Below are 144179 nucleotides of genomic sequence, written 5' to 3'. Positions count from 1 at the left end.
TCTTCATGGAGTCATTCAGCTTGCTGGAAGCACTTAGTATTAATTTCAATAACTATCTCAGAAATATGACAATAGTTCTGTGATAAGAACATGACACAATATAATATCTCAAGCGACAGCGTGGGCGTTATATCACTGAAACTAATGATTGGCATTCTCGAGTGCTTGCATGCTGTGGATCCTCCTGTATCGCTTCCTTGAAAGCCCAGAACAACTTTATGAGATTCTGCTCTAACGTATTCCTATCATGCGCACGCAGACTTTTTAATACTCCACCGTCACCAATCAGCTCAGTACCATCAACAGTAATTATTGTTCATTTCTATTCCAGGTTGCTTGAAGGGATTCAAGGGAAAATTACACCGACTTTCAGTCTTTCGAATAATAGCATGCTGGTATTTCGGAGCTATCTGCAGTGGCTGTGCTTTGATTCCCCTTTTTTCTGCGATGGAGGAAAGAATGATATTCTTTGTATGGATTTGTGCTCATTTCATGTTTTGCAATCCTTCTATGAAGTCCTCAGCATTGGGAACTATTACATGTAGGTATACCTTTCAATTTTCTTTCCATCATTGACATATCTCGCACACTTCTCTCTTTCTCAGTTCTTGTAGCATGTCATTGGTTACACGAGAATGGGATGTTATATCAGATATGCTTGAACCTCTGTTTCTAACAACTCCCACAAGTAATTCGGTTATATTAAGTTAACTTTTATTATTTTTATCTGCTACGCTTTTTAAAGAAAAGCAATATATGACTTAACTATTGGGCTATGATCTCCGTGAAGACGAATTCGTTCCAAATATTCAGTAAGAAATAGTACATGATTTGGGGCTTTAAATCATGTCAATCAAGCATGAAAACAGTTCGAGTACTGTTCGAGGAATGTTTCATTGTTCCCTTAATTACTATTCTCATAATTCATAAATTTACGTCTTCTCTTTGTGATCCTTATCATCACGCAGATTTCAGTCTAAATTGTTTGGAGATTCCACTAGAACAGGAGATAACGTGTGACAGATCCTGCGTTGACAACGGTGATAGTTGGGTTCTGCAGGCACCTCGTGGAAGGAGAATCCTCTATACCCTCAAATCAATCAATAATGTTGTGGTGGGATTTGAAAGACTTGATGAAATAGCAAACAAGGACACTCGGAATCTGATAGTGAAAGACTCAGTGTATTCTCCCTTTTTATCGCTCACTCATGAGACGAAGCTACGGTTATGGTATATATATCTACCCTGTGAGATTCAACATGTCCGTGGAGTGTTACGAAGGTAAGTGCAGTTTACACTTTTATCACCATGAATACAACTGTTCACTGACTTTTGGTTAATCCTACACTGATTTTTCCCTCCGAACCTGATGTTTCCATTTAACGACAGGACATAAAATGTATGATTGTGTCGACGCTAGTAGTAAGCAGGCCGACTGATTTCAAAATGGCCGACATCGTGTTTTTAAAAGAGTGAAACATGAAGACCTATCCAGCGAGGACGTACTCACACGTTGACACACATTATTAATAAAAACCATAGATTCAAGTCTTATAAGACGCGATGAAACAGTGACATCACATGGAAGTAAAATGAAAGTACACAAAGTAATTAAATGCCGTATCATATACCTCATTTTCATCGAAGCCATAATATGTATCAGAATGACAAATGTATACAAATATTCAATGATTGACAACATTATTTCATGGGATTGTTATGGCCCAGGGGAGAGAACCAGCAATTCTTTTTTCCCCGCTCTGGGTCCCATGGCGGTAGCGATTTTGCATTTTTAAGCAAGGTGTCTTGTCCTTTCCTTTGCAGGGGGCGTAAGGTTTCTTTTCCCGTGGTTGTTTCTTTGTATGTTTGTTTTTTATATACAGTTTCAATTCTTCCACGGTGACTACTCAAAATAAGCCACTCTCAAGCTCAAACACAAAGTTCCACGACACAGTGCATCAAAAGAGAATCACAAACATTGCATAGCTACATTCAGTGTATGACACACAAAACAGTTTAGATACACCATTATTAATTGGAAATATACAAAGGTATTGTACGCGACTTAAACACCAAATTACTGGTTTGTCCCCCACTAATATTAAATGTACGAAATGAAATTTGCGACATTGATTTGTCCTGGAAGATACATGATGCCAATTTCAATGCGGGGTGTTCGGCAAATCTGAAATTTTAGTTTTTTTTTTTAATACTTCCTTGGTAGATATCATGGCCATTATCTTAAAAGAAATAAAACCCAAAATGCAAAACAGGAAAGAGTATATAACATACTTTATTTCCTTTGCAACTTAAAGCACGTGAGAAATATTCCTAGGATACTACCTGCCCACAGGCAGGTAAGTACAAGGAAAGAAATACAGTGGACCCGGTCCATCACACCACAATTAACAGTTACACAAATATATACATGTATACAAGTACATTAACACACAAACATGATACATGAACAGCTGTTTCAGGACGAAAAGAAAAAAATCCCGCTAAAATGAACTTATATCAGCATACATTTAACCTGAGAAACACTCACACAAAAAAGTAGCTCTAATCATTCGTTCAATTATATGAATCTACCGAAATTCACTACCAATAAATTGCATTAAATCCACCCAGCATAATCATAATTATTTCACATCCAATATTATAGAAAAAACGGGAAAATATACATAATGATAAATACATATGCAAAAATATAAATCCTATAAATATACATATTTATTTAACAATACAAAGGGGGAAAATCAAAATGGACATAACCGGCCCGTAAATAATGACTGTATATAAACATATGATATACATATAATATTCCTCTCACCTCTGTGGTATAATTCATAATGATGACGACGATGATAGTGATGATAATGATGATGATGATTGTGATGATGATGAAAACATTGATGAAGATGATGATGGTGATGATGATTATGATGGTGACGATGATGTTGATGATGATTATGATAGTGGCGATAAGGAAGAGGATGATGAGTCTAAGATGCCAGCACACCAACAATTCTTAACCTTTGGCCATGAGTGTTGTGAAAATAAATTCACATAATAGCCATCATTCCATATCCGTATCTGTCATAATGTATTATTGTACTGTATATTGTACTCATTTTGGTGTATATGTTTATTCCAATACCGGATGAACAGAAAGCCATCACGTACTGACTATTAGTTGATAGATTGATTTCTCGACATTCACTACATTATCTAGAATAATAGGTGTTATTATTGATCACGTATGAATTGCATTCATGAATTCTATTGATGACTCAGTTTATTCAGTTTTCTTCATACTGTTCCCCAGTTTGGGGAAGAGAATTAAAGCAGAGTGCCATCTACATAAAAGAAGCCAACAAAAACAAACAAGTTATAAATCGCATTGCTTCTTCCGTTCCTTTAATTGAGGAACTGTGAAGGGGAAACCACAATGTATAACTCGAAGAAGGATTTAGACCATAATTCTAATAATCGTCTTCACTTTGAATGAGCTATGGTGTGAATGATTGCTTATAGATTATCTGTTAACCCCCCAAAAATTTCGAACGTTGGTCGTTGATTTTCAAGGGATATCATCGGTGAAGCTGGCTGACGGACCCTCTCCCCTTGAAGGTCTATTGGTTACTGAGTCAGATAAATACGTGTGCTATGATGAATTCAATGCTGAATTTACCACCAAAGCTACTGAATTGGTCTGCGAAGAGCTCGGCTTCCCAGCGGTAAAGGGGTATACTTTTCATAATTTGGCCGCAATCGCTACAGCAACACTAAACAAGACTCAAGTGCTGTCGTGTCGTAAAGGTAACTGCAGAATAATATGCATGCCGATCAGAACTTGTGTATGCATATGTATTTATCATCCCAGGTAGAATAGCATGTATCGCATCAAATAATCTTGATCGCCTGAAAGCACATTTTGCGTCCAAAGGTAACTTTGCAATATATTCAACGATGGAAATACATATTAGAAAACTAAAGTTAATGAGGTAGGCCTTTTACCATTTCCATGGTTCGTTTTCTTAACGTGCAACACTTTTAATATCACGGCATTCCAAAATTCCTAATGTTATTCTTTCTCTTCTGTTTTTCAACTATACTGCCAGTTTTCTTGCTGTACACGTACACAACGATGAGCAATGATACTTGCCAATGACATCGTTACATTACAGAGCTTAGTGATATAGATGAAGCACTAAAACATTCGTTAGAATAATATGCGTTTTCTCTACACAGAAACTCTTATAATATAAAAACGCATTCATTACTGAAATTCTCTTTATGTTTTGTTACTATACCATAGTTATTTTCTCTTTATATGAATATTCATTAAACACGAGAGCCGTTATCTATGCATCAAACTTTTATGGGAAATGCGGCATTAAACTTTATCCATTTCATGAACGATTTGTACAATATCGATGCACAGATTCGCTGCGTTTAATGGACTGCTTAATGCCAACTACCGTGTGTTCTTCAAACAGGATTGTTAGACTCCATTGCCAAGGTAAGAAATGCAAAATGTCAAATGAAAACATGTTAATTTTCGTTATCATTCGTAAAGCAGATGTTCGCAAACATATTGATATCTTTGATGAATGATATCTTTGATATCTGTACTGAATTAGTGTGTTTGGTGTATGCGAACTAGAGCTCTTTTAGTCGTTAATTGTGTAGGCCTATGGTGGAATACAACTCGACACTGTGAACAGCCATAAATTTAGATATCAACGCACACACATACATACACACACACACACACACACATTATACATATACATTTTTTTTTCAGGCGCTACAGATGTAAAATAGTTGACCTGTATTAAAAAAAAAAGAAGAAAAAAACGGCTTTTCAACTGCCATTTCAGGGATGATTTGTGACTAGCTGTTGTGGAAATGAATTTGAAATAATGTACACTTCAAAGTTTCAGGTATTGGAAGGTTGAAATTATCATAATATTCTGTCACTGCGTAGAACCTGGATTTCTTGGATGCTACAAAGACAACCAACTAAACTCTCAAGCAGCATTTAACACCGGATTTGGCGTTGATTCGGACAGCGAGTGCATGTCTACCTGTAGAAGACAGCCCGAAGACAATGGCGTTGCTCTCATGCATCGAGGATTGTGCATTTGTTTTCAGTCTAAAACGTACGCGCATATCATTTCTGGCGGAAACTTTTCCCACAATTGGACATGTCCTCTTGCGACACATTTTAAATACACCCGACATCGTTCATTTGGCCGTGAGTATTCAGGGCCAAAATTACCTAACATTAGAGAATGAAATAAGACAAGTGTTGCAAGCATCAGTGACAATAATGACGACAGTATTATTCAGCCATTTGTCAGTGACTGTTAATAAGCTGTAATCCTCACGATATGCTCTGTCAGGCTCACACCTTCAGTTACCAAATTAAACTTCATATATTTTTATTTATTTTATGCAATCAATGTTTATAATTATGTTCACGTTTTGTGCAAGTCAGCTTGTCAATTGATTTTTGCAGATAAACAGGTATCTGAACCCTACCAGAAGAGATACAAACGTGAATCTGTTTAAATGTAATCATAGTATCTTTCTTCATAATGATTTATCTATGGAACATATCGCAATGATATGATCATTTCAAGTTTTCCCCTCATGGCTCATGAGATTTCCATACATCTCTCCTTCATTGAAAGTCTCGGTCGGTTTTTGTGATCATCCTGGGATTGTGCCCAATGGAAGTTGGGACTCGGATATCACGAGCTTCGGGTCGAAGATAACTCTCATCTGTGACAAAGATTACGCCGTCAACGGGAGTGCGACTCTGCAGTGTGTGACACAACCGGGATGGTCGACTTACTTCCCAGTATGGAATGCTTCGGTCCCTTCGTGCCGAGCAGTTGAAAGTAATGCAACGGCCTGTCCTATATTAGAAATCCATTAGACAGTATATTATCAGTGATTATGATAAAAAAAAAAAAATCTCTGCTAAGTGCAATAGTGTAAGAGAAATATAAAAAAAAAAACCTGCATTGTACATTATACCTGAAAGGGAAGAGCTGCAAATGACATTCTATTTTTTTTTGTATATTTTTTCTTTGGTAACTTTTTTTTTAAAGCATACTCATTGGCGTCACCAGGGGGGGGGGGGGGACTGCGTTGGGTGCGAACGCGCCCCCCCCCCTTCAGCCCCTAAAAAAAAAAAAAAAAAAAAAATGATTTTATCATATCTACTAGTATTCTATACAGTGTTTACTATTTATCAACCGTACTGTACATCCGTACGGTACGGAGCACGTACGAGTTTGCATGTACGTGTGCTACTTTCAAGTATGTCGGGTCTATGCACGTTACTTCTGACCAATCCATATTGCCAGCCCAAGTGCGAGCCTTAAAAAAAAAAAAAAAAAAAATGGAGGGGCAAGTATATAATTTTGCCCACCCCCCTCCATAATTCCAGAGACGAGAAGATTTCCTTCTTACCCTTTTTTTTTTGACAGAAAAAAGTTGCCCCCATAAAAATATTGGAGGAGCAAGCATATTATAATTTTGCCTCCACAATTAATAATTGATAAATGAGAAGATTTTCTTGCTTTTGAAAGAAAAAAAAAAGGGGGGGGGGAGAGGGGGCTCACGGGGGGGGGGGGACCCCCCCAATCCGCTGGTTTAAAAAAAAAGACTTGCCAAAATGGTAAATCAAGGGTTAGTAAACTGCTTTTGAAATCGACATGAAAGGGTGATCAAGAAATAAAATATTTTCTATGATTTCTTTTAACCATAATTCAAGAGTTATATAGTGTGAAACATTGTTCAAAAAGCCCGGAGCCGACAAAAGGTTGTGATTCAACGTGATTCCTGGTTGGCATTCTGCTTATAAGCAGGGTGTGCGTAGTGTACTCAGAACATCCGAACGGCAAAAAGAGTCGGTGCAATGTTGCGCAATGTGATGTAGAATGTACACCTTTGTACCTTACGCTTCGTTTGATCAAAGCTAGATCATTGATTTTGCAGCGTTGCTTTACATACTAGTCTATATAAAAATGTCTTGCATTGCCAATAAAAAGACTTGACCTGGGCTAATTTCTCACTTTTCCTTGTACAACGGTGTATATAATACACACACACAAACAAACAAGCACAATTAGGGGTTGCTCTAAAGTGCAGATTTTGGACATCCTTCCCCCTCTTGGTCACGTCGACGCCACCTCGCTGGTCAAACCTCCCCAAATCATGAACATAAACCGACACCCTTGACTAACAGTGGCGGATCCGTGGGGGGGGGGGCGCACCGGGCGTCCCCCCTTAATTTCTAAAGCGAAAAAATATAGCTACAAACGGCAGTTTTTGGACTGTAAAATGTCAAAATTTTCAAGCTCGCTCGTTCCGCTCGCTCGCATTTAGTCGTAATGCCATTCTCCTAAAGTTGCTGCCAGTAATTGCCAGCAGTTACGCCCGGTGTGCCCCACCCCTTAATTTCCAAAGCGAAAAAATATACTGAGCTACAAACGGCAACTTTGGGATTCTAAAATGTCAAAATTTTCAAGCTCGCTCGCTCCGCTCGCTCGCATTTAATTTCGCCATTCTCCTGATATTGCTGCCAGTAATTACCAACAGTTGCGCCCGGTGCCCCCTCTTAATTTCGAAAGCAAAAAAATATAGCTACAAACGGCAGTTTTGGGACTGTAAAATGTCAAAATTTCCCAGCTCGCTCGCATTTAATTGTTATGCCATTCTCCTGATATTGCTGCCAGTAATTACCAGCAGTTGCGCCCGGTGCCCCCCCCCCCCTTAATTTCGAAAGCAAAAAAATATAGCTACAAACGGCAGTTTTTGGACTATAAAATGTCAAAATTTTCAAGCTCGCTCGCTCGGCTCGCTCGGCTCGCTCGCATTTAATTATGCCATTCTCCTGATATTGCTGCCAGTAATTGCCAGCATTTGCGTCCGGTGCGCCCCCTTCCTTTATTTCGAAAGGGAAATATATAGCTACAAACGGCAGTTTTTGGACTGTAATGTGTCAACATTTTCAAGCTCGCTCTCTTCGCTAGCTCGCATTTAGTCGTGATGCCATTCACCTGATGTTGCTGCCAGTAATTGCGGGCAGTTGTGTCCGGTGCGCCCCACCCCTTAAATTCCAAAGCGAAAAAAAATATGGCTACAAACGGCAGTTTTTGGACTGTAAAATGTATAATTTTTAAGCTCGCTCGCTCCGCTCGCACACATGTTATTGTTATGCCATTATCCTGATATTGCTGCCATTTATTGCAAGCAGTTGCGTGCGGTGCCCCCACCCTTAAATTCTAAACCGAAAAATATAGCTACAAACGGCATTTTTTTTTAAACTGTTAAAAATGTCAAAATTTTCAAGCTCGCTTGCATTCAATCGTGCAATTCTCCTGATGTTGCTGCCAGTAATTTGTCGTTTCACACCGGCATTCTATAATCCATTTATAGGGGGGGGGGGGGGGGACAAATCTCTCCCACAACCTCCCCCCTTGCTCGCTTCGCTTGCTCGGGCTCGGTCTCGTTCATGACATCAGTGTGTAAGAATTAATACTAGAAGTATATCTAAATGATACCATTTATAGGCAAATTGTTCAATAACAATTTACTTCAAAATGTACTGATACCTTAAACAAGTGGGACTTTTTCAAGTCCATGAAACACGCAAAAAACCTGCATCAAATTGCACCATTTACAACATCAAAATGCAAAAAAGTGCTCACCGTGGGAGGGGGACACTCCCTCCCACATCCTCCCCCTCGCTCACTCCGCTCGCTCTTGCCTGGCCGCGTTCATGATATTCAGTGTAAATATCAAAACAGGAAGTTTATTTGGATGATACTATTTTATAGGCAAATTGTTCAATAATAATCTACATCAAAATATATTTCTACCTTAAACAAGTGGGACTGTTTCAAGTCGATAAAACAAGCAAAAACATGCATCAAATTGCACCATTTACAACATCAAAATGCAATTTCAGTTCTAACCGTGCAGGGAGGGGGTTGGCCCCCTCCCACACCCTCCCACACCCTCACCCTCGCTCCGCTTGCTCGGGCTCGCTCGGTCGCGTTCATGACATCAGTGTAAGAATCAATATTAGAAATTTATTGAAATGATAGGCACATTGTTCAACAACAATTTCCATCAAAATGTACTGCTACCTTAAACAAGTGGGACTGTTTCAAGTCGATAAAAAACACACAAAAACCTGCATCAAATTGCACCATTTACAACATCAAAATGCAAAAAGTTCTCACCGTGGGAGGAGGGGGGACAACAGGCACTTCCACACCCCCCCCCCCTTGCTGGCTCCCTCGCATGCTAACATCCCCCCCCCCCCAAAAAAAAAAAAATGAAATCCTAGCTACGCCGGTGCCCTTTCCCCGCTTGGTTTCCCTCAAAAAACACTACATAGTCTGGGGATTTAGAGCTTCCTATATTCCAAATGTCTGTCCAAAAAATCTCGTTACATTTAGTGTCAAAAGGCACCCCCTTCAAAAAAAGCTGGTGACGCCCCTGATACTTTCCGAGAGTTATCGGCATCTGAGTGGTGCCATTTGAGCCTTCACCTAAAACACGCCACATGACATAGAACGCACCAATGGGAATACCTGTACTGCCATATTTGATAAGCATGATAAGAGAAAAATTGAAATAAGTCATTCAAATGCATTGACATGAGGCAATGCTTGCCAGCAAAATTTTCCATTTCTCGGAATTATACACAATGTTTCCCCGTGGAGTAATTCATTGAGGAATATCAATCTATTTTATACTCGGTATATCTTCTTCATGAGTATGATACGTGCTCTGAAATGCTCACTGCATATTTCCTTCCTCTTAATTTGAAAATATAGGTTTCACCGGCCAAATTTGCACTTCTTACAGTCCAATTCCTAATGGCTGCATTCAATTTAGCAAAATTTAGCCTAGATTACATGCTCGGTATTTTTATATTATGATCTCTTCAGTGATATTCATTTTGAATCATTCGAATTATCTTAATCTTATCAGCACTTTTGTGAAAGAAAGTGAATAAAAAACAAACAAATGAAATTCGTAATACAAGCACCATTTTGCTATTCGTTCATTCAGTTTAGAATGATACAGTCACGTGATCACGTACATGCTGCACTCGTTCATTCGAATTCATTTTAGGGCATCCTATGTAACATGTTCTGCAGTTAGTTTAGCAGACATGTTTATGCCTCGCTTCCTTCTTTATGTTCTTTCATCATAGCCATTATTTTGTAAACATCATCACATTTCATATTTTCGTATCTAGATTTTGGCAACAGTTTTTATTTCATTGTGCGTATTGAATCTCACAGTCCGCAGATAGCGCATGTGGTCACAACTTATATGGCCGTTAAGTGCTTTATTCCGAATGTGTCGGCCAGTTCTAGGTAGTCAAGATTATGATCCTCACATGTTTCTATAATTCTTTCTCTGTCTTCTTGAGATATATGTCTGTATGGTAACTTGTGCTGTCATGACTGTAAAAAAAAAAAAAAAAATAGTACCGGTACTTGTAGGCCTATAATGACATGTGTGAAAGAAAAGGGGCCTTACAGAACAATAAACTCTAAATATATTGGGTAAAAAAAAATATGATACCTTTACTGCTTTAATTTGAAAACAGAGAGGTACATTGACATACACGTTTAGATTTTCTCACCTTTTCTAAAAAGAAATAACATGAAGTAAATTTTAATGAATGTAATTGGAATTTGATAGCTCATTCGCGAAAATGAATGACTCGATCAAATACCCTTTTCGGCCAATGATGGTGAATTTGAATGAACGTAGAGTACCTGCCAATATGAATACCTTTTTACGAATTCTAAAGCCACATGTGCAAATTTCATTAATCGAAATACTAATTTGGACGCACAAGTTGCAAATTTGAAAGACAGACTGTATGATAACGAGGGTTTTTTTTTTCTTCTTTTTTTTTTTGCTAAATTGAACGAACCTTCTATCAAATGGACTGACAAAGTGCGAAATAGGCTGGGAAAACCTACATACAACAACGACCAAAGAGATTGCTATTTTTACCATTTAATATCGTAAGATTACGACACCACATGTACCCCTCAGTTTGCTTTATGATAAATCTTTTGTCTGCTATCACACAAGATCTTTACATGAGTTTGTCATTGCTTTTGTGGATGGGAATGTTTGTTCACAGACACAGAGTGGCCAGATGTCAGCACAATGCCTACACAAAGTACAGAAAGCACTTCTATCGTGTCTATAGGTATGTAGTACATTTGGCAATTATACAGTGTAACATACGATGAACAAAACCGTATGTGCTATGATAGAATTATCACAATGTTATACAGTAATTGATGTTTGGAGTATTCATAAAGTGCCAGCTCAAAGACCCCTACGCCCTTGGAATAAACATCACCACCAACAAAAAAGATGGTGGTTATGAAGTTCGCAGACATGGATTGTATACTGGCGACTAGCTGCTCAAATTTCTGTTGTCCGCAAAGCCTATCACTTCCCCCCTTTTTTACTACATGTATTACAATTGATTCTGCGACATAGAATGTCTAGACAGTGGCATGATTTCAATATACAGCAGGGGCCATGTGGAAGTGTGTGTGTGCGTGTGTTTGTGTGTGTGTTTGTTTGTTTGTGTGTGTGTGTGTGTGTGTGTGTGTGTGTTTTTGATAGGGCGATGACAGCGCCACAAAGGGTCAAGGGTCAATGTTTGTGTAGTGTATATTTCCCTTTGAGGGAAGAATCTCCTGGCGGAATGTTTTAAATTACTTTTTTATTTATTTATTTTTATTTTTTTGCGTTCAGGATTTCTGATTCCTCTTCCCCTGATTTTTTGTTTCGGGAGACCACTTATTTATTATTATTATTTTTTTTTTTTTTTTTTTGGAGGGGGGGGGTCGGCGGCCTGTGCAAAGTCAACATCTCCATTATGAGCGTTCGTGCATTACAAATTTTCATACTTTTATCACCGCGTACAAAAATCTGACATTTGACAGATTAAAAGATTTATTATGAACGTATTTTGCAGACATTATATCATGAGCATGTATACCATCAATTGATTGTGGTGGGTTTATCTCAATGCACAGGGCAGACGCAGACTAACCAAGCTATTACGTCATTGCGAGCGACAACTGAAACGTCTCCGTCTCAGTCAAGTGAGTTTAGTAATTGATTCGACCCGCAGTAAAACATATTTTTGTTTCTAGTGTTTCCACTTTTACCTCTCAACGCATTAATTGCATATACGCAATGATTACATTTAGGACTACTTTGCTACTCTTGCCTAAACATTATTGTTTCACCACCTGGTTTTGACGGAAACACACAAGATGTGGTTCTTCACCGTTTGTTCATAGTGAATTCATCATGAATTAATATACTGGATTCAAGTTTTGAAACTATTACTGTCTCATAGTGCAGAATAGTTTAATTCTTATGATACAAGAATAACAAGAACGTCCATGAAGAAATGAAGAAATGTCGCAATGCGTTGTTCTTCAACGGGAGCTAAAAAGAAAACTCTTATTCATCGATTATCAGATTTTGGTGGTGATGTAACAATCATAATGCAAATATCCGTTCATCTAATGAAAAGGCATTTTCCTGTAAAAAGAAAAGCTCAATGGGGGGGGGGGGGGATGGGTTACAAGTGCAATGAAAGTGCATCCATATCATTGTGCTAAAGGGCCGAGTAATACTGTGGAGTAAAGGGCCTGAAGAAAGTTATAGGTTTTCCAGGCCAATTTCGCACCTTTGTCAGTCCATTTGATTAAAGGTTCATTTCTAACATTTCGATCAATGAGATTTGCACATATACTTTTCGAATTCGTAAAACGGGTATTCAAATTGGCACGTGGTCTTCAGTTATTCAAATTCTCCAGCACTTGCAGAAAGGGTATTTCAGTCATTCAATTTCGCGCATTGGCAGTCAAATTCCAAACATGTTCATTCAAATTAACGTCATTTTATTTTATTTTTTTTAAAGGTGAGAACATTTAAACACGTATTCCATGTGACTTTTTGTTTCATCCCCGAACTGTTAAGCAGTTAAAGTACCATATTTTTGACCCTATATAACTCGAGTTTGTTGTTCTGTAACGCCCCTTTCCTTCCATACATGTCTGACCTACACGTACCAATACTACAGATTAACTTCATCTTCTTACAGTCATGACAACACAAGTTAGATACAGACGTATTTCTCAAGAAGACAGAAAAGGAATTATAGGAACATTTGACGATCATAACCTTGACTTCCTAGAACTGGCCGACACACTCGGAATAAAGCTCTCAACGGCCAGATAAGTTGTGACCACATGCACTTTCTTCGGACCGGAAGATTCAATAAGCACATTGAAGAAAAAAAAAATGTTGCCAAAATCTCTAAAATAAATACGAAAACATGAAATGTAATGACGCTTGCAAAACAATAACTATGTTGAAAAAAAAATAAAGAAAGAACCAAAGCATAAACATGCGTGCTAAATTGACTGCAAAAGATGTTAGATTGGATGCCTAAATATGAATTCGAATGACGAGTAGGGCATGTCCGTGATCACGTGACTATGTCATTCTAAATTGAATGAACGAATAACGAGATTGCGTTGGTTTTACGAATTTCAATTTTAAAAAAATGTTAATTAGAATGAGACTAAAGGTAATTTGGATACTCCTAAATGAATTTGAATGAAGAGATCATGAAATCGAAATGCCAAACATGTCATCTATGCTAAATTTTGCTAAATTGAATAATTAGCAATTAGAAATTGGACTGACAAAAGTGCAAAATTGGCCGGGAAAACCTATATTATTGACCATATTTTCTTCCCTAGTTATCCTTCTATATTTTGGAAAGTCTAAACGCTCTGTCTATATATCAGAGTCTGATGTAATAAACTTAACTACTTTACCATCCAAAATATTTTCATATTATGTATGTTTACATATATCTATAATTCATTGCAATAAAACTGTTTTACTATACATTACAATAGCATCATTTTTGTAATTGTATCGAAATAAAATGTGACATAGGGAATAAATATATGTTACATATTTATATCTTAAATATGTTTAATATATAATGAATTATATCTTAACTTAATGCTTTATCTTCCAGATCCTGAGAGTATCGGGAACAATTATAATATTATTACGTACATCCTGGGAACCCTTCTCGTTTTTTTTGCTGTGGTTGGCATACTGTCCATCGCTTGGTGTAGACATCAACAGAAAAGGTGAATTTTTATCAAAATTAGTTTGTAAATCTAGGGTGTGAAGTCATTGTATGCGACTCATTGAACAATCAAAACATATTCAGAAGTGAGTGTATACTGAATGCACATGAATGTTGAAGTAAATTTGCTTTGTTTGATTTGTATTTCTCTTACATATTGGGGGGGGGGGGGGTGAGATGTTTGAGTTTCTGGTCGCCAGACATTTTATTGTGTTTATTGTGTATTCCATTGTCGCCCAAAATGTTCATTGATGCAACATTCTACTTAAGTTATTGTACAAAAACCACCATCAAAACAAAGACAAGGAGCCGCCTATGTATACACAGTTAAAAAAAAAAATACGGACGACACACAAAAAACAAGGAAAAACAAAATGATGTGAAAGTTTGGAGGCTGTTAAGCAAGTGTGAGTGGATAGACAACTGCCGTGGGTAAATACAGACTTTTAGTAGGGGATGAATATTTCTCCCAGTTGAAGTCCTAGTATTGAGTCAGCATTCTGCCACTGTTTCAAAACATAAAAAAAACGGCAATTTTTCCTTCTACACTAGACATTCTTAAAAAAATAGAAATCGCAGTAGAAAAAAAAATCTCAAAACTTTGTTGTCAAAAGTTAGACTCATTTGTGCTACTTTAGATACAATGAAAGAAAAGAAAACAATCTTTTTGGTATATTCTGTTTGTTATTCACTGTGCTAGATTTTGTTAGAGGGACAGGAATTTTATATCACACTTTGATTATGAAAAGGAATGAGAAAATGGATAGAAAAATATTAATCTTTTTTTTTTTTTGGACAATGTAACAATTTGTGCTGTAATTTACAGTAACGTTCTCTCCAGCTGGACAGGATGCATTCAAAGAGTATTATTTTCTTTCTTTATTCATTTTATGTTATACGTATAGGCGTCGACAAGCTTCAAGTCAAAAGTCGAAAGTCCACTCCAGTGAAGAGCTGTCGCAGCTGGATCCGCCAAACACTTCGACTCATATTCCAGGCACAAGAGATCACGGAGGCGCCTCGGCTCATCCACAGAACACGTATGGGAACCGTGCAGCGGTAATGACACACAAATTACGTCTTTTAGGTTACAGGTTTTATCTAAGAAGGGAGAATTTTGCTGTAAGTATGCGTGTTTCTATGGGGTGCGGGGGTGAGGAGGCTTGAGAAAGAAGATATGACAGGAAAATTCCCTCAATTTTTTTTTATTCATTTTCTTTTGTAATGTATATAGCGTGTAGTGCAATTGATTGGAATAAATCCAATTCGTGGTCCATCTAACATACGTAAATGAATATAAAATGCTCCCTGCAGCTGAACTTACATGAGAAAGTATCGAGTAATATCTGGCAAAAAAAAAAAGAAAAAAAGAAAAAAAGAAATCTTAACTTGGACTAAAAAAAAATCCCCAAAGATTCACATGGCTTTAGCTTTTTTTCCAATAGGCATGTGAAATCGCTTACAATAATACATTGCTATTATGGGTCTGCGCTTGAAATCATTTCCTGAAATCTGTAGTGGTTTTAAGCGGTATCGTACATCAAGCCACTTTTGTTCTTTATCTCAATTTTCCACCTCAAAGTGTGTAAGCATACTATCGTGACTATTAAGAAACTTTACGGACAGCAGTGCCTTCGACATAATCAGAAATAGAATATTGCAGCTGAGTCCCCCCCCCCCCCGTTCTACGTTTATCTGACAATACCCCCCCAAAAAAAAAAAAAAAATGTAGTTGGCTTATATTTCTAAACGCTGACACACACACAATCATCGACACAAGTTGACTTATGTCAGTGCACTAGAATAAGTCCTGTTCTTCAGAGTCTCTTTTTTTTTTCTAAAGTTCTATTCCAACTTGTTTTGATGATGTTAGACAATGAAAGCTTCATGAGTAATATTTCACTTTAAAGCAAAAATAATTTTCAGGAAAGGATGATAGATGTACTTCATGGTGGTTTTGTGTGTGACTTTTCTCTGATAGGGTCACATATCACCGGACCTGTCTCTTGAACCTGGAATGAGCATCAGGAGAGGTGTTGAAAGTTCAGCTGAAACTAGATCACGTCCTTCTTATGACGTCATACACCAGGAGAGTGAACTCTTTTTTGAGTGTATAAATACGGGAGCTGATAACACGAGAGCACTGTACATGGACATGTCAGGTTCAGAAAAGAAGGGGAAGAAGAAAGTCGTATTTCTTCAATCAAGGCATTTTAATAAAGAGGAAGAAGACGTTGATGAAGACGGCTACCTCCTTTCCAATGTCAGTCTGCACAGAGTTACTAGATTTCAACCTGAAGCAAGTCGAGATGCCATAGAGGCCAGTGACATTGCCAGTAGCTCATGCTTGCAATTTCCAATTTACCATGAAATTCCATCAGCTTCCAGCCAAACTGTACCCACTTTAGAACCGGAGAATTGTCCTACCTACTGGAATGTCGAAAGAAATGACGAATTAGGCCCTTATGCGATGACCCAGAACGATCCTTTATATGCGGCTTCTATCTATCCTAGCACGCCAAGAGTGGAGCATGAAGTGGATGAACATGGCTATCTCGTTTTAGAAGCACATACTGATGAAAACATCAATGGTCGCTGTGAGAGCCAAAACAACTTTCCGTCCTCAAAAATAGATTTGTACGAAAGCGACATTTCCCCAAGAAGAGAAGATGACTTCAATTCAACAGTATATGAGAGTATTCCTCGTGAACCAGAACTCTAAATATGCTTTTACACTCATTTTGTGAACTGTGTCTTGACGTATACGTCACAACAACGACGAATATATACGATGGATGATATTCGCCATTCTGGATGTTAGTTGGTCCGAAAAACACAAAATCCCCATACCCAGATGTTTGTGTTCTGAAAATAAAATGGGGTTCCTTAATCCGAACATTTGTGGAGTGATTCAGAAGGCTTGTTGGTCTTAAAAAGGACATCAAATTCGGTATTTTGAAGGTTCCTTGATCCTAACATGTAATGAGATTCGTAAATAAAGTTCGTGAGTCCAAAGGTTTGTCGATCAGAAAACGAAAACGATTCAATAGTCCGAACGTTCTCTAATCCGAAAATCAAATAAGGTTCATTATTCCGAAGGTTTGACATTCCGAAAATTAATTACAGTTTGTTACGCCGAAGGGTTGTTAAATCTGAAAATGAAATAAGATTTGTAAGTCCGAAGGTTCTTTCATTCCGAAAAATGAGAAGGTGCGCACTAGCGAACCTTCCAATGTTAACTTATATTTTGGCTAAATCATCTCTGAACCATTCATCATGACGGAGCTAGGGAATCACATAGGCTCCATTAACCTAATTACAAACGTGACAACCATGCAATATAATCCGGAAGTATGAGAACAAATGCCAATTTTAAGAGTGCCTTAAAAAAAAAAAACACTTTCACCTTTAACAGGCTGAATTCAAGTGCAGAGCAAAAAAATACAAAGGAAACCAAAATTAATTTAACCTGTGATGTTTATCATAATCCATTGATGAAAACAATGAATGAAGAAGTGTTGTCATATTAAAAAATCATTCGTTAAAACATTTTTGTTAGAGAGACGTTTACTCCGTTTTGTAAAAATGACATATAGTGTTGCGTTGCTATAAGTTGGATAGAAGAGAAAGTTCATTTTTACAGTGTTGTGGAGCGTTTTCCTGAGACGCTGCAAAGGTACATTATGACATTGTGTACACCTCAATGAAGATACCTGTTTCGCACCATAACGTTTGTGTATATATACCATAATCAGGTGTGTTGGAGTATGATATTACCGAAGTACATTGGTCAACGAATGCGATCATCATATTTCTAGCTTGGACTAGGACATGTTCTCCTTTAAATAGTCTCATTTTTTGAGAGAATAAGTGAACGAACATAATACGAGAAAGCAACAAACACTAATGAGAGCTTTACTATTGACCTGCGAGGGACGTTTGATACATAAACCTACCCAGTTTCAGTATATGCTCTAACACAATATTGATAACTATGGTAATCTCAGTGGGACATTGCATAAAGTAATTTCGGGTATGGATTTAACATGTAATATCATTATAAATTGAAGAGCTTACTTCCAAAAGGCGCTAAATCCATCATTTTTTGAATGGATTTAGGGCCTTTTGGAAGCAAGCTCTTCAATTATTAAGTAGAGGGTAAAGAGTTAATCGTTCATAGATTTGAAAACAGAGGAAGCAATCTAGTATGGTGTTATGCACTAGCAGAATTCGTGTTATTAGGAAATACCCGGCATCATTTCATTAATGACCAAAAGACATCCAAAGCTAACATTTCGGACTTGGGATAAAGACAGTAAATCTGATCATTAATACTGATTTACATTGTAACAAGGATAATCAGTGTCCGCAGTGCTACTCCTGAAGGTCTTGAAGACACTGAAAATTCAGTAGGGTATTAAGAGTGATGTTGTTGTTCACTTACAATTTTCTGAGGAAGGGAAGGAGAAAGGCCATCATGGAATAAAAAGATTTTTACGCCTTTACCAAATTTGTGGTTTGAATTATATCACAATGATAGCAAATAACATGAGAATCGATAATTTTGCAACTGACGGGAAATCGATCAATTAGTTCCCGCTCAGTTGCTTATTGATGATTAATGTAATATGTCGTAGTATGATGTAAAAGTGTAAACATCGTCATTGAAGAGTTCATAATTGAAAAAGGAGAGATCCTGAAAAGGGCTTGGAAGAGTTTGATCATGGCTCTGAGTTTATCCTAAGAATGCATTTTATGTAGACAAGCATAAAACAATCAAGCAAAATGAAACGATCGCTCCATACGCCGACCCTTAAAGTTATACCACCTAAACCGGAGCAACTGATTTTAAATAAAGAGGAATCAAATCACCATTTTATCAACCAAATTGTCGACGACTCAATTTCATCCATGTGCAAGAAGTGAAATTCCGCGTTCAGAATCAAAAGATTTCGATGCTGACTATAATAGTTATAATGTTCAGTACAATGGAAGTAGATGAATACGGAGCAACTACGTTCATTAACTATACATATTTGAGGAAACATCATTTATACATTTATTGGCGGTCAAGGATATGAAAGTAAAAACAAATTTTGAGAGAGGAGTGGGCTTTTTTCTTTTCATGGACGTAGGCAGCTCACGGGAGGCCAGAAATACTGGGGGTCATCCCACTAGACCGACACCCACGAGTCATACAGCCCACGAGTTCGACAATAGGTAAAAACAGCCCACGACTTCGACAGATACAACACGGGGCTTAAAGGCATAATTTACCATTTGCAGATGAAAGCATTAGTACTTTAAAATAGTTCTAAAATGTGAGTTAGGGATAGAAACAACCACTGTCGAAATTTGAATCCGTATAATCGATGTTAAGTGTTGTTAAATACACAAAATGTGAACAATAGTTATGATAAAAATGTTTCCAGACTAAACCGTGTACAGTTACGGTTTATTGAGAAAAACCCTGATATCTCCTTATATTTTAGGTTTTATGGCAAATATTTCATATGGTAGGATGTTTTATGATACAACAGACCTACACATATGAATCAAATGTGATATCTTGAACATTTTTTAAATCACTGCTCCCAAAGGTAAACTGGACCTTTAATGTGTCGGTCTTGTGGGCCTTGTTAGCTTAGTGTCAAATTAATGGGCTGTATGACTCGTGAGCTGTATAACTCATGGGCTATATGACTCGTGGGTGTCGGTCTCGTGACGTGCACCCGAAATACTAACATACAATATGCCTGGCCGAACTTCAGTTACACTTTTACATTCACACTCGGAGTATGGAAGAATAGTTGGGCAAGTTCATCCCAAGCTTTGGCCTGATATCAAGAGAAGGAGGGCAATCATCTCTAGTCATTGTTAAGTTTTCACAGCTTGGGAAGAGGTCCCTTTTGAAGTCAATCCGTGTGACTTATGACATACAAAGACACACACTGCAAATATTATTAGTCTCAATGTCATCTCCTACTTCCAGCCCTTGCATGTTGTGCATGAAATTTAATGTGAAATGGTGATACTAATAATTTATTAAAAGAAACTCTAAAACATTTTGACACAAAATTATATTCCATCCTCATAAAAGCATAGAATGGTTATGAATCTTTAAAAGAAATGAATCGGGGATCTTGGATTTAAATGTTTGGAATACTTTCTTAGATCACTTCAAAAAATGTTCTTCACCATTTTGCTTTAGTTCTGTAAAAGCGCAATGAGTGTAACGATGACACGTTTGGAAACAACAACAACAACAACAAAAATGTCTAACACTCCTGTGTGCACGCTTAAGTTCATTTGATTAAAAAAAAAATATCATATGAAATGTGTCTGTTAGCCCTTTCGGGCAACTAAGATCTTGAAATTTCCAAATTTTGTAGCCAGAAATTGAAATAAATACAATAATCCATGACGAATTTTAGTTGCCCGATCTAGCACCCAATATAACCTATTTGGAAATTGTGTGCTGTGTATGTGTGTGTGTGTGTGTGTGTGCGCGCGCGCGTGTGTGTGTGTGTGTGTGAGTGAGTGGTAAAGGAATCGAAAGATGACCGACAATGTAAGTACTCGCTCGTGCCACTTTCCTGAAAGCCTTGGAAATCGTATAGGATATACTAGTACGCTTTCGATTGGATATCTACGCACGCGCAGGGAGTGGCCGATTAGTTGAAGAGGCCTCATGACGTATACTCGAGCCCTTTTCTTCCTCAACATTGACAGAGCAGGGATATTATATGTGTTCACATAACTCTAAAGAGCAGGAAAGATCTCCTGCAAACGTCACCCGTTCTGCAAACAAGCACATGGAGGAGCCTACCACTGCAGTGATTTTCCATATCGAGGGGGAACGGGCCCGAGTATCCATATCATATTATCATAAATTCAACATAATCGCAGTGAAAATAAAGTAACATAAAACAAACTGGTACATTCATTCTGAATCTTGAATATCTCATAATTCTCAAGGATGCAAAAGTTGCTTCATCCAGATGCAGGTTCAGCTAACTCGAGATAAAGAATGTAAAGTAAATCTTTAATTTTTGTTTCTCCCTTTTCAACAATTTTTGATTTTTTGATTAAATAAAGTAAGAAATTAATGATCAACAAAAGCATATCTAGAAAGAATACTCAACCAAATTGGACAATTTCGTTTTGGTTTTGAAAAAGATATTCGTTTTCGTTTTCTGAGGGGCCACCCTGTATATATACATATATGCATGTATATATATATATATATATATATATATATATATATCATTTCATTTCATTTATTTCCACTTTCATAATTGGTTTACAAACTTTGCATTAAAAACAAACAGACAGGCAAACAAACAAACAAAAATACATGGTGTCAAATATGATAGTGGCGGAATCATGAGAAGCACAAAGTAGGCTTATTGAAAATGATCCCTTAAGAAATATTGAGATGTAAATATGTGTAATCATGTATGATCATTGGTTTGTAACTGAATTGAAACAAACATGAATGCAAAATACGATAAGATTTACAACTTGAATCAATAAAAGAAAGGATAAACGTGTAGATATGAAAGTAGAGAAGAAAATAAGAAAACTCCATATTTAACTATTCGTCAACTTGTAATTTGATTGCATCAAAAAAGATGTTGTTTATATAATCTTTTAAATTGTCTTACGGTCTTACTGATCCTGAAAACTATATTCAAATTATTCCATTAAATAGTACCTTTGTAAAATATTGATGAATGCGTACAAAATGTGCGATTTAAGTGGGGATGAATACTCAGAGCATTTCTGGTATTATAATCATGAATTGAACTATTGAGGGTAAAATAATCAGAGAATACATCAGGGGAAAACTATTATGAAGTTTAAACATGACTATTGCAGACTCTAATGAAATTAAATCTTGAATGGGTAATATTTGAGTTTCTAAAAACAGAGGTAAACTGGGGAAAGCATATGTTGAATTTTTTTATTAAACGCACTCCCCGTTTTTTTTTTGTAATTTATGTATTCGATCAATATTCTTATCAAAAGAGAATCCCCATACAATATTGCACTAATTAATATGTGGTGAAATCAAAGCATGGTATAACATTTTAAGGACATTTCTAGGAAGATACTGTAACTTATACAAAACCCCTATGTTTCTTCATGTAATACTGGCTATGTAATCAATATGATAATTCCAAGATAATCTTTCATCTATAATTACTCCTAAGAATTTTGTGCTTACAACTCTATCTATTTTCATATTCTTAAAATACAATAGCAAATTGTGGTCTGTTATAATTCGCATACAAAATGAAATATAATGAGTTTTATCTGTATTCAAAATCAACTTATTGGTTTCCATCCAATCCGCAATTGTCTATTGATCATCAAACAGATCATCAAACAGTTTACATGGATCTGAGCCTTTACAAAATACACTGGTATACACCCTCACTGCCATATGTATTGTCCCATTGACAAAAATCGTTCACCTATTATTGGTAAATTAACCTCCTTTGTTGTTGCGACGTTTAGTTCTTTATTTTCATTGATTGTTGTTGATTGACCATACCTCTATCACATTCACTATTCAAGTAGGTATTGAACATCACATAAGTACAATTGTTGCATACCCGGGCCCTGATTCATAAAGTTGTTCGTAAAGTTACGAACGACTTACGAGCGACAGGTGATCAGTTCTTGTGGTGAATTATTGAAATTCTAGTATCGTAGTATAGCACATCGCAACTGATCACCAGTCGCTCGTAAGTTGTTTGTAACTTTACGAACAGCTTTATGAAACACCCCCTGGAATACTAAATATAATTATGTTGAATATCAAAGGTAGAATAAATGGTGAGAATGGAATAGAAGACCCCCCCCCCCCCCCCACAATTTTGGATGCATTGACAGGAGAGTACAATTAGTGTACTGTCATTGTTTCCAGCCACAAAGACATGATTATTGCAGTCTTATAAGACCTACTGATTTTTTTTTTCAGTTCTTGTTCATTATTTCATAGTATGACCTTGTCAAAACTGTTACACAAAATTATAAGGAATCATATGAAGGATACGAATGAACTCTGACAATCCCAAACAATTATTGTTCCTGATCGTCCATTGATGAGCGGTGATGAACGTGAATGCAAAGATGCAGGTGCGCTTTAGAGGACGTCTTCAGTATTTCTACTGGTGCCGGTAAGTAAGATCGATTTACTGAATATTATATTCTGCAGTTTTATCTTCCAATAATTATGAACCTAAAAATTTGTATTTCTTTGAGGTTTTCCTTAAATTCATAAATTAGCATAATCTTTCTTGTAGTTTATATTTTGCTAGTAGACTCATATGGAGGGCGGTGAGTTGGCTCAGTCGGTAGCGCGTCTGCCTCACGATCACGCGGCTCGGGTTCGAACCCGAGTCTGGACTGAGCAATGTTGTGTGTAAACATACCGTCCCCTCTAGCAAGAGGCAAAACACTCTGTCCCTCGGATATGACATAAAATGGAGGTCCCGTGTATGACAGAGTCACAGCTCATGCACGTAAAAGATCCCTCTTCATTAATTCATCGCAAAGAGCAGGGTGTCTAACCCGGTGAAGTGGTCCCACCCCACAACCAACTGGACCCCATGGAAGACCAGTTTAGTGTAGCTGAATATGGGCTATCCAGTCATCTTCACAGATGGAAAATGAGCAACAACAACAACAACATGGAGCTGCAAACGACAATTAGATGTAAACCTACAAAGATATATCGATAATACCTATTATATTTACTTTATCGTTTGATGTATAAGATTCAGTGTAGTTGTAAGTATCAGAACAGCCTGGTCAATCATGGATTTTATAGACGTACATATAGTGTGTTTACATTTGATGTAAGTGACCCAAGAAGTTTTAGAAGTTTTCTCACTCTTAGTGTCATGTTTCCAAAGAAAACAGATGTACTATATTGGTTGGAAACTATGATTAGAGCAGTGGCAACACTGAAGAGGCTACCCTGGGTAAAAAAGACCTTATTATTATTATTATTATTATTATTATTATTATTTTCATTCCATGGTCCAGGGACCAGAGAAAGCGAGAGTCTATATTTCTAGAAAATCTATAATCTTGATTAATATGTACTGCAGACATGAAATTGTGAAGATCATGTTTTTCACATACACTGTACACACAGAAATCCTACAGAGGAAGTTGAGCATATTTTCCAAAATGGTTACAAAGTTAACTATGCCCAGATGTTCCACATTAGAATACTAAAAATGAGTGAATAAGTAATTGTTGACCCCTAACACAAACGCTTACACCAGAATCAATCCACAATGGGCATCCCGCTTTCATAACACTCGTACGTTATATAACTGGAGGGAGGCCATATTTATTAAATGACCGCCAAACAAAGGATGTGATGAACCTATTCACTTTGCTAAAACACCATTATATTGAAAACCTTCACCCCAAAACTATACTTTTACACTTGAATCGTGATTATATATCTGTTTAGTTCGAAGATATACAATATTCATTATCTGTTGTATGGCAGCCATATTTATTAAAATGGCCGCCAAAACGTAGGATGAAACGATACATATTCACTTATAGTTGAATTTATCGGAATCCTTGACCCCAAAACATATAAGTTGGTACCAGAGTCATGACCCTTTGTCCATACGTTTTAAGGATATGTTATATCTAGCATGGTGGCCATACTTTTTTCAAAATGGCCGCCAATCATAGGTTGCCATGTTTTTATCCTCTCAAAAAGTATTTAATTGGAATCCTTGACCCTCAAAACCTATACTTTGGTACAAGAATCACGACAATCGGACTTATAGTTTCCAAAATACACAGCATTGCTATATCACATGGCGGCCATTTTGAAAAATGGCCGCCACGGCCGCAAAAGGGAGAATCAGAATGGCTTCCATATCAGAAATGACTTGTATTGGCATCATGTACATGTGTACCAAGTATGGTGCTTTTACCATTAAGTGCATGATTTTTTCTATATCCACTGGACTAAGAGAGATGAATAGAGAGAGAGAGAGAGAGAGAGGGGGGGGGGGGAGAAAAAGAGAAAATGCTCTGTGAATTTGTTAAGGGTCGAAAGTAGTTTTTCATACTCAAGAGTTTTATTTATCACTTTGGTTTACATATATTTCATGTTCAAAACATGCATCTATAGAACAGCACAATTTTTTATGGAGTCATTCAGCTTGCTGGAAGCACTTAGGCAATAATAATGTAGTCCGAAAGTACCTTATTAAGTTCAATACTGTCACGATCACAGAACTATGATAATAGATCTGTGATAGTAATATGACAATACAATTATCTCAAGCGACAGCTTGCATGGCGTGGGCGTTTTATAACTGAAACTAATGCTTGGCATTCTCGAGTGGCTGCATGCTGTGGATCCTCCTGTATCGCTTCCTTGAAAGCCCAGACAACTTTATGAGATTCTGCTCGAACGCATTCTTATCATGCGCACTCAGACTTTTTAATACTCCAACGCCATCAATCACCTCAGTACCATCAACAATATTTTTTGTTCATATCTATTCCACGTTGTATGTAAGGATTGAAGGGAACATTACACCGACTTTCAGACTTCCGTAGCGTGCTGTTATTTCGGAATTATCTGCAGTGGCTGTGCTATGATTTCCCATTTTTTTTTTTTTTTTTTTGCGATGGAGGAAAGAATGATATTCCTCGTATGGATTTCTGCTCATTTCTTGTTTAGCAATCCTTTTATGAAGTCCTCAGCACTTGGAACTAATACATGTGGGTACCTTTCAATTTTCTTTCCATCATTGACATATCTCGCACATTTCTCTCTTTCTCAGTTCTTGTAGCAAGTCAGTGTTTACACGAGAATGGAATGTTCTGTCAGATATGCTTGAACTTTTGTCCTAATAATTCCCACAAGTAATAGGTTCAATAAAGTTAACCTTTATCATTTTTATCTGCTGCGTTTGTGAAAGAATATTCATTGATAACTTAACTACTGGCATGTGATCTCCAGGAAGACGAATGCGTTACAAGAATTCGGCAAGAAATAGTACATGATTTGGCATTTTAAATCATGTCACAGAACTGACATCATCTCGAATACTTAGAGGAATTTTTCATTGTTCCTTTTATTGCTATTCTCATAATTCATTAATTTACGTGCACTCTTTGTGATCCTTATCATCACACAGATTACAGTCTAAATTGTTCGGGGATTCCACTTGAATGGGAGATACGGTGTGACCAAACCTGCGTTGACAACCGTGACAGCTGGGTTCTGCAGGCACCCCGTGGAAGGAGAATCCTCTATACCGTCTATCTCATCAACAACGGAGTGGTGGGATTCGAAAGACTTGATGAAATAGGGAACAAGAAATCTCGGAATCTGATATTGAAAGACTCAGAGTATTCTCCCTTTTTATCGCTCACTCATCAGACGAAGCTACGGTTATGGTATATATATCTACCCTGTGAAATTCAACATGTCCGTGAAGTGTTACGAGGGTAAGTGTCTATGACAATTTCATGAAGAAGCTGTGTTTGTTTTATTCACTCCAACAATAATTTCCTTCAGTTCTCCTGAACCTGACTTTATCTTTTGAATTGCAACAGATTATGTATGATTGCGTAGACCGCGCGTACACTTTAATTGTCAAAAAGGCACGTGATTTCAAAGCGCACATGTGAAAGTAGACCATTTAGACTGTAAAGTGAAACGGTAATATCTACATTCAAAGAAGTAAAAATTACAGTCTTTTTTGCACAGAATAATGATACTATGACTATCGTATAGAAAATAGGTATCCTGAACAAAAAATCCAAGTCCTTATGTCGATGGTATCTATAAGAGACTGCGTCAAAACGCAGGCATAATTGAAAAGAAATCAAAGAACTAAAATATATCATAATGCGTCATTTTCATCTAAAGCCATGATATCAATATGATGGTGTACTTATACAAAGTTCATACCATTTTTTCTCGATTGACGAGAGAATATCATGATTATTGTTGTGGCTCAGGGGCTAGAATCACGGATTCTCAATCTCTAGCCCCCTTCTGAGTTCGATGGCGGCAGCGAGAATACATCTTAGCATTGTCCTGGTGGTTTGGAGGGGATTTAAGGCTGCGGTTCTTGCCGTGGTTGTTTGTTTTTATACAGTTTCAATTCTTCTATAGTGGCTTTATACTTAACATCAAATTAAATGACAATTCTACCTATGAAGACTTTCTATCACTGCAGAAATAACCTTATTTGCATATCAACTTTGCAATCTTTGCATCAAAATCCATATCAAAAATGCAGCAAAGCAGAATAAGTAAACTACGATTGATTGTAAAATGCATTGTCTATCCCTGAAATGGTACAAAATAAAATCGCGACACCGAATTCGCAGGGACATGGATGGCAATGGCAATGCAATGTGTCCAAAGAATTTGACATTTCTTCAAGACTTCGATGGTACCTCTAATACTGGGCCATTATTATCATTTTTTTTATCAGTTTCGGAGTGTAGGAAGTGGTGTTAAGGCCTCAGGGTCAATGCTAATTCAAGCAACAACAAACAACAACAACAACAACAACATCAAAACGAAGAGTACAATGTTTCTCCTGCTGTAATTGATACACTTTATCCTCAAGGAAAATTTAGGTGAATATCTCGAACAAGGATATAGATCTTATCATTCCGATATTCCTCCCTAAAATCATCTTTACCTCGAATGAGCTACGATGGCTGATTACATGAGAATTATGCAATCATTAATGAATTATTATACATTAGCAGTAACCACAATTCATTTTATTTCCTCGAACATAAATTTTCAAGGGATACCGTCGGTGAAGCTGGTTGATGGACTCTCTCCCCTTGAAGGCCTGGTGGTTATCGAATCAGACAAATACGTCTGCTGGGATAGATTTACCCCCAAAGCTGCTGAATTGGTCTGCAGAGAGCTCGGTTTCCCGGCTGCAAGGGAGTATACAAGCCAGTCTATTTTGGCCAATGGGCCTGCAGCAACACGAGACAAGACTCTAGTCCTCTTGTGTGGTGAAGGTAACCGCAGAACTGTCATGATTGTCATTATGCATGCCGATAAAAAACTTGTGAGTAATGCATGTGCACCGTTTCATGTAGAATATAGCATGCATCGCATCACAGACAAAGGGAAAGTTGATAGTTGACAAGCACACTATAGTCTGCGTCAAAAGGTGAAATCTGCAAGGTATTCAAAGATGGAAATTCATAAGCAAAAGTTTGCGAGGTATTGTCATAATCATAATTCGGTTTTTTCTTTTGATATACGTGCAACACTTCTCTGTACATGCAAAATCTTTAATGCCCAGATACATTTTCATATCTGATTTTTTACACCTTGATTCTTTACTGTGTAGCTTGTTTTCTTCATACATGCATACTTATCAGATATGGCAACTGTTGTTCATGTCTCAAACTTTCATGAGAAATGCAGCGTTCAAAACTTAAGAATAGTTAATGAACTATTTTGTACAATATCAATGCACAGAGCCGCTGCGTGTAGTCGACTGCCTAAAGACAACAACAACCGAGTGTTCCTCAAACAGGATTGTTAGACTCCAGTGCCGAGGTGAGAGATGTAAACATCGAAATTTGCGAATTATATATCATTATTAATAGAGGTAATATAATATGCTACGGTACATAGATGAATTGAATTCTTATGTTTGACAATGATTGTGTATGGCGAAACCATAAATTCCGATGTCATGTGTATAGATTTTATTACAATTATCATTTCCAGGTGCTTCAGGTATAAAGAAATGGACTTGTTTTCAAACAGAAATGCTTGTTAAAGTGTCATTTCAGTTGTTCTGCAATATCTACAATTTGATTTTTCAGTGATTGGAATAATTCTTGAGCAGAAAGGAAACCATAGGCAGGTTTAAATAATAACATTTTGTGACTGTTGTAGAGCCTGGATTTCTCGGATGCTACAAAGGCAACCAACTAAACCTTTAAGCAACATCCCAAGTTGTACTTGACGTTGATTCGGACGGCGAGTGCATGTCTACCTGTAGAAGACAGCCCGTAAGCAATGGCGTTGCTGTCATGCAAAAAGGAATGTGCAATTGTTTTCAGTCTGAAACGTATGCGCAGATCATTTCTGACGGAAACTTTTCTCACAATTGGACATGTGCACTTGCGACAGAGTTTGACTCCAACCGACATTATTCATTTAACAGTGAGTACGCCGAGACATCAGAGAGTAAAATAAATGTAGGCAAGCATCAATGACAATGAAGACGACAGAATTATTTTCTAATAAATTCTAACACCTGTAATTGCCACAATAAACCTTTCTTAATTAACTCAGTGCACATTTTGAAAATGACCTTTCTTTCTTACTTTTCCCCTTTCTTTCTCAGTTGGTTGGGCATTTCATTCGTTTTCGAAGTGACATAGTCATGATGGTGCATAACAGACTTGCAAGACTTAATAATCTATGGAATTCATGTTCAAAGAAGAAGAAGAAGAAGAAGAAGAAGAAGAAAAATGTACTTGCGTAAATAACCAGCAGGTGACCAGCGGGAGCATCCATGTAGTGCTTTGCATTAAATGCCTGAACACGGAGTCATTTTATCATTTTTGCCAATTTCTAGGCTTTAATGAACACTCTGTTGCTGTCAGATGGATGTGTCCGTATATGCTTCAAAATCATGTTCATTCCCATAACAAAACTATCAATGTACATCAATGCTTTTCATTAATAACTGATACTTCAGACCCCCTAGTGGTACATAGTGAATAGTAATATTAAGGAAGCAGTCCAGTCGTAGAATCACATTTTCTGACTTGCACAGTATTTCATGCTATTTCATAATCAGAAATACAATAAAATATGCAGTCATTATGATTTCATATTCATTTTATTCGCTATTGGCATCACAGGTTATAAATGTAACAAGTGTCAAGATCTTAATCTATGATATTGCTGTAGTAGTTCTCTTTATATTGTGATGGTGGTAGTGGTTATTTCAACCTTTCCGTCATGGCTCACGAGAATTTCCTGTATGTCTCCTTTATTGAAAGTCTCGGTGGGAGTTTGTGATCATCCTGGGATTGTGCCCAATGGAAGTTGGGACTCGGATATTACGAGCTTCGGGTCGAAGATAACTCTCACCTGTGACAAAGGTTACACCATCAACGGGAGTGCGACACTGCAGTATGTGATACAACCTGGATGGTCAACTTACTTCCCGGTTTGGAACACTTCAATCCCTTCTTGCCAAGCAGTCGAAAGTAAAGCAAACGGTGTGTCCTAAAAATCATTTTAACAGTATATATATATTATTACCAACGATTATGATCTTCAGTAATCTCTGCTTTGTAAAATAGTGTAAGACGGAGCGATAGAGAAAAAAAAAATCATCAGTTCCCCAAATACCTGCACTCTGACGTTTGAATAATTCATCCAATTGAACCTAGTTCTAGGAAAGTGAACATTCAGCACATTTGTGGCAAACCTGTCATTTTAATATTTTGCCAATTGTGTGAAACTGTCATCACACATTGTCAAGACATTGTACTGTAGACCTATTAGGAGAACCATGCATTATGGCGGAGGCATATCAGTCGCCGTAGCGATATATCTAGTTTTAAATACTATTTTGCGACATACAATAACAAGACAATGGTATGAATTCAATACAATGTAGGGGCCATGTGTGTGTGTGTGTGTGTGTGTGTGTGAGTGAGTGAGTGTTTTTGATAGGGTGATGACTACGCCAAAGAGGGTCAAGGGTCAATGTTCTGTGTATGTATATTTCCCTTTGAGGGGAAAAATCTCATGGCGGAATTTTTGAATTATGTTTTTTTTGTTTTTTTTTACTCTTTTGGTAACAGGATTTCTGATTCCTCTTCTCTTACTTTTGTTTCAGAAGAGCCAGACATATTTCCTTTTTTTTGGGGGGGGGGGGGATCAGCGGCCTGTGCAATGTCAACATCTCCATTATGAGCATTCATACACTACAACTTTTCATATTTTTATCACCACGTACAAAAGTCTGATATCTAGAATAGATAAATAGATCTATTATGATCGTATTTTCCATCTTGGGGATAGGTGTTTAGGACATTATATCATCAGCATGTATACCATCAATAATTGTGGTGGGTTTATCTCAATGCACAGGGCAGACGCAGACTACTCAAGACAGTACGTCATTGCGAGAGACAACTGAAACGTCTCCGTCTCAGTCAGGTGAGTTTATATTGATTCGAGCCGTAGTAAAAATGTGTTTTTGTTTCTAGTGTTTCCACTTTTATCTCCTAACGAATTAATTGCATATACGCAATAATTACATTAGGACTACTTCGCTACTATTGCCTAAACATTATTGTTTCACCACCTGGTTTAGACGCAAACACACTAGATGTGGTTCTTCATCGTTTGTTCATAGTGAATTCATCATGAATCAATATACTGGATTCAACTTTTGAAACTGTTACTGTCTCTTACTGAAGAAGAGTTTAATTCTTACGATACAAGAATAACAAAAATATCCATGAAGAAATGTTGCAATGCGCCGTTCTTCAACAGGAACTGAAAAGAAAGCTCTTATCAAACGATTATCAGATTTTCGTGGTGATGTAACTATCATTATGCAAACGTCAGTTGATCTAATGAAAAGGCATTTTCCTGAAAAAAAAGGGTCAATGAGGGAAAATGGGTTACAAGTGCAATGAAAGTGCATCCATATCATTGTGCAAAAGGGCCAAGTAATATTGTGAAGTAAAGTAAGCAATTATTGACCATATTTTGTTCCCCGTTATTCTTTTATAATTTTGGAAAGTCTAAACGCTATGTCTATATATCAGAGTTTGATGGGATGAACTTTACTACTTTACCATCAAAAATATTTTCATATTATGTATATTCGCATGTAATTATAAATCATTGCAATATCGATGTTTTACTAAACATTATGATTATATTATATTATTTTGTAAATGTATCGAAATAAAATGTGACATTCGGAATACATATAAATATTTTATATTTATATCTTAAATATGTTAAATATTATAAATTGAATTTGAACTTAAAGGTAGGGAATCCCATTTGCATGCCTCAAATAAAGAGTTGTATAAATACAGTGGTATGTTGAGAGTATCATTTTAGAAACTCCCATAAAGTATTGAAAGTGGAAGGTAACATTTAGTACATTTTTATTGACCGTTAGATTTTGAATTGAATTTTTTTTCGGGGCTCACCGTAAATTCCAGTACATTACTAGGCTACCTTTGCAGACCCATGCACTGCATGTGTGTCCATCATGTATATTTTGTGAAGAAAGTTCATCAAAACTTACAAACATTTCTATATACATTCTTGCCACACACTCTATATGTTATTACATCAGCTCTTATACTTTTAGATTTGTGTTTATAGATAAAAAAAAAATACAGAAGACTGCAACAAAAAGGCTTAAGTGTGGCTGACACACAGAACTACTGAGTAGTTGAGTTTTGTGCATTATTCAAATTGTAGATAACTGTTGACTTCCAAATTTCTCAGCAGTGGCCTAAACAAGTCCCCTGAGGTTCATATTTAATGTTTTGCTGCATTTTGGGAGGTCTGTAAAAGGTATCCTCTACCTTTAATGCTTTATCTTCCAGATCCTAAGAGTTACGAGAACAATTATGGTATTATTCTGTACATCCTGGGAACCTTTCTCATTGGTTTTGCTGTGGTTGGCATACTGTCCAACGCTTGGTGTAGGCATCAACAGAAAAGGTGAATTTTTGTCAAAACAAGTTTGTAAATCTGGGGTGTGAAATCATTTTATGCGACTCATTAAACAAAGCATAACATTCAGAAGTGAGTGTACATTAAATGCACATGAATGTTGCAGTAAGTTTGCTGATGATCTGCATTCCTCTTTTTTAATTGGTAGGTGAACATGTCACGAAAACCTCAGTTTCTGGTTGCCAGACATTTTATTATGTTATTCCATCTGTCGCCCAAAACTTTTGACACAGTATTTGTTTAACATAACTTGTGATCGTCCATGACAAAACCAACAAAAAGTTGCACCCCTTAATTTTACGTGAGGACTCAAAAAAGGTGAAACAAGTCAACCAAGGTCAACCAAGTCAATCTTGAGTTTTCCATGTTTTCTGAAAGAGCTATTCTGCTTCTACATCATTCCTAAGTTTGGGAGTATAAGATGGATTGAAAAGTGCGTTTTCAGCAGTTTTTCTACAACCCCTTTTTTGTAGAGTAGTGTGATCGGGTATGTCTTAGAGGCCCCTTTCATTTCATGAAAATCTTTTGCACACTCTTCACTTTCAATTCTAATAACTTTTGAAAACAAAATGCTACTGCTTTAAAAGTTGGCATTAATCATGGACAAAATGTGTTAATAGAGCATGCTGAATTTCAGCTTAATCTGATAATGTCTTCGATGTGGTTGCTCCGATGGCGTACATCCTCTTCTTGTCCAATTCATCGCGCTTGAATAGACCATGTACTTTAGAGCCTCTTTTCCCAGTTCACACTTTTCCAGAGTGTGTGCTTTGTTTCCAATATTTAGATAGGTTAGAAGAGTCCATTTTAATTGAATTATATATCATTTTAAAGCTTGGAGTCTGCTCTTTCAGAATAGCTGAAAATCCATGTCTGGTGACTTTTTGTTGGTTCTGTGATGCAGGGTCACATTTTGATAAGAAAACCATCACCAAAACAAAAACATGGTGCCGCGTTTGTTTATATGGAGTCGAAATAGTAAAATAAATCAGATAGCAGAGAAAATATCTATGCTAGAATTACTTGTTTTACCCATCGCGTCCTTCTGCTGATGTTTGGTAACATCGAGGAGGTTTAAGATTTGGAGTTTCAACTGCACATGGCTGTAATTATTCAAACAGTTGTCAGTTTTCTATTATGTACAAAACACGTCCACACGTGCATGTGTGCCTTTGATGATCGATGTTTGATGCCGCCGTCTCGCTGAGCGATCTGAAGATTCATTTGATAATGTTGGCTATATTTTGCTAGTTTATTTATTAAATAAAATGAAATCTCACTTAATGATAAAGCATATAAAACAAAGATCAATCCCGTCCAGAAATTTGTGCAAAAGTGTAGATCACAGCTGTATCATGTAAAAGTGTTTAAAACTGTTTCATCCTGGAAAGCCGGTTTGATCACTTTTCCACTTAATTCCCACAAATAAAACTGTAATCTTCAAGTATAATTCTTTATTGATATTCTATCAGATTAGTGCACGGATATCCCCAGTCGAGTAATTTTCATTTTTAGTTCATCATTTTTTTTTTTCGTCCAAATCCTCTTCGCGCATCCCCGTGTCTTTACCATTATATATCACCTGTCTTTTATAAGAAGAGATAGCGAAAAGTATTATCATCACAAAGACATATCTTCCTACAGAGTGACTGGTGATAATGCAATGAGACACGGGTCAATTGTCTTCCCCTCTGCACGGCAGATCCTGTTTGGCACTTGCTTCAAATATGTGGCATTTATATAGTGGCGGTATCGAACGTCTAGGAAATGGATATATAAGACGGTTGTGACTCCATTCTCTTGAACCTCCTTGGTAACATTATGATTATAATTACATGCTAATCAAAGATAAAAATGGGACTGTTAAATCTCGACTTAATTTTGCTCATCTCAAAACTCTGCTGCCAAAAGTTAAACTAAATTGAGCTACATTAGATACTACGACATAAAAGGAAAAAAAAGTGGTGGTATTTGTATTTTGCTGTCTTAGATACTGTAGTGACAGAAATTTTGTATCACAATTAAACATTGTTTATTGAAAGCAATGAAAAATTGAAAAAAAAGAATGATATTAATAATTTTTTGATAATAGACTTATTTGTGCTGTGATCTACAGTAACGTCCTCTCCAGTTTGACAGTATGCATTCTGAGAGCATTGCTTTCTTTCTTTATTCATTTTATGTTATACGTATAGGCGTCGACAAGCTTCAAGTCAAAAGTCGAAAGTCCATTCCAATGAAGTGCAGTCGCAACTGAATCCGCCAAACACTTCGACTCATATTTAAGGCACAGGAGATCACGGAGGCGCCACAGCTCATCCAGAGAACGCGTATGAGAACCGTGCAGAGGTAATGACAGACAAATTACGTCTTATGGGTCACGGGTTTCAATTTTCAGTTTAGAAGTGAGAATTTCACTGTACGTATGTGTGTTTCTATGGGGGGGGGGGGTTGAGCAGGCTTGGGACGGAAAATGTAGCAGAAAAATCTCCTCAACTTTTTTTTTTCATTTTCTTTAAAAATTCACAGCGTGTAGTGAGTTTTGAATATAATAAATCCAATTCGTGGTCCATCTAACTTACGTAAATGAATATAAATGCTCCCTGCAGCTGAACTTGCATGAGAAAATATTGAGTAATCTGGAAAAAAAAAGAAGGAATTTATTCTCAACGGGGACCAGAAAATCCACAAAAAATTGCATAGATTTATTTTTGCCAAATAAACATGCATAATCGTACAATGCATTTCTGGTCGACTTTTTGATTTTATAGATAGTATTTTCTTACAGTGGTACATCTTCTTTAAATACGTTTTTGCGCTTAGAATCATTGCCTGAAAGCAGTGGTGCTTTTTAGCAGTTTTCGGAGACCAATTTAGTCACTTCTGCTACAAATTTGTTATCTCGATTTTCCACCTCGAAATGTGTATGCGTACTATCATGATTATTAAAAAAAATATGAACAGCAGTGCCTCTGACATAATCAGGAACAGTATATTACTACGCTGTGCCCAAAATTCTAAGTTATATGACAATACAATAAGTAGTGTACGTCTTGCTTTTTAGCTGTTTAGTTTTAAATGCTGACATGGTTCACACACAATCGTCGACATAAGCTGACCCAAGAAGTGCACTGGAATAGGTCCTATTCTTCAGTCTCGTTTCTCTATAGTTTTATTCCAACTTGCTTTGATGATGTGGCAATCCTGCAAGTTTCATGAGTAATATTTTAGTTTTAAGCAGAAAATACCTTTTCAGGATATGATACAATAGTATGATAGATGCGCCTCATGGAGACTTATTGTGTCTTTCATGAAATAGGGTCACATGTCACCAGACCTGTCTCTTGAAACTAGAATGAGCATCGGGAGAGGTATTGCAAGTTCAGCAGAGACTAGATCACGTCCTTCTTATGACGTCATGCACCCGGAGAGTGAACACTTTTTTGAGTGTATAAATATGGGAGCTAATAGCAGGAAAGCACTCTACATGGACATGTCAGGCTCAGAGAAGAAAGGGAAGAAGAAGGTCATATTTCTTCAATCAAGACACTTTGATAAAGATGAAGATGTTGATGAAGACGGCTACCTCCTTTCCAATGTCAGTCTGCACAGAGCTACTAGATTTCAGCCTGAAGCAAGTCGAGATGCCATAGAGGTCAGTGACATTGCCAGTGGCTCACGCTGTGGTAAAGACATCAACATAGCATCATCCACCACATCCAAAGCTGTAGGTGACACTGGTCAATATAGGAACTACCAGTTTCCAATCTACTATGAAATTCCTTCAGTTTCCGACCAAGCTGCACCCACTTTAGAAACGGAGAACTGTCCTACCTACTTGAATGTCTAAGGAAATGACGAATTTGACCCTTATGCGATGGCCCAGAACGATCCTTTATATGCAGCTTCTATCTATCCTAGCACGCCAAGAGTGGAGCATGAGGTGGATGAACATGGCTATCTCGTTTTAGAAGCACATACTGATGAAAACATCAATGATCGCTGTGAGAGCCAAAACAACTTTCCGTCCACAAAAATAGATTTATACGAAAGCGACATTTCCCCAAGAAGAGAAGATGACTTCGATTCAACAGTGTATGAGAGTATTCCTCGTGAACCAGAACTCGACATATGACTTTACACTTATTTTATGAACTGTGTCTTACACGTCACAACAACGACGACTATATACGATGGATGATATTCGCCATTCTGGATGTTCGTTATTCCGAAACACACACACTCCCTATACCCAGATGTTTGTATTCTGAAAATGAAATAGGGTTCCTAAATCCGAACATTTGTGGAGTGATTCAGAAGGCTTGTTGGTCTAAAAAATGATATCAAATTCGGTATTTTGAAGGTTCGTTAATCCTAACATGTAATAAGATTCGTAAATAAAGTTCGTAAGTCCAAAGGTTTGTCGATCAAAAAACGAAAACGATTCAATAGTCCGAACGTTCTCTAATCCGAAAATCAAATAAGGTTCATTATTCCGAAGGTTTGATGTTGCGAAAATTAATTACAGTTTGTTACGCCGAAGGGTTGTTAATCTGAAAATGAAATAAGATTTGCAAATCCGAAGGTTCTTTCATTCCGAAATGATGAGAAGGTGAGCACTAACGAACCTTTCAATATTAACTTATATTTTGGCTAAATCATCTCTGAACCATTCATCATGACGGAGCTAGGGAATCCCATAGGCTTCATAAACTTAACAACAAGCATGACAACCATGCAATATAATCCGGAAGTATGAGAACAAATGCTCATTTTAAGAGTGCCTTAAAAAACACTTTCACCTTTAATAGGCTGAATTCAAGTGCAGAGCAAAAAATACAAAGGAAACCAAAATTAATTTAACCTGTGATGTTTATCATAATCCATTGATGAAAATAATGAATAAAGCAGTTTTGTCATATTCAAAAGTATTTTTGGTAGAAACCGACGTTTTCTTCTTTTTTTGTAAAATGTCATACATTGTTGCGTTGCTATAAGTTGAATATAAGAAAAAGTTCATTTCCACAGTGTTGTGGAGCGTTTTCTTGAGACGCTGCAAAGGTACATTATGTGTACACCTCAATGAAGATACCCGATTCGCACCATAACCAGATAACGTTTGTGTATGTGCCATGGTCAGGTGTGTTGGAGTATAATAATATACCGAAGTACATACATCAAGGATATGAAAGTGAAAAAAAAAAATGAAGAGTGGGATTTTGTTTTCTTTCCATTGACATGGGCAGCTTTAATACGGAAGGCCAGAAATATCAACATACAATGACCAACTTCAGTAACACTTTTACATTCACACTCGATGGAGTATGGAAGAATAGTTCATCCCGCGCTTCGACCTGATATCGACAGAAGGAGGGCAATCATCTGTAGTCATAAGTTTTCCGCAGCTTGGAAAAATGCCCCTTTTGAAGTCACACCGTATGACTTGTGACATACAAAGACACACACTGCAAGAATATTAGTCTCAGTGTCATCTCTTACTTCCAGCCTTGCATGTTGAAATTGAATGTGAAATGGTGACAGTAATTTATCAGAAGAAAACTCCAAACATTTTCTACACAAAATCATAATGATTCCATACGAAAGCATTGAATGATCATGAAAATAAGAAAATTATTCTGGGATCTTGGATCTAAATGCTATGCTTTCCCAGATCACGTCAAAAAGTGTTCTTCATCATTATCAACTTTATTTCTGTTACCATGACGCGTTAGGAAAAAAAAACGACAAAAATGTCTAGCACTCCTGTGTGTATACGCTTAAGTTCATGTAATAAAAAGAAAATCATTTGAAATAATGAGGGCATGTTTGTGCTTCAATATGTTTTATATACATGCATACTAATACATAATGTAAACACAAACATACACCGACATGTATAAAAGTATTGGCGAGACACTATACTTTCTTGTCTGATAGCTCTTGCGGGCCACTAAGTTCTTGAAATTTCAAAACTTGGTGGCCAGATATAGAAATGAACAATCTATAACTTTAGTTGCCCGATCGAGCAACAAATATAACCTGTTTAGAAATTGTGTACTGTTTATGTGTGTGTGTGTGTGTGCGTGTATGTGTGTGGGTGTGTGGGTGTGTGTGGGTGTGTTGTTATGTTTGAAGGGAGATGATTGGCAGTATAAGTTGGTAATTGATTTGTCTTTTGAATGGCATTTGTACCGTTTTTATGTTCATGTTACACCCAGAATGGGTTGATTTATGATTGATTTGAATGAAATCAATAAAATATCATTGAAAAAAAAAAAGTGGTGTGTGGTGTTTGTGTGTGTGTGTGTTTGTGTGTGTGTGGTAAACGAATCGAAAGATGATCGACATTGCTCGTGCCACTTTCCTGAAAGCCTTGGAAATCTATGAGATCTCTACATGCCTGTACGCCTGGACATCTACGCACGCGCAGGGAGTGGCCGATTAGCTGAAGAGGTCTCATGACGTTTACTTGAGCCCTTTTCTTCCTCGACATTGACAGAGCAGGGATACTATGCGTTCACATAACTTTACAGACAGAGCAGGAAAGATCTCCTGCAAACGTCACCCGTTCTGCAGACAAGCACATGGAGGAGCCTACCACTGCAGTAATTTTCCATATCGAGGCGGAACGGGCCTGGATATCCATATTATACTATCATAAATTTGACATAAAATAAACTGGTACATTTATTCTGAATCTTGAATATCTCATAATTCTCAAGGATGCAAAAGTTGCCTCATCCAGATCCGTGTTAAGCCAACTCGAGATAAAGTAAATCTTTAATTTTTGTTTCTCCTTTTTCAACAATTTAAAAGAAAATGTGGCAAGACGTCATTTATTTTTGTGCGACCATCTATGGACAAGTCCACCTTCATAGGCATGTGAATTGAGTGAATGCAGCAATATTAGTACAGTATGGTACAGTATAGGTGGAGATGAGAATAGGGCTTTTGTTACGGCACATTTTGGTAAATTGCACATTATGGTAAATTACCAAAATGTGCAGGACATTGACGGCATATTTTGGTAACTTTCTGTTCCTCCACAATCATCACATACAAAAACACATTGTAAGTGCAGTTGGTTTTTGTCCCCACCGAATGAGTTCGGCAGCTTAAAGGCCGTGTCACACCTTCCCGGGCAAGCTACGCGGGCTTGTTGCGAGTAGGGATTTTTTTTTTTTTTTCAGCACGCAGGAACATTTCTGCGGGCGGACAAGAATGTTTACGAGTTTCGCACTTGTGTCTTATTTGCTAGACGCGTGCTACCCACCTTCTACTTGCGTGTATTCCGTTTGACCTGCGTGAGAACTTTGAAACCGATCCGTTTTCTGTTACGAGCGACTTACGGGTACTGCGAAGCACCTGCGTTGGAGTTGTCTGCAAAGTACTGCCGGTAAGGGTCTCCTACTGGTGTTCTGCGTGTACCCCCGCAACTCACTCCGAACATAATTATTTTGAACATGCTCAAGGCCTTGTCATACCGTATCTCGGGAAGTTTGACTTGCGGGCAAACAAATTTGCTACCCGGAGCTCTCCGCAGTTAGTCCGCACCTGACAGTACCTAGCGCGTATCTCGCCTGTATTTGCCCGGAGGTGCGCACGCAAGTCCGATTTACCCGCAGCTAAGTTTACAGCATGACCAAAACTTTTTCCGTGTGAGTCGTGGAAATTGCCCGCAGAGGTACAAGCAGAACGCCAGTAGGAGGCCCTTATCGGCAGCACCGACCTCGCAGGCAACTCCCACGCATGTATTTCGCAGTCCCCGTATGCGGCCAAATTAATGACATTCTGTGGTACTTCTGCCATTCCTTCAGGGGAATTCCTTCACTGAGTTGTCAGCCCCACGCACCTGGCACGTAGGTCACACAGCATACCCGCACGAAAAGCAATCGCAATAGCTTACTCGCGCCTTCAGCTCGGGTGAGCTAAATAAGTGTCTTGCCTGTCTTTACTGCTGCAGCAGGACCATATCACTTTAACTCCTTGACCGTATTATAAATCTCGAGCCTATCCATGGGTTTTTAGTCCAGTTACCAAAATGTGCAGATTGTCCAAAATGTGCAGGCAAATCCACTTTTAACTGCACATTTTAGTAACAGTTGATCCCGCCAGGTATAGGTGCACTATCGGCATATTTTGGTAAATTACCGAAATGTGCAAAATGTGCAGTTATCAAAATGTGCCGTAACAGCTTTTAACTTTTTGCGAGATACCAAGAAAACACTTATGATATAGTACAGAGCATACCATTTTAAGAGGAATTCAAAGTTTATTTGATGAAAATCGGGTTTGGAATGACTGAAACATCCAAAAACAAAGTAAAACAAAGCGATCTTAATAAAGTGTGGGTCCCACACTTTATCAGAATCACTCTTTTTTGATATCTCAGCCATTTCAAAATCAATTTTCATCAAATAAAAGTTTAATTCCTCATAAAATTACATGCTCTTTCATATTTCATAAGAGGTTTCTCATTATCTCACCAAAAATGTTAGACACCTGAAATTAGGTCTCAACCAAAACTATACGATCCCTTTAACCTTCCTTTAACGCCCTTTATACATGTTTATTTGAGAAAATTATGAAATGCTGACTATGCTGACTAAACTAAATTGAATGACCTAGTTACCTTCTTTAATGCTAAAGTGATCATTTAAATTTACTCGATGTTGTTGCTGTTTTTTTTAATCGAATGCAGATCTGATGAAATTAGGCGGGAAGACTTATGTCATCAGGGCCGGCGGAGCGTTTTCAAAAGTGTGTGTGTATGTTGGGGGGGGGGGGGAGCACTTCCGGGTTTTAGTTTCATGAGTTAACAAGGAAAAAAACAAAAACAAAAACAAAAACAAACAAAAAACAACAACAACAGCAACAACCCCCCCCCCCCAAAAAAAAGAAGAAAAAAAAAAAAAAAAAAAAAAGGTCCTCACCTCATCTCTCCCTTTCCAATCCCGGATTTCTTCCCCAAAAAAGGCCTTCACCTCATCTTTCTCCTCCTTCCACTTCCGGGTTTCTCCAGCTGACAAGAAAAAAAAAAGGGGTCTTCAAAGGAAAAACAACTTTACCGCGCTAACACTCTATTACTTTTTCTTTTTAGTGCCACTTACGTAATTCCAGGTTAAAAAAAAAGTGGGGGGGGGGGGGCAAAAGTGATGACACCTTATGTATTCCTTTATCTTTTGCACAAAAAATTGGGGGGGGGGGGCGAGCCCCCACGGTCCCCCCCCCCCTCTTCCGCCGGCCGTGTATCATCCCCTGCCTCCTGAAAGAGGCAAGTCATGTTTATTTTTTTAATGATGCGAAAAAAGTGGAAATATGTTGAAACGTCTTTATATTTTCTTGATATTGTTCTATACATGTGACATCATCACAAGCTGTAACAGTCTTCTCATCCTGCAGTGACAGAGGAGAATCTTTAAAAATTCCAAACTTTTGAACTGACTGTCCGATTTTCCCCAAACTTTCACTGATGTGCTAATATTACTTTATTCACCCAATTCACATGAAGGTGGACTTGTCCTTGAATATTCCAAAGCCCTCAATTGTGAAAGAGCTTTTTCATCCACATTTGAATCCAGCACTCACAAAAGAAAAAAAAAAGCGGGCGGGTTTAGCTTCTTGCACCAAGACTATTATACATTTAAGATGATGTAAAATGCATGGCCCAAAAATGGAGAGAGCGAGAGAGAGCGAGAAAGAGATAATGCTTTGTGAATTTGTTAAGGGTCGAAAGTAGTTCTCCATTTAAAATATACACCCTCAAGAGTTTTGTGTATCACTTTGGTTTACATATTAATGGCTCAGAACATGCATCTATAGTACAGCACTCCGAAAGTACTTTGTTAATTTTAATCACAGAAATATGATAATATATATAACAGTAATGACATGACAATACAATATCTCGAACGACAGCGTAGGCGTTTTATAACTGAAACTAATGATTGGCATTCTCGAGTGGCTGTATGCTGTGGATCCTCCTGTATCGGTTCCTTGAAAGCCCGGGCAACTTTACGAGATTCTGCTCTCAAAACGCATTCTTATCACGCGCACTCAGCACTTGCTCAGACTTTTTAATGCTCCAACCACGTTACCAATCAGCTCAGTACCATCAACAGTAATTATTGTTCATTTCTATTTCACGTTGCATGTGGGGATTGAAGGGAGCATTATACCGACTTTCAGACTTTCGTAGCGTGCTGTTATTTCGGAGATATCTGCAGTGGCTGTGCTATGATTTCCCCTTTTTCGCGATGGAGGAAAGAATGATATTCCTCGTATGGATTTGTGCTCATTTCATGTTTTGCAATCCTTGTTTGAAGTCCTCAGCATTGGGAACTAATACATGTAGGTACCTTTCAATTTTCTTTCAATCATTGACATATCTCGCACATTTCTCTCTTTCTCATTTTTAATAGCATGTCCGTGTTTACACGAGAATGGACTGTTATATCAGATGAATGCTTGAACTTCTGTTCTAATAATTCCCACAAGTAATACGATTCCAATAAGTTAACCTTTGTTATTTTTATCTGCCACGCTTGTGAGAGAAAAAAAACATATATAACTTAACTACTGGGCTATGACCTCCAGGAAGACGAATGCGTTCCAAGAATTCGGGAAGAAATAGTACATGATTCTGGGCATTAAACCATGTCACCGAACTGACATCATCTCGAATACTAGAGGAATGTTTCATTGTTCCTCTTATTACTATTCTCATAAATCATTAATTTACATGCACCCTTTGTGATCCTTATCATCACGCAGATTTCAGTCTAAATTGTTCGGAGATTCCACTAGAACAGGAGATAACGTGTGACAGATCCTGCGTTGACAACGGTGATAGTTGGGTTCTGCAGGCACCCCGTGGAAGGAGAATCCTCTATACCCTCAAATCAATCAATAATGTTGTGGTGGGATTTGAAAGACTTGATGAAATAGCAAACAAGGACACTCGGAATCTGATAGTGAAAGACTCAGTGTATTCTCCCTTTTTATCGCTCACTCATGAGACGAAGCTACGGTTATGGTATATATATCTACCCTGTGAAATTCCACATGTCCGTGGAGTGTTACGAAGGTAAGTGCAGTTTACACTTTTATCACCATGAATACAACTGTTCACTGACTTTTGGTTACTCCTACACTGATTTTTCCCTCCGAACCTGATGTTTCCATTTAACGACAGGACATAAAATGTATGATTGTGTTGACGCTAGTAGTAAGCAGGCCGAATGATTTCAAAATGGCCGACATCGTGTTTTTAAAAGAGTGAAACATGAAGACCTATACAGCGAGGACTTACTCACACGTTGACACACATTATTAATACAAACCATAGATTCAAGACGCGATGAAACAGTGACATCACATGGAAGTAAAATGAAAGTACACAAAGTAATTAAATGCCGTATCATATACCTCATTTTCATCGAAGCCATAATATGTATCAGAATGACAAATGTATACAAATATTCAATGATTGACAACATTATTTCATGGGATTGTTATGGCCCAGGGGAGAGAACCAGCAATTCTTTTTTCCCCGCTCTGGGTCCCATGGCGGTAGCAATTTTGCATTTTTAAGCAAGGTGTCTTGTCCTTTCCTTTGCAGGGGCGTAAGGTTTCTTTTCCCGTGGTTGTTTCTTTGTATGTTTTTTTTTTAATATATACAGTTTCAATTCTTTCACGGTGACTACTCAAAATAAGCCACTCTCAAGCTCAAACACAAAGTTCCACGACACAGTGCACCAAAAGAGAATCACAAACATTGCATAGCTACATTCAGTGTATGACACACAAAGCAGTTTAGATACACCATTATTAATTGGAAATATACAAAGGTATTGTACGCGACTTAAACACCAAATTACTGGTTTGTCCCCCACTAATATTAAATGCACGAAATGAAATTTGCGACATTGATTTGTCCTGGAAGATACATGATGGCAATTCCAATGCGGGGTGTTCGGCAAATCTGAAATTTTATTTTCATTTTTATTTTTTTTTAAATACTTCCTTGGTAGATATCCTGGCCATTTTCTTAAAAGAAATAAAACCCAAAATGCAAAACAGGAAAGAGTATATAACATACCTTATTTCCTTTGCAACTTAAAGCATGTGAGAAATATTCCTAGGATACTACCTGCCCACAGGCAGGTAAGTACAAGGAAAGAAATACAGTGGACCCAGTCCATCACACCACAATTGACAGTTACACAAATATATACATGTGTACAAGTACATTAACACACAAACATGATACATGAACAGCTGTTTCAGGACGAAAAGAAAAAAAAAACCGCTAAAATGAACTTATATCAGCATACATTTAACCTGAGAAACACTCACACAAAAAAGTACAGTTAAACGCCTAAGTCGACGTCGAATATGTCGAATAATCGCGTAAATCGATGATTTTAAAAAGTCCCGATTTTTCCCCATTGACTTACGTGTATTAATTCACTCACAAGTCGAATTTTGTAAGTCGAATACTCGCCTAAGTCGATGAAATTCCAAGAACACTTTCATGGAAAAACCATTGAATTCACTGTGCCTAAGTCGAATAAGATTTTATCGTGTAATAAATCACTGTCATTTATTATTCATTATTTATTACTCATTATTATTTTGTTTGTCAGATGAGTTTGTGGTGAAAAAAAATCTAAAGTATCAAAATTCAAAGCGATCACACCGCATGCGATCGTTGAACTCTCTTCGTGTTTGGAGGTCCGCTGGTACAGCCCTGTCAGCTGTCGCGCTACGTACGTACGTACAGCGACTGGGCTGTGTATTGCTCCACTCGCAGTAAGGCGTTCGTACAGTACACATGCGTTCATTTACATGTACAGTATAGTATTAGGCTTTGCAGTGTAGCTTGGCATTTGCAGCGCTGTGCAGTGGAGTGGTATGGATGAAGCTGCTGAGTTTTCAAAGCGGAAAGTAGGGGGAAAGTTACGGGCCCGGGTAAATCAGAATTGCACCTCTACACGCATTTCAAGCCACGGTATGGTAAACTGGAATCAATCACTGCTCAAATGTCGTTCATATTCACTGCCCCAAGGTTTAACAAGGGTGCAAAGTAATCGGACCTGTGCCAATACTAATGCACTGTCCATACAAAGTTAGCCGGGGCCCTGCCGGGCGACCCGTGCTGCGGCACACCGCTCCAACTCTCGGCTTCAGAGTAGACAACATACATGTACATCATACATTATGTACGTGTGGTGTAACTGTAAGTCGATTTTTTTTGACTTACGCACAAGTCGAAAATCGCCTAAGTCGATGTGTTTTGCTCAGTCCCGAGAAGATCGACTTATGCGAGTTTAACTGTAGCTCTAATCATTCGTTCAATTATATGAATCTACCGAAATTCACTACCAATAAATTGCATTAAATCCACCCAGCATAATCATAATTATTTCACATCCAATATCATAGAAAAAACGGGAAAATATACATAATGATAGATACATATGCAAAAATATAAATCCTATAAATATACATATTCATTTAACAATACAAAGAGGGAAAATCAAAATGGACATAACCGGCCCGTAAATAATGACTGTATATAAACATATGATATACATATAATATTCCTCTCACCTCTGTGGTATAATAATATTCATAATGATGACGACGATGATAGTGATGATAATGATGATGATGATTATGATGATGATGAAAATATTGATGAAGATGATGATGGTGATGATGATTATGATGGTGACGATGATGTTGATGATGATTATGATAGAGGCGATAAGGAAGAGGATGATGAGTCTAAGATGCCAGCACACCAACAATTCTTAACCTTTGTCCATGAGTGTTGTGAAAATAAATTCACATAATAGCCATCATTCCATATCCGTATCTGTCATAATGTATTATTGTACTGTATATTGTACTCAATTTGGTGTATATGTTTATTCCAATACCGGATGAACAGAAAGCCACCACGTACTGACTATTAGTTGATATATTGATTTCTCGACATTCACTACATTATCTAGAATAATAGGTGTTATTATTGATCCTTACGTCACGTATGAATTGCATTCATGAATTCTATTGATGACTCAGTTTATTCAGTTTTCTTCATACTGTTCCCCAGTTTGGGGAAGAGAATTAAAGCAGAGTGCGATCTACATAAAAGAAGCCAACAAAAACAAAGAAGTTATAAATCGCATTGCTTCTTCCGTTCCTTTAATTGAGGAACTGTGAAGGGGAAACCACAATGTATAACTCGAAGAAGGATTTAGACCATAATTCTAATAATCGTCTTCACTTTGAATGAGCTAAGGTGTGAATGATTGCTTATAGATTATCTGTTAACCCCCCAAAAATTTCGAACGTTGGTCGTTGATTTTCAAGGGATATCATCGGTGAAGCTGGCTGACGGACCCTCTCCCCTTGAAGGTCTATTGGTTACTGAGTCAGATAAATACGTGTGCTATGATGAATTCAATGCCGATGAATTTACCACCAAAGCTACTGAATTGGTCTGCGAAGAGCTCGGCTTCCCAGCGGCAAAGGGGTATACTTTTCAGAATTTGGCCGCAATCGCTACAGCAACACTAAACAACACTCAAGTGCTGTCGTGTCGTAAAGGTAACTGCAGAATAATATGCATGCCGATCAGAACTTGTGTATGCATATGTATTTATCATCCCAGGTAGAATAACATGTATCGCATCAAATAATCTTGATCGCCTGAAAGCACATTTTGCGTCCAAAGGTAACTTTGCAATATATTCAACGATGGAAATACATATTAGAAAACTAAAGTTAATGAGGTAGGCCTTTTACCATTTCCATGGTTCGTTTTCTTAACGTGCAACACTTTTAATATCACGGCATTCCAAAATTCCTAATGTTATTCTTTCTCTTCTGTTTTTCAACTATACTGCCAGTTTTCTTGCTGTACACGTACACGATGAGCAATAATACTTGCCAATGACATCGTTACATTACAGAGCTTAGTGATATAGATGAAGCACTAAAACATTCATTAGAATAATATTCGTTTTCTCTACACAGAAACTCTTATAATATAGAAACGCATTCATTACTGATATTCTCTTTATGTTTTGTTACTATACCATAGTTATTTTCTCTTTACATAAATATTCATTAAACACGAGAGCCGTTATCTATGCATCAAACTTTTATGGGAAATGCGGCATTAAACTTTATCCATTTCATGAACGATTTGTACAATATCGATGCACAGATTCGCTGCGTCTAATGGATTGCTTAATGCCAACTACCGTGTGTTCTTCAAACAGGATTGTTAGACTCCATTGCCAAGGTAAGAAATGCAAAATGTCAAATGAAAACATGTTAATTTTCGTTATCATTCGTAAAGCAGATGTTCGCAAACATATTGATATCTTAGATGAATGATATCTTTGATATCTTTACTGAATTAGTGTGTTTGGTGTATGCGAACTAGAGCTCTTTTAGTCGTTAATTGTGTAGGCCTATGGTGGAATACAACTCGACACTGTGAACAGCCATAAATTTAGATATCAACGCACACACATACATACACACACACACACATTATACATATACATATTTTTTTTTTTTTCAGGCGCTACAGATGTAAAATAGTTGACCTGTATTAAAAAAAAAACACGGCTTTTCAACTGCCATTTCAGGGATGATTTGTGACTAGCTGTTGTGGAAATGAATTTGAAATAATGTACACTTCAAAGTTTCAGGTATTGGAAGGTTGAAATTATCATAATATTCTGTCACTGCGTAGAACCTGGATTTCTTGGATGCTACAAAGACAACCAACTAAACTCTCAAACAGCATTTAACACCGGATTTGGCGTTGATTCGGACAGCGAGTGCATGTCTACCTGTAGAAGACAGCCCGAAGACAATGGCGTTGCTCTCATGCATCGAGGATTGTGCATTTGTTTTCAGTCTGAAACGTACGAGCATATCATTTCTGGCGGAAACTTTTCTCACAATTGGACATGTCCTCTTGCGACACATTTTAAATACAACCGACATCGTTCATTTGGCCGTGAGTATTCAGGGCCAAAATTACCTAACATTAGAGAGTGAAATAAGACAAGCGTTGCAAGCATCAGTGACAATAATGACGACAGTATTATTCAGCCATTTGTCAGTGACTGTTAATAAGCTGTAATCCTCACGATATGCTCTGTCAGGTTCACACCTTCAGTTACCAAATTAGACTTCATATATGCTTACTGTTATTTATTTTATGCAATCAATGTTTATAATTATGTTAAAGTTTTGTGCAAGTCAGCTTGTCAATTGATTTTTGCAGATAAACAGGTATCTGAACCCTACCAGAAGAGATACAAAAGTGAATCTGTTTAAATGTAATCATAGTATCTTTCTTCATAATGATTTATCTATGGAACATATCGCAATGATATGATTATTTCAAGTTTTCCCCTCATGGCTCATGAGATTTCCATACATCTCTCCTTCATTGAAAGTCTCCGTCGGTTTTTGTGATCATCCTGGGATTGTGCCCAATGGAAGTTGGGACTCGGATATCACGAGCTTCGGGTCAAAGATAACTCTCATCTGTGACAAAGATTACGCCGTCAACGGGAGTGCGACTCTGCAGTGTGTGACACAACCGGGATGGTCGACTTACTTCCCAGTATGGAATGCTTCGGTCCCTTCGTGCCGAGCAGTTGAAAGTAATGCAACGGTCTGTCCTATATTAGAAATCCATTAGACAGTATATTATCAGTGATTATGATTTAAAAAAAAAAATCTCTGCTAAGTGCAATAGTGTAAGAGAAATATAAAAAACCCAGCATTGTACATTATACCTGAAAGGGAAGAGCTGCAAATGATATTCTATTTTTTTGTATCTTTTTTTTTTTGTAACCTTTTTTTTAAAGCATACTTTCCGAGAGTTATCGGCATCTGAGTGGGGCTGATAACAAATACAGTCATGCATGTGCCATTTGAGCCTTCACCTAAAACACGCCACATGACATAGAACGCACCAATGGGAATACCTGTACTGCCATATTTGATAAGCATGATAGGAGAAAAATTGAAATAAGTCATTCAAATGCATTGACATGAGACACTGCTTACCAGCAAAATTTTCCATTTCTCGGAATTATACACAATGTTTCCCCGTGGAGTAATTCATTGAGGAATATCAATCTATTTTATGCTCGGTATATCTTCTTCATTAGTATGATACGTGCTCTGAAATGCTCACTGCATATTTCCTTCCTCTTAATTTGAAAATATAGGTTTTACCGGCCAAATTTTCGCTTCTTACAGTCAAATTTCTAATTGCTGCATTCAATTTTGCAAAATTTAGCCTAGATTACATGTTCGGTATTTTGATATTATGATCTCTTCAGTGATATTCATTTTGAATCATTCGAATTATCTTAAACTTTGTTCTTATCAGCACTTTTGTGAAAGAAAATAAATAAAAAAACAAACAAATGAAATTCGTAATACAAGCACCATTTTACTATTCGTTCATTCAGTTTAGAATGATACAGTCACGTGATCACGTACATGCTGCACTCGTTCATTCGAATTCATTTTAGGGCATCCTATGTAACATGTTCTGCAGTCAGTTTAGCAGACATGTTTATGCCTCGCTTCCTTCTTTATGTTCTTTCATCATAGCCATTATTTTGTAAACATCATCACATTTCATATTTTCGTATCTAGATTTTGGCAGCAGTTTTTATTTCATTGTGCGTATTGAATCTCACAGTCCGCAGATAGCGCATGTGGTCGCAACTTATATGGCCGTTAAGTGCTTTATTCCGAATGTGTCGGCCAGTTCTAGGTAGTCAAGATTATGATCCTCACATGTTTCTATAATTCTTTCTCTGTCTTCTTGAAATATATGTCTATATGTGACTTGTGCTGTCATGACTGTAAAAAAAAAAAAAAAAATAGTACCGGTACTTGTAGGCCTATAATGACATGTGTGAAAGAAAAGGGGCGTTACAGAACAACAAACTCTAATCATATAGGGTAAAAAAAAATGATGTCTTTACTGCTTAACAATTTGAAAACAGAGAGGTACATTGACATACACGTTTAGATTTTCTCACCTTTTCAAAAAAGAAATAACATGAAGTAAATTTTAATGAATATAATTGGAATTTGATAGCTCATTCGCGAAATTGAATGACTCGATCAAATACCCTTTTCGGCCAATGATGGCGAAATTGAATGAACGTAGAGTACCTGCCAATATGAATACCTTTTTACGAATTCTAAAGCCACATGTGCAAATTTCATTAATCGAAATACTAATTTGGACGCACAAGTTGCAAATTTGAAAGACAGACTGTATGATAACGAGTTTTTTTTTTTTTTTTTTTTTTTTTTTGCTAAATTGAACGAACCTTCTATCAAATGGACTGACAAAGTGCGAAATAGGCTGGGAAAACCTACATACAACAACGACCAAAGAGATTGATATTTTTACCATTTGATATCGTAAGATTACGACACCACATGTACCCCTCAATATGCTTTATGATAAATCTTTTGTCTGCTATCACACAAGATCTTTACATGAGTTTGTCATTGCTTTTGTGGATGGAAATGTTTGTTCACAGACACAGAGTGGCCAGATGTCAGCACAATGCCTACACAAAGTACAGAAAGTACTTCTATCGTGTCTATAGGTATGTAGTACATTTGGCAATTATACAGTGTAACATACTATGAACAAAACCGTATGTTCTATGAAACAATGATCATAATGTTATACAGTAATTGATATTTGGAGTATTCATAAAGTGCCAGCTCAAAGACCCCTACGCGCTTGGAATAAACATCACCACCAACAAAAAAGATGGTGGTTATGAAGTTCGCAGACATGGATTGTATACTGGCGACGAGCTGCTCAAATTTCTGTTGTCCGCAAAGCCTATCACTTCCCCTTTTTTTTACTACATATATTACAATTAGTTCTGCAACATAGAATGTCTAGACAGTGGCATGATTTCAATATACTGCAGGGGCCATGTGGAAGTGTGTGTGTGCGTGTGTTTGTGTGTGTGTGTTTGTTTGTGTGTGTGTTTTTTTTTTATTCTTTTGATAGGGCGATGACAGCGCCACAGAGGGTCAAGGGTCAATGTTTGTGTTGTGTATATTTCCCTTTGAGGGGAGAATCTCCTGGCGGAATCTTTTAAATTACTTTTTTTATTTATCTATTTTTATTTTCTTTTTGCGTTCAGGATTTCTGATTCCTCTTCCCCTGATTTTTTGTTTCGGGAGACCACTCATTTTTTTAATTATTATTATTATTATTATTATTATTTTTTATTTTTTTTTTGGGAGGGGGGGGGGGGTCGGCGGCCTGTGCAAAGTCAACATCTCCATTATGAGCATTCATGCATTACACATTTTCATGCTTTTATCACCGCGTACAAAAATCTGACATTTGACAGATTAAAAGATTTATTATGAACGTATTTTCCAGACATTATATCATGAGCATGTATACCATCAATTGATTGTGGTGGGTTTATCTCAATGCACAGGGCAGACGCAGACTACCCAAGCTATTACGTCATTGCGAGCGACAACTGAAACGTCTCCGTCTCAGTCAAGTGAGTTTAGTAATTGATTCGACCCGCAGTGAAACATATTTTTGTTTCTAGTGTTTCCACTTTTACCTCTCAACGCATTAATTGCATATACGCAATGATTACATTTAGGACTACTTTGCTACTCTTGCCTAAACGTTATTGTTTCACCACCTGGCTTAGACGGAAACACACTAGATGTGGTTCTTCACCGTTTGTTCATAGTGAATTCATCATGAATCAATATACTGGATTCAAGTTTTGAAATTGTTACTGTCTCATAGTGCAGAATAGTTTAATTCTTATGATACAAGAATAACAAGAACGTCCATGAAGAAATGAAGAAATGTTGCAATGCGCTGTTCTTCAACGGGAGCTAAAAAGAAAACTCTTATTCATCGATTATCAGATTTTGGTGGTGATGTAACAATCATAATGCAAATATCCGTTCATCTAATGAAAAGGCATTTTCCTGTAAAAAGAAAAGCTCATTTGGGGGAAAATGGGTTACAAGTGCAATGAAAGTGCATCCATATCATTGTGCTAAAGGACCGAGTAATACTGTGGAGTAAAGGGCCTGAAGAAAGTTATAGGTTTTCCCGGCCAATTTCGCACCTTTGTCAGTCCATTTGATTAAAGGTTCATTCAATTTAGCGAAAATCCTCGTCACTGCACATTCTGTCACTCAAAATTGCAAGTTGGTCGTTCAATTTAGCATTTCGATCAATGAAATTTGCACATACGCTTTTCGAATTCGTAAAACGGGTATTCAAATTGGCACGTGGTCTTCAGTTATTCAAATTCGCCAGCACTGGCAGAAAGGATATTTCAGTCATTCAATTTCGCGTATGGGCAGTCAAATTCCAAACATGTTCATTCAAATTAACGTCATTTTATTTTTTATTTTTATTTTTGAAAAGGTGAGAACATTTAAACACGTATTTTTATGGGAATTTTTGTTTCATCCACGCACTGTTAAGCAGTTAAAGTATCATATTTTTGACACTATATAACTCGAGTTTGTTGTTCTGTAACGCCCCTTTCCTTCCATACATGTCATTTTAGACCTATATACATGTACCAATACTACAGATTAACTTCATCTTCTTACAGTCATGACAATACAAGTTAGATACAGACGTACATGCATTTCTCAAGAAGACAGAATAGGAATTATAGGAAGATTTGGTGATCATAACCTTGACTTCCTACAACTGGGCGACACACTCGGAATAAAGCGCTCTATACGGCCGGATAAATTGTGACCACATGCACTTTCTTCGGACTGGAAGACTCAATAAGCATCTCAAAATCTCTAAGATAAATACGAACATATAAAATGTAATGACGCTTGCAAAACAATAACTATGTTGAAAAAAATAAAGAAAGAACCAAAGCATAAACATGCTAAATTGACTGCAAAAGATGTTAAATTGGATGCCCAAAAATGAATTCGAATGAACGAGTGGTGCATGATCACGGGACTATGTCATTCTAAATTGAATGAACGAATAACGAAATTGTGCTTGTTTTACGAATTTCAGTTGATCAAATGTTAATTAAAATGAGGCTAAAGGTAATTTGAATGCTCCTAAATGAATTTGAACGAAGAGATCATGAAATTGAAATACCTAACATGTCATATACGCTAAATTTTGCTAAATTGAATGCAGCAATTAGGAATTGGACTGACAAAAGTGCGACATTGGCCGGAAAAACCTATATTATTGACCATATTTTCTTCCCCAGTTATCCTTTTATAATTTTGGAAAGTCTAAACGCTCTGTCTATATATTAGAGTTTGATGTAATAAACTTAATTACTTTACCATCCAAAATATTTTCATACTATGTATGTTTGCATAATTCATTTGATATAAATATTCTATTAAACATTACAATAACATCATTTTTTTATAATTGTATATGGATAAATGTGACATTGGGAATAGACATAGATATTATATATTTATATCTTGAATATGTTTAATATATAATGAATCAAATTTCATTTTAATGCTTTATCTTCCAGATCCTGAGAGTATCGGGAACAATTATAATATTATTACGTACATCCTGGGAACCCTTCTCGTTGTTTTTGCTGTGGTTGGCATACTGTCCATTGCTTGGTGTAGGCATCAACATAAAAGGTGAATTTCTATAAAAACTAGCTTGTAAATCTGGAGTGTGAAACCATTTTATGCGACTCATTAAACAAAGCATATTCAGAAGTGAGTGTACATTGAATGCACATGAATCTTGAAGTAAGTTTGCTGATTTGCATTCCTCTTACATAATTGGTGGGTAGAGTTGTTGTCACGAAAATCTGAGTTTCTTGTCGCCAGATATTATATCATGTCATTATTCCATCTGTCGCCAAAAACTTTCATTGACACAGTATTTGTTCAACATCTTAGACAAAAACCACCACCACTAACACCACCAAAAAAAAAACAAAAAAAAAAAACAAAAAAAAAAACAACAACAACACACCAATGCCAAGGTGCCGCCTATGTACGCACAATAAAAAAAATAAAGAAAAAAGAATACGAAAAATACAGGAAAACAAGCAAAGACTTAATGACATTGATTTGAATTTTTAAGGCTGTCAAGAGAGAGTTAGTGGTTAGACTGCAAGTGGTAAATGCAGGCTTATCATACGGGATGAGTATCTCTCCCAGTCTAATTCCAAGTATTGAATTAGCCTCCCGTTGGTTTTTAAAACCATAAAAAGACATTTATCTTGTTTGACTTCGCTGACCTCAAAAACAACTGTAATACTTAAACAACTGTAATACAAAAACAACTGTAATACTGTAACTCATAATTTTTAGTGATCAAATATCGCATCTCTTAAAGACCCCGTAGCGTGGTGATGCATGGATTCGGAAGGTGGGCCCGGTTTGGGTATATTCGATAATTCCAGTGACGAATTGTGCAAAGTGTTATCACTGATCTCTGTGCCAGTAAATACACAGCCGAAAAAAAAAAAAAAAAAAAAAAAAAAACCTTGACTGGAATCGACCCGTACCGATGAGCGTGCGTTTCGATGCACTTACTCGCTGACTCGTGGCTGATGGGCACTATTCGGGGTTTCGTAATGTGTCCGATGGGCAACGAATTATGACCGCTTCAATCGGACACCCACATTTACCCATGCTACTGGGTCTTTAGTTCTTGAAAATTCTGACCACTCGTCTGACGAGTGTGCAAAGAGAAAGCCAAGCTTACTAGACCTTCAAATTTAAATGAACCTTAAACAAGTGGCACTAGAAGTGGCACTGGTGAACACGAAGCAAGGGCAAAATAAATTTAGCTCTTTTTTTGTCAGCTCTAGGAATTCCAACTTTATTACGCTGAACTACATGGTCACGCGTCAAGCGCTGTTGATTCCACGACACTATACTATGTGATTGCGCACCATGCTTCTTTTGCAGTTTTTTTTTTTCAAACACTTTGTTTCGGTCTAATGTAGGCTTTCTCAGTTTTGCCGATTCAAAACACTAGAAAATCTTCAAACACCTTTCATCTCTAATAATTGAAATCACACTGATATTGCATTTGAAGTTTATATTGGTAATAAATAAAATGTACTTTTGAATGATGAGCAAACTTTCAGTTAAGTCTAACAACCACTTAATAGTAGTTTTCATGGAAATCTGTATCATGTTCTTTGTTCCCTTTATTGTAGGCAACTGGGGGAAATTACGCATTTGCCTAGACCCTAAACTTTAAAGCCTCTGTTCTGAGTACACATTTTTGCAGTGTGGACTTTCTTTCCATTATTTAAATGGGTTTGGCAAGTCTATTTGCACTGAAGTATATATTTCATTTTTAATCTTAGATTCTGCTCTTCCACAACCTACTCTTAACTAAATATCCTTGTATGACGACTTTTTTTTTTGTGGTTTTGCGATGCATGGTCACATATGCTTTAAATTATAAATTCAATTTCTCCATTAAATTACAGACGTTGGAGATCTAAAACGTCGCATCAGTCAAATGTTCACCCAAATGGCGGACAGCTTCAGATGAATCCCATAGACACTTCTGTACAAGAGCCATTCACGATGAATCATGTCGTTTTGTCGGACGCTACCAATCCTAATGCTACAACAGCTGGTCCATTTTTGCCCCACATTCTGGGCAACACCGTCGGAGACAGAGGGAGCCATCTAGGGCACACTAGTCACATCTACCAGGATGCTGAAGAGATAGACGAGGGGCTTTCTACCTTTATCAGCATGAATCGTGGCTTCCCTTGTACAGCTCCTGAAGAAAGTAACATAAATACCGGCATCGGTACTTCTTTGACTCCAATGAATATTCCTACTGATAATGAATATTGTGGCCTGCAGGAAACATCGCTGGACCAACCAGAGTGCGCTTATGGGGATGATAATGAATACCAGGATGTAGATATTTGTAAGTTGGACAGGATGACGAATGGTGCCATAAGATCCGCTGGTAAAGCGTGTTTGTTTGATGACAGTTATTACAATTCACTGACGTTATTTCATGATTCATCCGAAATGCCAACAGAAAGTGAGTACGATCGACTCAATCATGCTTTCCCTGACGACAGAGCAGGAAGTGACAACCCTGGTCTGTCACCTGTTGGTCAAACTTCACAGCATAAGATCTACCCTGACAGAAAATGTAATAAGCCCCGTTCCAGCAAGGATGCCATAGCAGCCATGCCTTCTGAAGACGTCTTCTACTATCAACTTAATCCGGAGCAACAAAGTGACACTGATACCAACAAGCAACCGCGATGTCCTGAAGCTGTCGACTCTGGAGATTATAGTCTGTTGAATCCTGAAAAAGACTTTGCCAATGATCGTAGTACTAAGATGATAAAAGGGGAGAGCTTCAATGTCAATGACTGCCACGACACCGAGATTCAGAACCCGGAGAATTTTACGTCAACTCCCCAAACCTGTGAGGAAATGTACGCGACAGTGAACAAAACAGTAGGTAACATTTCGGTCGCAGAACCGCCACCGTGTGAGGAGCTGTATGCACAGGTGGATAAAACACGAGGAGCTTCTAGGGTTGAGTCAGAGCCAACGATGCAGGAAGAAATCTATATGAACTTTACTAATATTTAGGTGGCTATTTGGAAGAGGACACTATGAGTTCTCACAGAATGTATATACCGAAAAATCACATATCCCATCAAGTTCAGTGAAAGCATGTGATTGTATCTTAATGAATGGTAACAGTATTCACTGAAAATACTAGCAACGATTATGCTGTTGATATAATAACAGTGGACAATAAAGATTAAATATATTCATGCGCAAAAGACATAAATAAGAAACTTACAAATACACGTACATAACAATTGTAATGACATGAGAATAACTTGTTATTCAACCACGGTTTTTTTTAAATGATTACATAAAATGACGTATGCATCTCGGCAAAATAACACAATTCTCTTGATTGCTATGTAGTGTTACAACCGTAACCATAAAAGTGAGACCAAAATAAAGCGCGACTTTCAACTTTCTAGATTTCTATTTTATAACGGTAATGTCTTATTCATCACAAGGCAAGAGTAGAAAAAAATGTTTAAGTACCTTAAGTATTATGTTTTTGTTGTGTATATGTGTGAATTTGAATATGAACTTGTACGAACATTATGCTGTTAAGAACTCATTGGTCGATTTCCTGCCCGTCTCCTGAAAGACGGACATGAAAATAGTACTGATGCTGATGAAATGTCAATCATTCATTGATTTTTGATGAGAATTAGTAAAACAGGACCATATTTGAAAACTGAGAAGCGTTCTTAAAGGGAAAATCTAGTCCAAATACATATTTAAGTTAGTCTGATAGAAAACAGTAAAATCTTACAAGTTCAACGGTAAAAATTTGACTGAAATTGGATGAGAAATAAGGAAGTTATGACATTTTGAAGTTTTTGCAAAAAAGTTTCTGCAAAACAGTACAGTGGATTTGAATATGCAAATGAGTGAGCTAATCATGGAGGTCAGTTGAATAACTCGGGAAAACAGTTAATCATAACATTTGTATGCTAATGTGCTATGTAAGAGTACACTCATTAGCAGACTACATTATGATATTGGATATCACAACAAACAGATGGAGCCCTATAGAAACCAGCTCTCTGATCTAGGTGTTCCACCTCATGATGTGGTAATAGATAATTAAAGCAATTTATTGCCTTTGTGCGGTAAATGTACATTCGTGGGGATTGCTTTTCTTTTCAAGAAAAGATTCGTTGGCCAGAAATAATTTAACCCGTTGGAGACACCAGCCTGAGTTTACTGGGGCTGGTGTCACTTGGAAATGCCTGTCATAGCGAAATCAGTCCGTACTCAAGGGCTTAAGTTGTCTATGAAAGAGTGTGTCGACAGCAGAGATCCAAATACTCATACCGGAATAGAGCGGAAAGCACGAGATACCACCTATGCATTTAAAATGGTGATAGAAGGGCACGAGAAATTTGTACACAGAAAAGCATGGAAATAGTGCATGTGAAATAAAACAGAGAATCGTCTAAAGATCCTTAGCAGAGACTGCATTTGTTTTTAAAAGTATGTTTATAAGTATAATATGTACAAGTTGAATGTATGGGTTACAGTTCTTTATTCCGAAGGTTCGCTAGTACGCACTTTCTTTTCATTTTCTGTAGAATTGTTCCCTTAACAGTATGTTTTTCACACACATACACACACACACACACACACACACACGCACACACACACGCACACACACACATTCACACACATTCATACGTATATTATGTATTTGTTTCATTTCCACCTGTGAAGTCGGCTGGATAGCCCATATTCAGCTGCAATAGCTGGTCTTCCATGGGGTCCAGTTGTGTGTGTGTGTGTGTGTGTGTGTGCGCGTGTGTATGTGCAGGTGAATACTGGAAAGAATGAAAAACATAAGAGAAAATTTAGAAAAAAGACTAAAGAAGAGTACATAACAATTTTTTGATGAGAATCAAAGAAAAAGCATGATAACAGTAAGAAAAATAAGCAAGAATTGCCCTTTTTCACAAAATTATGCGTTCATAATGGGCTCAATGAAGCATTTAATTGATAGGGGCACAAAATGTATCATATACCACTAAGTTCTGTATGATAATGAGATAATACAACCTTTTTTTCGGATAAAGCAGGTATTAATATTAATATCAATATTAATATACATGAGAGGCATGATAGTCTCTAGTTTGTTGTTTGTTTTTTGTCTGATAGATTCACTCTTCAGTGATTATATGTATATAATTGCTAGACACTTGTCAGTGCTTTTCTTTCACTCTGCTGTCATTAAAAGATATGATACCAGTCCTGATACAAAATGCAATGATTATGTTTAGTGTGGTTCGTGTAAGATTATAGGGAACGAACTAAAAAAAAAAGAATCTTGACTGAATCCTGCTATGCGACTATTAAAGTCAGCCTTTCAAAAATATTTGTACAACCTTAACAGAACATACTCCACTCTTATCTGTCCAGGAAATCCTGTTCCGACAAAACAAGAAAACCAAAAACAAGCAACAACATCTCCCGAGAAACGCATGAAAAGTCCGTAATTATGTGTATGGCTTGAGAGGGGTTTAGACATAACGATTTGATGTTCTACCAGTTGTAAGCCCTAAATTCCTAGAAACTCGATAATTAAAAGAAAATCAGGTTTATAAATGACATAATATGAACGAAATAGCATATCAATTAAAGCCTCATTATTCATATAAATGTAAATAGTCAATTTTATTCAATGCAATGCAATTCAATTCAATTTAATTCAATTCATTTAGTTTCATACTTCTCATTTATGAATATTACAACAGAAATAATAATACAAGTTCTTTTAACTTGTAAACAATGTGCAGAAAACAAACAATTTACATGTTGATAACACATTAACCTGTTCTATACGTGAACCTGGTGGTCTGTTTATTAAGTCTATGGAGATTTCAGAATTCAGCATGGAACGATTTAATTGTAATGGTAACTGGTCAAAATCGGAATGGGGTCGAACAACGAGAAGTATGACGGGACCTACATGAAAGCTAGCTTGTTTGGCTGTAAGCCCCTAGTAATCAGTGTTTGTGAAAAAGAAACGGAGAACGGATAGAAGATAAGACCAGACGATTTAATGTTACCAAATAAGAAAAGCGGGGTATGCTTATGTGATAAAATAAAGAAGAAAAAAATATAATAAAATGTGAACCACTACTGTGACCGAGCTATCATCGGTTTTCGTAGTAGAAAATGATTTGCATATAAAAAACTTCTTTGGTAAATACACTATAAACTGTTGTTGCATTAAAGGATGTGATCAGTAAGACACAACAAGTAACATGTATTCAGTGAACTTAGGTTGAATTAAGATTTCTGAAATGTTTTAGGGAGCTCATTTTGTTTGTGTGTGTGTGGGGGGGGGGGGAGTTGTGAGCACACGATTTATTGAATAGACTCACATCGCAGTCGTTTCATGAGTTTGGCGGGCTATTCTGTCAAGTGTTCAAAGAATATTGGAAAATTTAAACGGCCGGTTTTAACACCGCTTAAAGGGATCATAATTATGTGACCGTGCACCTCAAATCGAACATAAAGTCGCACACACTGATTTTGCGTGAGGACTGAAAATAAGTGAAGTGGGTCAACCTAGCCGAACTTGACTTTTTCATATTTTCTGAAAGAGCGGGTCTTCTTTTACATTATGCTAAAATTTGGTATCATAAAACGGGCAGGAAAGTGTGTTTTTTTTAGCAGTATATCTCGAACATTTTTTGGTGGAATAGTGTGATTAGGTGTGTCTTTAGAATCCCTTTTTCATTTCTGAAAAACCTTGTCCACATTCTTCAATTTCAACTCTAATTTCTTTTGAAAGGATAGTGCTACTGCTTTGAAAGTTGACATTAATTATGGACAGAATGTGTTAATAAGGCATGCTTAATTTCAGTTTAATCTGATAATCCCTTCATTGTTGTTACTCTGGTGGTTTACTTCCTGTTTTCTTTTTTTTTTGTCCCATTCATCGCACAGCCAGCACGGTTTGGTAAAGATTAAGCGCTTGAATAGACACTGTAATTCAGAGCCTCTTTTCTCAGTTCACACTTTTCCCGAGTTTGTGCTTTCTTTCCAATATTTAGATAGGTTAGAAGAGTCCATTTGATTTGAGTTATACATCATTTTAAAGCTTAAAGGGTGTGTACAGTTCTGGTCGAGGTGAGTATTTAGCTTTTAACGTTTTGCGAGATATTCAGAAACCACTCTATGAGATGTCAAAGAGCATGCAGTTCTAAGGGGTATCAAAAGTTAATTCGATGAAAATCGGTTTTGAAATGGCTGAGATATCCAAAAACAAGGTGAAACAAAGAGATCCTAATAAAGTTATGGCATGTCGCCTTTTATTATTAGCAGTTTTTTTTTTTGGATATCTCAGCCATTTTGAAAACCAATTTTCATCAAACATGGAATCCTTCTTAAAATTACATGCTCTTTCATATTTCATAAGAGGCTTTTCATTATCTCACTTAAGAATGTTCAAAACATGAATCCCCACCACAACCAGTACTGTACAGTCCGTTTAAAAGAAAACTGTACTGACATTTTCTAATTGTCTGATAATTCTAATCTACATTTTTTGATGCCTACTACTGGAAAGAGAGGATTGTAAAACCCAGGATAAGCCTGTAATGATTTTTTGAAAAAAATGAAAACGAGCAAGCCATGGAACGATCCACACAATTTGGCATACGTCACAGGTGCTCTTGGTGAACAACTCCGACATTAGCAAGACGAAGTACATAATGCCAATTTACTGATGAAATCTCACACGAAGTACTGCAAAAGCTGTTATTTAGTATAATTGCAATATGGAGCTATAATAAACATGTTAAACAATATCTATTAATCTTTAAAAGTAATCTCTTTAACAGCTTTTTATTTAGATAAAACTTGTGGGGAAATTCCAGATATGCAAAATGAAATTGGCATCGTTATCCGAACGTGCTGCCCATAGAAGACTGTGTGTAAGTAACGTTACGCATTGATGATCATGATCGAGCGATGGTTCGCCAGTTCAAACTATCTAACGTAGATGAGGGCTGAGTGAATCTAAATCCAAATGTAGATAGACTCTCTTCAACGGCACGCACGATTTACGCTTAGTAAGATGAAAACGGTACCCAGTACACATAGACTCTGAAATACTAGAACTAGGACCAGGACTACTGAGCAGTCAAGGAGTAGGTTCTACGTGGCAGTCCAAGTTTTGATGAGTAGGCCCTACACTTGCTCACTCACCGTCGACATTGCAGCTGCAGGCCCTATGTGCACAGCGCTAATAAAGGCACAGCGTAACGTTATGTACATACCCCTGGCCCTGCTGCCAGAACTTGAAGAAAGTCCAGACGAAAGTCCAGACTCCAGGGGGGCTTTTCATGAAGGAACTTGTCGGATAAAATATCTGACAAGTCAATTATATCCGACAAGTTCAGAGAAATCAGCCAATCAGACTAAAGAATTTCTCAAAACTTGTCGGATATAATTGACTTGTCGGACATTTTATCCGACAAGTTCCTTCATGAAATGCTCCCCAGATCTAGATCTGGACCCTTGTCCTGCAGGCACTGTTGTTCCTGTGCTGGATTTTTCAGGTAAGGTATCTGCTTTATGGATTTCCGATGTTTTGTAGTCGAGATAAATCTCATAGTGGTGTTATTTACACCAAGGACTAATGTTAGATCTAACAGTTTGTTTCAGTAGGCCTACTAGGACCCATATCTCGGAAGAGTGGCCTGACCACGTAGATGCTAACACGTAACACAGTGTCGCCGCTTCGCGATCCCAGCGCTGGTGTAGGTATAGTGCTAGCGTACTTCCGTATCCATGTAGATATCTAAAAATTCACCTTGCCAAATGGCACCAAACTCACAGGAAATACTTTATGATTCATATTCAACAGCTCACATTAATTGGAAACAAATCACATGTCGGGAAGCGTAAGTGTAGATGTCGACTTTCCTGTCGGCGTCGCTGAAAATAATCTGCTCTACGACTATTACACGAGTGATTGCGGCCAGGCCCTACCTACCTGCTGCGCACGCACAGACTGAAGTTAGCCATTTAATATCACGAGACAAATCTTTCAAGTAATCTGGGGCAATAACTAAATTTACAAATTATTTGTGGTAAGTTGAATGAAAAATGTAGTTCCTATATCACACAATCATTACACTTTTGAGTTTAGTTCTCACGTATATTCCCCGTTCGCACAGTACTAGTCGGCTAACTTCAGTTCTAGATTGTGCATCTTGCGTTCGCCAAGATCTCTCGCGAAGAGTGATTTTTTTTTGAGTGACGACTTGAAAGTTGACGTCAATATTGATACTTCTCGATTACTGATTTCGTTCAAATATAAGAGAATACTTTGAAATATGCTATGAAGTATATCCTGTAATTTTGGTGCGATTTGGTTTAGTGAAATTTGAGATATCTACATGGATAGAACAGTAAACAAGCGCCGCCTGCTAGCTAAATTAGGCCTAAGCGTCGTCTGCTACTCGATACGAATTAACGCACGCGTATGCGAGCACTTGTAATCAGTAATAGTGAGAGCACCTGTGACATCATAACATCCGGGCTCGTGAGCTCATTAGCATAATTCTCACCTAAAAAGTTCCATTTTTAACATTAAATTACGGACTTAATCGTTCTGAAATTTTGATTCTGTTTGCACCGCTGGGTCTTTTAGAATTAAAAGAACAACATATAAAAAATAAAAAACCGGTAAAATGCCCTTTTAAAGTCTGCTCTTTCAGAATATGGTCTTAACTAAAAATTCATGTCTGGCGACTTTTTGTTTGTTTTGAGGTGCAGGGTCACATATAGTTTCGGTGGAAACCTAAAGTCAGTTTTCTAACAATTTTTGTGAGGTAATGATAAGCCTCTAATGAAATGTGAAAGAGCATGTAATTCCAAAAGGATTTCAACGTTTATTTGATGAAAATTGGTTTTGAAATGACTGAGATATCCAAAACAAAGCGATCCTAATGAAAGGTAAGACCCACTTGTAGTTGATTGTTTTTTATTTTGTTTTATTTTATTTATCACTTTGTTTCACTTTGTTTTTGGATGTCTCAGCCATTCCAAAACCGACTTTCATGAAACAAACAAACAAACGAACAAACAAACAAACAAAACATTGAATTCCTCTGAGAATTTTTATGCACTGTTAAAAATCCAATACTCATCTCCGCTAACACTATACAATCCTTTTAACAATGTTTAAGTGATAAACCCTCTTTATGTGAGCTTTGTTCATTCTTCTATCAGCTGAACAGTTTGTTTTATTTTCATAATTCATAAATTGTAATATATTGACCCCAAAACTGAGTTGTAAATTGTCCTATATTACTTATCCTCCGACTCCTCTTTTTTTCTTTGCCTTACTCTGCCTCAAAACAACCAACCGATTTCCAGCACTTACCAGCAATTTAAACGTGAATACTAATTTCTAGTATTGTAAATGCACTTGTTACAGGAACGAAGACAAAGAATATCGTTACAAAGATCTTTCTCTTGCAGTCAATTGTGCCAATAATTGTGCATCGTGCATGGGTGTTCATGTAGTGCGCCCTTGCTTCTTTGACAAAAGCTTTAATGGGTTAATAACATAGTTTTTACACAAACGACATTTCAAATTCTTTTGATGTAAACGCTAAGTGAATTTCTTGCAAGTCAATGTCCTAAGGGAACGGTTACAGCTCGTTATTCCGAAGGTTCGTAATTCCGAAGGTTCGTTATTCCGAAGATTAGTTCTTCCGAAGGTTCGTTAATCCGAAAATGTGATGAGGTTTGCTATTCCGAAGGTTCATTAATCCGAAAATGAAATAAGGTTTGTTATGCCGAAGGTTCGTTAATCTGAAAATGACACAAAGCTCGTTATTCCGAAGGTTTGTTACGGACCCTATATCATTTCGGATCAACAAACCTTGGGAATAGCGAACCCTATTTCATTTTCGGATTAACGAACCTTCGGAATAACGAACCCTTTTTCTTTTTCGGATAAAAGAGCTTTCGGGATAGCGAACCCTATTTCATTTTCGGATTAAAGAACCTCTAGGTATAGAGAATTTGTGTGTTTCGGATTAACGAACCTTCGGAATATCGAACAGCACCCAAGGGAACAACGTATATGAAACACATTCCTTTACACACGCAAAATCACGTCAAGTGCAAAGATGAGGAAATTGATTTATTCTAACATTCTGTTCTAAGACATGGTAAGACCTTATACGTTGGAAATGAAATGATTATGTTTATAGTGCAGTTATAAAAATCACACATGCCAAACAGACTCGACCTCAATAGGGCGACAAATATAACAAAATCTACTTCTTAATACCAAACTAGATATCTTCTTCGCACTGTAAATCCCAGGGGTTTCCAGGTTACGCAAATCATGATATTGTAAACGATTGTCTTCATCTTCATGTTCAAAGCGAAAATCTGTCACGATGATTTCAGTTACATACAATGAAGAATGTCGATATCTCAATGACGCACACTGTTGGCATATACAATTACTGCCCGAAACCACAAAAGACAGCGGGAAACAAAACTAAGTAAATTTATTATCCATCGAGAGACGATGTTGCACGGAGAACATCTGATTGACACTTTCAAGGGTTACAGCATTTTGTAACACACCACTTCCTTGAAAGCCGTGTAAAATGAAGAGACATTACAATTCTACTTGGGAAGGTGAACGTAGGGAGTGGCCGTGCAGTTGCGCAGCCTCACGTGAGCAGATCTGATTCTGCTTCGTGAACGTCATCCGCAGGCACAAAATCACCAGAAGTGGAACTGCTCAATTCTACATTTTACCACAAAGAAAAGAGATAATAGAACAACAAAAATAGCGTATACCGTCACTATGCAGTAAATTATTAAAATAATAAGATATCGAATTGTATTTGTTTCTCGCAATGGAAAGAAGAATGCAGTCCGGTACGTTTTGGCTCACCTGTTTCATCTTGTGCTGTCCTTTCGTGAATTCTTCAGCCCCAGACTTACAAACGACAGGTATGTTTACTTTACATTTTTTCAAACTTTTAAAATTACGAAAAACATTACAATTTTCATTGAGATATACTAAGTCTACAATCATTTTGGACCTCTAACCAGATGAAAGAACCAATAGAAATAGAGCGTGGGGTGATTTTTCAAAGCTTTTGCTGAATATCCATATTGCTATAAATGTTTTCATAGTGCTTTTTTCTCTTTTTGTTTTTTGTTTTTCGTTTCATTTTTGCAAAACAAAATACCGCAAGATCTGCTTGCCATGCTGTTGTTGTTGTTATTTTTAATCTCCAACAGAACTCACTTTAAACTGTTCGGGAAAGCCACTGGAACGCGAGATATGGTGTGACAGAAGCTGCGTTGAAAACGGTAATAATTGGATTCTACGGGCACCCCATGGACGGCGAATTTTCTCTACACTGGAGTCCATTAACAACAGAGTGTTGGCATTCAACAGTATCGATGAAATATCAAACACGAAGACTTCTTTTCTAATTCTCGGTCAAAACCAGACTTCCTCCACTTTATCTCTTACCCATCGATTGAAGCTATGGATACAGTATATATACCTACCCAGTTGAATTCAAGATCAACGTGACTTGTTACGGGGGTAAGTAGTTGTAGTGTTATATGCATGAGTATAGGAATGTGGATACCAATACTAATCTTATTTTAATTTTCATTACTGTAAATACTATTCTTATTTCCTACATTTTTTTTTTTATCGGTGTTTATCTGTTTATGAAAGATGGTATATTTTGTCTTTTTTTTTTTATAACGAATGGCACTGAACTTTTCCTCACAAAGACTTGCTCAAAAAGTCTTTCACATAGAATAGACCAAAAAAAAAAAAATGTAAACCTATTAGGGATTCCAACATTGTCACTTATGTCGGTAGTAACTGGTGGGATTCCACAATGAGAATAAAAGATTATTCGAAGGTTATACGCAATGAGTAAGGTGCATTCTATGTTCGTGCATAAATCCACAAAAGGTAGGTATCCCGCAGCTTCTAAGTTATGGCTGAAAACATACATGGAAAACAGCGCCCAAACCGAAGAGGTCGATAGACATAATAATGTCTTGTCGTTTTTGCCAGTTTAATATCCGATTAATACAATAGTATTTTTTCCACATCGGAGAGCGAACAATATATTCTTAAAATGTATATTCGGAATTTATATGTTAAATGTGTTAACATGAAGAATGTCGGAAATCTTCGATTGGGTTCGTAGTGTTCTATGCATGCAAAATACCTTATCAAAAGTGCCTGGTCCTTTAAAAGGGTGTCTGAGACGTTCATAGTCGTGGTTAGACTTTTGTAAGTCCTTCCTTGGTGGGTACGTGAACTGGATCTACACTTATTCTTAAGATTTTCCTTAACAAATTTTGACTTTACGCACGGATAGTATGTACCTACTTCTGTGAAAACTATTGTAGTGAGAATAAAACTTATCACTGACTGTAGATATGTAGATGTACATGTAGATATCAATACATATTAATACACAATAGCAGCCTATGTCCATGACTTTGAAAACATTTGTTTCAGTGTAATATCAAAGTAAAATCCGTCCAGAAATATACGCTGAAGTAGATAATGTGACCGTGCATCACAAAACGAACACAAAGTCGCAGCCCTTGATTTTGCTGCGTGAGGACCTAAAAAGGGTGAAACAGGTCAACCAAGTCAATCTTGAGTTTTTCATACTTTCTGAAAGAGCTATTCTTCTTCTACATCATTCATAAGTTTGGGGTCATAACATGAACGGGAAAGTGTGTTCTCAACAGTTCTACAACCCCTTTTTGTAGAGTAGTGCGATTAGGTACGTTTTCCGAGGTCCCTTTTCATTTTTTAAAAATCCTTTGCACACCCTTCAGTTTCAACTCTAATAAATTTTGAATAGATAGTGCTACCACCTTGAAAGTTGGCATTTATTATGGACAGAATGTGTTAATTCAGCATGCTTAGTTTCAGCTTAAATTGATAATTCCTTCATTGTTGGTGCTACCGTGGTTTACATCCTGTTTTTTTTGTCCCATTCATCGCACAGCCAGCACGATTTCTAAAGATTAAGCGCTTGAATAGACCCTTTACTTCAGAGCTTCTTTTCTCAGTTCAAACATTTCCAGTGTGTGTACTTTCTTTCCGATATTTAGATAGGTTAGGAGAGTCCATTTGAATTGAATTATACATCATTTTAAAGCTTAGAATCTGCTCTTTCAATATCTACAATTAAGTAAAAATCCATGTTTGGCGACTTTTTGTTGGTTTTGTGTTGCAGGGTCACATATCATAGCTGTGTATTGTGAAATTGTTTGAAAATGCACCCTCCTGGAAAGCCGATTTCAGCACAAAAATAATATGGCATAGTGTCAAGTATAGTTCTTTACAGATCAAATTATCAGATTGTTGCCCGAAAATGCCCAGTAGAGTGAATTACATTTTCATTTCATCAATTTTGGGGCAATTTCTGTTCGCCATTCCATTGTCCTTATGTCATTGCATGTTGCTCATCTTCCATACATAGGAATGAGGAAAAGTAATTGCCATCAACTAACACATACATGTATCTTCCACAGAGATTTGCTGGTTTAGGTAGATAAAGCTTGGCATATCGACTTTTTTTTCTTAATGCTAGCATTATATGGATTCAAAGGGAAATAGACTGTTGTGACTAAATCTCTTGATCCCCTTTCATAGGCTTTACAAAATTCAAGTCGCGTAAAAAAGGGGGTGGGTAGGTTGTATTCACGCATCCATTGCCACTTTGCAGAGTATATAAATGCAGTAAGAATAGAGTGTGACTTTAAAACACATCCCGTGAATGAATTACTTTTGTATAACAGCTTTGTTAACAGATTACATAATTATAGTCATTATCTATATATCGAGCAAAAAGTTTTCTACATAAAGACATTCTTTGAGTTTATATTCTATCTGGACAGATAGGCATTCTGTGAACCATAAGTAGGTCTTCAACTAGTATAGTGCATAATTATCATACTTCATTGTTGTGTTCCTCCATTTCCCGATTAGTATTATCAGGCTACAGACACTGCACACAGCTTCTTCGGGGTAAAGTTCAGAGGTCTTAATTAAGGGTCTAGGGAAATTACCACCTGGGCAATTACCCCGGACTGCCCCCTGTCCTAAACCCTACCCTAATCCCAACCCAAACTCCTAACCCTAAACCTAACCCTAACCCTAATCTTTACTTTTACCACTGTTATGGATACATGTGCATTGTACTATCATTTCTGGGCACTTTTAGGGGCACGTCGTATTACGGAGGTTAACTTGGCCTAACGAACCATCATAACCACCAAAAATACCCAGACTCTCAAACAAGGTGTTTGGTCGATGTCGGTCATCTTGTCGAACTCTTTATTTACATATTCCTCCGCGGAACAATAAAGTCCCCAGAAATGATACTACAATGCACATGTATCCATAACACCACTACCCAGTATTTAGCCGGGGGTAATTGCCCTGTGGGGGTAATTGCCCGAATGCGCTTCATAATAATCCCAGAAAAAAAAAATGTTACGGAAGACTCTTTTGATCAATTGATATAAATTAGGCATTTGGCAAAGTAGGCATAGTAACACCAAGGAGCTTGCTCCTTGGTAACACATTTCCCCTTTAATTCATTGACTTCCTGTGAAAATACGCGTAATTATCATTCTCCGTTTTATCTCGAATACCCTGCAACACGTTGTGTTTATTCAATCTGTAACTCATACCATGAATGGATGGAACACTCAATTTTAATACTATACCGATAAACACAAGCAATAGAGCACGGACCCACTCTTCATTAATTTTTAAGGAACACCGCCGGTGAAGCTGATTGACGGACCCTCTCACCTGGACGGCCTACTTGTAACCGGATCAGACCGATATGTCTGCTTTGATGGATTTAACAACGCAACTGCAAAACTGGTCTGCAAAGAGCTCGGCTTTCCAGCGGCAAAAGAGTTCTCTGGTCAGATTTTGACCAGTAATCATACAGCAGCAGGGAGGAGGATTGAACGCTTATCGTGTACCAACGGTAACATTACTACAGGATTTGGCAACGAGATTAACACTATATGCATACTCGAGTGTACAATAAGTTACTGAAATATCATAGCAATTTATCGGTAAATAAATATTGAATAGTGCGATTCATTTTCATTGCCATGACTCGTTTTCTTTTAACTTTCCCGCGTAACTCGGTTATTACTGTTCACATCATTGCAGTTTTCTCATTACATGGGTCATTTCATGCTTGCAAGAGGTGACTGTTAGTTACATTGTGAGCTCGACTGAAACTGATTGACAAATCGTCCTACACTACATCAACGTTGATAACTACCGGATGAATCGGTGTTTAGTAGTAGCCAGAATGTAGGACAATTTGTCAATCAGTTACTCTGAAAACGACTCGACTCAAGAATTTCATTAATTTGAATAATAATAAGTTGAGGCTGCATGGTTACAACCAGTACTAACTGTGGGCGGGAGCTTGGTGGTCTAGCGGATAAGACGCCTGTTCTCGGTAATCAAGAGGTTGTACACTAGGTTCGAATCCTGCCCTCATATCTATATACCTTTCTGTCGTTACTATTACTTAAAACTGATTCATTTTGTGCTTATGTACGTCGACGAGGGACTAATCTGTCAATCAGTTGCAATAAAAAGGACTCGATGCACGAATTTCATTAATGTGAATAAAATCGTGAGCTCTAAACTAAGCAACTAATAAGTCAATTGTTCTCGATACACTACTGTACAGGTTCTCTTCGTTTGGATGAATGCTTATCGGCAACTACAGAGTGTTCTTCAAATAGATTTGTGAGGCTCACATGTCGAGGTAAGACATATAACGTATACATAATCGCTGAATTATGTGTATACATTCTTGGCTCATGAACACACTTTTGGCTCGTGTTTGGGGGAAAATGGAAAAGATCAAAGAAAAATCACAAAATACCTGACGGTGGGAGTGGGTGTCGTAAAGTACCATCTACCCTGGAACCCCCGTGTCCGCAGGCCCCCATTAAATGTTGTATTATTATTACAACTGTATACTACACAATTTATCATGCAATCATGCGTACACGTATACATACGCGTATCATGAACTTGCTTCATGGATTTATCTATACTGACAGAATTTTATTCAACTTTTCATATCGTGAGAGCAAAAAATCCTTATCATTGTGTCAGCAGTTACGAAATCCCCTTTTTGTGATTTCTTGTTCCTGTTTTTGACTGAGCTCTTTATGCCAATTGACTGTATGCTGTCTTTGTTCTGTTATCTAAAGCCATTAACACTTGCAGTATAAATGTTTAGTATATAATGTAAGCCACACTAGCAGGTTTTCATCATCATATTCTGTAACTGCGTAGAAACCGGATTTCTCGGATGCTACAAGGATAGCGAACAAGCATTTCAGGCCGACTTTAACTTCGGATTTGGCGTTCATTCGGACGAAGAGTGTATATCTACCTGTTTGGAAAACTCCGTAAATAATAGCGTTGCTGTTATGTATCAAGAGGAATGCATAATTGGACATGTCCTCTCAGGACACAGCTTAAATCTGACCAATTTTATTCATTTAACCGTGAGTATTAGAAGCAAATATTTCTTGGCAGAGAATGAAATGAATGTAGGTAAACATCAGTGTTATTTGGTCATGATAGTTAAAATCTGTAATGCCAACATTACTCCCATATGTTCACGACGTATCCAAAATGATCTTTAGTACTTTATTTTCTGTGATTATAGGCCTATTTGCTACTTCTTTAAAACCATAATGAAAGCAACAATTTGCGTCGATTGATGGGATAAAATGTAATTTGTTGCACAGAATTGATTTTAATATTAATAACAAATTATTCCAAACCTAATGGTAGATAATTAACAAGTCTCATGACATTGCTATTTACAAGTACTTTCTAATCAATTGATTACCAGTGAATATATTGACATCATCTTCGTTGATGGAATATCATAGATTAAGATTAAAGAAACGACAAGGATAATCATATATCATGTAAATAGTGGTTCTATACGTGGCTTTGAAACACTTGATGTCATACATTTTCTTTATGTAATTAAAGTGTGTGTGTGTGTGTGTGTGTGTGTGTGTTTGTACTGGTATTTTTATCTTAGATCCGCTGATACTTCATCGTCGCGTCGGCCCAAGGGACTAAAAAGTGAATATGTTTCAGAAAAAAAAAAGAAGAAGATATATTGCAATAAATTTCCCTAGATTGTGACACATGAATCCCTGCTTTTTTCTGTTCATGTAAAGTCTCCGTCGGGTTTTGTGATCATCCGGGGATTATACCTAACGGTCTTTGGGACTCAAATATCACAAGTTTCGGGTCCAAGATAACTCTCACTTGTGTCAAAGAATTCGTCGTGAACGGGAGTGCGACAATACAGTGTGTGGGACTACCAGGACGGTCAACCTACTTCCCTGTTTGGAACACTTCAACACCATCTTGCCGTGAAGTCAGAAATAAGACAAACGGTTTGTCTTACAAATACATCATACAATTATTATGATATTGACTAAATTCTAATAACCAATGCAGTATTTTAAACCGATCTGCCATCAAATAGTGAGGACCAATGACAGATGATTATCACAACATTGAATTACTACTTCAACAACTCATAGAACATTGAATATGTTCGCATCATTCGATACTTGTCAGTTTAAAATCCTACAACTTGGAATGAAAATTAACGTAATGAGTAATTTATTGGGAGAGATCAGTCTTTTCTTAGTCCTTTGTGTTCAAGAGAGTGATACGTTTTTGAATATTTCCCGTCTTAATAAGCACATACACAAAAAGATGTGGAATGTGTCTTAACATTAAAAAGCAATTCATGAAAGACTACTACAACCCTTTCATCACTAGGTTTCAAATATGGCAACGTTGCATATCACCATGAGGTTTTTGAGTGACTGTTTTGCAACGCTTTGGCACATTTTTTTTTTTTAAATTTGGTTGTCACTATTTTTGTGCGTGGGTCTTTTGTATACAGATGGTGAGTGGGAAGATGTCAACATCAGCATAAAGCCCACACAAAGCAGACAAAACCGGTCTAATGGTAAGTACCAAGGTTTGCAATTAAAAGGCATCATATCCACATGAACAAAATTCTTGTGTTATAACAAATGTCCTAAAAATTATGATTGTGATATTAGTAATAGATAATAATCTCATGCTCATGAAGCACAATCTCGAACAGCTTCTAAACGGTTTGTAAAAACCGTGACAACAATCAAATAGCAAAGATGACGTCAAAGATAATGCCAATTAATATCGAAAATAATAAAAAAAGTGTTCATTTTCCCTCGAAATTTACTTGTTAATGTAGTATTACCTCTTTAATTCATTTAATTTGTGACATGTTAGAAAACAAAGACAATCTCATGAATTCAATAAATGTCGACTCCTCCTTTGTGGGCACTCACACACTACAAACAGTACTGTTGTACTTTGATCACCATGCAAATAAGTCTGATATCTGACAGATACTAGAATTGTTATGTATATATGCATGTAAGTATTGTCGATCTGGAAAGTGTGAAAGAAAAGTGCTGTCATAAAAAGTACAAAACTGGTTAGGATATTTTCCATCGACATGTACTAGTAAACTGTCAAGATTGCCTTTGTTTTGCTTGGAATGCACAGGGCATAGACAGACAACTCAAATTCTGACGTCATTTGGAGAGACAACTGTAACGTCTTTGTCACGTGAGTATAGCAATTAATGATTCAACCCGCATAGCAAGTGCATTTTTGTTTTTACTGCATTTACCCCCTTCTCACTGACAGTAATTATTCCCCCGCCACAGATAGTGTGAAGGTGGTATAAAGGAATCACCGTGTAGAGCCCACTAATGTCAAAATCGACCACTAATGTCAAAACAACCACTAATGTCATAACACGTCGACGACAAATGTCATAACAACCACTAATGTCATAACACATCGACGACAAATGTCATAACACGTCGACGACAAATGTCATAATGACCACTAATGTCATAACACGTCGACGACAAATGTCAAAATCTGATTAACCACTAATGTCATATATAACACGTCGACGACAAATGTCAAAATCTCCAAATTTTACTGCAAATGTCATAACGCGTCACAGGGGCATATCCAGGAATTCCGTCAAGGGGAGGCGCCTTTACAAAATCAAAGGCTGGCGAGACCCTCTCCCCCCCCCCATTTTCTTATTTATATTTCTGTTGCGTTAACAAAATATAGACAGGGGGCACCAAAGGGGGATGCGCCCCTCTCGATCTCCGATTGCGTCGACCGCAAATGTCAAAACGCGTCACAGGGGCGGATCCAGGAATTCTGTAAAGGGGAAGTGCCTTTACAAACTCAGAGGCCAGCGAAACCCCTCCCCTTTCTTTTTCTTTTTCTTTTTTATTTCTTTTGTTTAACAAAAACAGAGACGGGGAGGGGCTACCGCGCCCCCTCTAGATCCGCCACTGCGTCAACCACAAGTCAATGCCAAAACCCATCATTTGCATTACAGAGGCGGATCCAGGAATTCCGTAAAAGGGAGGCGCCTTTACAAAATCAAAGGCTAGCCAGACCCCCCCCCCCATTTTCTTATTTTTATTTCTGTTGCGTTAACAATATATAGACAGGGGGCACCAGAGGGGGATGCGCCCCTCTCGATCCGCGATTGCGTCAACCGCAAATGTCAAAATTGGGTTAATCACAAATGTCATAACACGTCGACCACAAATGTCATAACGCGTCACAGGGGCGGATCCAGGAATTCCGTAAAGGGGAAGTGCCTTTACAAACTCAAAGGCCAACGAAACCCCTCCCCTTTCTTTTTCCTTTTCTTTATTCTTTCTTTTGTTTTAACAAAAACAGAGACGTGGAGGGGCCGCCGCGCCCCCTCTAGATCCGCCACTGCGTCAACCACACGTTAATGTCAAAACCCTTCATTTGCATTACAGAAGCGGATCCAGGAATTCCGTAAAAGGGAGAAGCCTTTACAAAGTCAAAGGCTTCCACATTCCCTCCCCATTTTTTCTTTTTATTTATGTTGTTAAAAAAACCTATGGGGCACCATAGAGGAATGCGTGCCCTCTCCATCCATCATTACGTGAACCACAATTGTCAAAACTCATTGCTGGCATTGCAGGGCCGGATCCAGGAATTCCTTAAAGGGGAGGCGCTTTTACAAAATTAAAGCTGCCGCACCCCTCCCCCCCATTTTCCCTTTTTAGTTTTATTGTTTAAACTAAAGAGAGAGATAGAGAGAGAGAGAGAGAGGAGGGGGGAGGGGTACCAGAGGGGGATGCGCCCCCTTTTTGATCCGCGATTGCGTCAACCACAAATGTCATAATTCCTGGATCCAGGAATTCCGTAAAGGGGAGGCGCCTTTACAAAATTAAAGCTGCCGCACCCCCTCCCCATTTTCCCCTTTTTAGTTTTATTGTTTTAACTGAAAGAGATAGAGAGAGAGAGAAGGGGGCACCAGAGAGGATGCGCCCCCTTCTCGATCCGCGATTGCGTCAACCACAGATGTGAAAACTCATTGCTTGTAATACAGGGGCGGATCCAGGAATTACGTAAAGGGGGGGGGGGCACCTTTACATAATCAAAGCCTGGCGCATCCCCCCATCTTTTTGTTATTATTTATGTTGTTTTGAAGAAAATAAAGAGAGGGAGCACCAGAGGGGGATGCGCCCGTCTCTATCCGCGATTGCGTTAACCACAAATGTCAAAATTAATTGCTTGCATTACAGGGGCGGATCCAGGAATTCCGTAAATGGGAGGCGCCTTTACAACATTAAAGCTGCCGCACCCCATCCCCATTTTCCCCTTTTTAGTTCTATTGTTTTAACTAAAGAGAGGGGGGGGGGGTGGCACCAGAGGGGGATGCGCCCCCTTCTCGATCCGCGATTGCGCAAACCACAAGTGTCAAAACTCACTGCTTGTAATACAGGGGCGGATCCAGGAATTACGTAAAGGGGGGGGGGGGACACCTTTACTAAAGCCTGGCGCATTCCCCCGATCTTTTTGTTATTATTTATGTTGTTTCGAAGATTTTTTTCTTTTTATTTATGTTGGGTTGTTGTTGTTTTTTTTTTAAGAAAGGGGGCACATGAGAGGGATGCGCCCCCTCACGATCTAGTACAGTCTACTATGTTCAAATATTGGGTCCCGTGAGATTTTCGTGCCAAAATTGATTTTTTTAGCTAACTTGGTAAATTCAGGGGTGCTGAATCCAAAAAACTTTGGTTCCATTTTTTCCGACCACGTCCTCAGTCACCATTTTGAATTTCAAAATGGCCGCCATAGCAAACTGTACTTTGACCCAATTCTCATAATGTGAGCATCATAGAAGGTTCAGATTTGATGCAAAAAGCATGTTTGTGATGTCAGACATTCTGATACACCATTTTCTAATATTGTAGATAGCTTTGATACAATTTTTAGGCAGCCATCTTGAAATTCAAAATGGCCGCCATAGCTAAATATATTTTTACTCATATCTCAAGTTGTAAGCATTATGTAGACTATAAATTTGGGGCAAAAAGCATGCATATGATGTCAGTCATGCTAATATATGCATTCTTTTATTTAACGATGGATCATTTTCCTTAGCGGCCATCTTGAATTTCAAAATGGCTACCGTAACAAATGTAATTGGACCGGTATCTCACATCGTATGCATTGTGTAAGGTTCTAATTTGGGGCAGAGAGCATGCATATGTTGTAAGACATTCTGAAACATCTTTTTCTGAAACGATGGTTCATTTTGATATCAAAGGTGGCCATCTTGAAATTCAAAATGGCCGCCGTAACTGAATGTATATTTTGACCCATATCTCATGATGTACGCAATACAGACAGTTCACATTTTGATTTCGGGCATAAACCGGGCTCATGATGTTGAACATTCAGGTGCACTTTTCCCATCCCTAAAATTGCAGATCACTTTCAAGGCTGCCTTCTTAAAATTCAAAATGTCTGCTTTTCAGCTAATATCTCTGGTTACAAGCAACTTTTAGACATATCAATGTTTATGTTGGCGTACAGTGTACATTCTTTAAAACACACCAACACACATAGGGCTTATACATTCTGTAATATTGGATTATCTGTATTGGTCGCCACTCTTGAAATTCAAGAAGTATTTTGACCATATTTGGTGCTGTAAGATCTGTAATGACCCAAGCATGCTGAAACGATCATGTATAAGTCAATCACTTCATTAAATATTGCGTGAGCGGAAGTGTTTCCTCTCCTGTAGGTACACTGTTGTGTTGAAATGCAAAAAGGCTGCCATGTGAAACATTCCTCTAAAAGCATAACGTTTGGGTAAAATTTGTGAATGGGAAATCATGTGATTTTGATGTTAAAAACAAATGACTTAAAAAACAAACAAACCTGTGTCTGAGTGACTAAATAGTGCCCCATTTAGACGATTTGGTTGTAAGAACTTACAATATTAGCCCTATATACTCTAATAATTCATGGGATAGTCACTTAGATAATTAAATGTTTTCTAGGCTCATTTCCTGCACGTGTTTTTAAAAGAAACAACACTTTAAAGCTGTACACAGGGGAGAATTAGTTCTAAATTCTTCCAGAAATAATGACTTTTGCATTTCTTGCTTTTCAGCATGATAATGAATTTTGTGGCTACCGTTGGTGTAGGAAGCTCGAAGCATTTTATAATAATTGAACGATTTATGCATGTAAAAAACCCTTTTGAAATATCTACAATCTAATACTAGTATATCATATTCATGGGTATAAGAGGCACAAATTAGGTTGCGAGAGTTTACGAGGTTCGTTCTCTGGATATATTGTATCAAGTCTCTACGAGGGTAAAGCAGGAATTTTTCCTGATTGAAGTCATCCACGCCAAACTTCTGGAGGCACAGACTGTGTCATAGCACATTCTGCATGATTCATGGTTTAGATACTTCTTGGTCCATCTGCTCTTGGAGACATCCTCAAATTTTCAACTTCAGCCAGCACCATGAAAGGCATTGTCATGCACCAACAGAACACCCGTCAGCACCGACATAACATCTGTCATACACCGACAAAACATTCTTGGATCAGCACCGAATGACTGCAACTGTTCACGCCATGTTTGCCAACTCCAACTCTCATGTCCCGAATGGACACTTTTATTACACCCCACCCTGGTTTCACCAAGGCACATCACGGTTCTCCGTCACACCTCCCCCCAACAAGAGGAAAGTTATGAATGTAACTTTTCGACTATAAACACCTTCGTTGTAAGGCTTGCTTCACTGTTCGTGCGTACTATTCAGCTTACACGATTACAAACTCAAATAGTTTTGTGTTGTTTTCTCACAACCTCACCTGACATACTACACTTATTATTACAGATTTTGAGCCTTATCAGAATCAGTCCACTCCGGCATCAATTGTCCACTTTTAGAACAATATATGAAACTTGACAAGCCCCCTACAAAACATGTAAATACACAAATCAACAGTCTACAGTAATTCACATGTGAAGTGAAACTGTTTTCAACGGGTGCACATACGGGTGCACATAATCTGGAAAGAATACACCAGATGTAATCAATCATTTCTCCAGTAGTATCAATATTTTGACTGAGACTGTGCTTTCTGGTAGTCTCGACTGTAAGTATATCCTCACATATTTGACCAATAAACTTCAGGCATAATATATATATATTTTTTGGTAACACATACACTTCATCTTTAAATGTGGAAACCAAACATACACTTTCTTCCTGAAATTGTTCTGACTGTTGCAAAGATATGTCTGTTTTTCCAACACAAACTTTCACTGGAGTTTCACTGAATGTGGTAACAGCACACATTTCTTGATTATAACAAAATCGTATTCATACACGTCAACTCACGTGTACATCGACTCAATGTACTTGCTAATACATCTTATACTTATGTCGACTCTGCGTCATAAGTTAGCCAAAACAACAACAAAATTTTAACCATCGGACATTTCTTTTTGTCCCTTCACACATATGTACTGTCACGCGATAAGATGTTGTATGTGCAAACTCTGGAAAATATCGAGATCATACTCGACACACAAATGTGACGCTGTCACTCTGTAACGAAATACATAATAGGTTATTAATTTACAAAAGTGACATTATAACATCTTGGCTTCTTTATGCCTGTCACTCAACACTTTTTCATTTATACAAAACAACACAAATTCTTTTGTTTTAACACAAATCGGTTGACATCTGAAAATTTGATCAACAGTTTTCCTGTGACTAGTCGGTTGTGTTTTGCTATACTCTTTTTGCATTTGCTAGCATTAACTCGGTAACGTATCGGTATATACAAATCTGAATCCTTTGACTCTTTGGTACATTGAATGAAATCACAATACAGGTAGAAGTGTGCAACTAAAGCACAACTTTCACTCTAATCTTACACACCACAGATGTTGTATCCTGGCGCTTCCTGTAATGTTGGGTTTTCAAAATACAACTGTATCATACAATGCTTGGCGTGTAACACATCATTAAATTTTTCAAGCGATGTCTCCTTATAAAGACAGAATATCGATGTGTGTACTAGTACTTTCTCATACTTCCTAGCATCACTCACATACTGTATACTGTTTTCGCTTAAAACAAACATGATTAACATAAATACAATTTCTTCCTTCACAGATCCTTGGGAAAGGAAGAAAACTGAACGAAAATACATAAGCACCTGTATACTTTGTCATATACAAAAAATATCAACATCAGTTTCTTGTCTGTTTTGAGTCTTGTTTGAAATGTTCAGCTTGATGTAGGTTTCACTGTAGATTTGAGATTGTTATCGTTCGGCAACATTATCAGCGCGTGCACAGTTTCAAACTCGCGACAAAGCGTCTGCTAATTTGTTGTCCTTTCCTGCTATGTGCACAATTCTCAGTGGGTACGGTTGGAGAATCAAACTCCAACGGAAGAGACGCTGGTTCTTGTGCTTGAAGCGTTCTAAGAATGTCAATGGGTTATGGTCAGTGTACACCACGATGTCTCTTCCACCGTCCAAATACGCTTCGAAATGTTGCACGGCTAGAACGACACTGAGGCATTCCTTCTCCACAGTTGAATACTTTTGCTGATGGCGATTCAGTTTTTTGGAGAAGAAACACACGGGTTTGCTGTGTCCGTTGTCGTCATCCTGAAGTAGCACGGCTCCTACTCCTCGGTCACTAGCATCCGTAGCCAGCTGGAAGCTCCTCTCGAAGTTTGGTGCGATGAGCACGGGATCATTCATGAGGACGGCCTTCAGCTTCTGGAACGCATCCTGGCAGCTCGCCGACCACTGGAACGTTGTACCCTTTTTCAACAGGTCCGTCAAGGGCACCACCAGGTGACTGAAGTTGGGGACGAATCTCCGGTAGAATCCGCACATTCCCAAAAAGCGCTGAAGCTCCCGTTTCGATGACGGCACTGGGAAGTCCACGATGGCTCGGACCTTGGCATCTCGTGGTGCGACGCTACCTCGGCCTACCTTGTGACCTAGGTAAGTCACACAAGCTTTCCCGAACTCGCATTTGGCCAGATTCACCACGAGTCCTGCATGTGACAACCTCTGGAACAGCTCTCGAAGATGAGCAACATGCTCCTCCCACGTATTGCTGAAAACCAACACATCGTCTATATAGACAACACAGTTATCATGACCAGCAATAACTCGATTCATCATCCGTTGAAAAGTTGCGGGGGAATTTTTTATCCCGAAGGGCATGACACGACACTGGTATAACCCGGAGGGCGTGACAAACGCCGAGATCTCTCTTGCATCTTTGTCTAATGGCACCTGCCAATACCCTTTCATCAAATCCAATTTGCTGACATACTCAGCACTTCCTACCCGATCAATACATTCCTCAATCAAAGGAAGCGGAAACGAATCAGTCTTGGTTATGGTATTGACCTTCCTGTAATCGATACAAAACCTGGACGTTCCGTCTGCCTTTGGGACTAGCACTACTGGGGAACTCCAGTTTGAGTTACTAGGCTCTATGATTCCATTTGCAAGCATGAAATCTATCTCCCTATCCACCTGTTCTCTCTTAGCAGGATGAATCCGATATGGATGCTGCTTAATGGGTGCATTTTCACCAACATCTACTGTATGAACAGTGTCTTTCGCACAGCCTAATTTATCACTGCAAACCTCCGGAAATTCCTGGAAGATGTCGACAACATCTTGCCTCTCCGAATCAGACAGATGACTGAGCAGTAACTCTGGATTTTCTAGTGCCTTTGAGTTCTCTACTCGCGGAATCATTCCTGGCTTGAAACTCACACTCTGAAAATCTGGAGCATCATGTTCAAACTCTTCTGCACTTTTCTCAGCACTGTGTACGACACTCTCACTCACAATTGCACCTACGTCTTCTACCATCACACGGCTAAATAACTCCTCAAAAGCCGGAATAGGAATCAACGGCGCAGGTCTAATGGCATGTTGTGGTTTTCCTACCACTTGACATTCATGACACGTTCGACAAAATTCAGACACATCCTTTCTCATCTTGGGCCAGAAGAAATGAGTTCTGATTCTACACAAAGTCTTCTTGACACCCATGTGTCCGGCCATTGGAATTTCATGTGCAAGACGTAGAATTTCCTTTCGATACGGCGGAGGAACAACTATCTGGTCGACAACCGTCCAGTCCTCATCTGCGGGACGATCTGGAGGACGCCATTTCCTCATCAAAACACCAGACTTTACATAGAAACATTCTGGCACTCCCTTCGCCTCATCTACAGTCAATGCACCCTCTCTCAACTTCAACAACTCCTCATCTTCCATCTGTGCTTTGATTAAAGCCGGTTGACTGAACACACCTTCCTCCCAACTTTGTTCTCTTTCACCTTCACTAGTCACCTTTCCAAAGAATGTGTCACCAAGAGAAATTTCACTTTCAGACTCCTTTCTCTCACGCTCTGCTTCACTTGCTCGAAACCTGGTGATAGCACATGTTGGAAATACTTCTGGAAATTCATCGACAAGTTTTTCAGTTTCCTGCTCGTACACTGGGACTTCAGAAACAACCGGAAGGACACTCACTCGACCTCCTGCAAGGTCATTACCAAGCAAAAAGGAAACTCCATCCATAGGGAGAAATGGAACAATTCCCACAATCACTTCCCCTGAAATCAGTCCACTATCCAAATTCACTCGGAATAGAGGGACCGCCTGTGTTCCTCCGTTGACATCATGTATCAGTACCTTTCTACCCGTGTTACAGTCTATGGGCATACTCTTCACATCTCCTACCATGAGGGACTGTGTAGCTCCAGTATCACGAAGGATGACAACCGGTACTCTAAATTCAGCAATGGTAACTGTACCCTTGGAAATGAAGTCCTTGTACTTTTTATCCACACCACTCGAACACGTATCTGTCATTTTTGAGACACTGCTTTTCACAACATTTGGATGACGCTGTTCATCACTTTCACTTGACTTTACAAAACCATTGGTGGCTGCTTGGTACTGTTTCTCTTTTGTTTCAGTATCTGAACTGTTCTGTGTACGTGTGTCTGCATGGACTAAACCATGTGTTGCTTTTTGCTTTTGTTTTTCTTTTGCTTCATTTTGTTCCAGCAATCGCCTACATTCGGACTTAATGTGACCCGTTTTCCCACAGAAAAAGCATTTCACTTCTTTGTATTGAGGCCGTGGCGATTTTGGTCGCTCTTGCTGTGATTCAGTCTTTACGTTATCCCTGCGTTCACTATGACTACTGTGCCACTTTTGAGTGTCAGGATTTCTCGACTGATCAAACTTCCTCTTTCCCTCAGGACTCTTTGTTTTCACTTTATGTGTCAACTCATACTGGTCAGCGGTGACTGCTGCACTCTTTACATCATGTACTCTTCGATCTTCCAAATATGTTCTCAAATCTGGAGGTGTCGATTTCTTGAACTCCTCCATCAACACTATCTCTCTCAAGCTTTCATAAGTGAGATCTACTTTCATTGATCGAACCCATCGATCAAACAGAATTTCTTTTTCTCTCTGAAACTCTACGTAGGTCTGTCTCGAACCTCTTCTCGAACCTCTTCTCGAACTTTTGCCTGTAGGCTTCTGGGACTAACTGATAGGCAAGAAGGACTGCTTCCTTAACTGTGTCATAGTTATTTGCCTCCTCATCCGAGAGAGCAGACACTACTGAATGTGCCTTGCCTGTGAGCTTTTGTTGTACTATCATAGACCAATATTTCTTCTCCCACTCCAAATTCCTAGCTATTCTCTCAAAGGAGAAAAAGAAAGAGTCTACATCCTCTTCATCAAAGCGGGGGACTGTGTTTGCCATTTTTGCAATGTCAGGCGTCTTTGGTCTCGACATAGTAACATTAGGCCTATCCCCTGGGACGCTACTGGCCTGGGCCTGGGTCAACTCAATTTGACGTTGCACTAACTCTTGTTCGAGTCTCAGATTTTCTGCCTTCATTTTTTCTTTCTCTAACTCCAATCTAGCCAGTTCTAGTTGTGTGGAATCTACCCTCATCTCACTAGGTCTAGCAGTAGTACTTTGAGCAGTTTTTCTACCTGCGCTCTCAATCTCATCTGTACTCTCACTCTGGTCTGTGTGTTCATTTTCTACACCACCCAGTTCAAGCTTCTTCACCAGAACTGCAAAGATTTCTTTCTTTCTACTACATTCTCTGATATCAGCATCTACATGAGTTGCAACCTCAATCAATTGGGCTTTCACTAACCCTCTCAATCTACCAAGAGTGACGTCTTTCACAAACTCTGCAGCATCGAACTTGGCTGCCATGATTATTCACATCTAGCTTTCCGACTAGATTTCAAGACTACGTCGCTAACGCAACTTCCTACAGTACACTCCACTGCGTACCGCACTACGAGAATAGTCTAAGCAATTCAGACCGAACAATCACTCGTATATCTCGAGGCCAATTTCCTCGTAAAGCCACATCTAGGTAAACGATGCTAATCCAAATAACCAGAAAGTGACACACTAATCTGATAGAATGACATAAAGGAAACGATAATACGTACCCTTCCTTCCCAGCAATCAATGCTGCAACCCTGGTATTCAGCTAGCGAGAAGACCAGTACAAGTGCACAAAACATACTCATCGCATCGCTTCGCGAATCGCACTTCAATTCACAACCACTGCTAACGCAGCCCCATTACACATACCGTGCAATGTCACGCAGTATACAATACCGCTACGAACGAACGACACTGTTACGTTCGCTACCCTGTGTACACATCTCACATGAGTGCGAACACTACACACATACTGTACCTCCAACGGGCATCAATCATTACAACGATGTACAAAACACCGAAATACTACCAAAAGACAGCTTGTTTGTATGTTCATTTCCCGGACATGTTCCCCACATGTCATGCACCAACAGAACACCCGTCAGCACCGACATAACATCTGTCATACACCGACAAAACATTCTTGGATCAGCACCGAATGACTGCAACTGTTCACGCCATGTTTGCCAACTCCAACTCTCATGTCCCGAATGGACACTTTTATTACACCCCACCCTGGTTTCACCAAGGCACATCACGGTTCTCCGTCACAGGCATGAAAAAGCAGACCTTTAGTTGTTCCTGTTTTATCGCAACAAACTGCAGAGCATAATCTCTCAAAATTGTCAATTGTACCTTTATCATTTATTTTTCCAGTGATGGAGCAGACAACATGCAATGCAGTATGTAAAGCAAACTTACAAGATCCTTCAGGAGAACTGAAATGTTAGTGTCTACGTAATGAATCATCAATATCTCTGATTTTCCCGTTGCTCTAATACATACAATGGCATGAGGCTATCTGTTGTGAGTGACGGATGACAGTAATTCCCATGGCATCTTTGATGAACTCTTTTATTTTCTTTCCATGATGTGGTCTCTGTGTCAGATGGAATTGACTGCTCAGTATTTCAACTTTCAGGCTGATTATTTGGCTCAGTTTTGTGAGTTTCTAAGGCATGGGCAGGAATGACGAGAAGGCCATGAAACAATGAGATGAAGAGTGATTGTGGAATTGCTTAGAACTTTCAATAATTGTATCGTTCAGAAATGACTGGATAATGACAAGTCTATCAGGCTGTAGAACCAGTAGAAATGTTATGAAGAATTGATGATCCCTTTTAAGCTTAATGACTTTGGATCCAAACTTACATGGTGTTTTTTTTTTTTTTTTTTTTCACGAGCTGAATGTCTGGCCTTTCTCACAATAATTTATATTAATATATTCTAATTCTCTCAGATACAAATCTTTATAGTACAGAATATTAAAACTGCCCGTTTCACCTCTTTCTAGAGTATCTCCCTTGAATGTTTCTGATACCTGACGACCAAGCACCACATTCATCACCTTCAAGGCAGTGACAATTTCTTACATTACCCTCCTGTGATGATCTTCTAAGTTCTGGAGGAATTCTGATGGATGCAAGCGCCACAGAACTGAGCTATCATTACTCCTTTGTAGTTTTAGAATCATTGGCTGTACAGCAGTAAGCATCTTCGAAGTCTTGATAACTGAAGATGACCCACTCAAGGGCAATAAGGAAAAAGCCTACTTATTCCTTCTTCATTCTGTGTTATTCCAGAAATATATCAAGCAAACCTTGAGTGTTTCAGTTTATGGCCAACAAACAAGCTTGTGAATGGGATGCCTGGTAGGGTGACCATAGCATTTCTTGCCATTGCGAGACTTTTCCTTGTTTGTCTTCATTCTCTTTAGGCAGCATCAAGTTTTTTAAGATCACCTTCAATTACATCAATGCTTGCTTTTGCACAAATATTCATTGATTGGGATTAAATATAATCATTAACGAGTTTCCACAGCGCAAAATAGCGTGTTGCCCGAGAGGCAAAAACAAACCGTTTTAGTGGTTTTTTTGGCTATACGGGATGTAACGCTTACACGCTTGCCCACACTATCGGATAGTGGTATGCCCCCTCCCCCCTTACGCAGTTTTTGCCCCTCAGCATCTCTTGATGACGTAATTAGAACCTCATCCTTACATAAGTTGAATTTCTGGCGGCTATTTTGAATCGAGAGATGGCTGTCCTTCTGCGTGAATTGGAAATAAATTCAGTCTAACTAGGACAATTTTGGCACATTCACCTAAGACGCTTACCACAGTATTATAATTATGTTTTCTATGGCGGCCATCTTGAATTTCAACATGGTGGCCTATCTAATGATCCACAATTAGGAAACAGCTGTATTGGACCGTTGGACACCACAAGCATGTGCATTCTTGAAAATTTGATGCTTCTACAATAATTGCAAACTGAGATATATGGGTAAAAACGCTATGGCGGCCATTTTGAATTTCAAGATGGCGGCCTACAAACTCTACAAAACAAGCCACAATATCAGAAAATGATAAATCAGAGTGTCTGACATTATAACAATGTATTTTGCACCAAGTTTGAGGTTTCTACAATGCTCACTTTATGAGATATGGGTAAAAATACAGCTTGCTATGGTAGCCATTTTGAAATTCAAAATGGCAGCCTACAAATTATATCAAAACAATCCACAATATGAGACAAAGATTTATCAGAGTGTCTGACATCACACCCATGCATTTTACACCAAATTTTAAGCTTCTACAATGCTCACTTTGTGAAATATGGGTCAAAATACAGTCTGCTAGGGCGGCCATTTTGAAATTCAAAATGGCGGCTGAAGTCGTGGTTAGAAAAAATGGAACCAAAGTTTTTTGGATTCAGCATCCCCAAATTGACAAAGTTAGCGAAAAAAAAATCAATTTTGGCACGAAAATCTCACGGGATTACATAGTAGCCTCTACTAATCCATGATTGCCTCAACCACAAATGTCATAATTCCTGGATCCAGGAATTCCGTAAAGGGGAGGCGCCTTTACAAAATTAAAGCTGCCGCACCCCCTCCCCATTTTCCCCTTTTTAATTTTATTGTTTTAACTGAAAGAGAGAGAGAGAGAGAGAGAGAAGGGGGGGGGGGGCACCAGAGAGGATGCGCCCCCTTCTCGATCCGCGATTGCGTCAACCACAGATGTCAAAACTCATTGCTTGTAAAACATGGGCGGATCCAGGAATTACGTAAAGGGGGGGGGGGGGGTGGGGGCACCTTTACATAATAAAAGCCTGGCGCACCCCCCATCTTTTTGTTATTATTTATGTTGTTTTGAAAAAAAAAAGAAGAGGGGGGCACCAGAGGGGGATGCGCCCGTCTCGATCCCCCATTGCCTCAACCACAATGTCAAAACTCATTGCTTGCATTACAGGGGCGGATCCAGGAATTCCGTAAAGGGGAGGCGCCTTTACAAAATTAAAACATGCCGCTCCCCCTATTCTTTTTTTATTTCATTTCCGTTGTTTTAACAACAAAACATAGAGAGGGGGCACCAGAGGGGGATGCTCCCCCTCTCGATACGCGATTGCGTCAACGACAAATGTCAAAACTCATTGCTTGCATTACAGGGGCCGCGGCGGCGGGTACAGGAATTCCGTAAAAATGAAAATAAATAAATAAGTTGAGGAGGGTTACGCCAGCCTTTCATTTTTAAAAGACGTCTTTGCGGAATTCCTGGGCCCGCCCCTGTAATGCAAGCAATGAGTTTTGGCATTAATTTTGTGGTTGACGAAATCGTGGATCGAGAAGGGACTCATACCTCTCTGGTGCCCCCTTTCTATCTTTTTGTTGTTGTTGTTGTTGTTAAAACAACAGAAATAAAAAGAAAAAAAATAGGGGTGCGGTAGCAATTTTGTTGTTGTTGTTGTTGTAAAAACAACACAAATGAAATGACAAAAAAAAAGTAGAGGGTGCGGCAGGTTTTAATTTTGTAAAGGCGCCTCCCCTGTACGGAATTCCTGGATCCGCCCCTGTAATGCAAGCAATGAGTTCTGACATTTTGTGGTTGACGCAATCGCGGATCGAGACGGCGCATCCCCCCTCTGGTGCCCCCCCTTAGAAAACAATATAAATAAAAGAAAAAATTCTTCAAAACAACATTAATAATAACAAAAAGATGGGGATGTGCCAGACTTTAGTTAAGGTGCCTCCCCCCCCCCCCGCCTTTACGCAACTCCTTGATCCGCCACTGTATTACAAGCAATGCGTTTTGACATTTGTGGTTTACACAGTGGCGGATCGAGAAGGGGGTGCGCATCCCCCTCTGGTGTCCCCCTTCTCTCTCTCTCTCTCTCTCTCTCTCTAGTTAAATTAATAAAACTAAAAAGGGGATATATGGGGGTGGGGTGCGGCAGCTTTAATTTTGTAAAGGCGCCTCTCCTTTACGGAAATCCTGAATCCGCCCCTGTGATGCAAGCAATGAGTTTTGACATTTGTGGTTGACGTAATCGCGGATCGAGACGGGCGCATCCCCCTCTGGTGCCCCCTCTCTTTTCCCCCTTCAAAACAACATAAATAATAACAAAAAGATGGGGGGATGCGCCAGGCTTTAATTATGTAAAGGTGCACCCCCTTTTACGCAATTCCTGGATCCGCCCCTGTATTACAAGCAATGAGTTTTGACATTTGTGGTTAACGCAATCGGATCGAGAAGGGGGCGCATCCTCTCTGGTGCCCCCCCTTCTCTCTCTCTCTTTCAGTTAAAACAATGTAAAACAATAAAACTAAAAAAGGGGAAAATGGGGAGGGGGTACGGCAGCTTTAATTTTGTAAAGGCGCCTCCCCTTTACGGAATTCCTGGATCCGCCCCAGTAATGCAACAGTGTGCAAGCAATGAGTTTTGACATTTGTGGTTAACGCAATCATAGATGGAGAGGGCACGCATCCCCTTATGGTTCCCCCTTCTATTTTTTAAACAACATAAATAAAAAGAAAAAAATGGGGAGGGGGTGTGGAAGCCTTTGACTTTGTAAAGCGGAATTCCTGGATCCGTCTCTGTAATGCAAATGATGGGTTTTGACATTGACTTGTGGTTGACGCAGTGGCGGATCTAGAGGGGCGCTGCGGCCCCTCCTCGTCTCTGTTTTTGTTAAAACAAAAGAAAGAAAAAAGAAAAAGAAAAGGGAGGGGTTTTGCTGGCCTTTGAGTTTGTAAAGGCACCTCCCCTTTACGGAATTCCTTGATCCGCCCCTGTGACGCGTTATGACATTATGTGGTCGACGTGTTATGACATTTGTGATTAACCCAATTTTGACATTTGCGGTTGACGCAATCGCGGATCGAGAGGGGGCGCATCCCCCTCTGGTGCCCTCTCTCTATATTTTGTTAACGCAACAGAAATAAAAATAAGAAAATGGGGGGGGGGGGGGGGAAGGGTCTCACCAGCCTTTGATTTTGTAAAGGCGCCTCCCCTTGACGGAATTCCTGGATATGCCCCTGTGACGCGTTATGACATTTGCAGTAAAATTAGGAGATTTTGACATTTGTCGTCGACGTGTTATGACATTAGTGGTTAATCCGATTTTGACATTTGTCGTCGACGTGTTATGACATTTGCAGTAAAAATGGAAATTTTGACATTTGTCGTCGACGTGTTATGACATTAGTGGTTAATCCGATTTTGACATTTGTCGTCGACGTGTTATGACATTTGCAGTAAAAATGGAAATTTTGACATTTTTGTCGTCGACGTGTTATGACATTAGTGGTTAATCCGATTTCGACATTTGTCGTCGACGTGTTATGACATTAGTGGTCATTATGACATTTGTCGTCGACGTGTTATGACATTAGTGGTCGTTATGACATTTGTCGTCGACGTGTTATGACATTAGTGGTTGTTATGACTTTTGTCGTCGACGTGTTATGACATTAGTGGTTGTTTTGACATTAGTGGTCGATTTTGACATTAGTGGGCTCTACACACCGCGATGTTGGTCGGGCGAGCAGGCGGTCGGTCGGTCTGTTTCAAAATCTTGCGTCGCGAACTCCTCCTACAGTTTTGAAGCAATTTAAATGAAACTTAGGGTAAATGATGATATTGAGGTATAGATGTGCAAGACGTGTTTTTTGTGTTTGTCGGACAATGCGTTGCCATGGTAACCATAATTTTACCAAAACCTTGTGGATTGAATAACTTCCATAGTATTTAAGCAATCAATTTCAAAATTGGTATCTATGATGATCTATAGGTGCAGTTATGCAAGACACTCTTTGTGTTTGTACTTGACAAAGCGTTGCCATGGTAACCGCATGTTTTTTCGAAATCTTGTGGAGTGAACAACTTCCACAGTTTTGAAACAATTGAAATCAAATTTGGTAGGCATTATGGCCTTGAGGCATAGATGTGCAACACATAATTTTTGTGTTTGTCGGACAGAGCGTTGCCATGGTAACCATAATTTTACCAAAACCTTGTGGATTGAATAACTTCCACATCATTCAAGCAATTAAGGTCAAATTTAGTATGTATGATGATCGGGAGGTGTAGTTATGCAAGACACCAATGTGTTAATATAAGAAAAATGTGTTGCCATGGTAACCACTCATTTTTGTATCAAATTGAACCATTTAATCTACTCGTATGAAGGTAAAATTTGGTGTGTATGATGCTCTTTAAAGACCCTTTTACACTTTCACGGATTACTACGCGGATGACCACGAATCGTCATCCGTGGTGATCCGGCATGCAAAATATCGATTTTCCTCTCAATGCTGGTGTGAATAGGTTATTCACAAGGACAAGTACGGTGCCTACACGGACAGACAAGGAACGAACGCGGACCACACAGCGGAAACGATACGGAGCTAACACGGCCATATCAAGGAAGAGCACGGATGCAACTGGGTCCCTTCGCGGTCTTTACACGGATATCCCAAAAATGTTGACAGATAACATTTACTTTTGCTTTTGATACTTTATCATTCTCGGGCAACATGCCTCCAGCGCTAATAACAAGCACATCAGAAAATCTACAGCAGCAATGCCTCGGCTTGTCGACGTTAGGCAAATCTCTTTGTTGCAAACTCTCATTTTGCGGGAACATCATCACATAAACAAAGCAAAACAAAACAAAACAAAACAAAACGAATCAAAATACACACACATACACACATACACACAAAAAAAGGTCAAGGAAATGTGTGTGGGTCACTGAAGGTTTTCGTGCGACAATTATACGAACAGAGTATGAGGGTTTGCTGGCTGTACTGATGGGGGAAGATGTGAGCAAATTTAATGGACTTTGTGAGCTTGTATTTACAAAATACACGAATTTTTCATCCCGGATGGAGCCGATGCTAATACGGACTTCCCGATGTCTTCACGGATTGTCCCGGAATGAGTACGAGCGCAACACGGAATAGCCGGTGCCTGCAAGAAAAGAATACTGAAGCAACACGGAGTAGACGGTGCCAACAAGGAAGAGTTCGTATTGATTTTCGTCCGTGATGTCCGGGATGAAAAATTAAAGCCCCTTTTACACTTTCACGGATCGCATCACGGATGACCACGGATCGTCGATCCGGGATCATCCGTACTGTTTCCGGCGTGACCGTATTGGCTCCGTGAAGTCATCCGGTATTATCCCTGATCATCCAGCATGTCCGCGGAAAAAATTAAGCTTGCTTAATTTTTCATCCCGGACATCACGGATGAAAATCAATACAAACTCTTCCATGCTGGCACCGTCTACTCCGTGCTGCCTCCGTATTCCTTCCTCGTAGGCATCGGCTACTCCTTGTTGCCTCCGTACTCATTCTAGGACAATCCGTGAAGACATCGGGACGTCCGCATTAGCATCGGCGCCATCCGGGATGAAAATCAATATTCGTGTATTTTGCCAATACAAGCTCATAAAGTCCGTGAAATTTGCTCACATCTTCCCCCATCAGTACAGCCATCAACCCCTCATACTGTTCGTTTAGTGGTTAAGTTAAGTTCGTTAAGTGACCCACACATACCTCCTTGCTGTTTTTTCTTCTTTCTGTGTGTTTTGATTTGTTTTGTTTTGCTTTATTTATGTCTTGATTTTCCATGAAAAATGAGAGTTTGAAACAAAGAGATATGCCTTAATGGTGTCGACAAGCAGAGAAGTATGTACGCTGCTGCAGATTTCTGGTGTGCTTTTATATTTAGCTCTGGAGACATGTCGTCCGAGAAAGATAAAGTATCAAAAGCAAAAGCAAATGTCATCTGTCAAAATTTTAGGGATATCTGTGTACTGACCTCGAAGGGACCCAGTTGCATCCGTGCTCTTCCTTGATATCCTTGTTGCCTCCGTATCGTTTCCGCTGTGGTCCGCGTACATTCCTTGTCTGTTCGTGTACGCACCGTATACTTGTCCGTGTAGCCTCCGTACTTGTCCGTGTAGACACCCAGTTGGGATCGTGTTCACACCGTCATTGAGATGAAAATCGATATTTTGCATGCCGGAACACCACGGACGACGATCCATGGTCATCCGTGTAGCAATCCGTGAAAGTGTAAAAGGGGCTTAAGCAAGCTTAATTTTTTTCCGCGGACATGCCGGATAATCAAGGATAATGCCGGATGACTTCACGGAGTCAACACGGTCATGCCGGAAACAGTACGGATGATCCCGGATCGACGATTTGTGGTCATCCGAGATGCGATCCGTGAGAGTGTAAAAGGGGCTTCAGTCTAGTTTTGCAAAACGTCCTTTGTATTTGTATCGGACAATGCGTTGCCACGGTAACCGCATTTTTTTTTTTAAATCCTGTGGAGTGAACTTCTTCCACAGTTTTCAAGCAATTGAAACCAAATTTGGTAGGCATTATGGCCCTGAGGTATAGATGTGGAACACATAATTTTTGTGTTTGTCACACAAACCGTTGCCATGGTAACCACAATTTTACCAAAACCTTTGCAGATCGAATAACTTTTCCATCATTCAACCAATTAAAATCAAATTTAGTATGTATCATGATCAAGAAGTGTAGTTTTAGAAGACACCAATGTGTTAATTTAAGGAAAATGTGTTGCCATGGTAACCACTCATTTTTGTATCAAAATAAACCATTGAAGCTATGAAGGTCAAATTTGGTGTGTATGATGGTCTTTATTAAAGTGTAGTGATGCTGGGGGAAAGCATGTTTCCACTTGCTGTAAGTTTTATACTCAGTGTCAACTCTGTAATTGTACAGTAAACTAAAATTATTCTGTTTCCAATTCGACAAATGCACAAACTTGGTATTAACGTCATTGCCCTCATGACATCACATATAAAGCAACACTATGGGCGAGGGTATTAGTCCCCTTCAGTGATAATTCTAGTTACTTCAGAACCATTATTGCTGCTATTCTACATTTCAGCGTAAACTTTTTGTCAAGATATTTTATGACAAAAGCAATCCACATGTGACTATCAATAAATACGACATAATTCTATTTCAATTTAAATTCAAGGGATGAAAGTGCTACTGCTTTATGATAACTAAAATACAAAAAAAAAATCTCATAATAGAACAGCATTGGAATATTGCAAGCGTTTTTCCCTAGTTTTTTTTTTTAAAGTAAAAGTTTGTGAGCTGACTTCACAAATGTACGAATAATGAACACATTACTAAAATAAGGTCTCAGACAATAAAGCAAAGAAATACTGAAAAAGTGATGCATATTCAAAAGTGAGAATACCCAATGTCCATGAAGAAAGAGCAAGTTGCAATGTGCTTTTCTTCAATAGGAACTGAAGAAAACATATTGACGTCAGGCGACTTTATTAGGCCTTCGTAGTGTTGTTACTGTCATAGAGCACATTTGCGATGGTGTAATAAATACCCAATTTCTTGCAAAAGCTCCATTATGTGTGCCTATATATGCAAAGTAAATAGTTATAAAACATTTTAAATGATCCCCTTATTCTTTTACAGTTTTGGTCAAAGTCTGAATGCTCTGCCTAGATCAGGGAATTAGGGACTGTTGAGATAAACATTCCTACTACAGTAATCACTTCAGGATCTAATCTGCTTACGAATTTGTGTAATAATTCCCCATCCGCTATTATGCTCTTTCGGTCAAGTGTGTGAACTTCCATGAGAACAGTCAAGTACAACACTTCAAACCGCGCACGAATAATTTGATTTTCTTAAGTCTCCCATCTCATGCTGTCTTAACAGTCACGCGTCAGCTGCAAAAACAATTCTTTTTTTGTTATCATACTGCGATAATTCAGCAACGTGAGAAAACTTGCAAAGTTATGGAATGGAACTATTTCTCTTCATAATGGTCTTATCTAATTATAGAGGCTTTATTTCTGACTATAGTCATCACGAAAGAGAAAAACTACGATAGCAAATTGTTCCTCTATTGATTTTCAATGTGACGATGGTATAACTAAATCATTTATCTTCCAGATACCGAACTTTATGAGATGAATTTTTTTACGTTCATCCTGGGAACCCTTCTCGGTGTTGTTTTCGCCGTGATTGTCATGCTGTCAATGATTATGGCTTGGTGGAAACATCAAAAGAAAAGGTGACTTTTTTATACAAACTATCATATGGGGAAAGGGGATGGGGTGATTTATTCATAAAGTGGTCTGCAAAATCATTGAATAATTCATAGTTACAGATATGCAAATGTTAAATGCACATAGATGTAGTGATTCTGTGTATAGATCTTCACGATTTGTAGTGCGGAAAGAGTCATCACGAAAACATGATAAAATTCGCCGAGAACAGAATGTCTGATTTTGTAATTCTGTCATTTTAACGATAATTGTGTTACTTAATTCGCAAATCTCACAACCAATATTACAACAGTGAACAATACATAAACACATATTTGAGAAGACAGGTTTATGAAAGCGCAAAGGTATCAAAATAGGGGAGAAAACATGTCAGCTAGAATTAGCTGTTTTACGTTTTGGTGTATTCTCCTGATGATGTTTTGTAGCATAATGATAATAACAATAATCAAATCTAAACTGAAGATAAAAAGAGAGGAAAAAAAAAACTGAATCTGGATGGTGTTTTCATCACATTAAACTTTGCTACAAAAAGTTCAAACTAATTTTGCCTATTTATGTACAACAACTGAAAAAAAAAACATCTTGGTGGTAGTTTTTTTTTGTATTAAACTATGCTAGCTAATTTATGGTTACGAAGTAACATTTTTTTTTTATCTTATTTCATCCTTTGAGCGGTCTATAATTACACCTTCTCAAGTTTGACAGTATGCATTCACTTCTTAACGTTTTTCCTCTTTATTTTACGCAATGTAATACATGTAGGCGTCCAGAGGCTTCGGGTCAGTCAAATGTCAACTCAAGTGAAGAGCAGTCGCAGCTGAATCCTCTAAACACTTCGACTCCAGGCTCAACAGACAGAGTTGTTTCATTGCACTCTACCAGTATCGACACTTATTCAGCAGGCCGGGTTATGCCCCAACATCCGGGCAACAAATTTGGAGACGGCATAGGTCACCGAGAGAACGCGTATGAGAACTCAGCAGAGGTAATTAACGACACACAAGTTCGGGTTCGCAGATTGTGGTTTTAGAAATGAGAGTAAATCCTTTTATCTCAGTCTATCGAGCAAACGTAGGTGATTACAGTGCACTCCCGTTATAATGACAACGAACACGGTTATAATAACATTCTGGTTACAACAAAGACAAAAATAACGCCGCAACATTTTCCACTCTATGCTTTTTATTGGTTAATTGTTTGGTTACAACGAAATTTCGATATAATGAAAGAAAACTGCCGTTCCCGAGAACTTCGTTATAACGGGAGTCCACTATATGTTACAGTCAGCGGTACCTTTGATATTTTGATATGATCATGCTTAACTATTGCAACTGAGTGCCCCGAGATGTACTTCTAACTGACAATCTGTACCTGTAGTTGCTTTTTAGTTTTAAATGTCAGCTTAGTCCACACACAATCGTCGACTTAAGTTGACTTATTGCACTAGACTAGACCGTATTTTTCGGATCCTCTTTTCTCTAAAGTATTATTCCTATTTGTTTTGATTTCCAATCATGTATTTAGATGATGAGGAAACATGTAAGTTTGATGAGTAATAAGATTTCCCTTTTCAGAAGCTATGCTTATATAAATGTGCCTCATGGTGCTTTTTTGTGGGTTTTCTAATACAGGATCACATGTCATCTTCAACGGACCAATCTCGTGAAACTAGACAGAGGAGCGGTAGAGGTTCAGCATACACTAGATCATGTCCTCATGACGTCATACACCAGGGTGGTAATAATGATGTAGCGGATAACACGAAAGCACTGTACGTGGACATGTCAGGTTCAGGAAATAAGGAGAAGAAGAAGGTCATATTTCTTCATTCAAAGCATTTTGATAAAGAGGAAGAAGACGTTGATGAAGACGGCTACCTCCTTACCAATGTCAGTTTACACAGAGTTACTAGAGTTCAACCTGAAGCAAGTGTGTCAGTGTGTGGTAAAGAAATCAGCAAAGTGTCAGCTACCCAGTCCAGATCTGTAGATGACAATAGTCAATCTAGGAACTGTCAATCGTCAATTTACCACGAAATTCTCACAGCTTATGACCAAACCGCGCCTATTCCAGAACCGCAGTACTGTCCTACTTATTGGAATATCGAAGGAAATGACAAATTTGGCTCTTATGCGATGACCCAGAACGATCCTTTGTATGCAGCTTCTATCTATCCTAGCACGCCAAGAGTGGAGCACGAGGTGGATGAACATGGCTATCTCGTTTTAGAAGCACATACTGATGAAAACGTCAATGATCGTTGTGAGAGCCGCAATAGCTTATCTTCCACAAAAACAGATTTGTACGAAAGCGAAATTTCCCCAAGAACAGAAGATCACTTCGATTCAACAGTGTATGAGAGTATTCCACGCGAACCAGAACTCTAAAGATGCTTGTATACTTATTTTGCAAACTGTTCACAATAACGAAGAATATACAATGGGTAATGTTCGTTATTCCGGATGTTTGTTATTCCGTAACACACAAATTCCCTATAACTACATGTTTGTTATTCTTAAAATTAAATAGGGTTCCTTAATCTGAAAATTTGCGGAGTAATTCAGAAGGTTCGTTGGGCTAAAAATGATATGAAATTCGATATTTCGAAGGTTCGTTAATCCTAACATATAATAAGATTCGTTTATCCGAAAACTAAATAAAGTTCAGATTTCCGGAGGTTTGTTGATCAGAAAATTCGTTCGTCCGGAAGTTCGTCAATCTGAAAATGAAATACAGTTTGATATTCGTTAATCCAAAAGTGATATCAGGTTTGTTTTTCCGAAGGTTCGTTAATCCGAAAATAATAAGAATGTGCGCACTAACGAACCTTCCAATATATCAACTTATATTTTAGCTAAATTATCTGTGAACTACTCGGTATATGGAGCATTAAGGAACCATTTGAGCTTCATAAACCTAATTACAACCATGCAGTATAGCCCGGAAGTATGAGAACAAATGCCTATTTGAAGAGAGCCTTCAAATTTTCATCTTTAATAGATTGAATCCAAGTGCAAAGCAGAAGTAATATTTATGAACGAACGCAAAACAAAATAATTGAGCCTGTGATGTTTATCATAATCCACTGATGAAAATTATTCATGAAGCATCATTGTCATTCAAAACTCTTTTTTTTTTCAATATTCTTGTTAGTAACATAATATTCACTCCATTTTGTGAAAGCTCATATTGGTTGCGTTACTATAAGATGAATGTAAGATAAACTTCCCTTTTTATAGGACTTATAGCAGAGAGTGGGATACTTGACAGGACAAAATGTCAAATCACATTCATGTTTGTAGACTGTATTAACGGATATTGTTTTGGAGTGTTTCCTCTATATGCTGCAAAGGCACATGATCTATCTGTATACCTCATTGACGATACATGTTTCCGACCATAACGTTTGTGTGTGCACGATGATCAGATGTGTTGGGCTATATAATTAGCGAAGTACATTGGTAAATGAATGCAATTCAAAATTATGGGAACGCACAAACTTCGTCATGTTTCTAGCTTGGACTAGGACATGTCATCATTTAAATAGTCTCATTTTCCGCCCTTCCAATTAAAAAACAAAAACAAAACTATAATACAATCTAAGGTAAATACGTCATCAGAATTCAGTGCTATCAATGTAGATGACACACGTATATGTTGCTCATAAATTAAAAAAAAAATGGTTTCTGGCATTTCGTTCTTCGTGCCAGGCCTGGACTTAGCAGACATCGCAAGTGCCTTGCTATTACTGAAGAAGCTAGTTTTGTGTAAAAGTAGAAAAAAAAAGTATTGAGAAATACATATGAGTACGTAAAATGTGTTATACGATTTTTATAATAATGGTCTTTTTAATGATTTTCCTTTTTACTATCGTCAATATAATATCAGATTACCGCAATAACGGTGAAAGTGAACAAGTGAACGAACATAAGTGACAAGAGAAAGCAACAAAACCTATTGAGAGCTTTGCCCTCCAAGGGATGCTTTCAACCTGCCAAGTTTCAGTATATGCTGTATACACAATATTCAAAACTCTGGTAATCTCAATGGGACATTGTATAAAGTAAATTCATGTATGGATTTCACATGTAATATTGTCATATTAAATAGAGGGTAAAGAATTCATCGTTCATAAGATTGGAAACAGCGAAAATATAACAATCTTGATTGTCTGGTGTTATGCACTAGCAGAATTCGTGTTATCAGAAAATACCCGGCACTATTACATTTATGTCCAAAAGACATCCAGAGCTAAAATGTCGAACTTGAATAATGATAGCAACGCTGGTAATAAATAAGCATTAGTAGATGTTGTAAGAAGGTTAATTAATGTCCACAGTGCTACTTCTGAAGGTCACAAAGACACTAAAAATACATTGTATCACCATTGTACAATAAAAGACACTGAAAATACATTGTATTACTATTGTACAATAGAAAGAAGCTTAACAAGAAGCATTATTTAATTGATCTCGTTGTTCACAATCAATTTGTTGAGGAAGGGAAGGAGAAAGTCCATCGTGGAAAAATAAGAAAATTTTCACGCCTTTTTGGAACTTGTGGTTTCGATTATATCACGATGGTTATTAACATGAAAATTGATAATTTTGTAACCGACAGGAAATCGATGAATTAGAACTGGCTTATCGCTGCTTATTAATGATTAATGTAATATGTCAAAAAAATGATGTGAAAGTGTAAACACCCTCATTGAAGAGCTCATTGCTGAGAAGGAGAGATCCTGGAAAAGGGTTGAAAGAGCTTGATAACGGCTGTGTGTTTATCCTAAAAATGCATCTTAATACGTAAACAAACAGAAAAAAGCAAAAGGATATGATCACTCCAAACGCCGACCCTTAAAGTTATACCATCTATACTGGAGCAAATGATTTGAAATAAAGAGGAATCAAATCACCATTTTATCAACCTATTTTTTAACGAATCAATTTAATCCATGTGCAAGAGGTGAAATTCCGCGTTCAGAATCAAAAGATTTCGATGCTGACTAAAATAGTTAAAATGTTCAGTGCAATGGAAGTAGATGAATAGGGGTGAATAGGGAGCATCTACCGTTCATTAACTCCACCTCCACGTTTGAGGCAAACAACGTTTATACATTTGTTAGCGATCAAGGATAATATGAAAGTGAAAACAAATTTTGAGAGAGGATTATTTTTTTATTTTTTCATGGACATAGGCAGCTGACCGAAGACCAGAAATACCAACAAACAATAATTATGCTTGGTCGAACTTCAGTTACACTTTTACATTCATTCTCGGTGTATGGAAGAATAGTTGCACAAGTTCATCCAGCAGGAGGGCAATCATTTCAAGTCATTAGTAAGTTTTCACAGCTTAAGAAAAGTTTCCTTTTGAAGTCAAACCGCATGACTTGTGACATACATTGTGACATACATCTTCTTCTAGCCTTGCATGTTGAAATTGAATGTGAAATGATGATAGTAATTTTTAAAAGAAAATCCTCAACATTTATGACAAAAGATTGTATTCCATCCGTATAAAAGCATTGAATGATCATGAACCTAGGAAAATGAATCGGGGATCTTGGATTTAAATGTTTGGACTGCTTTCCCAAATCACTTCAAAAAAGTGTTCCTCATCATAAAACCTGTATTACTTTAGTTCTGTTTAAGTTAACCATGACACGTTAAACAACAACAAAAATGTCTAGCACTCCTGTGTGTACGCTATTGTTCATTTAATAAAAAAAAATCATATGAAATAATGAGGGCATGTTGTGCTTTAATAGGTTTTACATAATATACATAAGTATACTAATACATGATGTGAACACAAACACACACACACACACATACACACACGCACACACACACACACACATGTATATATATTTATATATGTATTGGGTAGACACTATATACTTTTTTTGTGTGTGTCTGATAGCCCTAGCGGGCCACTAAGATCTTGAAATTTCAAAATTTGGTGGCCAGGTAAAGAAGTAAACAGTCTATAACTTTAGTTGCCCGATCGAGGAAACAGTGTATCCTGTTAGGAAATGTGTGCTGTGTGTGTGTGTGTGTGTGTGTGTGTGTGTGTGTGTGTGTGTGAGTATGTGGTAAATGAATCGAAAGATGATCGACAACCAATACTCGCTTTAATTCCACTTTCCTGAAAGCCTTGGAAATCGTATGGGATATACACTCAACAAAAAAGTATACACTTTTTTGAGGTTATATTTGTTATAGAAACATTTGATGAAAATCAATGTATTATATAGTAATTTAATTGGCTATCAACCCATACGGTCAATATGAATTGAAATATTACGCATGCGTGACCACATTTATTTTTGTCCTCCAAAGCAAATAAAAAATTGCAAAAATTGACACGTTCTCTTTCATTTGCAAATGCCCTTCAAGAGGACAATGATAACCAGAAAAAAAAGTTAAACACAATGAGAGACATGAATGAAATTTTAAAACAAGTTTTCCTTCTCTTTATGTCTTCATAACCTCAAATAAAAGTAAAGTGGGAAAGTAAATGAGGAGATTGTCAGCTCACCTCAAATAATAAGGTGTAAGGGCACGAAAATGTATAAATGATCAGAAAATTCCTTATTTCATTCTTTGATTGAGTAATTTAAGAATTCATGAGACAAGTTCACGAAGTAAATGTTATTTACAATTTTTCAAATTTGGGAAATCAATTCAAATTCCAACCATTTTGTTAATATTCTTCTTCTCTCATATCACTTGACTTTGGATTTGACAGAAGATTCTTCATTTTCCTCCATTATTTTAAACCTTTATTGATCTTGTGGCCTTCAAGGAATATCATAGAGATCATAGGCTTATTTTTGCAACTTAATTTTTGTTTTTTATTCTGTTTAATTTGTCTTTTATTCTTATTCGTATTATATCGGTATGGAAGAGCATTTACACATGAATGGCAACTTATACACTTTTGCAATTTTTATTTTTGTGCCGTGGGAGAGAAATGCACAGATGTTCACTCATGCCTGAATTTTCCCTTTTTATTAACCTATCAGGTTGACAGCCAATTATATGACCTTTCATATGGTATATAATACATTAATCTTTAGCCAAACGTTTATGAGAAATATAAACTTAAAAAAGTGTTTACTTTCTTTTTTTTTTTGCTGAGTGTACTAGTACACTTTCGATTGGACATCTACGCACGCGCAGGGAGTGACCGATTAGCTGAAGAGGTCTCGTGACATGTACTCGAGCCCTTTTCCTCCTCGACATTGCAGAGATACTACTGCATTCACATAACTCTACAGAGCAGGAAAGATCTGCAAATATCACGTCAGGTGGAAGAGCCTACCACTGTCGTGATTTTCCATATCGTGGGGGAACGAGCCCAAGTATATGGAATAAATTCAACATAATTATGATAAAGATTAAAAAAAAAAAACATTGAAAAAAATGTATATTCATTCTATAGTAGTGGCAATAATGGCGCCTCTATTAACTTTTATTCATCTTTGCTTATCCGTTGCTATTTTCGCGCATAGTTATTACACTAATATTAGAACAAAAATGATTACATATCTAAGAACTCGGGGAAAACCCCCAGAACGGATTTGGGGAACCTTAATGTGTGTCATCTAGGTCAATGTAGGTGATTCTGATTTTTTTTTTTTAAAATTGAATTTAAGCCAGCAAAGTGTTCTGCACCTCCAATGACGTTTAAAACCATCCAAACTTTTGACTTTCACTGCTTGTTATCAAAACAATATAAGGCAATTTCTGTATTTGACGGCCATCTTGAATATCTCATAATTCCCAAGGTCAGCTAACTCGAGATTCTTGCTTCCCTCTTTTCACAGAACGTCAGATCTTTTTCTCTGCAATTTTGGCGACCATCCTTGAAGGACAAGTCCACCTTCATAGACGTGTGGATTAAGTGAATGCAGCAAATCAGTAGATGCCATCAGGGAGTTTGAGTAAAATCGGACAATCCGTTCAGAATTTCTGAATTTCTGATGGTTTTGCTCAGTCACTGCACGATCAAAAGATGTCACATGTGTGTAGAATGATAAAAGAAACGCAAAGAAAATTCAAACATATTTTCACTTTCTTCGTATAATAAAAGCACACGTGGCTTGCCTCTTTCAGAAGGCGGGGAATAATATCATACTTAACATACGTCAGTGACAAGTCGGGGAAATGTTCCCTTTTTTAAAAAACTGAATTTTGTGAAGTTCTCTTTATATATTCTTTATATCGTTTTACGCATGTGACATCATACACTGTAGTAGTCTTCTCATTCAGCAATGACTACGCAGAAAATTCAAAAATTCATAACTTTTGAAGGATTGTTCGATTGTTCGATTTTCCCAAAACTTTTACTGAGATGCTAACATTGTTGCATTCACTAAATCCATATGTATGTGAGGATGGACATGTCCTTAAATATCTCAAGACTTCAATTAGATGCAAAAAAGCTTAATCATTCAGGTTTTAATCCAGTACTCATGAAAAAAAAAAATATGGGCGGATTCAGCTTCTTGCATTAAGACTACTATACATTTTATATCATTTAAAGTGTACGACAGCTGCAGGAGCCAAAGAGATGAAAAGAGGGAGAGAGAAAAAGAAAAGGAGAGAGAGATGGAGAGAGAGAGAGAGGAAGACGATGCTTTGTGAATTTACTATTGGTCGAAAGTAGTTTTCCACCCTTAAGAGGTTTGTTTATCACTTTGGTTTACATATTTCATGTTCAAAACATGCATCTATAGTACAGCACAATTCTGTATGGAGTCGTTCAGCTTGCTGGAAGCACTTAGCCAGTAATAATGTAGTCCGAAAGTATATCTTATTAATTTCAGTAACTATCACAGAAATATGATAATAGATCTGTGGTAATAACATGACACAATACAATATCTCAAACGACAGCGTGGGCGTTATATCACTGAAACTAATGATTGGCATTCTCGAGTGGCTGCATGCTGTGGATCCTCCTGTATCGCTTCCTTGAAAGCCCAGACAACTTTATGAGATTCTGCTCTTAAAACGCATTCTTATCATGCGCACTCAGACTTTTTAATACTCCAGCGTCATCAATCAGCTCAGTACCATCAACAATACTTTTTGTTCGTATCTATTCCACGTTGTATGTAAGGATTGAAGGGAACATTACACCGACTTTCAGACTTTCGTAGCGTGCTGTTATTTCGGAGTTATCTGCAGTGGCTGTGCTATGATTTCCCTTTCTTTTTTTTTTTTTTGCGATGGAGGAAAGAATGATATTCCTCGTATGGATTTCTGCTCATTTTATGTTTAGCAATCCTTTTATGAACTACTCAGCACTTGGAACTAATACATGTGGGTACCTTTCAATTTTCTTTCCATCATTGACATATCTCGCACATTTCTCTCTTTCTCAGTTCTTGTAGCAAGTCAGTGTTTACACGAGAATGGAATGTTCTATCAGATATGCTTGAACTTTTGTCCTAAAAATTCCCACAAGTAATAGGTTTAATAAAGTTAACCTTTATCATTTTTATCTGCTGCGTTTGTGAAAGAACATCGATTGATAACTTAACTACTGACCTGTGATCTCCAGGAAGACGAATGCGTTACAAGAATTCGGCAAGAAATAGTACATGATTTGGCATTTTAAATCATGTCACAGAACTGACATCAGCTCGAATACTTAGAGGAACTTTTCATTGTTCCTTTTATTGCTATTCTCATAATTCATTAATTTACGTGCACTCTTTGTGATCCTTATCATCACACAGATTACAGTCTAAATTGTTCGGGGATTCCACTTGAACGGGAGATACGGTGTGACCAAACCTGCGTTGACAACCGTGACAGCTGGGTTCTGCAGGCACCCCGTGGAAGGAGAATCCTCTATACCTTCTATCACATCAACAACGGAGTGGTGGGATTCGAAAGACTTGATGAAATAGCAAACAAGAAATCTCGGAATCTGATAGTGAAAGACACAGAGTATTCTCCCTTTTTATCGCTCACCCATCAGACGAAGCTATGGTTATGGTATATATATCTACCCTGTGGAATTTACCATGTCCGTGGAGTGTTACGAGGGTAAGTGTCTATGACAATTTCATGGAGAAGCTGTGTTTGTTTTATTCACTCCAACAATAATTTCCTTCAGTTCTCCTAAACCTGACTTTATCTCTTGAATTGCAACAGATTATGTATGATTGCGTAGACCGCGCGTACACTTTAATTGTCAAAAAGGCATGTGATTTCAAAGCGCATATGTGACAGTAGACCACGTAGACAGTAAAGTGAAACGGTAATATCTACAGGCAAAGAAGCAAAAATTGCATTCTTTTGGCACAGAATAATGATGCTATGACTAGAAAATAGGTATCCTGAACAAAAAATCAAAGTCCTTGTGTGTGTCGATGATATCTATGTGGGACTGCGTCAAAACGTAGACATAATTGAAAAGAAATCAAAGAACTAAAATATATATCATAATGCGTCATGTGCATCTAAAGCCATGATATCAATATAATGGTTTACTTAGACAAAGTTTATATGATTTTTTTTTCTCGATTGACGAGAGAATATAATAATTATTGTTGTGGGTCAGGGGATAGAATCACGGATTCTCAATCTCTAGCCCCCTTCTGAGTTTGATGGCGGCAGCGAGAATGCATCTTAGCACTGTCCTGGTCGTTTGGAGGGGATTTAAGGCGCCCGTTTTTGTCGTGGTTGTTTGCTTTTATACAGTTTCAGTTATTCCATAGTGGCCCCGCAAAATAATTCACATTTATACTTAACATCAAATTAAGTGGCAATTTGTACCTATGAAGACTTTCAATCACTGCAGAAATAACCTTATTTGCATATCAACTTTTTTTTTTGCCATCAAAATCCATATTAACAATGCAACGAAGCAGTATGGGTAAACTACGATTGATTGTAAAATACATTGTCTATCCCTGAAATGGTACAAAATAAAATCGCGACACCAAATTTGCAGGGACATAGATGACAATAGCAATGCAAAAAATTTGACATATCTTCGAGACTTCGTTGGTATCTCTAATACTGGGCCATTATTAGTGGGTTTTTTTTTTTTTTTCATCCGTTTGGGAGTGTAGGAGGGGTGTTAAGGCTTCAAAGCCAATGTTAATTCAATAAAAAAAAAAGGAAGAGTGGAATGTTTCTCCTGCTGTAATTGATACACTTTATCCTCAAGGAGACCTCCGGTGAATAGCTCTATAACAAGGATATAGATGTTATCATTCCGATATTCCCCTGTAAAATCATCTTTAGCTCGAACGAGGTACAATGAATGATTTCATAATAATTATGGAATCATTATACATTAGCAGTAACCACAAATGATGTTATTCTCTCAAACATCAATTTTCAAGGGATACCATTAGTGAAGCTGGTTGATGGACCCTCTCCCCGTGAAGGCCTGGTGGTCATCGAATCAGATAAATACGTCTGCAGGGATGGATTCACTCCCAAAGCAGCTGAACTGGTCTGCAAAGAGCTCGGCTTCCCGGCCGCAATGGAGTATACAAGCCAGTCTATTTTTGCCAATGGTACTACAGCAACGCGACACAAGACTCTAGTCCTCTCTTGTGGTGAAGGTAACAGCAGAACTGTCATGATTTTCATTATGCAAGCCGATAAAAATTTGTGAGTGCATAATGCATGTGTACCATTTCATGTAGAATATAGTATGCATCGCATCACAGACAAAGGGAAAGTTGATAGTTGGAGAGCATAAAGTCTTCGTCCGAACGCGAAATCTTTAAGATTTAATAAAAGATGGATATTCATAAGCAACAGTTTGTGAGGTATTGTCACTATTATTATTATTATTTTTTGTACATACGTGCAACACTTTTGATTTCATGATATTTCAGTATTACTGATATTATTGTTATTTTTGTTTTAATGCTGTTTTTCTTGCTGGACTTACAAATGACGAACACCAATACAGGTTTGTCACAAGCTTAAATAGTATAGATGCAACAATCAATTTTTATTAGAATACTTAAAGATTCATTTTCTGTACATGCAAAATCTTTAATGCCAAGATATATTTTCAAAACTGATTTTTGACACCTTGTTTCTGTACTATGTAGCTTGTTTTCTTCATACATGCACACTTATCAGATATGGCAGCTGTTGTTTATGTCTAAAGCTTTTTGCAGCGTTCAAAACGTAGGAATTGCTCATTAACTATTTTGTACAATATCAATGCACAGAGCCGCTGCGTATAGTGGACTGCTTAAAGACAACTCCTGAGTGTTCCTCAAACAGGATTGTTAGACTCCAATGTCGAGGTGAGAGATGTAAAAATCAGAAATTTTCGAATTACATCATTATTATAGGTCATCATAGATGAATTGAATATTTTTAGGTTAGGGCGGTGAGTTGGCTCAGTCGGTAGCGCGTCTGCTTCACGATCCTAAGGGCCCGGGTTCGAACCCGAGTCTGGACTGAGCAATGTTGTGTGTAAGCATACCATCCCCTCTAGCAAGAGAGTAACAACTCATGCACGTAAAAGACCCCGCGTCATTCGTTCATTGCAAAGAGCAGGGTGTTTAACCCAGTGAAGTGATCTCACCTCACATCCAACTTGACCCCATGGAAGACCAGCTTAATGTAGCTGAATATGGGCTATCCAGCCATCTTCTCAGATGGAAATGAACAAACAAATAATGATTGTCTATGGCGAGATCAAAATGTATAATGCGAGCAGCCATAAATTCCGATGTCATATGTATAGATTTCTTTACAATTATTATTTCCAGGTGCTTCAGGTATAAAGAAATGGACTTGTTTTCAATCAGAAATGCTTGTTAAAATGTCATTTCAGTTGTTCTGCAATATTTACATTTTGATTTTTCAGTGACTGGAATAATTCTTGAGTAAAAAGGAAACCATAGGCACGTTTAAATGACAACATTTTATGACTGCTGTAGAGCCTGGATTTCTCGGATGCTACAAAGGTAACCTACTAAACCTTCAAGCAGCATCTCAAGTTAAACTTGGCGTTGATTCGGACGGCGAGTGCATGTCCACCTGTAGAAGACAGGCCGAAAGCAATGGCGTTGCTGTCGTACAACAAGGAGTGTGCATTTATTTTCAGTCTGAAACGTATGCGCAGATGATTTCTGGCGGAAACTTTTCTCACAGTTGGACATGTCCATTTGCGACAGAAATTGACTCCAACCGACATCGTTCATTTAACAGTGAGTATCGGAAGCAAAGATTTCTTGACATTAGAGTGTGAAATAAAATATCTCTGAGGAAACCTACTCCTGAAAACGCGAAAAGGTATAAAACATATAGAAATAGATTCACTTCTTTGATTCGAGTTTCACGTAAATCATATATTTCAAATAAACTCGAATCTAATAAGGATGATAAAAATGCTCTTTGGCGGATTGTTAATGAAATACTCAAAAAGAAACCTACGGAATGTCCTGATTAGCATTACCCATAATGATAAAGTTATTATTAATCCTGATCAAATTGCAAATATTTTTAACAATTTTTTTTTTGTTAATGTTGGTCCTTCTATAGCTGCATCTATTCTCATAAATGATATCAAAAATTATATCTGAAAGTAATCAAAACTCCTTGTTTTTTACTCCAATAAATGAATCAGAAATTATTGATATTGTTCGATCTCTGAAATGTAGTAATTCCTGTGGGCCTGACAACTTAAGGGTGAATTTTTTGAAAAAAATAATTCACCCCTTAGCAGCCCCTCTCACCCATATATTTAATTTATCCTTACTTAACGGTGAGTTTCCAGACTCTTTTAAAATCGCCAAAGTTATCCCCATTTATAAAAGAGAAGATCCATCATTGGTGAAAAATTATAGACCCATCTCATTGTTACCTGCAATATCGAAAATTTTAGAAAAATTAGTTTATAAGCGTCTCTCCTCGTTCATGATTGAAAATGAAATATTAAATGTGAATCAGTTTGGTTTTAGGAAAGGATTTTCTACCGATTATGCTATAATCAAATCTGTTGATAATATTATTGATGCGCTTATTAAAAAGGAGCACATAATCGGAGTTTTTATGGATCTTAGTAAAGCATTCGACACTATTGATCATGACATTTTATTTGAAAAATTACATAATTATGGCGTGAGAGGGATTACTTTGTCATGGTTTAGAAGTTATCTAAGTCATCGAAAACAATATGTTGCATTTAAATCCAGTCATTCGTTCCATTTGAACGTGTCATGTGGTGTCCCTCAGGGATCTATCCTCGGGCCCCTACTTTTTTTGATTTACATTAATGATATCATTAATTCCTCTCTTTGTTTAAACTTCATTTTATAAGCAGACGACACCAATGTCTTTTATTCCCACAAGGATATTGTAACATTGGTTGATACATTTAACATGGAATTAAGTAATATTTCGAAATGGTTTAGAAGTAATAAGCTTTCATTGAATATTGATAAAACATGTTTTATACATTTTCATACGCTTCTATAGCGCCGTTCTCCACTTTGATTAAATGCTCAAGGCGCTTTACAATAGGTACATCAAAGCAAACAGATTGAAAATACAAGTACATCACAGTAATAGAAGAAGATGAAGAAGAAGAAAAAAAGACATGAAAGTCTGTCTTCAAAAGACACTGGTCTTCAAAATGCACTGCTAAACAGATAGGATTTTAAATTACTCCTGAAAGATGTTATAGAGCTTGAGTCTTTCAGCTCACGAGGAAGTGAATTCCACAGTGTTGGTCCAGCGTGAGCGAAAGCACGTTCCCCCCAAGATTTCCTAGAAAACGGAATATGTAAGAGACCTGAAGTTGAGGATCGAAGAGTTCGTGAAGGTTGGTATTGACGAAACAAACAAACATTGTAATCAGGAGCTGTTCCCTCAATAACATGATAAACCAAAAGAAGTATCTTAAACCGAATTCGCTCCTGTACAGGCAACCAATGAAGACTCTTCAGGATAGGTGTGATATGACTGCGTTTACTTGACAAAGAAACAATACGTGCAGCGGCATTTTGTAGCTTTTGTAATTGGGCAATTTGCGAGTTTGGTAGATTGAAAAACAAACCATTACCAAAATCAAGGCGTGAAGAAATAAGTGCATGAACAAGTTTTTCCGTGGCAGAGCGAGTCAAATACTTGCGAATAAAACCAATATTGCGCAATTGATAACGGACTGATTTAGAAATGTTGGTGATTTGATCGGACATAGCCATGCGAGAGTCAAACATAACACCCAGATTGCGACATGACTTTGACAGAGGAATATCATTACCTACAATCGAAATACAATTAATATCCAACTTATTCAAGTGAGATTTACAACCAAAAAGGATAAATTCACACTTGCTGTGGTTTAGAAACAATGAGTTAGACCTCATCCAAGCATCAATATCAATGATGCAATTTTCTAGACAGCGCAGTGCATGAGATGCTTGGATTTGATGTGGTGGAAAAGATACAAAAACTTGTATGTCGTCTGCATATAGATGATACCGAACAGAATGCCTTTGAAATATTTTCCGCAGACCGATCAAATAGATAGAAAAAAGGGTGGGCCCGCCAACAGAGCCTTGAGGTACACCACAGCCTAATGGCTTTGAAGACGATATGACACCATTCAAAAGAACAGACTGTGAATGGTGTGATAGGTATGATTTAAACCATTCGAGAGCTTGTCCCTGGATACCCAAACTTCTAAGTGTATTGACAAGAATTCTGTGATCTACAGTGTCGAAGGCCGAAAACAGATCCAACAAAACCATTGCTGTGACGGATCCGGAATCCATTTCCCTTAAAATATAACTAGAAACATTTATCAAAAGTGTCTCCACACTATGGTGAGGGCGATAAGCCGACTGTAAAGGATCGAATAAACCATGTTCCAGCATATAGTCTGAGAGTCTCGAAAACACAACTCTCTCTAAAATCTTGAACAAAAATGAAAGATTGCATACAGGACGATAACTTGTCAATGATTCCTTATCCAATGAAGGTTTTTTTCAGCAAAGGACGGATCAGACCTTTCTTTAAAGATAAGGGTACGGTAGCTTGCTCGATACTGAGGTTAACAATTTGAGAAATAATCGGGGCAAACGTGGGTGCGCAGTCCTTTAAGAGAATGGTTGGAACCGGATCCAATGGACAGGATTTAGGAGGCAATTTACGAAGAAGGAGAAGTATTTCATCAGTAGTTGTATGTTGGAAGGTTTCCAGTGTGGAAGAGGTAACAGGTTCAGATTCAGATAGTACAACATTACAATTGAAATTATCTCGGATTTTTTCAACTTTCGAATGAAAAAACTGACTAAAAGTTTCAGCCATGACACAGCCATCGACATGTTTAGGCAATGGATATGACTGTTTGCGGTTCAAAAGTCGATTGGCGACGTTGAAAAGCTTCTTATGATCATCTCCGCAGTTTTCGATGAGTCTGGCGTGATAGATGCGTGTGGCTCTGAATATGTAATGTACTGTAATATTGTATGGGGCAACTGTAGCAAAACCAAATTGAACACAATTTTCTTCTTCAGAAAAAGGCTCTTCGTATATGCACACATTCAAATTTTTTGGCTCACACTGATCCCATATTTTATCGCCTAAAAACTCTAAAGGCCCATGATATACATTCATACTTAACTGCTATATTTATGTATAAACACATTCGAAATTTATTACCATATTTTTCCATAATGCCCAAGTAACTAATGATCATATTCACTCATACCCTACCCGTCGTTCCCATGATTTTCATTTAAGTAATCCAAAGCTTTTACTTGCTCAAAAGTCGATTAGACATCACGGTCCGGATACATGGAACACTCTTCCTGAGGAGTTGAAACAGTGTGCCTCCTTGTTTTCATTCAAAGCAAACTTAAAGAAGCATATTTATCACAGTATACTTCAAATACGAATTAAGTATGAATAATTTATATGACTTATGTTGGTCTCCCGATAGTAGCAACATCGTAAGTCATTCCCTCTTCCAGCAAACCAATTTTATCATTCCAAATCCCAGCCTATCTGCCCCTGTGCACTCTCAAGCACTCGCACGCACATTCACCACCATCACACATCAGAGTTTATTTTCCCCTGCTATCTTCGCAGCAGAATTTGTATTGTTTACCAATTTACCTACCTACCTTCTCCTCGGGCCGGCCATCTTTTCAAGCAATGCTTACAATGGCGGCCCTCTGCATTATCATTTCTTAAATATGATATTGTTATTGTAATCCCAGCTGCATAGACATGCATACTGTAATATCATTAATTTCCTTTTATATCGTTGTTTATGCAAGTCAAACGACTCTGTTTCAAATATACTTTGTATGTTTCCCATGTTCACGATTATTCAATTTATGTATATATTGATTTGCAGAAAATAAAGTATCTATCAAAACCAAAATATATTGTAGGCAAGCATCAATGATTATGAAGACAGTATTATTGTTTGCAGTTAATACATGTAGTCCTCACAATAGACCTTTTGTATGCATGTGCACATTTCGAGAATGACTTTTTTTCTCAGTTGGTTACCCACTTCACTCAAGAGACATAATGTATTATAGGCTTGCTCGACATAACATTCTATGAGATTCATATCAAAAAATGAAGAAGAACGTATTTGCCTAAACCAGCAGGAGACCAGTGAGAAGCATTTCATAAACGGTTTTGCATTGAATGCCTGAACACAGAGTTTTTTTGTTATCATTTTGCCAAACCCTGGGCTTTTATGAACACTTTGTTGCTGTCAGGTTGATGTGTTCATTGCATTTGAAGTGCATGTGAATTGGTCATTACAGTGCAGCGCCCTAAAAACAAACAAATAAACAAAAAACAAACAGAAAATTGTCAAACACTGCTTGTAAGAATTACGTGAATAATCGTTACATCACAACCGCTTATGGCAAAGTACAATACTTTCTGCTCATGCGCAAAGTGTAATTACAGAATGGCTTATATGCTTATCTGTTCATCCCCATAACAAAACTTATCAATGCACATCAACGCTTCTCCTTTTTAACTGATAGTTTAGAACCCCCTTGTACAGGGTCCCGTAAATAGTAATATTAAGGAAGTAATCCATTCATAGAATCACATTTTCTGGCTTGCATTGTATTCTATTTTATGTCATATTCATAAATACATTAATGTATGCAGTCATTATGATTTCATATTCATTATATTCGCCAGTGGCGTCATAGGTTAATGCAAGTCTCATGATTGCTTTAGTAGGTCTCTCTATATGGTATATGGTGGTTGATGATATATACTGGTTATTTCAACCTTTCCCTCATGGCTCACGGAAATTCCCTACACCTCTCCTTTATTGAAGTCTCCGTCGGATTTTGTGATCATCCTGGGATTGTGTCCAATGGAAGTTGGGACTCTGGCATCACGAGCTTAGGTTCGAAGATAACTCTCAGCTGTGACAAAGGTTACGCCGTCAACGGGAGTGCGACACTGCAGTGTGTGGGACTATCAGGATGGTCGACTTACTTCCCGGTTTGGAACGCTTCAGTCCCTTCTTGCCAAGCAGTCGAAAGTAAAACAAACGGCCTGTCCTACAAATTTACCAGACATTAGCAATAATTTTATCTCAAGTAATCTATGCTCTGTTGCTTTGTATCAAAAGTGTGAGAGAAGGTAAACAGAGACAGTATTTTTCTTTGCGTCATGAATGAGAGAAGTTTTATGAAGTATTTTTGTGTGTGTGTGTGTGTGTATGTGTGTGTGTGTGTGTGCATTTATGCCATGGTCTTGTAATTAGTACTTCCACGTCTTATACGAGAAAAATTGAAATATTAAAATCAGTAAAATACGTTGACATGAGATTATACCCTATAGCTACAAATTTCTGTCTACCCGGAATTTTTCGCTGTAGTGTTAATACCCTTTGACTAATTAATTAGGATTGATAAACCTTGACTTATTCATATACTCTTATATTCATGAGTATGTCATGTGCTTGCAAAATGCCCAATTTATATTTTCCCCTCTTAATTGAATATTGTATACCAAAAGAGTAAACATCAAGAACGCTTACCGAACATCTTCAACATTTAATCCCTCCAAAACTACTACAGCACACATATCAGTCCTTTTCATTACGACAGTATTACCTCTATAAAGTATCACATAATATCTTTTCATGAGTTTTTCATTGTTTTTGGGGATGGGAATGTTTGTTCACAGACGCAGAATGGCAAGATGTCATTATCAGCACAATGCCTACACAAAGTATAGAAAGCACTTATATAGGTATGTATTGCAGTTGGCAAGTACAGTCATAATTATGAATTACATGTGAATACTGTTTGTGTGTATAAAACATTTGTCATGATGGTAATAATTATAATCTAACAGTAATTGATATTTGGTACATGTATAAACATTGATTAGCCCTTGTAATTATATCAAGCGTTTTTGATAAACACCAAAAAAAAAAAATAAATAAACCGGTAATTACTGTACAGTCCGTAGAAGTTGAAAGTGCAAAATGGTGATCTTGTTTAAACTTTGTTATCGGCAAAGACTATCACTTCATTTGACTACAACGAATAATAATTGATAGGGAAAAAGACAATATTACATGAATTCATTATACCGTCGGCATTTTTATTATGCCCACTAATGCACGACAAATACCTCGATCAAAGTGAAGTTGCCCATAAAAGTGCTGTCAGAAAGGCACAAACTGTTTAAGCTGTATAATTATATCATCAACATGTATGTCGTCAATAATTGCAGTGGGTTTATAAGGGAGTTCATGGTTAGGGCATGTCTCATTTGCACTGACACAATTCAGATTCTCAGAGTTGCTCGAGACTTCTTTACGTTTTAAAGTCAGTGGCAAATACACAGACATTCTCATTTGACCTTTGTTCTGCACATGCGCAAATCACAACCGTGAACTCCCTTATTTGAATGCACAGGGAAGACGCAGACAACTCTGACTTCAACGTTGGGAGACACAACTGTAACGTCTCAGTCAGGTGAGTTTAGTGTTCAACCCGTAGGCGATAATTACATCAAAAAATATTTGCCTCTACTCGCCTGCAATTTGCTATTGTCTATAATACAATCCTTTCATGGACTTGATCGTATGATATTGACAAATCAAACTACATGTGGCTATCCATAGTGATTTCGGTATATTTCACTAACCTCGGTTCAAGCGATGAAAATGTCAATGTCTTATGGAATAAGGACGAGTAAAGAGCTCGTGATACTCTAGAGATTTCGGATATTTTACTTGCCTCATTTCAAGCGATTACAATGTCAAATTCAATGTCTCATGGTATAAGGATGAGTAAAGCTTTCGTGATACTTAATGGCATAATATCGGAGTCACGATGCAAATGTTTACTCCCAATACTCTGAAGCTTTGTGACTTGAGATCATCATGGCCACTTTAACATAAAAATGCTGCGGACACTAGAGTTTGAAAACGTGGCAAAAAAAAAAAAGATACTAGAATTTAAAGGTCAAAATGTCCACTGTCAATTAAGAACGGTTCTTTGTCTTGAGCTTTTCTTCAACGGAGAAAAAAAAATAAAGCTGCTAAAAATTTCCGTAGATCTTATGAAAAAACATTTTTTTTTTTTTTGGGGGGGGAGGAGTTTCATTATGGGCATCCCTTTCATTTTAGAAAATTAGCAAGTCTAAAATGACTTTCGATCGATTATGTTTTGTAACCTCGTTATATTTTCTTTCAATAACCTAGTCAAGTCTGGATGCTTTTCCAAGATCAGAGCCTGTTGTAATATGCTTTCCTGCCACCATTCAAAACTGATTGCAAATTTGTTAATAATTTGCCATTTACGCTTTCCTTCAAGATCATTAATTTCCAAAGCCAACAACCAACTACCATTTTGTAAATAAAACGCTTTAAAGAGAGCCAATTTTGTTAATTTTCTCATCTCATTCTGTCGTAACAGGAAATGATAGCTCCTCATTAGCAAAGTCAAATCAGGAAATAGTTTCTTAAACGGTATGCATGAAACAAGATTAATTTGAGAAATATGATAATTCTTGCCAGGTTATGAAATAAGATTATTTCTGTATATGATAGCCAGTCTGATGAAAGGCAGCATTATCTGCCTGTAGTGATTATCAGAGAAAAAAAAATAACAAGAAAACAAACTGTTCACGTATGTACTTCAAAGGTGACGACGGTATAACTAAATTATCTATCTTCCAGATACCAAACCTTATGAGATGTATTTTACTACCTACATCCTGGGGACCCTTCTTGGTGTTGTTTTCGCAGTGCTTGTCATACTGTCCATGATTAGGGCTTGGCGCAAACATCAAAAGGAAAGGTGATGATTGTATGAACTTTGGGAAAGGGGGTAGTTTATCAATTCATTGAGGGTTCTGCAAAATGCATGATAAATAATTCAAAGGCAGCATCGGGTGTATGCTACTGCTAAGTGCATATTATGGATGCCGTATTGATTGTTGTATTACATGTGTTGTTGTGCAAAAAAAAAAAAATATATATATATATATGCGAGGTCATCACGAAAACACATGGCGCCGAGAATTCAGTTTCAGAATCTCTAATTGTAGTCATTCTCTAAAATCTGAGAATATAAAAGAATATATTTTTGTATCACTTCATTTGTGGAATCTCACCACCAAACGATTACAATGGTGACCAAAAATAAAGACAGTTTTGTGTGTTAAGCCAGTGCGAAATATTAGCAAATCTCAATAGCACGATTAATTAACGTATCAGGAAAAAGGAATGAGCACCTGTACTATAATTGCTTGTTTTACCCATCGAGGCATTCTGCTGGTATTTTGTGACATAACGATTATAATGAAAGGTTCACTAATTTAAAGAGGAAATTTACATCTCGATTTAGTCTGACTCATATAAAAACTTTGCTGCAAAAAGTTAAACTCATTTGGGTACATTATGTACTTCGACTGAACAAAACGTCTTGGTATTTTGTTTGTATTGCACTATGGTAGACAATGCTGGAGTTATGGGAATTGTTTATCACATCGTGTTTATTAAAAGTGATGTAAAAATATGAATAGACACCAGATTAATGTATCTATTTAGACTATCACCCGCAACAACATCCCCTCCACACATTTGGCATACATTCATTTCTATTTTTATATGTCTTTATTCATGGAATGCTATTCGCAGGCGTCGAAAAGCTTCGAGACGTTCGAAAGTCCAGTCCAGTGAAGAGCTGTCGCAGCTGGATCCGCCAAACACTTCGACTTATATTGAAGGCACAGGAGATCACGGAGGCGCCACAGCTCATCCAGAGAACGCGTATGAGAACCGTGCAGCGGTAATAACATACGAATTACGTCTTATGGGTCACAGGTTTCGATTTCAGAACTGATAATTTCACTGTCTATATGTGCGGTTTTTTTTTTTTTTTAATTTGGGAAGGGTGAGCACAGGCTTGAAAAGGAAACGTTAAGCTGGAAAACTCCACCAACTTTTTGTTAAAAGTTTCTTTGGAAAGTTATAGCTTATTTTGGTTTTTAATAGGAGTATACTACATGAATACCATACGTGCTTCATAGAACAGACATACGTGAGTATGTTGCATTTGAACTGACATGAGAAAGTATAGAGTCATCTGAAAAGCAACAACAACAACAAAAAGAATAAATATAGGCTCAACGTGGAGCAGAAAATCCACAAAAAGTTGCATAGATTTGATTTCCCCGGTAAGCATGTATGATCGTATATGCGTATCTGTTCGATTTGTTGATTTTATACGTACACCAAACTACTTCCGTTAAAAGTTGGGTATCTCATTTTCCACCTCAGAATGCGTATCTATTTTAGAAACTCAACGGACCGCAGGGCTTTTGATTGCTGCCTTGACATAAACGGAATCTGAGTGTCCCAAGGTCTACGTTTATTTCACAATAAATCACGTGTAGTTTCTTTAAATTTTAAATGCCAAGTTGGTCCACACACAATAAGTTGACCCAAGCAGTGTACTGACATACATATGCCCTATTTTTCAGATTCTCTTTTCTCTTAACTTCCAACTGTTTTGATGATGTGGGAACATGCAAGTTTATCTATTCTTAAGCAGAAAATACTAACCATTTCCATTATTTTCTATGATACTTGTGCTGCAAGGCAACTTTGTGTGTGTTTCATTGTGTAGGGTTACATATCACCAGACCTGTCTCTTGAAACTAGAATGAGCAGCGGGAGAGGTATTGCAAGTTCATCAGAAACTAGGTCACGTCCTTCTTATGACGTTATACACCAGGATATTGAACACTTTCTTGAGTGTATAAATACTGGAGCCGATAACACGAAAGCACTGTACATGGACATGTCAGGCTCAGGAAAGAAAGGGAAGAAGGAGGTCATATTTCTTCAATCAAAGCATTTTGATAAAGAGGAAGACGACGTTAATGAAGACGGCTACCTCCTTTCCAATGTCAGTCTGCGCAGAGTTACAAGACATCAACCTCAGGCAAGTCGGGGTACGATAGAGCTTTGTGATATCAACAGAGTCTCACCCAGTGGTAACACAGTCGGCACAGCATTATCTAATCAGCCCACAAGAGCTGCAGGTGACACTAGTCAGTCTGGAAACGTCGAATCGTCAATATACCACGAAATTCCCTCAGCTTCTGACCAATCCGCGAACATTCCAGAACTGCAGTACTGTCCTACTTACTGGAATATCGAAGGAAATGACGATTTTTGTCCTTATGTGATGACCCAGAACGATCCTTTATATGCGGCTTCTATCTATCCTAGCACGCCAAGAGTGGAGCATGAGCTGGATGAACATGGCTATCTCGTTTTAGAAGCACATACTGATGAAAACATCAATGGTCGCTGTGAAAGCCAAAACAACTTTCCATCCACAGAAACAGATTTCTGCGAAAGCGACATTTCCCCAAGAAGAGAAGATGACTTCAATTCAACAGTGTATGAGAGTATTCCTCATGAACCAGAACTCTAAATATGCTTTTACACTCATTTTATGAACTGTGTCTTGACGTGTACGTCACAACAACGACGAATATATACGATGGATGATATTCGCCATTCTGGATGTTCGTTATTCCGAAACACACAAACTCCCTATACCCAGATGTTTGTATTCTGAAAATGAAATAAGGTTCCTTAATCCGAACATTTGTGGAGAGTTTCAGAAGGCTTGTTGGTCTAAAAAATGATATCAAATTCGGTATTTGGAAGGTTCGTTAATCCTAACATGTAATAAGATTCGTAAATAAAGTTCGTAAGTCCAAAGGTATGTCGATCAGAAATAGTCCGAACGTTCTCTAATCCGAAAATCCAATAAGGTTCATTATTCCGAAGGTTTGATATTCCGAAAATTAATTACAGTTTGTTACGCCGAAGGGTTGTTAATGTGAAAATGAAATATGATTTGTAAGTCCGAAAGTTCTTTCATTCCGGAAAATGATGAGAAGGTGCGCACTAGCGAACCTTTCAATGTTAACTTATATTTTGGCTAAATCATCTCTGAACCATTCATCATGACGGAGCTAGGGAATCACATAGGCTCCATTAACCTAATTACAAACGTGACAACCATGCAATATAATCCGGAAGTATGAGAACAAATGCCAATTTTAAGAGTGCCTTAAAAAAAAACACTTTCACCTTTAATAGGCTGAATTCAAGTGCAGAGCAAAAAATACAAAGGAAACCAAAATCAATTTAACCTGTGATGTTTATCATAATCCATTGATGAAAACAATGAATGAAGCAGTGTTGTCATGTTCAAAAATCATTCGTTAAAACATTTTTGTTAGAGAGACGTTTACTCCGTTTTGTAAAAATGACATATAGTGTTGCGTTGCTATAAGTTGGATAGAAGAGAAAGTTCATTTTTACAGTGTTGTGGAGCGTTTTCCTGAGACGCTGCAAAGGTACATTATGTGTACACCTCAATGAAGATACCTGTTTCGCACCATAACGTTTGTGTATATATACCATGATCAGGTGTGTTGGAGTATAATATTACCGCAGTACATTGGTCAACGAATGCGATCATCATATTTCTAGCTTGGACTAGGACATGTTCTCCTTTAAATAGTCTCATTTTTTTGAGAGAATAAGTGAACGAACATAATACGAGAAAGCAACAAACACTAATGAGAGCTTTACTATTGACCTGCGAGGGACGTTTGATACATAAAATTACCCAGTTTCAGTATATGCTCTAACACAATATTAATAAATATGGTAATCTCAGTGGGACATTGCAAAAAGTAATTTCGGGTATGGATTTAACATGTAATATCATTATAAATTGAAGAGCTTACTTTCAAAAGGCGCTAAATCCATCATTTTTTTTTCAATGGATTTAGCGCCTTTTGGAAGCAAGCTCTTCAATTATTAAGTAGAGGGTAAAGAGTTAATCGTTCATAAATTTGAAAACAGAGGAAGCAATCTAGTATGGTGTTATGCACTGGCAGAATTCGTGTTATAGGAAATACCCGGCATCATTTTCATTAATGACCAAAAGACATCCAAAGCTAACATTTCGGACTTGGGATAAAGATAGTAAATCTGATCATTAATACTGATTTACATTGTAACAATTATAATCAGTGTCCGCAGTGCTACTCCTGAAGGTCTTGAAGACACTGAAAATTCAATAGGGTATTAAGAGTGATGTTGTTGTTCACTTACAATTTGCTGAGGAAGGGAAGGAGAAAGGCCATCATGGAATAAAAAGATTTTTACGCCTTTATGAAATTTGTGGTTTCGATTATATCACAATGATAGCAAATAACATGAGAATCGATAATTTTGTAATTGACAGGAAATCGATCAATTAGTTCCCGCTCAGCTGCTTATTGATGATTAATGTAATATGTCGTAGTATGATGTAAAAGTGTAAACATCGTCATTGAAGAGTTCATAATTGAAAAAGGAGATATCCTGAAAAGGGCTTGGAAGAGTTTGATCATGGCTCTGTGTTTATCCTAAGAATGCATTTTATGTAGACAAGCATAAAACAATCAAGCAAAATGAAACGATCGCTGCAAACGCCGACCCTTAAAGTTATTCCACCTAAACCGGAGCAACTGATTTTGAATAAAGAGGAATCAAATCACCATTTCATCAACCTATTTGTCGGCGACTCAATTTAATCCATGTACAAGAAGTGAAATTCCGCGTTCAGAATCAAAAGATTTCGATGCTGACTATAGTAGTTGTTATAATGTTCAGTACAATGAAAGTAAATGAATACGGAGCAACTTCCGTTCATTAGCTGTACATGTTTGAGGCAAACACCATTTATACATTTATTGGCGATCAAGGATATGAAAGTGAAAACAAATTTTGAGAGAGGAGTGGGCTTTTGGTTCTTTTCATGGGCGTAGGCAGCTCACGGGGGGCCAGAAATACTGGGGTCATCCCACTAGACCGACACCCACGAGTCAAACAGCCCACGAGTTCGACAATAGGTAAAAACAGCCCACGACTTCGACAGATACAACACGGGGCTTAATGTGTCGGTCTCGTGGGCCTTGTTAGCTTAGTGTCAAATTAATGGGCTGTATGACTCGTGAGCTGTATAGCTCATGGGCTGTATGACTCGTGGGTGGTCGGTCTCGTGACGTGCACCCGAAATACTAACATACAATATGCCTGGTCGAACTTCAGTTACACTTTTACATTCACACTCGGAGTATGGAAGAATAGTTGCGCAAGTTCATCCCAAGCTTTGGCCTGATATCAACAGAAGGAGGGCAACCATCTCTAGTCATTGCTAAGTTTTCACAGCTTGGGAAAAGGTCCCATTTCAAGTCAAACCGTATGACTTATGACATACAGAGACACACACTGCAAATATTATTAGTCTCAATGTCATCTCCTACTTCCAGCCCTTGCATGTTGAAATTGAATGTGAAATGGTGATACTAATTCATCAAAAGAAAATCTAAAACATTTTGACACAAAATTATATTCCATCCGCATAAAAGCTTTGAATGTTTATGAATCTTAAAAAAAAAAAAATTAATCGGGGATCTTGGATTTAAATGTTTGGAATGCTTTCTTAGATCACTTCAAAAAGTGTTCATCATTTTGCTTTATAGTTCTGTAAAAGCGCAATGAGTTTAACGATGACACGTTTGGAAAAAAAAAGGCTTAAGTTCATTTGATTAAAAAAAATCATATGAAATGTGTCTGATAGCCCTTTCGGGCAACTAAGATCTTGAAATTTCCAAATTTTGTAGCCAGAAATTGAAATAAATACAACAATCCATGACGAATTTTAGTTGCCCGATCTAGCACCCAATATAACCTATTTGGAAATTGTGTGCTGTGTATGTGTGTGTGTGTGTGTGGTGTGTGTGTGTGTGTGTGTGTGTGTGTGTGAGTGAGTGGTAAAGGAATTGAAAGATGACCGACAATGTAAGTACTCGCTCGTGCCACTTTCCTGAAAGCCTTGGAAATCGTATGAGATATACTAGTACGCTTTCGATTGGACATCTACGCACGCTCAACATTGACAGAGCAGGGATATCATATGTGTTCACATAACTCTAAAGAGCAGGAAAGATCTCCTGCAAACGTCACCCGTTCTGCAGACAAGCACATGGAGGAGCCTACCACTGCAGTGATTTTCCACATCGAGGGGGAACGGGCCTGAGTATCCATATCATATTATCATAAATTCAACCTCAACATAATCACAAAGAAAATAAAGTAATATCAAACAAAACTAGTACATTCATTCTGAATCTTGAATATCTCATAATTCTCAAGGATGCAAAAGTTGCTTCATCCACATGCAGGTTCAGCTAACTCGAGATAAAGAATGTAAAGTAAATGTTTAATTTTTGTTTCTCCCTTTTCAACAATTTTAGAGTAAATGTAGCAAGACGTCATTTTTTTTTTGCGGCAATTTTGGCGACCATCTTTAAAGGACAAGTCCACCTTAATAGACATGTGAATTGAGTGAATGCAGCAATATTAGGAGAGAACATCAGTGAAAGTTTGAGGAAAATCGGGCAATCCGTTCAAAAGTTATGAATTTTTGAAGTTTCTGCGCAGTCATTGCTGGGTGAGAAGACTACTACGGTGTATGCTGTCACATGCATAGAACGACAGAGAATTTCACACAATTTTACTTTTTGAAAAAAAGTGCACATTTCCTCGACTTGTCATTGACGTATGTTAAGGGTAATATTCCCCCTGCCTTCTGAAAGACGCAAGTCAAGTGTTCCTTTATTATGCGAGAAAAGTGAAAATGTGTTGAAATTTCTTTATATTGTCTGGTATTATCGTTCTATACATGTGACATCACAAGCTGTAGTAGTCTTCTCATCCTGCAGTGACAGAGCAAAAATTAAAAAATTCATAACTTTTGAACGGATTGTCCATTTCCCCCAAACTTTCACTAATGTGCTCTACTAATATTGCTGCATTCACTCAAACCACATGTATATGAAGGTGGACTTTTACTTTAATATTTCAAAGCCCTCAATTGGATGCAAAAGAGCTTTATCACTTAGATTGGAATCCAACACTCACAAAAGAAAAAAAAAAACGGACGGGTTCAGCTTCTTACACCAAGACTACTATACATTTAAAATGATCTAAAATATGGGCCAGAGAGATGAAGAGAGAGAGAGAGAGACAGAGAGGGTGGGGGGGGGGGGGAAGAGAAAATGCTTTGTGAATTTGTTAAGGGTCGAAAGTAGTTTTCCATACTCAAGAGTTTTAATTATCACTTTGGTTTACATATATGGTTTACATATATTTCATGTTCAAAACATGCATCAGTTAGAACAGCACAATTTTGTATGGAGTCATTCAGCTTGCTGGAAGCACTTAGCCAATAATAATGGAGTCCGAAAGTGCCTTATTAATTTCAATACTATCACGATCACAAAAATATGATAATAGATCTGTGATAGTGATATGACAATACAATTATCTCAAACGACAGCTTGCATGGCGTGGGCGTTTTATGACTGAAACTAATGATTGGCATTCTCGAGTGGCTGCATGCTGTGGATCCTCTTGTATCGCTTCCTTGAAAGCCCAGACAACTTTATGAGATTCTGCTCGAACGTATTCCTATCATGCGCACGCAGACTTTTTAATACTCCACCGTCACCAATCAGCTCAGTGCCATCAACAGTAATTATTGTTCATTTCTATTCCAGGTTGCTCGAAGGGATTCAAAGGAACATTACACCGACTTTCAGACTTTCGTATAATAGCATGCTGGTATTTCGGAGCTATCTGCAGTGGCTGTGCCATGATTCCCCCCTTTTCGCGATGGAGAAAAGAATTATATTCTTTATATGGATTTGTGCTCATTTCATGTTTTGCAATCCGTCTGTGGAGTCCTCAGCATTGGGAACTAATACATGTAGGTGCCTTTCAATTTTCTTTTTATCACTGACATATCTCGCACATTTCTCTCTTTCTCACTTCTTGTAGCATGTCGTTGTTTACACGAGAATGGAATGTTATATCAGTATGCTTAATGAACCTCTGTTCCAACAATTTCCACAAGTAATTAGGTTCTATTAAGTTAAGCTTTTTCATTTTTAAAGAAAAGCTTTTTAAAGAAAAGCAATATATGACTTAACTACTGGGCTATGACCCCCAGGAAGACGAATGCGTTCCAAGAATTTGGTAAGAAAATAGATTTTCGGCTTTAAATCATGTCAAAGAACTGACATCAGCTGGAATACTAGGGGAATGTTTCATTGTTCCTTTTATTACTATCCTCAGCTAATTCAAGTGCACTCTTTGTGATCCTTATCATCACGCAGATTTCAGTCTAAATTGTTCGGGGATTCCACTAGAACGGGAGATACGGTGTAACAAATCCTGCGTTGACAACCGTGATAGTTGGGTTCTGCAGGCACCCCGTGGAAGGAGAATCCTCTATATTCTCAATTCCATCAACAATATAGTGGTGGGATTCGAAAGACTTGATGGAATAGCAAACAAGAAATCTCGGAATCTGATAGTGAAAGACACAGAGTATTCTCCCTTTTTGTCGCTCACCAATCAGACGAAGCTACGGTTATGGTATATATATCTACCCTGTGAAATTCAACATGACTGTGGAGTGTTACGAGGGTAAGTGTAGTTAACACAGCATGAATACAACTGTTCACTGACTGTTAGTTACTCCAACACTTGTTTTTCCCTTCGTTATTCGGAACCTGATGTTACCATTTGCATGACAGGACATAAAATCTATGAATGAGTTGACACTATATTCAAATTCATGAAATTCTTCCGCCGAGATGTTTTCATTGCAACTGATTAACAAATTGCCCTACATCGACATAAATAAGCACTGAATTAATCAGTGTTTTAGTAGTAGCCATGATAAAAACTCATGGGCGTACGTATACTCGAGCAGGATTCGAACCTACGACCTCCTGATCTCCGGACAGGCGTCATCTCCACTAGACCACCGAGCTTCCGCCCGACAGCAAGCGTTGGTTCTAATCCTTATAGCATGCAGCGGGTACTGCGTAATTATTAAAATTCATGAAATTCTTCCGTCAAGATGTTTTCATTGGAACTGATTAACAAATTGCCCTACATCGAAATAAGGATTAGAATCAACACTTGCTGTCGGGCGGAAGCTCGGTGGTCTAGTGGAGATGACGCCTGTCCGGAGATCAGGAGTTGACATTAACTGTAAAAAAAGCCGTGTGATTTCAAAATAACCGACATCGTGTTTTTAAACGAGTGAAACATGAAGATCTACAGCGAGGACGTACTCTGTTGACACACATTACTATTATGTAAGGCATTCCAAACAAAAGATTCAAGTCTTATAACCTAAAAGACGCGATGAAACAGTGACATAATATGGAAGTAAAATGAAAGTACACAAAGTAATTAAATGCCGTGTCATATACCTCATTTTCATCGAAGCCATAATACAATATATCAAAATGACATGTTATGTATACAAATATTTAGTGATTGACAACAATGTCATTATTTCATGGGATTGTTATGGCTAAAGGGAGAAAACCACCGATTCTTAATCTCTGTATAGGGTCCCGGTCTGAGTCCCATGGCGGTGGCGATAGTGCATTTTAAGCAAGGTGTCTTGTCCTTGTCCTTTGCAGGAAAAGTAAGGTCTCTCTTGCCGTGTTTGTTTGACTTTTGATATACAGTTTTCATTCTTCCATGGTGACTACTCAAAATAATCCACTCTCAAGCTGAAACCCAAAGTCCAACAACAAAGTGTACAGAAAGAGAATCACAAACATTGCAGAGTTACATGGTTACACATTGCGGAGTATTAAAACATGACACACAAAACAGTCTATGTACATCACCGTTTATTGTTAATATAATTATAGAGGTGTTGTACACATACTTGATTATCCCCACAACAAATGACTAGTTTGTCTGCTACTCGTACGAAACGTGTGAAATGCAATTTGAGATAGGGAAATTGTCCTGGACCATACTCGATGGCAGTTGCAATGTAGAATGTCCGGTAAAAAAGATATTCTATTTTGTGAATACTTGGTCGCTAGATATCCTGGCCATTGTAACCCCCCCCCCCCTTCAAAAAAAGTAAAACAGGAAAGAGGTGTTTTTTTTTTTGTTGAAATGTCGATATGCATGTGTTGTGTCGTTGTCCATGATACCGTGATAATCAATTCACATAACATAACCATCATTCCGTATCCGTATCTGTTACAGTGTATTATTATACTGTATTTTGTCCTCAATTCGGTGTAAATGTTTATTCCAATACCGGATGAACAGAAAGCCATCAAGTACTGAATATTAGTTAATAGACTGATATCTCGACATTCACTAATAATATCTACAATAATAAGTGTTATTATTGATCCGTACGTGACGTATGAGTTGCATTTATAAATTCTATTGATGACTCACGACAGTTTGTTCAATTTCTTCATACTTTCCCCGGTTTGAGAAGGAAAGTTAAAGCAGAGTGCGATCTACATTAGATAAAAAAACAAACAAACACACACACACACACACACACACACAAATAGTAAATTATGAATGGCATTGCTTCTTCTGTTCCTATTGAGAAACTGTGAAGGGGAAACCATAGTGTATATATATATATAACTCGAAGAAGGATTTAAACCATAATTCTGCTAACTAACGGTCAGTTGCCACCTTCTTTCTTCTCATTATTTCAGTTAAACAAGGATATACATTCTTATCCCACAAGGCAATCTGATAAATTTCATCTACAAAATCCTAAAACGGTGATGGCTCAGAAATCTATCAGACCATAGGCGTACCCAGGATTTTTTAGAGGGGGGTGTTTAAGATTAGATCTATTCTTCATTTTGGCTGAAAATAATTGATTGACAGGAGAAACGGGAACGCTTTGGAAGTGTGGTGGAGGGAGGGGGTGGGAAGCGGGAAGAAGCTCAAAGGAGTTTTGTCGATGAGCCTGAAAATGGTAATAATAACGATGATTATAATGACAATAACAATTATGTTAATGATATGAATTAAATCAATTCATCGTTTATTGTCCATATGGGTATTTGTTCTCTCTACATGTAACTGAATGGAAATTACATATTCAGAAGATACAGAGACATGTAGACATTAAAATAAAACATGCAAATACATGAAATTTTGAGGGTGTGTATATATGCATGCTAGTGCGTGCGTGCGTGTGTATGTGTGTGAGCGCGTATGTGCGTGTGCTGTCAGTCTGGAAACTGTAATGGGGACTGCATGTAATACATTCCACTGCCCAGTCATTTTTTTCCTTATATATTATGGAATGACGGTGTGAAACGACAAATTACTGGCAACGACATCAGGAGAATGACATAACGATTATATGCGAGCGAGCGAAGCGAGCGAGCTTGAAAATTGTGACATTTACAGTCCCAAAACTGCCGGTTGTGGCGATATTTTTTCGCTTTGGAAATTAAGGGGGCGCACCGGGCGCAACTGCTGGCAATTACTGGCAGCGACATCAGGAGAATGACATGACGATTATATGCGAGCGAGCGAAGCGAGCGAGCTTGAAAATGTTAACATTTTACAGTCCCAAAAATGCCGGTTGTAGCTATATATTTTCGCTTTGGAAATTAAGGGGGCGCAACTGCTGGCAATTACTGGCAGCAACATCCTAGTAGAATGGCATAACGATTAAATGCGAGCGAGCGAAGCGAGCGAGCTTGAAAATTTAGATATTTTACAATTCCAAAACTGCCGTTTGTAGCTATATTTTTTCGCTTTGGAAATGAAGAGGGGGGGGGGGGACGCACCGTGCGCAACTGCTGCTGACAATTCCTGGCAGCAACATCAATGAGAATGGCATAACGATCAAATGCGAGCGAGCTTCACAATTTTGACAGTTTACAGTCCCAAAACTCCCTTTTGTAGATGTGTTTTTTTTTTCTCTTTGGAAATTAAGGGGGCGCACCGGGCGCAAGTGCTGGCAATTACTGGCAGCAACATCGGGAGAATGGCATCACGATTAATGCGAGCGAGCGAAGCGAGCGAGCGTGAAAATTTTGACATGCTCTGTGTCCCCAAACTGCCATTTGTGTAGCTATATTTTTTCGCTCTGGAAATTAGGTGGGCGCACCGGACGCAACTGCTGGCAATTACTGGCAGCGACATCAGGAGAATGACATAACGATTATATGCGAGCGAGCGAAGCGAGCGAGCTTGAAAATTTTGACATTTTACAGTCCCAAAACTGCCGGTTGTAGGCTGATAGCTATATTTTTCGCTTTGGAAATGAAGGGGGGGGGGGAGGGGCGCACCGGGTGCAACTGCTGGCAATCACTGGCAGCAACATTAGGAGAATAACATAACGATTATGATATGCGAGCGAGCGCAGCGAGTAAGCCTGCAAATTTTGACATTTTACAGTCCAAAAACTGCCGTTTGTGTAGCTGTATTTTTTCACTTTGGAAATTAAGGGGGGGGGGGCGCACCGGGCGCAACTGCTGGCAATTACTGGTACCAACATCAGGAGAATGGCATAGCGATTAAATGCGAGTGAGCTTGAAAATTTTGATATTTTACAGTCCCAAAAATGCCGGTTGTAGCTATATATTTTCGCTTTGGAAATTAAGGGGGCGCAACGGGCGCAACTGCTGGCAATTACTGGCAGCAACATCCTAGTAGAATGGCATAACGATTAAATGCGAGCGAGCGAAGCGAGCGAGCTTGAAAATTTAGATATTTTACAATTCCAAAACTGCCGTTTGTAGCTATATTTTTTCGCTTTGGAAATGAAGGGGGGGGGGGGACGCACCGGGCGCAACTGCTGCTGACAATTACTGGCAGCAACATCATGAGAATGGCATAACGATGAAATGCGAGCGAGCTTCACAATTTTGACAGTTTACAGTCCCAAAACTGCCTTTTGTAGATATGTGTTTTTTTTTTCTCTTTGGAAATTAAGGGGGGCGCACCGGGCGCAAGTGCTGGCAATTACTGGCAGCAACATCGGGAGAATGGCATCACGATTAATGCGAGCGAGCGAAGCGAGCGAGCGTGAAAATTGTGACATGCTCTGTGTCCCCAAACTGCCATTTGTGTAGCTATATTTTTTCGCTCTGGAAATTAGGTGGGCGCACCGGACGCTACTGCTGGCAATTACTGGCAGCGACATCAGGAGAATGACATAACGATTACATGCGAGCAAGCGAAGCGAGCGAGCTTGAAAATTTTGACATTTTACAGTCCCAAAACTGCCGGTTGTAGGCTGATAGCTATATTTTTTCGCTTTGGAAATGAAGGGGGGGGGGGGGGGTGCACCGGGTGCAACTGCTGGCAATTACTGGCAGCAACATTAGGAGAATAACATAACGATTATAATATGCGAGCGAGCGCAGCGAGTGAGCCTGCAAATTTTGACGTTTTACAGTCCAAAAACTGCCGTTTGTGTAGCTGTATTTTTTCACTTTGGAAATTAAGGGGGGGGGGGGGGCGCACCGGGCGCAACTGCTGGCAATTACTGGTACCAACATCAGGAGAATGGCATAGCGATTAAATGCGAGTGAGCTTGAAAATTTTGATATTTTACAGTCCCAAAACTGCCGTTTGTAGCTATACTTTTTTGGCTTTGGAAATTAAGGGGGGGGGGGTACAACGGGCGCAACTGCTGTCAATAACTGGCAGTGACATCGGGAGAATAGCATAACGATTAAATGTGAGTGAACGGAGCGAGCGAGCTTGAAAATGTTGACATTTTTCAGTCTCAAAACTGCCGTTTGTAGCTATACTTTATAATAATGGGGGCGCACCGGGCGCAACTGCTGGCAATCACAGGCAGGAACATCAGAAGAATGGCATAGCGATTAAATGCGATCGAGCGGAGCGAGCGAGCTTGAAAATTTTGACATTTTGCAGTCCAAAAACTGCCTTTTGTAGCTATATTTTTACGCTTTGGAAATTGAGGGGGGGGGGTGGGGCGGATTCGCCACTGGTAGTCAAGGGTGTCGGTTTATGTTCATGATTTGGGGAGGTATGACCAGCGAGGGGGCGTCGAAGTGACCAAATGGGGGAAGGATATCCAAAATCTGCACTTTAGAACATCCTCCAATTGTTTGTGTTTGTGTGTGTGTGTGTGTGTGTGTGTGTGTTTTATATACACGAAAAAGTTAGGAAATAGCCCAGGTCAAGTCTTATTATTGGCAATGCAAGGCATTTTGATATAGCCTAGTATGTATAAAGCAACACTGCAAAATCATTAATGATCTAGCTTTGATATATACGAAGCGTAAGGTACAAAGGTGTACATTCTACATCACAACGCAACGTTGCAGCGACTCTTTTTGCCGTTTGGATGTTCTGAGTACACTGCGCACATCCTGCTTATATTCAGAATGCCAACCAGGAATCATGCTGAATCGCAATATTTTGTCGGCTCCGGACTTTTTGAACAATGTTTCACGTTATATACCTCTTAATTTATGGTTAAAAGAAATCTTAGAAAAATATCTTATTTCTTGATCCCCCTTTCATGTCGATTTCAAAAGCAGTTTACTAACCCTTGAATTACCATTTTTGTAAGTTTTTTTTTTTAATTCTTTCTTTACCAGCGGATGGGGGGGGGGGGAAGCTTGGCGCCCCCCCCCCCACACACACACAGTTAACAGGGATCGAATGTACCACTGTTTTGCATGAAATATAAAGTATGAGGGAAGTGGCAGCAAAAATATGAAGACTTTTTTTTTGTTTTTTTTTTTTCTTTTGCTTGTCAGCCGACTTTTGGCGGAAAATCAGACCTTGAAAGAACGAAGAATTTTTGTTGTTGTTTCTCTTATCTTTTGATTTTCTTTCTTCTTGACTGACAGGGGATTTTGACCCCCCCCCCTTTAAAAACGTAGCATAGCCCTGAATAATACCCAAATATATTCAATGAAAGGGTAATATGGATCTCCATTTCTTTGTATGTAATAACGTACTGGTATTATCTTCCTGTAGGTATTGTATTTTTCTATTTTCTTGATTTAAGTCAATAAAGCAATCATCCCAGGGGCATCGTTCTGTAATGATGGTGGGTGGGGGAGGGACTTCTGTGCGAATATCTGTGCGAGGGAGCGGAGCGACCGAGTGGGGGGAGGATGTGGGAGGGGGGATACCCCCCTCTCAGACGAGGAAGATTTTGCATTTTCAGACCTGAAATTAAGCGATCTGGTGCACACTTTTGGTGGTCAGCTTCGCGCGCGGTGCAGTAACGTAGTATTAACACTATACTGTACACGAGTTCTTTAGTGCGTATGATACTATGTAACTCCATAATGTATCATCATCCACACAAACATTAAGATAAAACAAGGAAGAGAGAGAGAGAGAGAGAGAAAATGAACACAAAAGAAAGGAAAGGCGGAATTCAAAACGGAAATAAAAGCGGTAAAGACAGCTTTTGTTTCATTTTGTCAACATCTAAACATTGCTGAAGAGGGGTGTTGAACAGCTCAAACACCTCCCTTTTGCCCAAGGGAGGTGTTTGAACACCTCAAACACCCCCTTTTGGCAAAGGGGGGTGTTTGAACACCCAAAACACCCCCCCCCCCTCGGTACGCCCTTGTATCAGACACACTGGACCTGATATTTGGAACTCTCTTCCTTCAGAAATTTGAACTTTAAAGTCTATATATTCTTTCAAGAAAGCTGTAAAGACAAGGCTGCTCTCTGGATATCAGTGATCTTATAAAATGTCATTGCAATTGTATTGTTTATGAAATTCCCTCGTTGAATTATCGCCGTTCAGAATTTATTGCGTAATGTTATGTAACCGACCACGACCTGTAACTGTTCACCTGTACCTCGGTGAGAAAATATTTTGCCATGTTTTACTATTCAGTGATCCAGGTGGTCTAACTTTGTGTATTAGCGAAAGCAGACAGACCTCTCCTCTCTCCTTTCCTATCTCTATGCAAGTCATCCCTCCCCCTATTTTCCTATATGTTATGTATTATGTACAAGGGCTGCATGCAAATCAAGCAATGCTTAAGCTGTAGCCCTTCTGCGTTATTCATTGCATCACTGATATGTTCTGTTGTACATTGTAAAGGCAATGAAGAAACTGTATTGCTGTATATTCTAAAGGTAATGAAGAAATTTACCTTGTTAGCAATTATGTTTATGTATATCCGTTTATATGTATGGTACCATCAATGTATATGATATATGTGTATGTATCTGCATGAGCAATAATATAATGCAGGAACCGATAAAATGAAATTAAATCAAAATCAAATCAAATCAAATCAAATCAAAATTAATCGTCTTCACCTAGAATGAGCTACGACGTGAATGATTGCTTATATATTATGAGTTACCCCAAATAATACTTCGAACATCGGTTATTAATTCTAAAGGTATACCATCGGTAAAGCTGGTAGAAGGACCCTCTCCCCTTGAAGGCCTGGTGGTTTTCGAATCAGACAAATATTTCTGCTTTGATGGATTTACCCCCAAAGCTGCTGAATTGGTCTGCGAAGAGCTCGGCTTCCCGGCGGCAAAGGGGTATACCAGTCAGAGTTTGGCCTCAGCAACACGAAACAAGACTCAAATGCTGTCATGTTCTAAAGGTAACTGAACTGCAGAACCGGTATTATGCATGCAGATCAGAACTTGTGAATGCATAATCATGTATACTATCCCAGGTAAAATACCATGTATCTCATCAAATAAACTTGATCGCTGGAAAGCACACTTTGCGTCCAAAATATAAACTCTGCAAGATATTCCGAAAAATAAAAAATCATAAACTGAAGCTAATGTGGTAATAGGCCTTTTGTCGTTGCCACAATTTGTTCTCTAAACGTGCAACACTTTTAATATCACGATATCGCAAAATTCCTAATATCATTATCTCCCTTCTTTTTAAAACTATACTGCCAGTTTTCTTGCTGTATACGTACATAACAATGAGCAATGGCACTTATAAATAACAATATTATATCACAGATCTTAAGTGTTGTGCATAATAACCCAAATACCTCTATGTTTGTTCATTTCGTTGCTTTTTTTCAAGACGATATTCACAATGTAGCGTGCTATGTTCGTACTTTCTTTCTCTCGTTCTCCCTCTCTTCCTGTTCATGAAGAAATAGCTGACAATCTGAATGGTTCTTTTGCACCGTGTTATGACCATGGTCTGCGTGACGATTACTTATGACATGAGATAGGATTTTTTTTTTTCCCTCGTTCATCCTCTGAATAGGTGGCGTGACATCGCCTGTCAGTTCAGTGAACTGTGAATGTAGTGTATAACTATGGCACGTATATTGTAATACGAATCTTGGAGAATGGATGTAGCAGTGTTGCGTTATGTAATCCCGTGTTCAGTTGGAATGGTGTCATGTCTTTTTACCGGGTGTTACTTATTTTCCCTCTTTTCTCTCAACAAATTGAATTTGAATTGCATTGACTCTAATGCTTTTGTATAAGATGCCATGGCACGCCACGAATTCGGTTTTATTTTTCCTTTTTCTTTTGAAAATAGGGTAACCAAACTGCAGGCCTTGTTTCATATCATGTCATGCCCATAGTCAGTGGCGTCGCTTTCTGTCACTAGGACTGCTGCTTTTTTTCTTCTCCTTTTCTTCTTCTTCCTCTTCTGCAATTTCTAACTCCTGTGTCATCCCTCAGCTGGGTGGCGTGATGTTGCCTGATGATTCGCTGAATTGCTCGTTTAAGTAGAATAAGTAATGGCACATATATATAGTGTTTTTACGTAAGTGAAAATGGATGTGGTCATGAGGTGTCACTTAGCTTCGGCTCTCATTTCAGGCTCTCCACCTGGTGGAGTAGCGTCAATCCGATTCTGTGATAAAATGTAGGTATAATGATTAACGATATGGAAAATTTGCTTGAAAGGAATTGTTAAGATAATGTATTTTCAGATTCTATTATATTATAATGTAGTGGATGTTTGACAGCAGTTTTTTTTTTTTTTTTTTTCGTCGAGGATTGGTTTAGTTCGTCCCTTCTCCTTTGTTAGGAGAATTCTTGTACTGACTCTGAGTTGACGAATAATTTGATTTTTATTGAATCTATAGTTTGGGTTCAGCAAACTTTGATGGGGTGGGAAGGGCTCTCTTTTTTGCATGTTGTTCATTACTCATAAAGAAGAGCTATAGAATTATGTGTAATAAGCTGTATATTTTTCTTGTCTTTGTGTTGTCCTTGTTTATTGTCGGTACTCTGCTCTCTCGTAACCCTTGCTTTTTGTCTTCTCTTGCTTCCCTCTCCCCCTTCCTCTATTCCTACTTCATTCTTTCCGCAGCGATGCTCGCATTCTTCTCTTATCCCTTTCTTCTGTTCTTTGGGTCATCGCCTTGTGCACTCGAACGCACTCTGCATGGTTCTCGCTGAAACTCGAGTTCGGTCTTGCCATTCATCATTTATATTTTAGATCAATAATAAAATCGACGAATTTTTTGAAATGTTTCATTAAGATCCAGTATCATATACAATTAATGACCCCCAAAATGATGAGTATCCTGCTGTTTATGATTTCGATTTTTATGAAACAGATGTAGACTTTAATGAGGATAATCATGAACAATATTTAAGTTCCAAGTGCTATACTATGAATCAGTTCAAATCTTGAACCGGACTCACTGATTGTTTTTCATTATTGCATTTGAACATAAGGAGCTTGAACAAGAATTTTGATAATTTTTGTTGTTTTCTGGACAATATTCATGACATATCTTTTTCTGTAATAGGCCTTACTGAAACATGGATTGCTCAGGATTCTGCTTCCGCATATTCTCTTCCAGGCTATGATTTTGTAGAAAATAGTAGACGCGATAGAATGGGCGGTGTTGGTTTATACGTTAAACAAAACCTTGATTACGTTGTACACAAAGATTTAATTTGTATGAACGGAGTCGTTGAGTCATTATGTGTTGAAATCAAGGTCACCTGTGCCAAAAACATACTTGCATCTATAATGTATAGACCTCTTAATTCTAACACCCAAGATTTTTTGGATTATTTGCAATATTTATTCCATAATCCAATATTTCATAATAAAGATTGCTATATTATGGGAGATTTCAATATAGATTTATTTAAGTTTCAAACAATGAATACGGCTCAATCTTTTCTTGATATTATGATGTCCACATCTTTTTTATCCCTTATAACCAAACCAACTCGAGTAAGCAATCACTCGGCAACTCTTATTGATAATATATTTTGTAATATTAACCCCTTACCGGTCTCTGGTATCATTCTTTCAGATTCATCAGACCATTACCCTATTTTCACTCACATACCCCTTCAGAAAAAAAAATACCATAAACGACCCGGTGTCAACTTTCCTGAAGGTGACACCTTGAAATACAGAGAGGTTTGAAAATGACCTCGGTAATGTGGCTTGGTCTTTTGTATATAATACCGAAAATACAAATGAGGCTTATGATTTGTTTATGAGTACTTTAATTTCGGTTATGGATAAGCATGTTCCTGTTGTTAAAAAGAAATTTAGAAATTATGAAAGATCCCCTAGACTTCCATGGGTATCTAAGTCTTTACTGCGGTCAATTTATCGAAAGAATAATTTGTATTATGCTGACAAAATTAAACGTACCCAGCAATCTCATGATAAATACACTTCATATAAAAACGTCCTCACACAAATATTACGTTATGAGAAACGGAAATATTTCACTTATCAGATAAAATTGTTTAAAGATTATATTCAAAGTACTTGGAAAATTATTGATATGGCTATCAACAAAAATAAGGACAAACTCCGTATTACATCAATCAAACATGGATATTTATTTGTTGATGATGTTTCCTCAATAGTTGATATTTTAATCAGTATTTTTCACAAATAGGAAGTAATCTTGCCCAAAATATTCCACATACTCATCTGAATTTTCAAGATTATTTAGAAGTCCCCAATCCTAGCTCATTGTTTTTCATGCCTTTGCATAGAAATGAATTATTAGATGTATTTCAGAATAAAAAAAAAAAAAAATCTCTGGATGTGACGGAATTGATAATGTCCTTTTAAAAAGTATTATTGATTATATCGTTGATCCACTTGTACATGTATTTAATTTGTCTATAAGTAATGGTGTTGACCCTGAGGCTATGAAAGTCTCCAAAGTAATTCCTGTCCATAAAAAGAGGGAAAGGGAAGATGTCTCCAATTATAGACCAATATCCCTGCTAACCTCTGTTTCGAAAATATTAGAAAGGGTTGTTTACATCAGCTTTTGAAGTTCTTAGACACCCATAAAATTATTTCTGATCATCAATCCGGATTTCGGCAAAAGCATTGCCGATCTCATGCAATCCTTACCTTCCTTGACAGGGTTTCAAAAGCGATATATACATTTCATCATACTATTGGAGTCTTCCTGGACCTCTCCGAGGCCTTTGATACCACAGACCACAACATACTACTTCACAAATTATCACATTATGGTATCAGAAGAAAGGATTTGGAGTGGTTTAGGAGTTACCTTACTTATCGAAAACAATTTGTACGTATCAACGGGCATGCATCGACTACGCAAAATGTTAACTGTGGTGTTCCTCAAGGAAGCTTACTAGGTCCCCTTTTATCTATTCTCTATGTTAATGATATGTCAAATTCTTCAAACATCCTCTCTTTCTTATTATTTGCGGATGATACTAATGTGTTTTTATCTAAGTTTGATTCTGATCGATTAATTGATACTTTAAACAGTGAATTAATGAAGTTACTTCAGTGGATAAGAGCGAACAAATTAACAATACATTTGCAAAAAAACTAAATGTATGCTGTTCAGTAATTCGCTGGAAAATTTACCGAGAAATATTTTCCTGGAAGACACGGTCTTAGAAGATGACTCTTCCATCAAATTTCTAGGTTTGATTCTGGACAATAAACTTACCTGGGGTTTACATATCGATTCTGTATGTCGTGTTATTTCAAGGAATATAGGTATTATAGACAAAGTTAAATTTTATCTTCCAGAAAAATGTACATTTCATGTTATATTCTACTTTGATTCTACCTTACTTAAACTATGGGATACTCGAATGGGGAAGCACTTTTCCTACTTATACAGAAAGAATTATACTAGAGTACTGGAGTACATGCTTTGAATACTCTGAGGATGATGAAAGTGATAATGGGAGACGGAAATTAAAATATGAGTAAGAAAGTGAAATATTGATGATTGAATAGTTTTACTCAACACCATGGCATGGGACAACCTGAACAGCAAAGAAAAATTCATGTCTGGCGACTTTTTGTTTGTTTTGAGGTGCAGGGTCACATATTATTATTACAGAAAAAAAGCTCTTTCTATCATTTGTCACGAATCGTGGAGAAGTCATACTATAATTTATTTCACGAAAATAATATTTTGAAAATTTATGACCTTTATCGTTTGCAATTAGGACAATTAATGTATAAACTCACCAACCATTCTCTCCCCCTTGTGTTTGATTCCATGTTTTTAAAGAATGAAACTTTTCATGCATATCCAACCCGTCAATCCCATGAATATCATTTGCTTTTGACGAGGACGCTTTTTTGCAAAATCTTTATTCTCCTTTTCTGGACCAAAATTGCTGGAATTCTCTTGAGATTAATATAAAAGAAGCTTTAAAGTTTTAATACATTTTCTTTAAAGTTAAATAATCATTTTAAAACTTCGTATGCAGAATAATTCATTCGTCTTTTTTTTTTTTTTTTACTTTTGATTTTCAAAATTGTTGTTGCTTTGTTAATCTCACTACTTTTTGTTCATCAGCGAGCCCGTGCTTCTGTGCCTCCAGTGCCCTGGTTATGACCCACCATTTCCCTCTCCTCCCCCCCCCCCCCCGTGTCCACTCGGGTTAATACCTTCTTCACTACTGTATCTTTCTATCCTCTCATCTATTTTTCCTTACAAGAGAGCCGCCTTGTGTTTGTTAATGTGCGTCCGTATGTTTGCAGGTATGTGTGTGTTACTCTGTCTGTCTTTTTTTTTTTTTTTTTTTTTTTTTACTACCGCTTAGGGAAATTTGTTGTTGTTGTTGTTGTTGTTTTTTTGCAATATTTTTTTTTCTATGAGGGGATTGCATTCTACAAGCTCTGATTTTTAGCAGTCCACTCCATTTCCAGCAATATTGCTTGTGCATTTACCACAGTTATTCTATTCATCGCATTGTGGTACTGATTTCCTGACATCTGTGTATACGAGTGTTTCATTGTATTTGTAATTATTTGTTTGTTGGAAATGAAATAAATCAACGTGAAAATCAACTTGAAAATGGTATAGATGAAGCACTCAAAAGTTCATTAGAATAAGATTCTTTTCCTCTGTACACACGAACTCTTCAATGCCAATATGCGTTCATTCCTGATACATGTATTCTCGTTATGTTTTGCTGCTGTGCAACTTTTTTCTTTTTACATGAATATCCATTACACATGAGAGCCGTTGTCTACATGTATCAATCTTTTATGAGAAATGCGGCATTAAAACTTTATCCATTTCATGAACGATTTGTACAATATCAATGCACAGATTCGCTGCGTCTAATGGACTGCCTAATGCCAACTACCGTGTGTTCTTCAAACAGGATTGTTAGACTCCAGTGCCGAGGTAAGAGATGCAAAATGTCATATGAAAACATGTATATTTCCGTTATCACTAAAGTTAAAATGTGCGCAAACATATTGATATCTTTTATCATAGGCTTTTGTGTGACTGTACGTCGCATGGAAACATTGAAATAGTGTGATTGACGTATGCGAACATAGTGTTCTCTTAGTCGTCAATTGTGTATGGTGGAATGAAACTCGACACTGTTAAGAGCCATAGATTCTGCTGTCAACACACACACACACACACACACACACACATATATATATATATATATATATATATATATATATATATATGTATATATGTACATATGTGTTTAATTTTTATTTTCAGGCGCCACAGATGTGAAGTAATTGACCTGTATTCAAACAGAAACACTTATCAAACTGTCATTTCAGGGATAATTTGTGGCTAGCTGTTGTTAAAAATACATTTGGCATAATGCACACTTCAAAGCATCAGGTATTGGAAGGTTGAAATAATTATAACATTCTGTCACTGCGTAGAACCTGGATTTCTTGGATGCTACAAAGACAACCAACTAAACTTTCAAACAACATTTAACACCGAATTTGGCGTTGATTCGGACGGCGAGTGCATGTCTACCTGTAGAGGAAAGCCCGAAAGCAATGGCGTTGCTGTCATGCATCAAGAATTGTGCATTTGTTTTCAGTCTGAAACGTATGCGCATATCATTTCTGGCGGGAACTTTTCTCACAATTGGACATGTCCACTTGCGACACAGTTTGAACACAACCAACATCGTTCATTTAGCCGTAAGTATTCAGAAGCAAAGATTACCTGACATCAGAGAGTGAAATAAGTGTTGCAAGCATCAGTGATAATAGTGACGACGGTATTATTTTTTCAGTTACTGTCCATACATGTAATTCTCACGATATGCTTTGTCATGTTCATACCTTTGATAACAAAAATAAACTTCATGATATATGTTTTCTGTTTTCTATTTTATACAATCAATGTTTATAACTGTGTTTACGTTCTGTGCTAATAGTCAGCTAGACTTAAAGGCATAATTTACCATTTGCAGATGAAAGCATTAGTGCTTTAAAATAGTTCTAAAATGTGAGTTAGGGATAGAAACAACCACTGTCAAAATTTGAATCCGTATAATCGATGTTAAGTGTTGTTAAATACACGAAATGTGAACAATAGTTATAATAAAAATGTTTCCAGACTAAACCGTATACAGTTACGGTTTATTGAGAAAAACCCTGATATTTCCTTACATTTTAGGTTTTATTGCAAATATTTCATATGGTAGGACGTTTTATGATACAACAGACCTACACATATGCATCAAATGTGATATCTTGAACATTTTTGAAATCACTGCTCCCAAAGGTAAACTGGACCTTTAAATTTATTTTAGCAGATGATCAGGTATCTGGACCTTACCAGCAGAGACACAAAAGTGATCTGTTTACATGTGATTTTAGTATTTTCTTCATTATGATTATTCCACGTCATATATCGTAGTGATATGATTATTTTAAGTTTTCCCTTGTGGCTTATTGGGATTCCCTATACATGTCTCCTTTATTGAAAGTCTCTGTCGGATTTTGTCATCATCCTGGGATTGTGCCCAATGGAAGTTGGGACTCGGATATCATACGTTTCGGGTCCAAGCTCACTCTCATCTGTGACAAAGGTTACGCCATCAACGGGAGTTCGACACTGCAGTGTGTGATACAACCGGGATGGTCGACTTACTTCCCGGTTTGGAACACTTCGGTCCCTTCTTGCCAAGCAGTTGAAAGTAAAGCAAACGGTATGTCATAAAAAAAGTCCATTCGACAGTATATTATTAACAATTTAATATGATCTTCAGTAATCTTTCTAAATAGTGTAAGACGGAGAGATAGAGAAAAAAGACAGCATTTTATTTTTGTCTTGAAGTGACGGAGTTGCGAAAATTTCTGATATATACATGTACGTGTATATATGTATATATTTTCATTTGTACCTTATATGAAAGTTATCTACATTTGAGCGCGGTTAATGACGAATATGTTCCATTTGAGCCTTCACCTACAACACTCGACATGACATAGAGCGCGCTAATGGCTGCTGTTTTAAGTTCCTGGAATTAATACTTCCATATATGATGAAAAATTGAAATAAGTCATTCAAATGCGTTGACACAAGACAAACCTTACCTACAAAATTACGCACTACTCGGAATATACACAGTCGTGTCGTTCCCCGCGGAGTAATTCTTTGGGAAATACCAATCTATACTCGGTATGTCTTCTCCATGATTACGGTATGCGCTCTGAAAAGCTCACTGCACGTTTTCCATCTCTTAATTTGAAAATATACCAAAGAGATGGGCATTTTTACCATCTGATCACGTAAGCTTCGACACCACAGGCACCACTGATTTGAACTCCATGAAGTTACTGAATACGTATCCTTTCTTTGCTGTGCTATCACATATCTTTTCAAGAGGTTATAATTGTTTTTGTGGATGGGAATGTTTTTTCACAGACGCAGAGTGGCAAGATGACAATATCAGCACAATGCCTACACAAAGTATAGATAACACTTGTAAGGGTATGTACAACATTTGGCAAATACCTTGTAAGATATGAGCAAGACCGTATGTGCGATGTTAACACTAATTGATATTTCGAATTCAATAAAATGCCAGCTCAAAGGCCCATATGCACCTGGACTAAACATTACCACCAACAAAAAAGATGGTAATTATGAAGTTCGCAGACATCGAGAGTAAAAGCAAGAGAGAGAGCAAAATTTACTATTTTGCCACATACAATGACAAGACAATGGCATAAATTCAATACAGAGCAGGGGACATGTGAGGTGTGTATGTGTGTGTGTGTGTGTGTGTGTGTGTGTTTTGATAAGATGATGACTACGCCAAGGAGGTTTAAGGGTCAATGTTCTGTGTTTATATCTCCCTTTGAGGGGAAAAATCTCATTGCGGAATGTTTTTAAATAACGTTTTTTTCTTTTGATTTTCTTTTGCTATCAGGATTTCTGATACCTCTTCCCCTTATTTTCCTTTTTTTCGGGGGAGCCAGAAAATTTTCTTATTTTCGGGGGGGGGGGAGGGTTCGGCGGCCTGTACAATGTCAATATCTCCATTATGAACATTCATAATGCACTACAAATTTTCATACTTTTATCACTACGTACAAAGGTCTGACATCTGACAGATAAATATCTCTATTATGATCGTATTTTCCATCTTGGGAATAGGTGTTTAGGACATTATATCATCAGCATGTATACCATCAATAGTTGCGGTGGGTTTATCTCAATACACAGGGCAGACGCAGACTACCCAAGCCATTTCGTCATTGCGAGAGACAACTGAAACGTCTCCGTCTCAGTCACGTGAGTTTATATTGATTCGACCACTAGTAAAAATGTGTTTTTGTTTCTAGTGTTTCATCTGGAAACAAACGCATTATTTCGATATATGCAATAATTACACTACGACTTCTTCGCTACTATTACCCAAAGTACATTATTGTTTCGCCACCTAGTTTTATAGACGAGCAAAAACTTTTCATGGTGAATTAATGATGAATCAATGAACTGGATACAAGTTTTGTAATTGTCGCTGTCACATAGTGAAGAAGATTTTAATTCTTATGATACAAGTATAACCAGAAAATGTCCATGGAGAAATGTTGCAATGCGCTGTTCTTCAACAAGGACTAAGAAAACCTTTATTCATCGATGATCAGACTTTCGGTGTGTTTTATCAAAATGCAACTTGCAGTTGATCTTCTGATACTGCATTTTCCTGGAAAAAATCTCAATGAGGGAAAAGGATAGCAAGTGTAATCAAAGTACATCCACATCATTGCGGAAAGGGTTCAGGTAATAGCCTGTAAAGTATACAGTAAGTACATATTGACCCTATTTTGTTCTCCCGTTATTCATTTATTATTTTAAGTCTAAACGCTCTGTCTATAGATCAGAGTCTGATGTAATAAACTTTAACCATCCAAAAAAAAGTTTTATAAGTGTGTATGTTTACATATATACTTCATTGCAATATAAATGTTTTATGAAACATATATTTACATCATTTTTGTGTGTGTAATTGTATCGATATGAAATGTGATACTGGAAACAGAAATGCGATGAGAAAATGAATTTGAACTTAACACGTTATCTTCCAGATCCTGAGAGTCACAAGACAAATTATATTACGTACATCCTGGGACCAATTCTCGTTGTTTTTGCTGTGGTTGGCATACTTTCCATCGCTTGGTGTAGGCATCAACAGAAGAGGTAAATTTTCGTCAAAACTAGTTTGTAAATCTGAGGCGTGGAATCATATGCAAATCATGAAACAAGCAAAACATATTCAGAAGTGAGTGTATACTGAATGCACATGAATGTTGAACTAAGTTTGCTGATTTGCATTCCTCTTACATAATTGGTGGGTGGACTTGTCACGAAACTCAGAGTTTCTTGTCGCCAGACATTTTTATGATGTTATTGTTCTATCTGTAGCCCCAAACTTTACAAAAGCCACCACCACCACCACCACCAAAAAAAAAAAAAATAAAAAATCCACCCCCCCAAAAAAAAAGGATGCCAAGGTGCCACCTATGTAAGCACAGTCAAAAAATAAAGAAAAAAAAAATAATACGAACAATACAGGAAAACAAGCAAAGACTAATTGACCTGGAGTTGATTTTTTTTTGAAGGCTGTCAAGAGAGAGTGAGTGGTTAGACGGCCAATTTGTGAATGCAGGCTTATCATACGGGATGAGTATTTTTTTTTCAATAATAATAATAATAATAATAATAATAATAATAATAATAATAATTGTTTTGGATATAAACTCCAAATTTTATTGTCCAAGAATGAAAATTCTTTTTGCCCAATTGATCGTGGGCCCGGCAGCCACTGA

The 144179-nt window shown here is 37.8% G+C and overlaps 3 protein-coding genes, 1 non-coding gene and 1 pseudogene across 4 annotated transcripts; 4 read left to right on the top strand and 1 right to left on the bottom strand.

Moving 5' to 3' along the window:
* Positions 1-1259: 1259 nt before the first annotated feature.
* LOC140227761 (uncharacterized) lies at positions 1260-16988 on the top strand. Its single transcript, XM_072308161.1, has 7 exons — positions 1260-1281; positions 4448-4525; positions 4994-5263; positions 5703-5912; positions 14150-14267; positions 15172-15325; positions 16248-16988. The coding sequence occupies exons 1-7, from the start codon at positions 1260-1262 to the stop codon at positions 16986-16988; spliced, it is 1593 nt and encodes a 530-aa protein (XP_072164262.1).
* A 9766-nt stretch (positions 16989-26754) lies between these two features.
* LOC140227760 (uncharacterized) lies at positions 26755-37191 on the top strand (annotated as a pseudogene).
* An 11159-nt stretch (positions 37192-48350) lies between these two features.
* Positions 48351-97566, top strand: LOC140227975 (uncharacterized). Its single transcript, XM_072308356.1, has 10 exons — positions 48351-48375; positions 48835-49054; positions 72292-72341; positions 73035-73256; positions 73778-73843; positions 74431-74493; positions 81058-81075; positions 95064-95184; positions 95942-96164; positions 96811-97566. Exons 2-10 carry the CDS (start codon positions 48927-48929, stop codon positions 97564-97566), a joined length of 1647 nt encoding a protein of 548 aa, XP_072164457.1. The 5' UTR covers positions 48351-48375; positions 48835-48926.
* Positions 97567-105224: 7658 nt separating this feature from the next.
* On the top strand, positions 105225-119147 carry LOC140227759 (uncharacterized). Its single transcript, XM_072308159.1, has 9 exons — positions 105225-105246; positions 106554-106778; positions 107403-107480; positions 108123-108392; positions 113510-113731; positions 115110-115169; positions 116378-116498; positions 117341-117491; positions 118332-119147. The coding sequence occupies exons 1-9, from the start codon at positions 105225-105227 to the stop codon at positions 119145-119147; spliced, it is 1965 nt and encodes a 654-aa protein (XP_072164260.1).
* A 6405-nt stretch (positions 119148-125552) lies between these two features.
* Trnas-gga (transfer RNA serine (anticodon GGA)) lies at positions 125553-125625 on the bottom strand. Its single transcript has one exon. It is a non-coding gene; the product is annotated as a tRNA-Ser (tRNA).
* Between the last annotated feature and the right edge of the window lie 18554 nt (positions 125626-144179).

The sequence above is a fragment of the Diadema setosum genome, chromosome 4, assembly GCF_964275005.1.
Source record: "Diadema setosum chromosome 4, eeDiaSeto1, whole genome shotgun sequence".
Lineage (NCBI taxonomy): Eukaryota > Metazoa > Echinodermata > Echinoidea > Diadematoida > Diadematidae > Diadema > Diadema setosum.
The sequence above is the reverse complement of the archived record's forward strand: the minus strand, read 5'-3'. Positions and strand labels throughout refer to the sequence as shown.

Excerpts from the sequence above, each read along its gene's own strand:
- LOC140227761 (XM_072308161.1), top strand. The coding sequence starts at position 1,260 with ATGTCCGTGGAGTGTTACGAAG. Across the intron at positions 5,264-5,702 it reads CCGACATCGTTCATTTGGCC|TCTCGGTCGGTTTTTGTGAT; the intron begins GTGAGTATTCAG and ends CTTCATTGAAAG. Across the intron at positions 14,268-15,171 it reads TGTAGACATCAACAGAAAAG|GCGTCGACAAGCTTCAAGTC; the intron begins GTGAATTTTTAT and ends TTATACGTATAG.
- LOC140227975 (XM_072308356.1), top strand. The coding sequence starts at position 48,927 with ATGTCTACCTGTAGAAGACAGCCCGAAGACAATGGCGTTGCTCTCATG. Across the intron at positions 73,257-73,777 it reads AGTCAGAAATAAGACAAACG|ATGGTGAGTGGGAAGATGTC; the intron begins GTTTGTCTTACA and ends TTTTGTATACAG. Across the intron at positions 95,185-95,941 it reads TGGAAACATCAAAAGAAAAG|GCGTCCAGAGGCTTCGGGTC; the intron begins GTGACTTTTTTA and ends TAATACATGTAG.
- LOC140227759 (XM_072308159.1), top strand. The coding sequence starts at position 105,225 with ATGTCCGTGGAGTGTTACGAGG. Across the intron at positions 106,779-107,402 it reads AGTCCTCTCTTGTGGTGAAG|AGCCGCTGCGTATAGTGGAC; the intron begins GTAACAGCAGAA and ends ATCAATGCACAG. Across the intron at positions 116,499-117,340 it reads CGCAAACATCAAAAGGAAAG|GCGTCGAAAAGCTTCGAGAC; the intron begins GTGATGATTGTA and ends TGCTATTCGCAG.